This window comes from Lampetra planeri, chromosome 52 (genome assembly GCF_965212315.1).
Source record: "Lampetra planeri chromosome 52, kcLamPlan1.2.h2, whole genome shotgun sequence".
Classification (NCBI taxonomy): domain Eukaryota; kingdom Metazoa; phylum Chordata; class Hyperoartia; order Petromyzontiformes; family Petromyzontidae; genus Lampetra; species Lampetra planeri.
The window spans coordinates 7,259,731-7,373,112 of NC_136158.1; the positions used below are offsets into that span (position 1 = coordinate 7,259,731).

Genomic DNA, 113,382 nt, shown 5'->3' on the forward strand with positions numbered 1-113,382 from the left:
GCGTGTCTCTCTCCCCGTGGTTGCGTGGATTTTTCTTAGTGTCCGATTTTTTCCCCTCCACGTTTATAGACTCAACATCACGCGTATAGAATATTTGGCTGCTATAAATCTTCACGCGATGATAATCCACTTTGATGGGCTATCATTCGTGATGGCCGGGTCACTTGTGAAAAAGAGCTACACAGCTCAATGGGCCTTACCTGGTTTAATAAAAACTAGTCCAGTTTAGTTTATTGCAGTTTAGATTACAGCCGCTGCTGCTGCGTGATCTCTAGAGGGGTCACGCTTGGGATGGGTGGCTGACACCGGTCACACTGGGCGTTGGCGTGAACATGGGACGAACCCACAGGGACGCCGGAGGAAATCCACACGGAACAGGGGGAGCGAATACAAACTCCACTCTCACTCACAAAGACAAAGAACCCCCGTATAGCCTGAACAGACTGTTAGGGCAAGTGCTGTTAGCGAGCGCCGATAACGCTGGCGCGGCACACTGCAGAACAGAACAGAAGGAGAATATACAAATCCACTCACTGCAGAACAGGGGAGAATACAAACTCCACTCACTCACTGCAGAACAGGGAGAGAATACAAACTCCACTCACTCACTCCAGAACAGGAGAGAATACAAACTCCACTCACTCACTCCAGAACAGGAGAGAATACAAACTCCACTCACTCACTGCAGAACAGGAGAGAATACAAACTCCACTCACTCACTGCAGAACAGGAGAGAATACAAACTCCACTCACTCACTGCAGAACAGGAGAAAATACAAACTCCACTCACTCACTGCAGAACAGGGGAGAGAATACAAACTCCACTCACTCACTGCAGAACAGGGGAGAGAATACAAACTCCACTCACTCACTGCAGAACAGGAGAAAATACAAACTCCACTCACTCACTGCAGAACAGGGGAGAGAATACAAACTCCACTCACTCACTGCAGAACAGGGGAGAGAATTCAAACTCCACTCACTCACTGCAGAACAGGAGAGAATACAAACTCCACTCACTCACTGCAGAACAGGGAGAAAATACAAACTCCACTCACTCACTGCAGAACAGGGGAGAGAATACAAACTCCACTCACTCACTGCAGAACAGGAGAGAATACAAACTCCACTCACTCACTGCAGAACAGGAGAGAATACAAACTCCACTCACTCACTGCAGAACAGGAGAGAATACAAACTCCACTCACTCACTGCAGAACAGGAGAGAATACAAACTCCACTCACTCACTGCAGAACAGGAGAGAATACAAACTCCACTCACTGCAGAACAGGGAGAGAATACAAACTCCACTCACTGCAGAACAGGGAGAGAATACAAACTCCACTCACTGCAGAACAGGGGAGAGAATACAAACTCCACTCACTCACTGCAGAACAGGAGAGAATACAAACTCCACTTACTCACTGCAGAACAGGAGAGAATACAAACTCCACTCACTGCAGAACAGGAGAAAATACAAACTCCACTCACTCACTGCAGAACAGGAGAGAATACAAACTCCACTCACTCACTGCAGAACAGGGAGAAAATACAAACTCCACTCACTCACTGCAGAACAGGGGGGAGAATACAAACTCCACTCACTCACTGCAGAACAGGAGAGAATACAAACTCCACTCACTCACTGCAGAACAGGAGAGAATACAAACTCCACTCACTCACTGCAGAACAGGAGAGAATACAAACTCCACTCACTCACTGCAGAACAGGAGAGAATACAAACTCCACTCACTCACTGCAGAACAGGAGAGAATACAAACTCCACTCACTGCAGAACAGGGAGAGAATACAAACTCCACTCACTGCAGAACAGGGAGAGAATACAAACTCCACTCACTGCAGAACAGGGGAGAGAATACAAACTCCACTCACTGCAGAACAGGAGAGAATACAAACTCCACTTACTCACTGCAGAACAGGAGAGAATACAAACTCCACTCACTCACTGCAGAACAGGAGAAAATACAAACTCCACTCACTCACTGCAGAACAGGAGAGAATACAAACTCCACTCACTCACTGCAGAACAGGAGAGAATACAAACTCCACTCACTCACTGCAGAACAGGAGAGAATACAAACTCCACTCACTCACTGCAGAACAGGAGAGAATACAAACTCCACTCACTGCAGAACAGGGGAGAATACAAACTCCACTCACTCACTGCAGAACAGGAGAGAATACAAACTCCACTCACTCACTGCAGAACAGGAGAGAATACAAACTCCACTCACTCACTGCAGAACAGGAGAGAATACAAACTCCACTCACTCACTGCAGAACAGGAGAGAATACAAACTCCACTCACTCACTGCAGAACAGGAGAGAATACAAACTCCACTCACTCACTGCAGAACAGGGAGAAAATACAAACTCCACTCACTCACTGCAGAACAAGGAGAGAATACAAACTCCACTCACTCACTGCAGAACAGGAGAGAATACAAACTCCACTCACTCACTGCAGAACAGGGAGAAAATACAAACTCCACTCACTGCAGAACAGGAGAGAATACAAACTCCACTCACTCACTGCAGAACAGGAGAGAATACAAACTCCACTCACTCACTCCAGAACAGGAGAGAATACAAACTCCACTCACTCACTCCAGAACAGGAGAGAATACAAACTCCACTCACTCACTCCAGAACAGGAGAGAATACAAACTCCACTCACTCACTCCAGAACAGGAGAGAATACAAACTCCACTCACTCACTGCAGAACAGGGAGAGAATACAAACTCCACTCACTCACTGCAGAACAGGGAGAGAATACAAACTCCACTCACTCACTGCAGAACAGGGGAGAGAATACAAACTCCACTCACTCACTGCAGAACAGGAGAAAATACAAACTCCACTCACTCACTGCAGAACAGGGAGAAAATACAAACTCCACTCACTCACTGCAGAACAGGGAGAAAATACAAACTCCACTCACTCACTGCAGAACAGGAGAGAATACAAACTCCACTCACTGCAGAACAGGGGACATACTACAAACTCCACTCACTCACTGCAGAACAGGGGACATACTACAAACTCCACTCACTCACTGCAGAACAGGGGACATACTACAAACTCCACTCACTCACTGCAGAACAGGGGACATACTACAAACTCCACTCACTCACTGCAGAACAGGGGACATACTACAAACTCCACTCACTGCAGAACAGGGAGAGAGAATACAAACTCCACTCAGTACAGAACGGAGAAAGAAGACAAACGCCACACACACAGAGAGGAATTGGGGATTCGAACTCGGCCATTTGCTGTGTGGGCGCAAGGGCCTTCGCGCCGCCACCCTACCGCGTTGACGTCACAGCGTCACGTGCGCAGAAGCTGTCGCGTCACAAGGCCTTGTCGTGACGTGCAGCGCTCGTGACCCCGAGTAGCCGCGACATCATTCAGTGGCAAACTCCCCCCCCCCCCCCGTCATAAAGGGGCCATCCATAAGTGACGTCACGCACTTAGGTGGGGAGGGGGGTCAGACATTTGTGGCGGGGGGTTTTGAGAAATGTGACGTCACATCAAAAATGCATAACTTTAAATAAATATAAACACGTTCTACTTAATTAAATATAATTGTTATAGCAACACTAATTTGGATTAATTTTCATTATTAACTATTTGATTATTTAAATTTACTGCGGTCACCTTTTATTTATTCCATGAAGGAGCATTTTGCTTCTCCATGGGAGAATGTAGAAGCATACATTTTGAAACAAATTTGCATGATTGTTATTAAACATTTAGATTTTAATGATTCTACCAGGACTTTTCATTCTGTGAAATGAATATGTGATTGTTATAACTGTACTCTCCATTTTTGCTTCGTTCTACAAAGTTTCAAGTACTTTTTCATAGTTATAATTACTTTTAATATTTTATAATTATAAGAGAATTTCAATATAATATTCTGAACATCAGCAGTTTAAGTTAGACGTTGAATATTTTCAAGTAGATTTTATGCTAAATTTCAGCTTTCCAACGCCTTTTTAATACGTGTTTTCTCCTACAACATCAGAGTGCAGCGCCACATTAAATACGCACAACAATGACAATAGTTTAAAGTGATTTGAACATGTTTTAATTTCAAAATGGAAATATGGTTTTGGGGAGGGGGCAGAGCTTTGTGACGTCATTTGAGGGGGGTTTGACTTTTTGTGACGCCGTGTGACGAGGGGGGGAGGGGGAGGTAAAAAATCGCGTGACGTAATTTATGGACGGCCCCAAAGGCGCCTCTCCTCCATCACAGCCAAGGGACCACAGTGGTTCCTGCTGCTCAAATCATCATTTAGGCATTTGGTGCTCATCTGCCGTTCCCAGCCACTGAGCCATTGGTGGCAATTCCACATTCCGATGTCGGGGACGGGAGCTGCGAGTCCGAGTACTTGCAGAAGACAAAGCCCCGCTGTTGACGTCCCAACCACGGGGTGTGTTCTCGTTTGATTATTTTATTGACCCCAGGAGGGACGATGGGCCAGGTTGGCACCGCCACGACATTCGTGAAACTGCTGCGGATCTGCGAAAAATAAATTTATAGCTCATCGGATTCTGAACTCGCGATTCCCGCCCCCTTCCGATTGGTTGACGGTCGGCGCGAGCGAAGTTTACCGCCCGCGACAACGAAGAGCCCGGACTGCTCCTCTGCCCAGGAGCCCCGAAAGGCGTCCCTCGTTATCTCTTTTAATATTTCGTCTCCAGCGTTTCAAGTCTCTGTTTTATCTCCTCGTGCAGGTCTATTCTAGGTGACAGCTCTCTCTCTCTCACTCTCTCTCTCACTCTCTCGCTCATCCACAGACTTTGAGCCTCGGTGGTCGGTGGGAAGTAGCCGCCCACCTGGCGAGCGGCTGGCTCGCTGTGTCAGTTCAGTTTTCAGTTTCATTTATTAGGTATCGCCCTGGGAGCCATTCGGCTCTTGAATCGGTTGCAACTGCAACAAACAAAAAACATGAACAAGAAAATATCTTAAAGTGACTATGTGACTAAGTGCAAACAGAAAATCCAAGAAAAGACAGCAAAATATTGCAGAAAAAGCACCGTACACCAACGCTGTGTGATAAAACCCCAGTGGGATGCAAGTCAAACAACAACAACCACAGGACAACTTAGATTAAAGCCATCAGTCTAACCAGTCTAACTCCGTACTACAACAAACAAACATGGCCAAACCAAAATACTTTTAGAAATCACCGTGGTGGTGGTAGTGGACATCAACGTCACTGGGGGAAAGGAATGGTGTCATCAATGTCCACATCAATGTCCACCATCACCGTGGTGGTGGTGGACATTGATGGCACCATTACTCCCCGCCCCGAGTGGCACTGGGGTCTGAGAAGAGCGATCCGGAGCCTGGGACCGGGTAGAGCGCCAGCCAGAGACCCCTCCCCTGCACCAAAGCAAATCAGAATATTGATATATATTGGAGGAATCCGATGAGCTATGAAGCTCTTTTTCACATGCCCAGTAGAGGCACGGGGTAAGAACGTTACAGCGACAAACAATACGCAAGTAAGCTTGGGGAGACTGCACGGTGTGACATGCTTGCAAGTGCCTGCACCACAGGCGGCACGGGGCTCTACAGGCAGCACAGGGGATGCCCTGGTGGTTACATTTGCACTCGAATGTTGACATCTCCCTCCCCGGTGCGAGGCCTAGAAAGGCCCTGGTGGGGAGCGTTCAACATCGCCCCCCCCCCTTGCCAGACAGCGTTGCCGATGGGAGGCTTGCGGAGGTGTAGGGATTGTAAATGGGACCTACAGTTCCATCGGGAAGCCAGGGCTCGCGAGTTATTCTTCGTACTTTCGAGGTCCTTGACCCCCTGTTCATGATCTTCATGATGGTGGGCAGGCCCCGGGTAAAGATGCGTGGCCAGGAGACGCAGCCATTCCCTGTTCACCTTGGGCTGTGACAAAGATGTCCTCTGGCCCCCACACTTTAACATCTTTATTTGACCACAAAGATTAAAAACCTCTCCATAGCTCTCCCGAAGAAATTTTCATCTGGTTCAGTTACAATGGTAGGCTGATCGATGCCCGGGTCCGGTCAAGGTATGGGCTCTCTATTGGTCAGTCATTATTTGAACTGATCTGGCATTTGCTGCTCATGCTAATGACAGGGTACCACCTGTCGGCCAGGAGGGGTAATCACGGGTATGGGCGCGTTATATAAAAACCAACTCGAAGGGGGCGTGTCGGGGTTAAAGGTAGAAGGCGGGGTCAGTCGAGAAGCTCCGGGAACCTGCTCGAAGGTTCTAGAAGGGGGCGTGGCCGGAGGTGGGGCCTGGCCACGCCGGGAAGTATAAAGGGGGGGGGGGGGGACTGAAGGTTCGTGGCTATGGAGGGGTCACGGGTCCTGGCCGCGTCGCTGCTCGCCGTCATCTCTCTTCGTCGTCCGCCCGCGTGGCCGATCCTCTGCACGGCTCCCATCGTCGTCATCGCTACATTAGTCAGCCAGCTGTGTAGTTAGACGCCGACGATGGGGCTGTGTAGAAAGGTCGGCTGTGTGTAGTTATTTAGATACGTTTCTATATATCGCCCAGTGTTTGTGCCCAAGTGTGAGAAGTAAATAAGAAGTCGCTCACGACACTAAGTGAAAGAAGTAAAGGCTCAGCTGATGAACCTTGACCGTGCCACTAACTGGTGGGGCCTTACCGTCAGCCTAACGAACACAAAGCACCCGCCAGGGTTGTTTGTGTCATAAAATTACTCCACCCCCTCAAATCCCCATGGGTGATGGGGCAGTTTTGGAGAGAGTGGAGATGTTTCTGTACCGTCAACACATCACCACATCACACGCCATCACCACCATCATCACATCACATACACCATTACCACCCTCACCACATCACACACACCATTACCACCCTCACCACACCACACACACCATCACCACCCTCACCACATCACACCATCACCACCCTCACCACATCACACACACCATCACCACCATCATCACATCACACACACCATTACCACCCTCACCACATCACACACACCATTACCACCCTCACCACACCAAACACACCATTACCACCCTCACCACACCACACACACCATTACCACCCTCACCACATCACATACACCATCACCACCCTCACCACATCACACACACCATTACCACCCTCACCACACCACACACACCATCACCACCCTCACCACATCACACCATCACCACCCTCACCACATCACACACACCATCACCACCATCATCACATCACACACACCATTACCACCCTCACCACATCACACACACCATTACCACCCTCACCACATCACACAAACTATCACCACCCTCACCACACTCACACACGTCACCTCACCACCCTCACCACACTCGCACACGTCACATCAACACCCTCGCCACACTCACACACGTCACATCAACACCCTCGCCACACTCACACACGTCACATCAACACCCTCACCACACTCACACACGTCACATCAACACCCTCGCCACACTCGCACACGTCACATCAACACCCTCACCACACTCACACACGTCACATCAACACCCTCGCCACACTCGCACACGTCACATCAACACCCTCGCACGCTAAACCCTAAAGTGGTTTATTTACATCCGCCACGTCTTGGCTCCGATAACCCGCAGCGCCGTCCAAGGCGACTGCTGCTGCGGCTCGTGTGGTCGCAAAGTCCCCTGCGATAAGGGAGGCTTTTGGACGAGTGTGCGAAAACGATGGTCAGACTTTTGATGTGATTGTGGTGCGTGTGATGCGATGAGGGTGTTGATGGTGTGTGTGATGTGGTGGTGATGGTGTGTGATGTGGTGAGGGTGGCGATGGTGTGTGATGTGGTGAGGGTGGTGATGGTGTGTGATGTGAGGGTGGTGATGGTGTGTGTGATGTGGTGATGGTGTGTGTGATGATGAGGTTAGCGTATGTCTATGACCTGCTGCGGTTTGACAGCAGAGGTCTCACTCCGAATCAGTAGGGTGGCATTATCTGTTTAACGGCGTAAGTAGCGCAGGAGACGTTGACGGAGGCAACACGTATTTATTACCAATTGCTACTATACAGTACGTAGCGCACCCTAACACTGGAAGGGGTAACGGCCCCTTCACCCGGTCTATCCGAGGCAGTGTCCCTCGGCGAACGTTTCCCCGTTAGCTCCTTAACCCCTCTAACCCAGACCATCCTAGTAGAGACTAACTGACCTGGCCCAGCTTCGGCTCAGGTCCGACCCTCAGCCACACGAGCCTGGCCCTCACGAGGACACAGACCTCGCTGCTTTGAGGTCGCCCCTGGCTTGCCCTGCTCGGCTCTTATAAGAGCAGCGAGTCAGGGTAGTCCCAGGGCTAGCTAGCTGGTCTTCAGTCTTCACTGGCTCTTCTGCTCCAACGACTGCCTCGAGCTCTCTCGCGCACCGCCTTATATACCCAACTGCCCCCCCCCCCCGAGGGGCGGGGCTGTATGCGGACGTTGATGTAGACCCCATGCACGGACGTTGATGTAGGCACCCTAACGTAACGCCTTGCTACACCCCGGTACGTAATACCTCTACATCTGCATACCACTGTGTGGAAGATACCTGGTCTGTCTCTCCTCACGAAGCTTCGGGTCTTCTCAGCCACATGCATGCCCTCCCTTCTCTCCACTTGTGAAACCCCCCGAATGGAACATCTGCGCCGGTTAGAAACATTCAGGCAGGTCTGCCTGCGATCCATCCTGAGTTTACCAGACTGGATTGTGTGAGGAGCTCACAAATCCTTGAAAGATCTGGACACAATCCCATCGGTAAGCTCTTCCGGCGAGCAAGGCTGCGTTGGTTGGATCATGTAGCCCGCATAACCCAGCCACCGCATGCCCAAAGAGCTTCGATTTGGCCGTATAGAGGGGGCTCGCGATCCCTCTATCCGGCCAGAGAAGAGACGTACTAATGAGGTACAGGAGGATGTGGAGCTGATTGGACTTCCCAAAGACCGGTACCAGCGATGTCAAGATCGGCCTATGTGGAGGAGATTTGTGAAAGACGATGCTGGGCAGTTGGAGGCAGTTGCTCTCTAGCAACAACGGAGGCTGTTGTTGAGGTCAGGTTGTTTATGGGTTGTGTGATGTGGAGAAGGTAGTGTGTTCAATGTGGTGATGATGGCGCACGTGATGATGTGTGGAGGTGGTGATGGGGTGTGGTGTGTGATGTGGTGAAATGATGATGGCGCATGTAATGAGGTGAGGGTGATCACTGTATAGCAAAAAAAAAATTGTTCCTGGGTAGTAAGCGTTATTTCCTAATTGCTTATGCCTCAAAAGTACAGATAATGGCTATTATTCCCCACAAATATTGCTTTTGTGACCAGGACAGTAATATTTAGAAATTTACCTATTTTCCAGAACATTCCAGATAGATTCAGTGCCGAGTAAACTTGGAGTAACTTCTAGACTATTCTAGAACTTTTCAGTAATATAAATAGTCGTATAAATCCTGGGGCCTTAAGCCAACCAGTTCAGTTTAGTTCCAGCTGCTTAAGTGGATACATATCTTCATTTTTCTGAGATGACATCAAGAGGCTGCAAGCATCCGGCAGATGCTTTTTGCTATGTCTGCGACCAATTTATCAAGACAAGAGCGAAAAAAGTACTCTGTGGAAGCATCTACTATGTGAGGCCTACAAGGCATATTTCGGCATGCCTGTCGGGGATCAAGACAAATCCTGGGCACCTCATTTCACCGGCGAGCAATGCAAAAAAACTCTGGAAGGTAAAATGGACAATTGTTGCTCGGAATTTTATGTTATAAAATTTGTTTAAAAATTTTTATTGTTAAAGTTTTTAATTTTAACATGTTTTACAATTTTCAATGTTATTGAAAATATATATCATATATGAAAAACGTTGGGAGAATTTCTTACACATTAGTCATGGGTGAATAAATATATTTTGTAGGCTGGTACAGAGGGGAAAAGAGAGCCATGAAGTTTGCTATCCCAAGAATTTGGCAGGAACCCACTGACCACTCAAGCAACTGCTACTTCTGCATGATGGACCCATCCAAACGTCGGACTGGCAAGAAGGCACCTGCTATCACGTATCAGTACCTTCCTTCATCGCCCCAGTGCCACACTGCCATGAGCTCCCCGTACCCACTCCTCTGGAGAGAGAGCAGCCGTCTTTAGAAGAGAGCAGCAAGTCACAGAGCGAGGAAGACGTTGTAGATCCGGATGACAATTTAAGAGGTGGAGCTGAGGAGAAAAACCCATACTACCCCAACTAAAAATACCTCAACGACTTGATCAGAGATCTTGGTCTCACCAAGTCCAATGCCGAGCTTTTGACGTCTAGGCTCAAGCAGTGGAACTTGTTGGATAAAAGTGTGCAAGTCGCAGATCACAGGAAGCGTCACCAACCTTTTTGCAGCTTCTTCACCCGTCAAGATGGGCTCTGCTTCTGCCACAATGTGACCAGTCTGTTTGAGGCAATCGGAAGCACCTGTAACAAGAATGAGTGACGCCTCTTCATTGACAGCTCATCCAGGAGCCTGAAAGCCATGCTGCTCCATAATGGTAACAAGTACCCATCTCGTCCCCTGGCAATCGCGGTGCACCTCAAAGAGGATTACAACAGTATCACGACCTTGCTGGACTCCTTGAAGTATGATGAGTACGACTGGGAGGTCATCGGAGACTTCAATATGGTGGCATTCCTGATGGGTCTCCAAGGCAGTTTTACCAAGTTTCCCTGCTATCTTTGCCTTTGGGACAGCAGGGACACCAAGGCGCACGACCACAGATGGGAGTGGCCAAAGTGGACCGAGTTCTCTGTGGGGAGGAACAACGTCAAGTGGGAGCCACTGGTGGACCCCCGGAAGGTGCTGATGCCACCACTGCACATCAAATTGGGCCTTATGAAACAATTTGTCAGAGCCGTAGATAAGGAGTCGGCAGCCTTCAAGTACCTTCTAGACTTCTTCCCTAAACTGTCTGAGGCAAAGGTCAAAGCCGGTGTCTTCGTCAGACCACAGATAAAGAAGATCCTGGAGTGCAACGAATTCCCCAAGAAGCTCACTCGTAAGGAGAAAGCGGCTTGGGACAGCTTTGTCGCAGTGGTTCGTGGCTTCCTGGGCAATCACGAGGCCGACAACTGGTGAAGAACTACGGCACAATGGGCTGGAGGATGTCCCTCAAAGTCCATATCCTTGATGCTCATCTTGATAAATTCAAGGAGAACATCAGAGCGTACTCGGAGGAGCAAGGCGAGCGCTTCCACCAGGATATACTGGACTTTGAACGCCGCTACCAAGGACAGTATAACGAGAACATGATGGGAGACGACATTTGAGGGCTGATTTGTGAAAGTGATTTACAGTATAATCGTAAATCTTAAAAAAACTACTCACTTCTAAATATTTTGTAGATATTTTTTTTATTATATTAGTATAAATACATGTTAATTTTGATTCATATTTTGTTTTTTACTTTATGTAAACAAATAAACACAAATTCGCCCGTTTTATAATTGAGAATAGGTAAATTTCAAAATATCACTGTCCTGGCCGCAAAAGCAAAGTTTGTGGAGAATAATAGCCATTTTCTATACTTTTAAGGCATGATCAATTAAAAAATAACACTTACTACCCAGGGAAAAAAATTGTATTACATAGTGTAATGAGAGGAGTTGGATTTCTCGCACAATCCACAGCGAGCGGTTTCGCTGACAGGGGAACGCCCCCCCCCTCCTCTACCACCCCTCCTCTACCACCCCTCCTCTACCACCCCTCCTCTACCACCCCCACCTCTACCACCCCTACCTCTACCACCCCCTCCTCTACCACCCCCTCCTCTACCACCCCTCCTCTACCACCCCCACCTCTACCACCCCCACATCTACCACCCCTACCTCTACCACCCCTCCTCTACCACCCCTACCTCTACCACCCCTCCTCTACCACCCCTCCTCTACCACCCCCTCCTCTACCACCCCTCCTCTACCACCCCCACCTCTACCACCCCCTCCTCTACCACCCCTCCTCTACCACCCCTACCTCTACCACCCCCTCCTCTACCACCCCTCCTCTACCACCCCTCCTCTACCACCCCTCCTCTACCACCCCTCCTCTACCACCCCTCCTCTATCACCCCCACCTCTACCACCCCCTCCTCTACCACCCCCCCTCGACCACCCCTCCTCTACCACCCCCACCTCTACCACCCCCTCCTCTACCACCCCCTCCTCTACCACCCCTCCTCTACCGCCCCTACCTCTACCACCCCTCCTCTACCACCCCTCCTCTACCACCCCCTCCTCTACCACCCCTCCTCTACCACCCCCTCCTCTACCACCCCTCCTCTACCACCCCTCCTCTACCACCCCTCCTCTACCACCCCTCCTCTACCACCCCTCCTCTATCACCCCCACCTCTACCACCCCCTCCTCTACCACCCCCCCTCGACCACCCCTCCTCTACCACCCCTCCTCTACCACCCCCACCTCTACCACCCCTACCTCTACCACCCCCTCCTCTACCACCCCCTCCTCTACCACCCCTCCTCTACCACCCCCACCTCTACCACCCCCACATCTACCACCCCTACCTCTACCACCCCTCCTCTACCACCCCTACCTCTACCACCCCTCCTCTACCACCCCTCCTCTACCACCCCCTCCTCTACCACCCCTCCTCTACCACCCCCACCTCTACCACCCCCTCCTCTACCACCCCTCCTCTACCACCCCTACCTCTACCACCCCCTCCTCTACCACCCCTCCTCTACCACCCCTCCTCTACCACCCCTCCTCTACCACCCCCTCCTCTACCACCCCTCCTCTATCACCCCCACCTCTACCACCCCCTCCTCTACCACCCCCCCTCGACCACCCCTCCTCTACCACCCCCACCTCTACCACCCCCTCCTCTACCACCCCCTCCTCTACCACCCCTCCTCTACCGCCCCTACCTCTACCACCCCTCCTCTACCACCCCTCCTCTACCACCCCCTCCTCTACCACCCCTCCTCTACCACCCCCTCCTCTACCACCCCTCCTCTACCACCCCTCCTCTACCACCCCTCCTCTACCACCCCTCCTCTACCACCCCTCCTCTATCACCCCCACCTCTACCACCCCCTCCTCTACCACCCCCCCTCGACCACCCCTCCTCTACCACCCCTCCTCTACCACCCCCTCCTCTACCACCCCCTCCTCTACCACCCCTCCTCTACCGCCCCCTCCTCTACCACCCCCCCTCGACCACCCCTCCTCTACCACCCCTCCTCTACCACCCCCTCCTCTACCACCCCCCCTCTACCACCCCCTCCTTTACCACCCCTCCTCTACCACCTCCTCCGTCCCCCTCCTCTGAACGAGGCGACCTCCGAGAGCAGCAGCTCAGATTTCAGAATCTTTATTGCATTTGGATAAATTGCCCTCATAAAACTACCCTCATGATACTACCCTCTTTAAACTACTCTCATTAAACTACCCTCATTAAACTACCCTCTTTGAACTACCCTCGTCAAACTACCCTCGTCAAATAACGCTCGTCAAACTACCCTCATTAAACTACCCTCGTTAAACTACCCTCGTTAAACTACCCTCGTTAAACTACCCTCGTTAAACTACCCTCGTTAAACTACCCTAATCAAACTACCCTCGTTAAACTACCCTCGTTAAACTACCCTCGTTAAACTACCCTCGTTAAACTACCCTCGTTAAACTACCCTAATCAAACTACCCTCATTAAACTACCCTCGTTAAACTACTCTCGTTAAACTACCCTCATTAAACTACCATCGTTAAACTACCCTCATTAAACTACCCTCTTCAAACTACCCTCGTTAAACTACCCTCATTAAACTACCCTCTTCAAACTACCCTCGTTAAACTACCCTCGTTAAACTACCCTCGTTAAACTACCCTCATTAAACTACCCTCGTTAAACTACCCTCATTAAACTACCCTCGTCAAACTACCCTCATTAAACTACCCTCTTCAAACTACCCTCGTTAAACTACCCTCGTTAAACTACCCTCGTCAAACTACCCTCGTTAAACTACCCTCGTTAAACTACCCTCGTTAAACTACCCTCGTCAAACTACCCTCATTAAACTACCCTCGTTAAACTACCCTCGTTAACTACCCTCGTCAAACTACCCTCGTTAAACTACCCTCGTTAACTACCCTCGTCAAACTACCCTCGTTAAACTACCCTCGTCAAACTACCCTCGTTAAACTACCCTCGTCAAACTACCCTCGTCAAACTACCCTCGTTAAACTACCCTCGTCAAACTACCCTCGTTAAACTACCCTCGTCAAACTACCCTCGTCAAACTACCCTCGTTAAACTACCCTCGTTAAACTACCCTCGTCAAACTACCCTCGTCAAACTACCCTCGTTAAACTACCCTCGTTAAACTACCCTCGTTAAACTACCCTCGTCAAACTACCCTCGTCAAACTACCCTCGTTAAACTACCCTCGTTAAACTACCCTCGTCAAACTACCCTCGTCAAACTACCCTCGTCAAACTACCCTCGTTAAACTACCCTCGTTAAACTACCCTCGTCAAACTACCCTCGTCAAACTACCCTCGTCAAACTACCCTCGTCAAACTACCCTCGTTAAACTACCCTCGTTAAACTACCCTCGTCAAACTACCCTCGTCAAACTACCCTCGTTAAACTACCCTCGTTAAACTACCCTCGTTAAACTACCCTCGTCAAACTACCCTCGTTAAACTACCCTCGTTAAACTACCCTCGTTAAACTACCCTCGTTAAACTACCCTCGTCAAACTACCCTCGTTAAACTACCCTCGTTAAACTACCCTCGTTAAACTACCCTCGTTAAACTACCCTCGTTAAACTACCCTCGTTAAACTACCCTCGTTAAACTACCCTCGTCAAACTACCCTCGTTAACTACTCTCGTTAAACTACCCTCGTCAAACTACCCTCGTTAAACTACCCTCATTAATACTCTCAGTTTTTTCGGTAAAGTCACGTAAGTAAAAAATTGAATTAAAATTAATAAAAAATAAAATAATAAAAATCACGACGTTTCGCAGGCAACACAAGTCTCCGTCATCAGGTGGGACCGTCACAGCTAGATTTGCTGTATCAAGTGAGGCAGGGATTCCAAGATGCAAGTTCTTAAATGCAAGTTAAGGGGGAGGAGGGGGGGGGAGCTCATCAGAATGTGGTAGCCAATGAATGGAACGTATTGAGAGGGGGGGGGGCTAAAAGAGAGCACGAGGTGTATGTGTACGTGGACGTGTTTGTGCGCAAGCTCCTGTTGGTGCACATGATAGAAGAGAACGACAATGCCCATGTTGTTTTTACCAGTGTTGGCTCACAATCAAATACGAAAAAGGAGAGTACTGTTAAACGCTGGGGATGTTAACTCTCGGTAAAGTAAAATAGTGCCTGTCAAATAAGATGGTCCAAAAATGTGTAGTTAAATCTTTTTTGCATGGTTAATAACATCTTTCCGATGATAATTGGTTCTTTACCCTTCTATCTGGCAACAAAACTGACACCTTTTTACAAGGAGTCATGTTTGCATAGACCGCAATACCTGCAGTCATAATACAAACAAAAGAACATAACTCTGATAATGTGCACTGTCCTTAAAGTTGATTGATCCACACCCGAGACAGCTTTCCTTAGAGCCTAGTCTCATATGGGTTGGACCAGATGACGCCAAAAGGCGCACAACTCAAAGACAATGCACCATCAGAGTATGAGAGCTCGGGGCAAGCATCTACACTATGGGAACCTCATTTGCCAGTAAAAATATGATAATTGGTTCTTTACCCTTCTATCTGGCAACAAAACTGACACCTTTTTACAAGGAGTCATGTTTGCATAGACCGCAATACCTGCAGTCATAATACAAACAAAAGAACATAACTCTGATAATGTGCACTGTCCTTAAAGTTGATTGATCCACACCCGAGACAGCTTTCCTTAGAGCCTAGTCTCTTTCCGATGATTATTAAGTTTGTACCCATCATCACGGTTGAAATTATGTCTGTGTTTGTATATCTGAATGGCTTCGTGTACAAACCTTTGATGGTAGCCAGAGGGTTTGCAGAGCAGCTTGGTCTCGGAAAAAACAATATCATCAGAGCCCACCGCGTTGTAGCAATGATCGGCAAAGGCGGAAGACTCAATTTTGCCGTGTTTCAAATCTGACGTGCTCGCGGACACGATCAGAGACATGACGTTTCGTTTCCCCAATGTAACAATCACCACAGCTGCTACTCAGTTTATAGACTCCAGGGTATTGCAAGTCAGGGATGACATCCTTCACAGATGGAATTAGGTCACGGATTTTATCTACTGTACTGAATCGGACTTAGATCTTATGTTTGTTTAGAATTTTGGAGATCTTTTTGGTCACGCCTGCTATGTATGGCAACGTGATAGTTTTGATCGGAGTTTCAAGTGGCTGTTTCTGTATGGTGGGAGAAACAGCTTTTCGGATGGTGCAGTCAGAGTATCCGTTCATCCTGAGGGCCCGATGTACATGTCTTAATTTACTGGCCAGGTGGTGTTGGTCAGAAATGCCATGAGTTCTGCGGTATAGCGTTTTGATGAGAGACTTATTTTGAGATGGGTGGTGGTGGGAATCAGGTTTCAAGTAGGAATCTGTGTGGGTGGCTTTCCTGTAGACAGAATGTCCCAAGGATCCGTCAGGTCTCCTCTCAAACAGAATATCTAAGAATGGTAGTTTGCCATTTTTCTCCACTTCCATGGTGAATCTGATGGATGGGTGTCCAAGATGTGGTTCAATGCTGGGAGGCCATGTGGCCAAATGACGAAAGTGTCATCCACATACCTCTTCCACAAGGAAGGACGCAGGGTGGATGTCTGGACGGCGTCTGATTCAAACTTTCCCATGAACATGTTGGCTATCACTGGTGACAAGGGGGAGCCCATAAGGGTACCCTCATTCTGTTTGTAGAAGGTGCCATTCCAGGTAAAATAAGTGTTGGTGAGGCAATGCCTAACCAGCGCAGGTACATCCGAATTCAATCCATGTTGGACCAAGTCCTCAAAGTCCCAGTGCCTGACACCCTAACAATAATTAAACTCCAAAACACTTTACAGCGGGTCCTTGAGAGCGCAGTTCAGTTCGTCTCAAGCCGAAGTCAGAAGCCGCCTGGAGAAGAAGACCCTGGACCCCAAGCCAGCGATGTCCTTCTAAGGGCCGGGGCTCAGTGCGGTGCCAGTGGTCGAGAGGGTAGGACCCTGAGGTTCCCTCGGCCTGATGTCTTTCTAAGGGCCAGGGCCGGACGGGCCAGTGGTCGGGGATCCACCGGGCCAGCGGTGGGTCAGCCTCCCCTAGGTCTAGCCAGCCGGAGGGCTAGAGTAGTCAGAGTGACTAGGTACGATAGCCCGGAAGCTGTACCTCCCCAGGTTGTGGGTGAAAGGGGCCATTACCCCTTTGTGTTAAGGTTTAAGTGTAAACCTGTAATAGTGAAATAAACCGTGTTGCCTCTACGACGACTCCGTCTCCCTACAAGAACATTATACAGATACACACACTGAGTGGAAGGTCTCTGGATCTTGGGGCCCCTGGGCTGAGCGACAGAGCGTGAGAGAGCAGAGTTGCTAATCGCCCCCCCATCTAATCTGTCACCACGTGGGAGTCTTGCTGGCACGGACGCCGTGTTTATCTCGAACCACGTAACAGCAGCAGCCGCCATGGGGGTGGCGGCCTTGACCGGTTACCTGGGCCGTGACGTGGTGGATGCAAATATATCTCCACTTTAGTGTGGTGATGGTGTGATGTGGTGATGGTGTGTGGTGTGGTGAAGGTAGTGATGGTGTGTGTGGTGTGGTGAGGGTGGTGATTGTGTGTGATGTGGTGATGTGGTGATGGTGTGTGGTGTGGTGAGGGTGGTGATGGTGTGTGATGTGGTGATGTGGTGATGGTGTGTGGTATGGTGATGGTGTGTGTGGGGAGGGTGGTGATGGTGTTTGATGTGGTGAGAGTGTTGATGGTGTGTGGGTGGTGATGGTGTGTGATGGGGTGAGGGTGGTGATGGTGTGTGATGTGGTGTGGGTGGTGATGGTGTGTGATGTGGTGAGGGTGGTGATGGTGTGTGATGTGGTGAGTTCCATTCCCGCTCACGGCTACCATCAGTGGCAATCGACACCTGAATCGCTTCTGGCCTTCCCCCCTTTCTTTTACTCGGCCTCGTACGAGCATCCTGCCGCCGTGTAACCCATTGGCCCTGGGGAGACAAAGGCGGTCGGGCGTGGTGCTGCCACACCACTTCTGCGTGCTCACGAACAGCACTTGTCCCAGCGGGCCCTGCGGACTGCACGGGCAGCTTTGTCTGATCCGCGGTCGGTGACATTTTGATGTCTGCCAAGTTCGTCTGAAGTGCTCTTTAGTTATTTATTATCTTCTTCTGCCCGCGAAAGTCGCCTACAGACCCCGAGCACTCACCTCACTCCTCACCTCACTCCAAAACACTCCCCTCATTCCTCACCTCACTCCTCACCTCACTCCAAAACACTCCCCTCATTCCTCACCTCACTCCAAAACACTCCCCTCACTCCTCACCTCACTCCTCACCTCACTTCTCACCTCACTCCAAAACACTCCCCTCACTCCTCACCTCACTCCTCACCTTACTCCAAAATACTCCCCTCATTCCTCACCTCACTCCTCACTTCACTCTTCACCTCACTCCAAAACACTCCCCTCACTCCTCACCTCACTCCTCACCTCACTCCAAAACACTCCGCTCACTCCTCACCTCACTCCTCACCTCACTCCTCACCTCACTCCAAAACACTCACCTCACTCCTCACCTCACTCCTCACCTCACTCCAAAACACTCCCCCCACTCCTCACCTCACTCCTCACCTCACTCCAAAACACTCACCTCACTCCTCACCTCACTCCTCACCTCACTCCAAAACACTCACCTCACTCCTCACCTCACTCCAAAACATTCCCCTCACTCCTCACCTCACTCCTCACCTCACTCCAAAACACTCACCTCACTCCTCACCTCACTCCAAAACACTCCCCTCACTCCTCACCTCACTCCTCACCTCACTCCAAAACACTCACCTCACTCCAAAACACTCATCTCACTCCTCACCTCACTCCAAAACACTCCCCTCACTCCTCACCTCACTCCTCACCTCACTCCAAAACACTCACCTCACTCCAAAACACTCACCTCACTCCTCACCTCACTCCTCACCTCACTTCTCACTCCTCATCTCACTCTGCAAGTCGTTTCATCGCCAGGGCCGGGAGTCGAACATCACCCCTCATCACCCCTCATCACGCCTCTTCACCCCTCTTCACCCCTCTCATCACCCCTCTAATCACCCCTCTCATCACCCCTCTTCACCCCTCTCATCACCCCTCTAATCACCCCTCTCATCACCCCTCTTCACCCCTCTCATCACCCCTCTTCACCCCTCTCATCACCCCTCATCACCCCTCTAATCACCCCTCTTCACCCCTCTCATCACGCCTCTTCACCCCTCTCATCACCCCTCTAATCACCCCTCTCGTCACCCCTCTTCACCCCTCTTCACCCCTCTCATCACCCCTCATCACCCCTCTAATCACCCCTCTTCACCCCTCTCATCACCCCTCTTCACCCCTCTCATCACCCCTCTTCACCCCTCTCATCACCCCTCTTCACCCCTCTCATCACCCCTCTTCACCCCTCTCATCACCCCTCATCACCCCTCTAATCACCCCTCTTCACCCCTCTCATCACCCCTCTTCACCCCTCTCATCACCCCTCTTCACCCCTCTCATCACCCCTCTTCACCCCTCTCATCACCCCTCTTCACCCCTCTCATCACCCCTCTTCACCCCTCTCATCACCCCTCATCACCCCTCTAATCACCCCTCTTCACCCCTCTCATCACCCCTCTTCACCCCTCTCATCACCCCTCTAATCACCCCTCTCATCACCCCTCTTCACCCCTCTCATCACCCCTCTTCACCCCTCTCATCACCCCTCTAATCACCCCTCTCATCACCCCTCTTCACCCCTCTCATCACCCCTCTTCACCCCTCTCATCACCCCTCATCACCCCTCTAATCACCCCTTTTCACCCCTCTCATCACCCCTCTTCACCCCTCTCATCACCCCTCTAATCACCCCTCTCATCACCCCTCTTCACCCCTCTCATCACCCCTCTTCACCCCTCTCATCACCCCTCTAATCACCCCTCTTCACCCCTCTCATCACCCCTCTTCACCCCTCTCATCACCCCTCTTCACCCCTCTCATCACCCCTCTTCACCCATCTCATCACCCCTCATCACCCCTCTAATCACCCCTCTTCACCCCTCTCATCACCCCTCTTCACCCCTCTCATCACCCCTCTAATCACCCCTCTCATCACCCCTCTTCACCCCTCTCATCACCCCTCTTCACCCCTCTCATCACCCCTCATCACCCCTCTAATCACCCCTCATCACCCCTCTAATCACCCCTTTTCACCCCTCATCACCCGGGGGTCGGCGGCGGTGGCGCTGGGGGCCACTGGGGGGGTCGCTGGGGGCCACTGGGGGGGTCGCGCCGGCGGCGTGAACTTTGCGCCTCGTCGCGTGAATCTCCACGCGAGATCGCAGAGATAACAGCCCGGGGGGGAGGGGGCACCCCGGGGACTGCTACTTAAGACGCGCAAACACACACAGGCTCACCCTCACACCCTCACACTCACCCTCACACTCTCACCCTCACTCACCCTCACCCTCACACACTCACCCTCACTCTCACACTCACCCTCACCCTCTCACACTCACCCTCACACTCTCACCCTCACTCTCACACTCTCCCTCACACTCTCACCCTCACACTCTGAGGAGATGGAGCGGAGTCTCGGCTGGCGCCTCGTGGCGGTCGCCGCCTGCTGCTGCCTCCTGCCACCAGGTGCAGTCCACTCACCACCATCACTCACCACCATCACTCACCACCATCACTCACCACCATCACTCACCATCACTCACCACCATCACTCACCACCATCACTCACCACCATCACTCACCACCACTCACCACCAACACTCACCACCATCACTCACCACCATCACTCACCACCAACACTCACCACCATCACTTACCACCATCACTCACCACCATCACTCACCACCATCACTCACCACCATCACTCACCATCACTCACCACCAACACTCACCACCATCACTCACCACCAACACTCACCACCATCACTCACCACCATCACTCACCACCATCACTCACCACCATCACTCACCACCATCACTCACCACCAACACTCACCACCATCACTCACCACCATCACTCACCACCATCACTCACCACCATCACTCACCATCACTCACCACCAACACTCACCACCATCACTCACCACCATCACTCACCATCACTCACCAGAGGTGTGGACTCGAGTCATGCGACTTGGACTCGAGTCAGACTCGAGTCATGATTTTGATGACTTCAGACTCGACTTGGACTTGCCTCATCTTTGACTCGACTTGACTCGGGACTCGAGAGCAAAGACTTGAGACTTACTTGTGACTTGCATAACAATGACTTTGTCCCACCTCTGTCACTCACCACCAACACTCACCACCATCACTCACCACCATCACTCACCACCAACACTCACCACCATCACTTACCACCATCACTCACCACCATCACTCACCATCACTCACCACCATCACTCACCACCATCACTCACCACCATCACTCACCACCATCACTCACCATCACTCACCACCATCACTCACCACCATCACTCACCACCATCACTCACCATCACTCACCACCATCACTCACCACCAACACTCACCACCAACAATCACCACCATCACTCACCATCACTCACCACCAACACTCACCACCATCACTCACCACCATCACTCACCACCATCACTCACCACCATCACTCACCACCATCACTCACCATCACTCAGCACCAACACTCACCACTATCACTCACCATCACTCACCACCATCACTCACCATCACTCACCACCAACACTCACCACCATCACTCACCACCATCACTCACCACCAACACTCACCATCACTCACCACCAACACTCACCACCATCACTCACCACCATCACTCACCACCATCACTCACCATCACTCACCACCATCACTCACCACCATCACTCACCACCATCACTCACCATCACTCACCACCAACACTCACCACCATCACTCACCACCATCACTCACCACCATCACTCACCACCAACACTCACCACCAACACTCACCACCATCATTCACCACCATCACTCACCACCAACACTCACCACCATCACTTACCACCATCACTCACCACCATCACTCACCACCATCACTCACCACCAACACTCACCACCATCACTCACCACCATCACTCACCACCATCACTCACCATCACTCACCACCAACACTCACCACCATCACTCACCACCATCACTCACCACCAACACTCACCACCAACACTCACCACTATCACTCACCACCATCACTTACCACCAACACTCACCACCATCACTCACCATCACTCACCACCATCACTCACCATCACTCACCACCAACACTCACCACCAACACTCACCACCATCACTCACCACCATCACTTACCACCAACACTCACCACCATCACTCACCATCACTCACCACCATCACTCACCACCATCACTCACCACCAACAATCACCACCATCACTCACCATCACTCACCACCAACACTCACCACCAACACTCACCACCATCACTCACCACCATCACTTACCACCAACACTCACCACCATCACTCACCATCACTCACCACCATCACTCACCACCATCACTTACCACCAACACTCACCACCATCACTCACCATCACTCACCACCATCACTCACCACCAACAATCACCACCATCACTCACCACCATCACTCACCACCAACACTCACCACCATCACTCACCACCAACACTCACCACCAACACTCACCACTATCACTCACCACCATCACTCACCACCATCACTCACCACCATCACTCACCACCAACACTCACCACCAACACTCACCACTATCACTCACCACCAACACTCACCACCAACACTCACCACCATCACTCACCACCATCACTCACCACCATTACTCACCACCAACACTCACCACCAACACTCATCACCAACACTCACCACTATCACTCACCACCATCACTCACCACCATCACTCACCACCATCACTCACCACCAACACTCACCACCAACACTCACCACTATCACTCACCACCAACACTCACCACCAACACTCACCACCATCACTCACCACCATCACTCACCACCATTACTCACCACCAACACTCACCACCATTACTCACCACCATCACTCACCACCAACACTCACCACCAACACTCACCACTATCACTCACCACCATCACTCACCACCATCACTCACCACCATCACTCACCACCATCACTCACCACCATCACTCACCACCAACACTCACCACCAACACTCACCACCATCACTCACCACCAACACTCACCACTATCACTCACCACCATCACTCACCACCAACACTCACCACCATCACTCACCACCATCACTCACCACCAACACTCACCACCATCACTCACCACCATCACTCACCACCAACACTCACCACCAACACTCACCACTATCACTCACCACCATCACTCACCACCATCACTCACCACCATCACTCACCACCATTACTCACCACCATCACTCACCACCATCACTCACCACCATCACTCACCACCATCACTCACCACCAACACTCACCACCACCACTCACCACCAACACTCACCACCATCACTCACCACCAACACTCACCACCATTACTCACCACCAACACTCACCACCATTACTCACCACCATCACTCACCACCAACACTCACCACCATCACTCACCACCAACACTCACCACCATCACTCACCATCAACACTCACCACCACCACTCACCACCAACACTCACCACCATCACTCACCACCATCACTCACCACCATCACTCACCACCATCACTCACCACCATCACTCACCACCAACACTCACCACCATCACTCACCACCAACACTCACCACCATCACTCACCACCAACACTCACCACCACCACTCACCACCAACACTCACCACCATCACTCACCACCATCACTCACCACCATCACTCACCACCATCACTCACCACCATCACTCACCACCATCACTCACCACCATCACTCACCACCAACACTCACCACCATCACTCACCACCAACACTCACCACCATCACTCACCACCAACACTCACCACCACCACTCACCACCAACACTCACCACCATCACTCACCACCATCACTCACCACCATCACTCACCATCACTCACCACCATCACTCACCACCATCACTCACCACCATCACTCACCACCATCACTCACCACCAACACTCACCACCATCACTCACCACCATCACTCACCACCATCACTCACCACCATCACTCACCACTATCACTCACCACCATCACTCACCACCATCACTCACCACCATCACTCACCACCATCACTCACCATCACTCACCACCATCACTCACCACTATCAATCACCACTATCACTCACCACCATCACTCACCACCATCACTCACCACCAACACTCACCACCATCACTCACCATCACTCACCACCATCACTCACCACCATCACTCACCACCATCACTCACCACCATCACTCACCATCACTCACCACCATCACTCACCACCATCACTCACCACCATCACTCACCACCATCACTCACCACCAACACTCACCACTATCACTCACCACCAACACTCACCACCATCACTCACCACCATCACTCACCACCAACACTCACCACTATCACTCACCACCATCACTCACCACCATCACTCACCACCATCACTCACCACCAACACTCACCACTATCACTCACCACCATCACTCACCACCATCACTCACCACCATCACTCACCACCAACACTCACCACCATCACTCACCACCATCACTCACCACCATCACTCACCATCACTCACCACCAACACTCACCACCATTACTCACCACCAACACTCACCACCATTACTCACCACCAACACTCACCACCATTACTCACCACCAACACTCACCACCATCACTCACCACCATCACTCACCACCATCACTCACCACCATCACTCACCACCATTACTCACCACCAACACTCACCACCATTACTCACCACCAACACTCACCACCATTACTCACCACCAACACTCACCACCATCACTCACCACCAACACTCACCACCATCACTCACCACCATCACTCACCACCATCACTCACCACTATCACTCACCGCCATCACTCACTACTATCACTCACCACCAGCACTCACCACAAACAATCACCACGAACACTCACCCCTAACACTCACCCCTAGCACTCACCACCAAGACTCACACTCCTCACCCATAGCACTAATACTCACCCCTACCACTCGCACTCACCTCTAACGAATAGCCCTAACGCTCACCCACAGCCTAGATCTTAGACAGAGTTCACGAGCACGCAGCCCGCAGTCGTAAGACTGAACCCGCAGTCATAGCGCTCACGCAGCCCTGACCCATAGCTGCATCATTAATTCATAGCTCTGACCCCAACCCAAAGCCCTGACCCCAACCCATAGCCCTGACCCCAACCCAAAGCCCTTACGCCAACCCAAAACCCTGACCCCAACCCATAGCTCTGACCCTAACCCATAGCCCTGACCTCAACCCATAGCCCTGACCCCAACCCATAGCCCTAACCCCAACCCAAAGCCTTGACCCCAACCCAAAACCCTGACCCCAACCCAAAGCCCTTACGCCAACCCAAAGCCCTGACCCCAACCATAGCCCTGACCCCAACCCATAGCCCTGACCTCAACCCAAAGCCCTGACCCCAACCCATAGCCCTGACCCCAACCCATAGCCCTGACCCCAACCCATAGCCCTGATCCCAACCCATAGCCCTGACCCCAACCCATAGCCCTGACCCGACCCATAGCCCTGACCCCAACCCAAAGCCCTGACCCCAACCCATAGCCCTTACCCCAACCCATAGCCCTGACCCCAACCCAAAGCCCTGACCCCAACCCAAAGCCCTGACCCCAACCCATAGCCCTTACCCCACCCATAGCCCTGACCTCAACCCAAAGCCCTGACCTCAAGCCATAGCCCTGACCCCAACCCATAGCCCTGACCCCAACCCAAAGCCCTGACCCCAACCCATAGCCCTGACTCCAATCCATAGCCCTGACCCCAATCCATAGCCCTGACTCCAATCCATAGCCCTGACCCCAATCCATAGCCCTGACTCCAATCCATAGCCCTGACCCCAACCCAAAGCTCTGACCCCAACCCATAGCCCTGACCCCTACCCATAGCCCTGACCCCAACCCATAGCCCTGACCCCAACCCATAGCCCTGACCCCAGCACATAGCCCTGACCCCAATCTGTAGTCCTGACCCCAACCCAAAACCCTGACCCCAACCCATAGCCCTGACCCCAACCCATATCCCTGACCCAACCCAAAGCCTTGATTCCAACCCAAAACCCTGACCCTAAACCAAAGCCCTGACCCCAAAACCCTGACCCCAACTCAAAGCCCTGACCCCAACCCAAAGCCCTGACCCCAACCCAAAGCCCTTACCTCGACCCAAAGCCCTGACCCCAACCCAAAACCCTGACCCCAACCCATAGCCCTGACCCCAACCCATAGCCCTGACCCCAATCCATAGTCTTGACCCCAACCCATAGCCCTGACCCAAACCCATAGCCTTGACCCCAACCCAAATCCCTGACCCCAACCCATAGCCCTGACCCCAATCCATAGTCTTGACCCCAACCCATAGCCCTGACCCCAGCCTATAGCCCTGACCCTGAGTGAGTGAGAGCTGTGAGAGTCGCTGCTGGGAAACTTCTCACCTCGGGCTCGACTGCCGGGTGGCGGTGGTGGCACAGTGGAGACACTCGCACCTGAGTTCAATACCCGACTAGAGCGCCTTTCCGCGTGTAGTTTGAATGTTCTCCCCCTGCTCTGCAGTGTGAGTGAGCGTGTGTGCCGTGCCCGCCTTCAAAGGTGCTGCTCACTAACATAATTTGCCCCCAACAGTCTGTTCAGGTTATACGGGGGATCTTTGTCTTTGTGAGTGTGTGCGTGGAGTTTGTATTCTCTCTCCCTGTTTTGCGTGGGTTTCCTCTGGGCTTAAAACACGCGCACATTGGAAACGGTGGAGATAAACAACTGTGGAGTATTCAGCCCCCCAATGAGTCCCCCATGAATGCTGAACGCACCCCTACAGCGAGTGATGGTTATAACAGTCAGAAAGTACTTGTCATGTAGATGTTTAGAGACACCCACAGACACAATCGGGTACCACAAGACAAAGACCACCTGTGTAGCCTTCAACAAACTGTTGGGGCAGGTGCTGTTAGTGAGCACCTATGAAAGCCGGCGCAGTACACGAGTTGATGGGTGGCCAGCACCACGCCCGGCCGCCTTTGTCTTCCCAATGCCGATGTTTACAAACCACACCGATTACTTATTTCAAGTCGAGTCGATCTATGAGAGGCCAAGAACCGGTTCAGATTATCCATAACCGCTGCGCCACCGCTCCCCACACACATACACATGCGGACACACACCCCTGTCACCTCACCGTAACCCCACTGTGACCATTGTCACCCTACCGTGACCCCACTGTGACTCCTGTCACCCTACCGTGACCCCACTGTGACCCCGCAGGTGTCGGTGCGGAGTCGCGCTCCTACCAGGAGGCATTTAATGAAATCCTGAGACTCTCACAGCTGGGGCTGGTGAGATCCTCACCACTCCTCACTATTCCTCTCTACTCCTCTCCTCTTCTCACCACTCCTCACCACTCCTCACCACTACGTAGAGCTCCTCGCCACTTCCTTTACCCCTAACTCACCTTGTCCGCCTCACCACTGCCTCCTGGGTCACCCCTTGGGACTCCTGTGACCCTGCATGACCCCTCGGTGTGACCCAGTGACCCCGTGACCCGTGTGTGTGACCCTGCGTGACCCCTGTGTGACCCGTTGTGGCCCCATATCCCTTTTGTGTGACAACCTGACCCTTGTGTGTCGGACCCTGCGTGACCCCTATGTGTGACCCACTGTGATCCCGTGAACCTTGTGTGTGACCCTGCATGACCGTGTGACCCGTTGTGGCCCCATATCCCTTTTGTGTGACACCCTGACCCTTGTGTGTCGGACCCTGCGTGACCCCTATGTGTGACCCACTGTGATCCCGTGAACCTTGTGTGTGACCCTGCATGACCGTGTGACCCGTTGTGGCCCCATATCCCTTTTGTGTGACACCCTGACCCTTGTGTGTCGGACCCTGCGTGACCCCTATGTGTGACCCACTGTGATCCCGTGAACCTTGTGTGTGACCCTGCATGACCGTGTGACCCGTTGTGGCCCCATAACCCTTTTGTGTGACACCCTGACCCTTGTGTGTCTGACCCTGTGTAACCCCTGTGTGACCCGCTGTGATTCCGTGAACCTTGTGTGTGACAACGGGACCCTTGTGTGTGTGACCCCGTGACCCAGGAGGAGGACCTGGTTCCTGACCCCAGAGCTGAGTCGCCCAAGAACGTGTTCCCGTGTCGAGCGCTGGCGCCCTCCGCTTCCCGTCCCACATCAGGTGCCCCCATGGGACCGAAGAGACATTTAGGGGTTGTAGACGTTGAGCATAGAGACCCGTAGACTCACACTGAGACCCAAAGACCCACACAGAGACCCATAGACTTACACAGAGACCCATAGACTCACACAGAGACCCATAGACTCACACAAAGACCCAAAGACCGACACAGAGACCCATAGACTCACACAGAGACCCATAGACTCACACAGAGACCAATAAACTCACACAGAGACCCGTAGACTCACACAGAGACTCACACAGAGGCCCATAGAGTCACACAACAAGAACAACCGCCATTCGCCACTAAGTGGTGGTGACGTCACCACAGCGCTTGTGCCTGGCTATGTGCACGTTGAGGCCACGTGAAGTGTCGAATGCCCACTGGCAGGAGGTCACGGGGCAGACCCTGATTCCACAGGTCTACTGACTGAGATGACTGGCTGATGCACCACCTGTACCCCCTACTGTGCCAACTTGCCATGCATTAGCCACCCGGCGCTACGCTCATTGTTGTGAGCGTCATTCCCCTGCCCTCCGTTGTTGCTGGAGGGCGACTCGCTCCAACTTGCCAATAGCAGCGTCCTTCACAAGGCTCCTCCACAGAAGCCGATCTTAACACCATTGGTACCAGTTATCGGCAAGTCCACTCAGCTCCACGTCCTCCTGTACTACATCACTCCATCTTTTCTCTAGCCCGTGTCGCACTCATTTAGCCCCCTCTATCTGGCCGAACAAAAGCTGTTTAAGCATCCGATGGCTGGCTATGCGGGCTACATGACCCAGCCAACGCAGCCTTGCCTGCCGGAGGAGCTCACCGATGAGACTTTGTCCAGATCTTTCAAGGATTTGTGAGCTCCTCACACAATCCAGCCTGGTTAAACCCAGGATGGATCGTAGGCAGGCCAGCCTAAATGTTTCTAACTGGCGAAGAGAAGGGAGGCCATGACTGTGGCCGAGAAGACCTGAAACTGCATGTGGAACAACAGACCAGGTAGCTTCCACACAACGTTACGCAACTGATGAAAAGATAATGCTGCTCGACTTATTCGGAGTGAGACCTCTGCTGTCAAACCAGAACCGGTCATGAGCACACTGCCCAGGTATGGGACTCTCCACTCTCTCCACTACTGCCCCATCACCAATAGGGAGTTGCGGAGATGGAGTGTCTGATGGTGCAAAATACCCAGGCAGGTGCTTAGTTTTGGTGGGGCTGATGGTAAGGCCCCACCTCTTAGTGGCACGCTCCAGGTTCAGCAGCTCCGACTCCTCGTCTGAGTGAGCAGCAATTACCAGATCATCGGCATATGTAACATTTTTGACCAATAGGGAGCCATCCCTTGACCACACCCGGGCATTGATCAGCCTCCCATTGCATCTGTACCAGATGGAAATTCCTCTGGTACAGTCATCGAAGGCTTCACGAACTACATGGTCGAAATCGATGTTAAATAATCTGGGAGCCAGAGGACATCCCTGTCGCACTCCAAGGTGACAAGGGAATGGCTCCAACTCCCAGGCCACGTAGTTTTACCTGGGCCCACTCACCATCATGAAGGTACTTAATGATCGTAAGCATAGAGTCAGGGACTTCGAAAGCACGAATAACCACCCAGAACCCAGGCCTACTGATAGCATCTTTTCAGGACCGCCCTTTCCTGAAACCACATTGGGGCTCCGCAAGCCTCTTCTCAGCGTGCCTGGCAAGGCGATTTTGAATAATCCTTGCCAGGACCTTTTCTGGCACACCGAGGAGTGAGATGCCCCTGTAGTTATTACAGTCTGTGCGGTCCCCCTTCTTAAAGAGGGGGACCACCAGGGCATCCTTCCAATCCTGCTGAACCCGTCCAGTGATCCAGACTGTTATTATGATGTCATGTAAGGCTGTCTGTGCACAAACACCACCCTCCCTCAGGATTCCACACGCCCATTTACCCTCGACATCAGGAGGAATGGGGGACAATGCCAATCTCAGCTGCAAGCGATAATGAAATTCGTGCTTGCAACTTTCATCAGCTAGCTGAGACAAGGCCACTATGGGTTTGAAGGTGTTCATCCACCACCGGAGTGGAAGAATGGCAGGCGCATCTTACAGATGACAAGTCGATGGTCAGTGGGCAGATCAGCTCCACGGTAGGTCCTGGTGCCAAGGACACGGCCCCTCATCACTATATAGTCCAGCAGATGTTCTTGCTTGGACCCGGCATGCATCCATGATGTTGTGTGGATGCGCCGATGCCGGAACAACGTATTGGTAATTACAAGCCCATGGGCTGCACAAAAGTCTAGCAGCCTCCTACCGTTGTTATTGAGCTAATTTGGGCCATGCCTTCCAATCACTCCAGACCAGTTGCCAGCATCATGACCAACTCGGGCTTTAAAGTCACCCAACAGGATGACTCTATCCCGAGGGGCCACTTTAGCTAGCACCTGTGACAGGAAGTCATAAAAGGCATATGACTCATCGGCCCTTGCCTGCATCCCTCCACTGATGTTCATCTTCGGTGGGGGCAGAAGTAACCATGACCACCACTCCTCGCCTCTGGTTGATGGGAAGGCGAGCCCAAAGTATCCTGGGGCTTACAGCTTCCCACACCTCACCGCCACACTCCCACGCCCCCTTCATTTTTTTGTTTAGAAGAAGAGCCACTCCCTGTTGTTTGGCAGTCTCCTGCCCCGAGAAGAGGACTGTCCACCCCTCATGGTGGCAGGAGCCAGAGCCGGTCCACCGGACCTCCTGAATACCACAGAGTTCCCGACAGAGAAGTGACAACTTCTCCTCCACAGTGAACCCCGAGGGTAAAGATTCAGTCTCCTGTCTCTGCCAAATTGGGTGTGGTCAGGAGACGGCATCGATGCCTGTCCCCCCGGGGCCTCCGGCACAAGCTTCTGCGATATCTTGGTAATTTATTTGAAGGTGGAGGGGTTACCAGCCCATCGCACCCGTCCCGAGCCCCCATTTGGCTGCTATGGTGGCTACAAACGCCATGAGGAGAATGGCAAATCGATATTGGCCCTCCCCCCATGGCACTGCTCACCACAGTGTTAACGTCCAGCACAAACGAGGCGGTAGGTGCTTGTTTTGCTGGACCCATAGTCTCACACAGAGACCCATAGACTCACACAGAGACCCATAGACTCACACAGAGACCCTTAGTCTCACACAGAGACCCATACACTCACACAGAGACCCATAGACTCACACAGAGACCCATAGACTCACACAGAGACCCATAGACTCACACAGAGACCCTTAGTCTCACACAGAGACCCATAGACTCACACAGAGACCCTTTGTCTCACACAGAGACCCATAGACTCACACAGAGACCCTTAGTCTCACACAGAGACCCATAGACTCACACAGAGACCCTTAGTCTCACACAGAGACTCAGACAGAGGTCCATACTCACACAGAGACTCATAGACTCACACACAATAGGTGCTCGCTAACACCACTTGCTCCAACAGCCTGCGTGGGTTACATGGGGGATCTTTGTCTCGGACCGCGTTCGTGAACACAAGGCAGATCTGAAACACGGTAGGACCAATACCTCTTTCTAGATTTGAAGCTTTCGTGACTGCAATGATTCATATTCTCAGGTTTTTTTCGGTAAAGTCACGTAGGTAAAAAAAAAAACATTAAAATTAATGAAAGTAAAATAAAACAAAACAAAAATAAAATTCACGACGTTTCGGAGGCAACACAAGTCTCCTTCATCAGGTGGGACCGTCACAGCCGAATTAGCTGCATCAAAAAAAAAACCTGAGAATATGAATACCAATACCTCTGCCGTTGCCGATCATTGTTTGAACGCTGTGGGCTCACACGAAATAGATTTTTCCAAGACAGATGTACTCTGCAAACTTACCGACTACCTTCAGAGATTTGTTCATGAAGCCATCCAGATATATAAACACAGACACAACTTCAACCGAGAGGATGGGTACAAACTAAGCAATCATTGGAAGTACGTTATTAACCAGGTAAAGTCTTAACTGCCTATGTCAGCTATTATTGCATGCTAATCTCTCACATTAACATAGCCACTTCCGTGCCCTCGTCGCTCTCCTCCTTTTCTACAGTTACATGCTAATTTCTCACATTAACATCACTCGCCCGGCCACTTCTTTAGGACCCTTGGGCTACACCCATTTCAAACATTTTAAAACAGTCTGCCTCAGCAGCAGACTATGCTTTCCCACCTGATGACGGACGCTTGTGTTGCGCCCGAAACGTCGTGATTTATTTTATTTTATACCGACGTGACTTTACCGAAACAACCAAAGAGTACGATCTTTGTCTTCGTTACAGTTCACAGCCTCAGGCCGTCCGACATTAACGTCGTCGCAGCTCTGGGCGACTCTCTCACGGTAACGAATCACATCCACACACATCATCACATCATCATCAAATCGTCATCATCACATCATTATCACATCCAAATACGTCATCACATCATCACATCATCATTACATCATCAAATCATCATCACATCATTATCACATCAGCACATCATAATCACATCATCCCATCCACACACATCATCACATCCATACACATCATCATCATATCCACACACATCACCATCACGTCATCATCACATCCACACACATCATCACATCCACACACATGATCACATCCACACACATCATCACATCCACACACATCATCACATCCACACACATCATCACATCCACACACATGATCACATCCACACACATCATCAAATCCACATATATCATCATCACATCACATCCACACACATCATCATTATATCCACACACATCATCATCATTTCCACACACATAATCATCACATCCACACACATCACCACATTCACCATGAAGTGGTGGTGACGTCACCACGGTGCTTCTGCCAGGCTAGGTGCACTTTGAGGCCACATGAGTTGTCGAGTGCTCGCTGACAGGCGGTCATAGGACAGACCCAGGTGCCATGGTTTGGCTGACTGAGTTGACTGGCTGATGCACCACCTGTGCCCCCTACCGTGCCAACTTGCTGTGCTTTAGCCACTCGGTGCTCCGCTCGTTGTTGTGAGCGTCGCTCCTCCGCCCTCCGTTGTTGTTGGAGGGCGACTTCCACCAACTGCCCAGCAGCGTCCTTCACGAGCCTCCTCCATATAGGCCGATCTTGACACTGCTGGTACCAGTCATCGGCAAGTCCACTCAGCTCCATTTCTTCTCCAGCCCGTACTGCGCCCATTTAACCCCCTCTATGCGGCCAAAGAGAATCTGCTTGGGCATGCGGTGGCTGGGCTTGAGGGCTAAATGACCCAGCCACGCAGCCTCGCTTGCCGGAGGAGCTCATTGATGGGACTGTGTCCAGATCTTTCAAGGATTTGTGAACTCCTCACACATTCCAGTCTGGATCCAGGATGGATCGTAGGCAGGCCAGCCTGATTGTTTCACACCAGCGCAGATGTTTCACGTTTCGCAAGCAGAGAGAATAGAGGGTATAACTGTGGCCGAGACAACCAGGAGCTTAGTATGGAGCGAAAGATAGCTTCCACACAGCGTTACGCAGCCGATGAAACGATAATGCCGCACGACTGATTTGGAGTGAGACCTCAGCTATCAAACCGGAGCTGGTCATAAGCACACTGCCCAGGTACGGGAAACTCTCCACTCTCTCCACAACTGCCCCATCACTCATGGGCAGTCGAGGGAGGGGAAAATTTGACATCACATTCACACACATCATCACCATACATCACCACAAAACATCACACCCACACACATCATCACCATACATCATCACACATCATTACATCCACACATATCATCACCATACATCACCACGAAACATCACATCCACACACATCATCATAATCATTATCGCAGCCACCGTCCACATCATCACGCCGCACACACGGCACCCACTTCATCGGGACATGCTCGCCAAACTACTATACGAGTGACGAGGTGAGTGATTGAATGGTGATGTGAGCGACGAGGTGGTGATGACGAGGTGTTGGTGTGCGTGTGCAGGCGGGGTTTGGAATGCAGGGCACGGGGGTGCTTACTCTGATGAAGGAGCACAGGGAGCGTGCGTTCAGGTGAGCAGACCACCAACAGCCGCAGTTCGCGGCGCTTGTGCCAAGCTAGGTGCACCTTGAGGCCTGCGTGAAGTGTCGAAGGCTCGCTGATGGCAGACCCTGCAGGTGCCGTGGGTTGACTGACTGAGATGTTACAACGTGTCGGTGTGGTTAATGCAGACACGATTCCTTGTGAAAGGTTTCAGTTTGGTGTTTAACATCTTAACACCTGTTTTGTTGCCAGAAAAAAGGGGGAAAACCTATTGTCAAATACAATCATAGTTTATTCGTTTTAAATTTATATCCGGCCAAACAAAATGTGGTTGGGGCTATGCGGTGGCTGGGCTTGCGCTCAACACGTCTCCACCCACGTGCTCTTTGTCTTGCAGCATCGGCGGATGGGAGACCTTTGAGACGGCCATCACCCTGCCGAGTGAGTTCCTCCTCGCTGCTGACCACTCGCCTCATACGCTCTCGCTTCAGCTATGATCTCTACTCAGTTGTTGTTGTTTGTTGTTCTCCTGCTTCTGTTCCCGATTGCTACTTGCTTGTCTGCTGTGCCAAGTTTCCGTGGACTCAAAACTAAATTAAAGACGAGCCACACAACATTGCAAGTGTGGCCACGCAAGCCAAACTATGGAGCGTGCGGTAAACCAGTAGAGACCCATAACGATACGGAGAGACACATCGAGACTAATGGAGACCCATACAGATGTAATGGGTATGGAGACACTTGTAGAGGTAACTTTTTCATTACGATACAACACCCCAACAGTCATGATACTCTGTTACAGCCTAGGGGCACAGCCTAGGGACACAGCCTAGGGACACAGCCTACAGACACAGCCTACTCCTAGCGTGCCTGACACTGGCTACGCTCTCGGGTCCTCCAGCTACAATTACCCTAGGGGAGGCTACCTGACCCGACCCAGCCAAGGTGCGGGTCTAGACTCCGGCTTCCACGGAACTCGCCCTTACAAGGACGTAGAGCCGGGAGTCCCAGAGTCCCACCACTGGCCCGCACAGCGTCCCGGCACTTACAAGGACAAGTGGGGCGAGGGGGTCCAGAGTCCTAAGCTGGCTGGTCTTGGGTCTTGAGCTTCGACTGGTCTCGATCGGCTGGGGAGGTCCCCTTTTATGCCCCTTTGCCCATCGAGAGTGGCATTGCGTGGGATCGCAGATCCCCCGCAGCCCCCCCCCCCCCCCCATTGGTGGCGCCGAGGGGATTAGCTGTCTGGGGTCCCCATCGAGGGGTGGCGTTGTGTGGGATCGTAGATCCCCTGCAACCCCCCCCCCCCTCCTTGGCGGTACGGGGCACCCTTGCAGATGGACCTCGTCTACCACTGCCGGTAAGCGTGGCCCATCTACGGCACTACACAGATACATGGAGACCCATACAGATGTAGAGGAGTGAAATACGCGGTGCGCACAGTTAACCGAGGGCAACTGAGGGCAAACAGGTGCGCGTGTGCAACGTGAGGTTTGCACGGACAAACCCCCAGTTGTTAATCAGCGAAGCGGGTGCAAACGGGGTCGACCGGTTGTGCACCTTGAGACCGGTGGTGTTGCCAGGGAGACGGGAGAGAGCTTAAAGAGACGGACGAGAGGTCTCGGATAAATTGCAGAGGGATATAAGGGCTGTTGCTGGGGACGAAGAGTGAAGACATCTCACCGCTGCCGCTTCAGCCGTCAATGGGACCTCAACCCTCACGTCGTCGCCGAGACGCTGTGTGCGGAGACGCTGTGTGTGAAGACGCTGTGTGTGAAGACGCTGTGTGCGATGACGCTGTGTGGGAGGTCGCTGTGTGCGGAGTCGCTGTGTGTGAAGACGCTGTGTGTGAGACGCTGTGTGTGGAGACGCTGTGTGCGAAGACGCTGTGTGTGAGGACGCTGTGTGTGGAGATGCTGTGCGCGGAGACGCTGTGTGTGAAGACGCTGTGTGTGGAGACACTGTGTGCGAAGTCGCTGTGTGCGGAGATGCTGTGTGCGGAGACGCTGTGTGTGGAGTCGCTGAGTGCAGAGACGCTGTGTGTGTAGACGCTGTGTGCGAAGTCGCTGTGTGCGGAGACGCTGTGTGCGGAGACGCTGTGTGCGGAGTCGCTGAGTGCGGAGACGCTGAGTGCGGAGACGCTGTGTGTGAAGTCACTGTGTGCGAAGTCGCTGTGTGCGAAGACGCTGTGTGCGGAGTCGCTGTGTGCGAAGTCGCTGTGTGCGATGACGCTGTGTGTGAAGGCACTGTGTGTGAAGACGCTGAGTGCGGAGACACTGTGTGCGAAGTCGCTGTGTGCGAAGTCGCTGTGTGCGAAGTCGCTGTGTGTGATGACGCTGTGTATGAAGGCGCTGTGTGTGAAGACGCTGAGTGTGGAGACGCTGTGTGTGAAGACGCTGTGTGTGGAGATGCTGTGTGTGGAGACGCTGTGTGCGAAGTCGCTGTGTGTGGAGACGCTGTGTGTGAAGACGCTGTGTGTGGAGACGCTGTGTGTGAAGACGCTGTGTGCGGAGTCGCTGTGTGCGGAGTCGCTGAGTGTGGAGACGCTGAGTGCGGAGTCGCTGAGAGACGCTGTGTGCGAAGACGCTGAGTGTGGAGACGCTGAGTGCGGAGTCGCTGAGAGACGCTGTGTGTGAGGACGCTGTATGCGAAGATGCTGTGTGCGAGGACGCTGTGTGTGAAGACACTGTGTGTGGAGTCGCTGAGTGCGGAGATGCTGTGTGCGGAGACGCTGTGTGTGGAGTCGCTGAGTGCAGAGACGCTGTGTGTGTAGACCCTGTGTGCGAAGTCGCTGTGTGTGGAGACGCTGTGTGTGGAGACGCTGTGTGTGGAGTCGCTGTGTGTGGAGACGCTGTGTGCGGAATCGCTGAGTGCGGAGACGCTGTGTGTGAAGACGCTGTGTGCGAAGTCGCTGTGTGCGGAGATGCTGTGTGCGGAGACGCTGTGTGTGGAGTCGCTGAGTGCAGAGACGCTGTGTGTGTAGACCCTGTGTGCGAAGTCGCTGTGTGTGGAGACGCTGTGTGTGGAGACGCTGTGTGTGGAGTCGCTGTGTGTGGAGACGCTGTGTGCGGAGTCGCTGAGTGCGGAGACGCTGAGTGTGGAGACGCTGTGTGCGGAGTCGCTGTGTGCGGAGACGCTGTGTGCGAAGTCGCTGTGTGTGAAGTCGCTTTGTGTGAAGACGCTGTGTGCGAAGTTGCTGTGTGCGAAGTCGCTGTGTGTGAAGTCGCTGTGTGCGGAGTCGCTGTGTGCTAAGTCGCTGTGTGCGAAGTCTGTGTGCGAAGTCGCTGTGTGTGATGACGCTGTGTGTGAAGGCGCTGTGTGTGAAGACGCTGAGTGTAGAGATGCTGTGTGTGAAGACGCTGTGTGTGGAGATGCTGTGTGTGGAGACGCTGTGTGCGAAGTCGCTGTGTGTGGAGACGCTGTGTGTGAAGACGCTGTGTGTGGAGACGCTGTGTGTGAAGACGCTGTGTGCGGAGTCGCTGTGTGCGGAGTCGCTGAGTGTGGAGACGCTGAGTGCGGAGTCGCTGAGAGACGCTGTGTGTGGAGACGCTGTGTGTGAAGACGCTGAGTGCGGAGTCGCTGTGTGCAAAGACGCTGAGTGTGGAGACGCTGTGTGCGGAGTCGCTGTGTGCGAAGACGCTGAGTGTGGAGACGCTGAGTGCGGAGTCGCTGAGAGACGCTGTGTGTGAGGATGCTGTATGCGAAGATGCTGTGTGCGAGGACGCTGTGTGTGAAGACACTGTGTGTGGAGTCGCTGAGTGCGGATATGCTGTGTGCGGAGTCGCTGTGTGCGGAGTCGCTGTGTGCGAGGACGCTGTGTGTGGAGACGCTGTGTGCGAAGTCGGTGAGAGCAGAGCTGCTGAGTGCAGGATAAGTGAGGTGAAAGAGTGCGGAGAAGTTAAACATAAGTGACCGTATAGATAGTTATAAGAGTGCCTACAACTGGTGCAAGAATAGGTGAATAAAGTGTAAGCAGGTGACTTGTTACAACGTGTCGGTGTGAGTAATTTTGGAGACACTACACAGATACATGGAGATACATACAGATGCATATTCGTATATACATACATACTCATAGATATCCACAGAGACTCATAGAGATAAGTAAAGACACATAGAGACCAACAGAGACTCAAAGAGATACATCGAAAAACATGTTTGTGACCGTGAGCTCTAACTCCCCTCCCCACCCTGGATGACCGTGACCCCTGCCTGTCCCCTCCCCCCCCTAGTTGACCGTGACCTCTGCCTGTCCCCTCCCCCCTAGTTGACCGTGACCCCTGCCTGTCCCCTCCCCCCCTAGTTGACCGTGACCTCTGCCTGTCCCCTCCCCCCCTAGTTGACCGTGACCTCTGCCTGTCCCCTCCCCCCCCCAGTTGACCGTGACCTCTGCCTGTTCCCTCCCCACCTGGTTGACCGTGACCCCTGCCTGTCCCCTCCTCCCCTAGTTGACCGTGACCCCTGCCTGTCCCCTCCCCCCCTGGTTAACAGTGAACTCTGCCTGTCCCCTCCCCCCTAGTTGACCGTGACCTCTGCCTGTCCCCTCCCCCCTGGTTGACCGTGACCTCTGCCTGTCCCCTACCCCCCTAGTTAACAGTGACCTCTGCCTACCCCCCCCCCCCCCGTCTAGATATTGTGCGTGCTGTGGGTGCGGCGGCCCTGGTGGGGCCCTCCCAGAACAGCACCAAGTGGCGCGAAAACCCCATAGACAGAGACGCCGCCGGATTCAACGTCGCCGTGACCGGCAGCACGGCGCAGTACGCGGCTCACCCATGCAGTACACACAGTGCAGTACACACAGTGCACCCACTTAGTACACACAGTGCAGTACACACAGTGCAGTACAACAACAACAAGAACAACCGCCATTCGCCACTAAGTGGCGGTGACGTCCCCACGACGCTTGTGCCAGGCCATGTGCACCTTGAGGCCACGTGAAGTGTCGAACGCCCGCTGGCAGGAGGTCACGGGGCAGACCTAGGTACCACGGGTCGACTGACCGAGATGACCGAGATGACTGGCTGATGCACCACCTGTGCCCCCTACTGTGCCAACTTGCTGTGCTTTAGCCACCCGGCGCTCCGCTCGTTGTTGTGAGCGTCGCTCCTCCGTCCTCCGTTGTTGTTGGAGGGTGACTGCCTCCAACTGCCCAGTAGCGTCCTTCACGAGCCTCCTCCACAGAGGCCGATCTTGACACCGCTGGTACCAGTCATCGGCAAGTCCACTCAGCTCCACGTCCTCCTGTACCACATCACTCCATCTCTTCTCTAGCTCGTGCCGCGCCCGTTTAGCCCCCTCAATCCGGCCGAACAAAAGCTGTTTAGGCATGCCGTTGACTGGGCATGCGGGGTACATGACCCAGCCAACGCAGCCTTGCCTGCCGGAGGAGCTCACCGATGGGACTTTGCCCAGATCTTTCAAGGATTTGTGAGCTCCTCACACAATCTAGCCTGGTTAAACCCAGGATGGATCGTAGGCAGGCCAGCCTAAATGTTTCCAACCGGCGAAGATGCTCCATTAGGGGGTGCACGTTTCGCAAGCGTAGAGAAGGGAGGGAATGACTGTGGCCGAGAAGACCCGAAGCTTCGTGCGGAGCGACAGACCAGGTAGCTTCCACACAGCGTTACGCAACCGATGAAAAGATATTGCCGCTCAACTGATTCGGAGTGAGACATCTGCTGTTAAATTGGAGCCGGTCATAAGCACACTGTTCAGTTATGGGAAACTCTCCACTCTCTCCACTACTGCCCCATCACCGATTGGGAGTTGTGGGGGTGGAGTGTCCGATGGTACAAAATACCCAGGCAGGTGCTTAGTTTTGGTGGGGCTGATGGTAAGTACACACAGTGCAGTACACACAGTGCACCCACTTAGTAAACACAGTGCAGTTCACACTCGCAGTACACAAAGTACACACGCAGTACACACAGTACACACGTGTAGTACACATGCGCACAGAGTACATGCGCACATAGTACATGCACACACACAACACGCAGAGTCCACACCCAGTACACATGAACGCGGAATATCCACAGTACACACACAGTCCACACACATAGTGTACGCACACACAGTGTACAGACGCACAGTGTACGCACACACACAGTGTACACACACACAGTGTACGCACACACCGTGTACACACACACAATATACGCACACACACAGTGCACACACACACAGCACACACGCATAGTCGACATGCAGGACACACATCCCTTGAGTTGATTAGAGTTCATAAGTTAGTGAGTTAACCCTTGAGTTGCCTGACTCTCACTGGGTTGACTAGTTAATGAGTTGACGAGACAATGAGTTGATGAGTTAATGAGTTGACGAGTTAATGAGTTGACGAGTAAACTTTTTCTCCTCAATCAGGGACCTCCTTCCCCAGGCGATGCTGCTCACGGATCTCCTGCGGAACGACACGGTGAGCTCCCTGTCTACCAGCGGGTCCATTAACGAGCGTGTTGAATAACAAGCGGACTAATGAGCGGATCGACTAATGAGCGGGTCGACTAGCAAGTGGACTAACAAGCGGACTAACGAGCGGATCGACTAATGATCGGATCGACTAACAAGTGGACTAACGAGTGGATCGACTAATGATCGATCGGATCGACTAACAAGTGGACTAACGAGTGGGTCGACTACCGAGTAGGTCGACGAATTGATCAAAGCAAGCCTGCCAGCGAGACGCGATGTCTAAACTGGTGCAGAGTTTTGCCCGTGTCGAATCACTGCTGCTGAACCTGCGTACTCCCTGGTGGCCATGGGGGCTGATGGGAATACGTCCAAAATAAATGTGTCTTTGGCGCGGAGGAGACGGACTCCACGCGGAGGAGACATCTCTCGTTGACTTCGTGATTTATATTATCAACGACGACACCGGTGATTCGATTTGTTTTAACCCTTTCCCGTTGCCGAGACGTCTGCAAAGTGCAGGGCGCCGGCCGTCCACCGCCCAATCTCGGACCGCTGCAAGCACGCTGCAGTGTTTGTACCAGAACCGGCCCTAGACCTTTGGGGGCCCTAAGCAAAATTTGGTTGTAGGCCCCTTTGATGTATGATTTTTTTCACCCACTAGCTAGCAGTGACTCTAGGGGGCCCTCTGCTGGCCACGGGGCCCTTTGCAATTGCAAGGGTCGCTTAGTGGCTGGGCCGGCTCTGGTTTGTACTGTACTTGCCGCAGAGAACCGCAGCGACACGACCGCAACTCTACGATAGCCGGCGCCAACCTGTGCCACACGCACCCTCCCACGTGGCCGCGCGCCACCTGCCCTCCCGCGTGACCTTTGACTTCCCATTCGGTGCTGAGTCGGGCCCCTTCCGATGACGTATATGTACGTCTTCTTGGTTCTTTCGGTAAAGTCACAGAAGGGAAGTAATACAATAATAAAAATAAACAATTCTCACGACGTTTCGGCCACAACGCAAGCAGCCGTCCTCAGGTGAAAGCAGCCGTCCTCAGGTGAAAACCTGAGGACGGCTGCTTGCGTTGTGGCCGAAACGTCGTGAGAATTGTTTTATTATGTTTTATTATTTTATTACTTCGCTTCTACGTGACTTTACCGAAAGAACCAAGAAGATGAATCCCTGCAGTCACGAAAGCTTTAAATCGAAATGTATATGTACGTCATCGGAAAGGGTTGAGTGACGTCACCACGCGTGACGACGTCCCCACCCGAGATGACGTCACCACACGTGATGTCATCACCTGTGATGCCGTCACCAAGAGGGGGGGGAGGGCCGAATCCTTTTAGCGCTCGTTTTGTCTTCTTGTTGTCGTTGCAAGCTGAGTGAAACCCTTGGATTTGCCCAGCTGAGTTCACACGTGTCTACTGTGCCTCTGACCTTCAGCGACCCCTGCACCCTCTGACCTGTGACCTCCCGTGACTCCCGCACCCTTTGACCTGTGATCTTTCGTGACCTCCTGTGACCCCCGCCCAGCGAGTTGATTTTCAGAATGACTGGAAGCTGCTCACGCTCTTCATCGGTGGCAACGATCTGTGTGACTCCTGCAAGGGGGTGAGTTCCGACTTCCACCCAATGGGGAACGCTGGTGGGAATGTTAGACAAAGACAAAGATCCCTCGCGTAGCCTTAAGAGACCTTTGCAGGGAAAGTGCTGTGAGCGAGCAGCACCTATGAAGGCCGGCACAGCACACAAGGGGGTGGGTGGCCCAGTGGCGATGTTCACACATAGCACCGGGTTCTCATTTGAGGCTGTCGACCGAGGGGAGGCCCAGGAATAATTCAGATAATCGCCACTGTTGATGTCGTCAGTTTGGTAGCGCAGCACTTTAGCCGCTGCATCACCACTCCCCACTATGGGAGTGTTAGAGGAGGTGTGGGTGGTGTGGTGGTGTTTGTGGTGACGATATGACTGACGGTGGTGGTGGTGTTAGGGAGTGGTTAGTGCGATTAGCGCAGTTGGCTGTATACGGTGTGAAAGAAGTTCAGCATACAGACAAGAGTCTGTTAAGGGATCTTTGTCTTTTGTGTTAGCGGGACGGTGGTGGTGGTGGTGCTGGCTTCACGAGGATGGTGTTGGCGTGACGGTGAATGTGGTGGTGTTGGCGTGACGGTGGTGGTGGTGCTGGCTTCACGAGGATGGTGTTGGCGTGACGGTGGTGGTGGTGGTGTTGGAGTGACGTTGACATGTTGCTGGCGTGTCCGGGTAAGCCCGTGTCTTTTTGTCCCCGTGTGCCCAGGGTCACTCACAGGAGGACTACGTGGGCAACATTGCCGCCACCATCGACTACATCGAGCAGCACGTGGGTCACGCTCCCAGCCTTGCCCACACCACCAGCTCCAGAGCTGAGCGTGTGGCCCTGGTGTGGTTTAGACCGACCGCCATTGGCTAAATCTCTGTACATTCGGCAAGCTGCTGCTGCGATGCTGATGATGGTGATGTAGCGGCGTAGTCAGTGATGAAAGGTAGGACAAGGAGAGTGGTGAGAGTTTCGATTCCCAACGTTGTCACGAGGCCATTCCAGAGGTCAGAGACCTCCACGTGGACGGGATTTAAACCAAGTTGGGTTCTCCCGTGTTGGGGGCGATGATGACGATTGATGAATCTTTATTTTACTTGCCAATTTCGCCCTCAATAAAGTGGGCATCGGTTCACGTTACAGCGGAATGGGAACCGGTACAGGGGGCACGCAGCAATAGGAATGACGAAAGAAGCTGGCCACGCACCCTCACTACCTTGCCTGGTATGCAGGAGGTCGCTATATATTTGTAGTTTGCGTGTCTCTCTCTCTCCCCGTGGTCGTGTGGATTTTCTCTGGGTCCTCCGGTTTTTCCTTCCACGTTTAGAATCAACGTCACGCATTTTTTTGGCCACTGCTGTAAATTTCCACGCGATGATGAGCCACTTCGTTAAGCTATCATCTGTGATGGCCAGGTGGTCGCTTCTGCAAAAGCGCTACGCAGCTCAGTGGGGCCTTACACTTGGTAAGATAAAAAATAGTTTTGTTTGTAGCTCTACTCCCCCTCACGGGTAGATGGGAGTGTGGAACAGATGGAGGTTAGTCTACACTTTGCTGTACCGCCTTCTCCTGGCAGAGCCTGACCTGGTAGAATATAAACAGTGACCATTTCAGCGGCTCTACACCCACTGAGCAGAGGAAATTGCAACTGACCGCAACGAAAATATGGAGTCAGGTAAGTGGGAAATGAAATAAATAATCACTAAAGAACCTGAGTTTTTTTTTCACCTTAATTTTTTTTATTGATGATGGTGTTGTATCTTCCCCCACTCCCTCCCCCAGGTCCCCCGAGTGTTCATGAACCTGGTGCAGGTGATGCGAGTGTTGCCCCTACGCAACGTCAGCAAGCCCGGCCTGCTGTGCAATCTCAACAAGTGAGTGACTCCGCGCGGCCGCCCCTCCCCTGCGGTCGCCCGCTCGCAGGGTTGGCCACCACATTCCCCGTTGTAGGACTACGGAGTACCTGTTCTGGCCGGATTCACACCCGCCTGCAGTTTTACTGCGCGCAATAATAGGTGTCGTGTCGCTTCACCGACGTTCATCCTCGGCGGCGACAGTTACGCACCACGGGGAACCTCTCCCAGGCTCTCCCTAAGGTCAGCTCAGCTATGAATGACGACTCGATGCATCGGCGGAAGAGGAGGTGCCCACCAGGGAGACGGCCACGGCGGCTGCCTGTGCTGTGTGGAGCCGGTTGGCGCCTCCATTGGCACCAGCTGACCGGGCTGTTCCTTGTGGAACCAGCTGGGGCTTCGCTAGGCACCAGCTGACCGGGCTGTTCCTTGTGGAACTAGCTGGGGCTTCGCTAGGCACCAGCTGACCGGGCTGTTCCCTGTGGAACCAGCTGGGGCTTCGTTAGGCGCCAGCTCACCGGGCTGTTCTGTGTGACCCTGCAGGATCTTCTGTTCCTGCGTGCTGACGCCGTCAAGCCCCGCGGCGCTGGAGGTGCTAGAACAGCTGAACAAGGATTACCAGGTCGTCAACAAAAACACTAAAAACAAAACAATAACACAAACAACAACACATACAATGACACCACAAACAACAACAAACAACAACACAAAAAACAACACTAACAACTTCTTGGTTCTTTCGGTAAAGTCACGTAGAAGGGAAGTAATAAAATAATAAAAATAAAACATAAAATAATTCTCACGACGTTTCGGCCACAACGCAAGCAGCCGTCCTCAGGTGAAGACCAGGTCTGTCGGGGAGACAGCATCTGAATGAAACACCACCACGCTTGGAGCGTATATTTAAGCTGGGTTGGAAGGGGGGAAGGGCGCCTTGACAAAATAATTTGCATATCAAGAGGAATTTTGCATATTTATGGGAAATGCAGGTATGTGATTAGTACTACTTGTGAAATGCGTAGGAGGTGGCCGGGGGGTTTTCAAAGTCATATTATGCCCGTGCATTATGCAGGATTAGCAGCATCAAAGGGAGGGGATAGGGGTAGCATTAATAAAGGGAAGGAATGTTAATAGTATGTAGCTGCAGTAACTAAACAACCACGTAAAAAACTAAAGTGTAAACTACATAGTATCATCAGTATACTAAATATACTCTTCAATAAGCTGAGCTACTAACAGTAAGTAATACATTACAATTCTATGTCGCAAAAAATATAATGTGCTTCCAGCTAAACTTTTTTCCCTTACATCACACGGGTCTACCCCGTACTATATGCTGCCATAGACAAACCCAACATTAAATTATATACTGTATTACTATACACCACCCTATACCTTAGAATAATACATAGTGTAATATTACACTATGTATTATTCTATCCACACTACTGTATATCACACTGCTGTATATTCACTATAACATTACGATACTATATTATGCCTTATACATTGTATTAAACATTACAATTTTATACTATTTATTATTATACAATCTGCTATACACTATACCATTGACCGTCGAGTGAAAGATACTAAGAGGAAGCAACGAAATATATCAATGGAAGAGTGGTAGTAGGAGACTTGCAGCGGAGCAAAGAATCCATTCCCTGCGGAGAATACAAGATATATAGTCATGCCAGTGAGTGGACTGCGGTCTGAAAGTCACCGTAAACGTGAACACAATCAGTTAAGATCCGAAATGGTTTATTACGTCCTTCCAATGATTGCTGAGCCAGAATCCATCTTCTCGGTTGAAATTGTCTCTGTGTTTGTATATGTGGATCGCCTCATGAACGAATCTCTCATGGTAGCCAGATGGCTTGCAGAGAACCTCTGTCTTGGAGAAGTCAATGTCATGTGAGCCCACTGAATTGTAACAGTGATCTGCCACGGCTGAGGTGTTTGTCCTACCGTGTTTCAGGTCAGCTTTATATTCACGGATGCGGTCCGAGACATGTCGTTTGGTTTCTCCAATGTAACTGCTACCACAGAGGCAACTTAGTTTGTAGACGCCAGGGTACTGTATGTCTGGAACCACATCTTTTACAGACGGGACCAGATCACGGATTTGATGTACTGTGTTGAATCGGACCTAGATCTTGTGTTTAATCAGGATTTTGGAGATATTTTTTGTGACCCCAGCAATGTAGGGTAACGTGATGGTTTTGAAAGGCTCCTCAACATGATCCTTCCTGATGGTTGGAGCGATGGCTTTGCGGATTGTGTAGTCGGAGTAACCATTAGCCTTAAGAGCATGGTGTACGTGTTTGAGTTCACTGGCAATGTGTTCCTGGTCGGAGATGCATTGGGCTTTATGGTATAGAGTCTTGATGAGGGAATTTTTCTGGGATGGATGGTGGTGGGAATCCGGTTTTAGGTAAGCATCCGTATGGGTGGCTTTCCTGTAGACAGAGTGACTCATTGAACCATCAGGTCTCCTTTTAATTAGGACATCCAAAAAGGGTAGCTTGCCATCTGTTTCGACTTCCTTGGTGAATCTGATGGCTGGGTGTATGGAATTGATGTGGTCGAGGAATTGGTCTAGAGCAGGCCGGCCATGTGGCCAGATGACAAAAGTGTCATCTACGTACCTCTTCCATAAGGTCGGGCGTAGAGTGGCAGTCTGGATGGCGTCAGTCTCAAATTTCTCCATGAACACGTTGGCTACAACCGGGGATAGGGGGGAGCCCATTGGGGTGCCCTCAGTTTTTTTGTAGAAAATTCCATTCCAGGTGAAGTATGTATTGGTTAAGCAGTGTCTCACCAGGGGGGGTGGTACCCCAGTGTTCAGTCCTTGATGAACCAAGTTTTTAATGATTGTGATGGTGTCAGGTACAGGAACTTTGGTGAATAAGGAAACCACATCAAAACTGACAAGCAGGTCGTCTGGGGAAAGGGAAATTCCCTTGATTGTCGATACCAAGTCCGTAGAGTTTAGTACCGCAGAGGTGGTTTTTCCAGTGAAGGGCCGCAGGATTTCAGACAAAAAACGAGCCAGTTTATAGGTGGGGGAGTTGATAGTAAAGACAATGGGACGAAGAGGCGTATCTTCTTTATGTATCTTTGGAAGGCCATATAATCTTGGTGGCCTGGCTGCAGAAGGTTTCAACGAGAACTGTTTGGTTTGATCAATTAATGCAGTTGAATCAGAAATTATTTTGTTGGTTTTAATGACGAGGCTGTTGGTGGGGTCTCTTTTTATTTTTGTATAGCTGCCATCGTTGGGTAGTTCTTGAATTTTGTTGTTCTATTCTATTTTGTCCATGATGACAGTGGAATTGCCTTTGTCGGCTGAGAGTATGACAATGTCATCCCTCTTTTTTAATTGAGCTAAATCAAAACGCTCATCTTTGCTGATGTTACTAGCTGGCATCTTAGCGTTTTTGAGGGTTGCAGCGATTTCAGATCTTGCTACGTCTGCAGAGATGTGACCCAGGCTCTTGAGAGCCACATCTACTCTGGCAATGATATCATTAACTGGTATGTGTCTAGGTGTGACTGCAAAGTTTAGTCCTTTAGCTAAAACGGATTTCAGACCATCAGAAATAGAACTGTTACTGCGATTGATTACGACTTTGTTAACGTCTAGATTTTCAGTGTGTGGGTCCGGTTTTCTTATTTGAGAGGCGGTTGAATTTGGAAATCAAGTTGTCCTTACATTTGGTCGACATAGCGGCAGCTGAAGAGGCAGTCATGTTGTCTACATGTTCCCAATCCGATGTGGACATTGTTGCACTCAAAGATAAGTGTGATTTGTAGAGTGTCTTGTCTAACTGATATAGTTCGGTGCGCGTAAGTATGATTTTCTCTGAGATAAGAGCTAAGCTAGTTCTAGACAGAATTCGTTTAGCATTAGAAGAAGTTACAGCAGCAGAGGTTAGTGTAAATGCGATTGGTATTACCTTAGAGTCGCGGCATCTCTTCAGAAAGGTGAGAGACTCGATTAGCTGAGCCTTCTTATCACGGAGCTTGTTGAAGGCTCTTAAAGTTTTATGGAATCCCACCCCGTAGTGGCGGTTAAATTTCGATTTAAAGCTTTCGTGACTGCAGGGATTCATCTTCTTGGTTCTTTCGGTAAAGTCACGTAGAAGGGAAGTAATAAAATAATAAAAATAAAACATAATAAAATAATTCTCACGACGTTTCGACCACAACGCAAGCAGCCGTCCTCAGGTGAAGACCAGGTCTGTCGGGGAGACAGCGTCTGAATGAAACACCACCACGCAGTGAGTGGGGGATGGAGACAGCTCGGGAATTCATGATTGTCGTGTCGGTGACTCTGAGCCAGAGACCTCCAGGTCCTGAGTTCGAGTCCTGGCTCTTGGCTTCTCTCTCTCCCCCAGGGGGTTCTTAACGGCCGTGTCAGAGCCCCTGCGCCACTCGAGGCCATTGCAGTGCCGGGTTCCAGTCGCTAACTCGCTCACTGAATCTTCTGGAAGCGTCGTGTTATGAATGCAAAACTAAGCTTTAAACGATATGTTTAATTTTACCAGGTAAGGCCCACTGAGCTGTGGAGCTCTCTTTCAGAAGTCACCTGGCCATCACATGACGGCTCAACGAAGTGGCGGCTTATCATCATCATCGCGTGAAAGTTTATAGCAGCAGCCAAACACTCTGAACGACGTGACGTTCTTTCTAATTGTGGAGGGAAAGCCAGAGGACCCGCAGAAAAATCCGCGCGACCAACGGGAGAGAGAGAGAAAGACACACACACAAACTCCAAATATACAACAGCAGGCCTCAGCGTTGGGATCAAACCCACGACCTCCTGCACACCGGGCGAGGTAGTTAACATCTCGTAGCCACCGTGGTGCCCCCATGCAGACGCGCGGAGCGGCGGTGCAGCGGTAAGCGCATCGCGAGCCTGGCGACCTCGCTCTGATTCGTGGCTGAGGATGCCGAGCGGCGTCTGACGCGATCCCCGGTCCTCCAAACCGACACCGACGGGGGCGGTGAAGTATGGTCAAACTCCCCACAGAAGTGGAGTGACAAAGGGGGGTGCACGTGTAACACAACGACAGCGCGGCCCCTGTCACCCAACCCCCGCAGAGGGGGCTCGAGACGCTGCTGGCCTCGGGGCGGTACGACCACAACGACTCCTTCACCGTCGCCCTGCAGCCCTGCATCCGGGACACCCTGCCACCCACCCTGCCGGTAACACAGCCCTGCACCAGGGACACCCTGCCACCCACCCTGCCGGTAACACAGCCCTGCACCAGGGACACCCTGCCACTCACCCTGCCACCCACCCTGCCAGTTACACAGCCCTGCACCAGAGACACCCTGCCACCCACCCTGCCAGTTACACAGCCCTGCACCAGAGACACCCTGCCACCCACCCTGCCAGTTACACAGCCCTGCACCAGAGACACCCTGCCACCCACCCTGCCAGTTACACAGCCCTGCACCAGAGACACCCTGCCACCCACCCTGCCGGTAACACAGCCCTGCACCAGGGACACCCTGCCACTCACCCTGCCACCCACACTGCCACTCATCCTGCACCAGGGGCACCCTGCCACTCACCCTGCCGGTAACACAAAGGTCCCCCGTGTAGCCTGCATAACATGTTGGGCCAAGTGCTGTTAGTGAGTAGCACCTGTGACAGCCAACACGGCTCACTTGAAGGGCGGTGTTACCAGCACCATCCCTGGCCGCCTTTGTCTCCCCAGTGTCCCTGCACCGCACTGCGTACTTCCAAGTTGACCTCAGGGAGCCTCATAAGCGGTTCACGTAAACGCTCCTTGATGCTCGCTCCCCCAGTCCCACGCACTCACCATTGTGCTGATGGTGATGATGTGATGATGATTGAATAGATGATGACGAAAATGTTGATGAGGACAATAATGATGACGATGGTGATGACGGTGATCCTGATGATGATCACAATGATGATGATGGTGACGATGGTGGTCATCATGATGATGACGACGGTGTTGACGATGACGACGGTGGTGATCATGATGACGATCGTTGTGATGACGATGGTGGTGACGATGGTGATGACGATGGTGATGACGATGGTGGTGACGATGACGATGGTGATAACGATGGTGGTGACGATGTCCCCGTGCCCGCAGGACGGCGAGGTCGACAGCAGCTTCTTTGCGCTCGACTGCTTCCACTTCGCTACGAAGGGCCACGAGTCGTTCACCAGCGCGCTGTGGAACAACATGGTGCAGCATCATCATCAGCAGCAGTAGCAGTATCATCAGCAGCAGCATCATCATCAGCAGCAGCAGTATCATCGGCAGCAGCATCATCAGCAGCAGCAGCAGCATCATCAGCAGCAGCAGCAGCAGCATCATCATCATCAGCAGCAGCATCATCATCAGTAGCAGCAGCAGCATTATCAGCAGCATCATCATCATCAGTAGCAGCAGCATCATTATCAGCAGCAGCATCATTATCATCAGCAGCATCATCATCAGCATCATCAGCAGCAGCATCATCCTCATCAGCAGCAGCAGCATCGTCAGCAGCATCATTAGCATCTTTAGCAGCATCCTCAGCACCATCAGCATTACCAGCATCATGATCGGAATCATCATGATCATCATTACCGGCATTATGAGCATCATCATCAGCATGATCATCAGCATCATCATGAGCATCATCACCGGCATTATGAGCATCATCATCAGCATGATCATCAGCATCATCATGAGCATCATCACCGGCATTATGAGCATCAGTATCATCATCAGCATCATCATCAGCATCATCATCAGCATCACCGGAATTATGCGCAGCATCAACAATATTATCACGATAGTAATCAGCATTATCCACCATCAGCATCGACATCATCAATAGGACATCACGTGATCCTCAATTGATGCATTCATCTTTCTTCCCCTCTTACTGCCCCCTTCCCCCCTCTCCTCCCCCCTTCCCCCTTTCCCCCTCTCCTCCCCCTCCCCCCTTTCCCCCTCTCTTCCCCCCTCCCATTCTTCTTCCCCTCTCCTCCCCCTCTCATCCACCCTTATCCCCCTCTCACTGCCCCCCTCTCCTCCCCCTCCCCCCTCTCCTCCACCTCCTCCCCCGTCTCCATCTCCTCTCCCCCCGTGCCAAGATGGAGCCAGAAGGAGCCAAAACGGTGCTGGCACAACTCACGCACCCCCCTCCTCAACTCGTGTGCCCCAGCGAGGTGAGGCACTGACACACCGCACACTGCTTGTGCCAGGATAGGTGCACTTTGAGGGTGAGTGAGTGGGTAGACGAGTAGGTGGGTGAATGGGCGAGTGAGTGAGTGGGTAGATGTGTGGTGCCAGACGTTAACGCTGTGGTGAGCAGTGCCATGGGGGGAGGGCCAATTTTGATTGGTCATTCCCCTCATGGCGTTTGTTGTCACTAGAGTGGCCAAAGGGGGCTCTGGACGGGTGTGAGAGGCTGATAACCCCTCCACCTTCAAATAAATGACCACTAAACCACGAAAAAAAATCCAACAAAGCTTGTGCAGGAGGCCCCGGGGTGACAGGCGTCTACAACGTCTCCTGGCCAAACCCCACTTGTCGGAGCCAGGAGATTTAACCATTACCCTCGGGGTTCCTCCATAAACAGCAAAAAGCCACTGCGAGTGGCCATGTGGAATGTTCGAACGCTCACTGCGGAGGAGAGGCTGCCACTTCTCTGTCGGGAGCTGGACAGGTAATGCCTGGATCTCTGTGGCATTCATGAGGTCCGGAGAACCAACTCTGGTTCCTGCTACCATGAGGGGTGGATAGTCCTCTACTCGGAGCAGGAGACTTCCAAACAATAGGGAGTGGCTCTTCTTCTGAACAAAAGAATGAAGAGGGTGTGGGAGCGTGGCAGTAAGGTGTGGGAAGCTGTAAGCCCCAGACTACTTTGGGCTCACCTTCCCATCAACCAGAGATGAGAAGTGGTGGTCGTGGTTACTTATGCCTCCACCAAACATGAACATCAGTGGAGGGATGCAGGGAAGGTCGATGAGTCAGATGCCTTCTATGACCTGTCACAGGTGCTAGCTAAAGTGGCCCTTCGGGATAGAGTCATCCTGGGTGACTTTAATGCCCAACTTGGTCATGATGCTGGCACCTGGTCTGGAGTGATTGGAAGGCATGAGCCAGATCAGCTCATTAACATTTTATTTAACTTTTATTAATTTTAATGTTTTACCTACGTGACTTTACCGAAAAAACCTAAGAATATGAATCCTTGCAGTCACGAAAGCTTCAAATCTAGAATTGGTAGGAGGCTGCTAGACTTCTGTGCAACCCATGGGCTTGTAATTACCAACACGCTGTTCCGGCATTGGCGCATCCACACATCATGGATGCATGCCGGGTCCAAGCAAGAACATCTGCTGGACTATTTGCCTACTGACCATTGACTTGTCATCTGTAAGATGTGCTGCCATTATTCCACTCTGGTGGTGGGTGTACACCCAGGACCCCATTCAAACCCATAGTGGCCTCGTCTCAGCTAGCTGATGAAAGTTGCAAGCGAGAATTTCATCATCACTTGCAGCTGGGGTTGGCATCTTCCCCTATTCCCCCTGATGTCGAGGGGAAATGGGCGAGGTTTCGGACTGTGGCTCATGCAGCTGCATTGGGTACACAGGTGAGTGAGTTGGTAGGTGAATGAGTGGTTGGGGGAGTGAGTAGGTGAGTGAGTGGCTGAGTGAATGGCTGAGCGAGTGAGTGGGTGAGTGGGTGAGTGAGTGGCTGAGGGAGTGAGTAGGTGAGTGAGTGAGTGGGGGAGTCAGTGTGTGGGTCAGTCGGTGAGTGTACTCTCAAAGGATGTGCATTGCTCTCAAATAAATCTCTGTTGTCGTCGTCATAGTTGTCATCGTTATTGTTGTCGTTTTTGTCGTTATTGTTGTTGTCACCGCTGAGTAAATACTTTCCAAATCGTCACGGAGGCCGTACATGTGCATGCTCTGTCTTCCCCGTTTGGGGCCTTCTTCTTGTTGCAGGAGTCCCCCTACATCTACACTCGCCAAAACAGCGGCACGGCAGCAGCCGCGTCAACCACGACCAAGGGTTCCACCGCCTCCCTTGACACAGCGAAAACAACCGCATCAACCACCGCCCGGGCCACCACCTCCCTTGGCACGGCGAAAACAACCGCGTCAACCACCGCCCGGGCCACCACCAAGGGTTCCGCCGCCTCCCTACACTCCACGGGTCTCTCTGCCGCCTCTCTGATGCTTCTCCCGCTCGTCGGCTTGCTGCGTTGGTAAAGTCGCGGCGTTCAGAGAGAGAAAGGTCGCATCCGCCGCTTCAGTCCACTCACCAGGCTGAGACAACACAGAAAAAACAAATAACCCTGCTCACATTAGAAGAGTATTTTGTGTGTATTTTGGTTAAAACATAAATTTGTTTCATTCCTATTGTAAAGATTAAAATGTTTGCTCGATTGATGCGTAGCATTGTCGGCTTGGCGCACGGAGAGAGAGATTGGGAGCGCTTTCCTCCTCGTCGCATTCGCATCGGCGCTGTTCCCTGTTAATGCGCAGCCCGGTCACGGAATAAAATGGAATGGGGACGCCACGTGGCAAGTGTGGCCTCGCCTTGATTGTCAGAATGCTGTTTTACTCGGGTGAGTGTGGCGACCTCTAGTGGCTGCAGGTGTCGCGCGCTCACCCCACGACACGTAGATCAACAACAACAACAACCGACATTCGCCACTAAGTGGCGGTGACGTCACCACGACGCTTGTGCCAGGCCAAGTGCACCTTAAGAGGCCACGTGAAGTGTCGAACGCCCGCTGGCAGGAGGTCACGGGGCAGACCCAGCAGGTGCCACGGGTCGACTGACTGAGATGACCGAGATGACTGGCTGATGCACCACCTGTGCCTTCTACTGTACCAACTTGCTATGCTTTAGCCACCCGGCGCTCCGCTCGTTGTTGGGCGGCAGCACAGTGGCGGCGCTCGCGGCCCACACCGAGAAGCGGTCCTAGGTTCAGGCTCCCTTGTACCGGTGCTCCTCGGTGACCTCGACAAGATCACGGGTCGCCGGTGCCCTCGATTTCTCAGCCGCCTTCGACACCATCGACCATGAGATGGTCATCGGGCGGCTAAGGTCAAGGGTCGGTGTATCGGGTACGGCACTGGGGTGGATTGAGTGGTAGCTACGTGGTCGATCGCGGCTCTTCAAGTTGGGTGACAAGCGGTCGTCGTCGATGCCGTGCCTAGTTGGCGTACCACAAGGGTCCCTCCTCGGGACGTTCTTGTTTTCAACATCTCCCCGATCGCCGATGTCATCTCATCGCATGACATAAAGTTCCATCAATATGCTGCAGTGAAGTCAAAGTTAGGTATGGAGAGCCTTGGTAACCTCGAAGATTGCACACGAGCGGTGGTTTGCAAGACATGAAATGCTGCTTAATCTAGAATAATGGGAGGTTCAGCTGGTTGGAACTCAGGCTCAGGTGAAAACATTCGTGGGAGGATTAGGTATGGTGGTCGCAGACTCCAGGATCCAGTTTTCTTCTCATCAAAAGAGCATCAGCACCAAACTCGACCAGAATGTCGTTTGATGAGCACCTGCAAAATACAGTCATGTCATTCCATTTTCAAATCTGGACCCTACGACACATTCGGCCACTATTTAGTCGTGGCGTAGCCGACACAGTGGCATGTAGCGTAGTACCGACAATGCTCAATTATCGCAACTCACTGCTCTACGGGACGTCTGGAAAAAACATGACCAAGCTGCAGTGTAAACATTCTCTGGCACATGTCGTGACGGCTACTGCATGATCCGACCGTGTCTGCCCAGAGCTCGCCGAGCTACATTGACTTCAGACTGCTGTACGAATAAATGATGAGGTTCCACTCGTAACACACAAAAGTGCTCGCCACAGATGAAGCACGCAATACCTCGCTGATCTCGTCAAGGAGCATGAACCATCATCATGTGAACTCCGCTCATCCTCGCAGCGGCAGCAGCAGCAGCGGCTTCTGGCTGCCCATCAGACCAAGACGGTCACCGCATCACCCAGCGCTTCCAGATGCGCTGCTTCTGCGGCCGTCTGGAACGCTCTGGAGCTGAGGCTGAACACTCATTCATCTGAATTGCATGTTGTGTGTTTAGTTTGTTGTCCTTACCCCCCACCCCACCTCCGATTAGCACAGTTAGCTATGTACGATGCGAAAGAAGTTCAACATACATACATAGCTGAAACACAGTATAACTGGTATCGACCAACCATCCCAATGATAAGAATCATGCGCGAATTACTCAATTGGGGTCACACTCAGATAGGCCTTCCAGAGGCGGGGGGGGGGGTGCGATGATCGGGGCAAATCCCACACCGTGTGTGTGTGTTCCTGGGGTGGCTGTGTGTGTGTGTGTGTTCCTGTTGGGGATGTGTGTGTGTGTTCCTGGGGTGGCTGTGTGTGTGTGTGTTCCTGTTCGGGCTGTGTGTGTGTGTGTTCCTGTTGGGGCTGTGTGTGTGTGTTCCTGGGATGGCTGTGTGTGTGTGTATTCCTGTTGGGGCTGTGTGTGTGTGTGTGTGTTCCTGATGGGGGCTGTGTGTGTGTGTGTTCCTGTTGGGGGCTGTGTGTGTGTGTGTGTTCCTGTTGGGGCTGTGTGTGTGTTCCTGATGGGGGCTGTGTGTGTGTGTGTTCCTGTTGGGGCTGTGTGTGTGTTCCTGATGGGGGCTGTGTGTGTGTGTGTTCCTGTTGGGGCTGTGTGTGTGTGTGTTCCTGACGGCTGTGTGTGTGTTCCTGATGAAGGCTGTGTGTGTGTTCTTGTTGGGGCTGTGTGTTCCTGGGGGGGGCTGTGTATGTGCGTGTGTGTGTTCCTGATGGGGTTGTGTGTGTGTGTTCCTGATGAAGGCTGTGTGTGTGTTTCTGATGGTGTTGTGTGTGTGTTCCTGTTGGGGGCTGTGTGTGTGTGTTCCTTACGGCTGTGTGTGTGTGTTCCTGATGGTGTTGTGTGCGTGTTCCTGTTGGGGGCTGTGTGTATGTGTGTGTTTCTGATGAAGGCTGTGTGTGTGTGTTCCTGATGGGGGATGTGTGTGTGTGTTCCTGTTGGGGTTGTCTATGTGTGTTCCTGTTGGGGGCTGTGTGTGTGTGTTCCTGTTGGGGGCTGTGTGTGTGTGTTCCTGTTGGGAGCTGTGTGTGTGTGCTTGATGGGGGCTGTGTGTGTGTTCCTGTTGGGGGCTGTGTGTGTGTGTGTTCCTGTTGGGGCTGTGTGTGTGTGTGTTCCTGATGGGGCTGTGTGTGTGTGTTCTTGATGGGGGCTGTGTTTGTGTGTGTTCCTGATGGGGCTGTATGTGTGTGTTCCTGTTGGGGGCTGTGTGTGTGTGTGTGTCCCTGATGGGGGCTGTGTGTGTGTGTTCCTGATGGCGCTGTGTGTGTGTGTTCTTGATGGGGGCTGTGTGTGTGTGTTCCTGTTGGGAGCTGTGTGTGTGTGCTTGATGGGGGCTGTGTGTGTGTTCCTGTTGGGGGCTGTGTGTGTGTGTGTTCCTGTTGGGGCTGTGTGTGTGTGTGTTCCTGATGGGGCTGTGTGTGTGTGTTCTTGATGGGGGCTGTGTTTGTGTGTGTTCCTGATGGGGCTGTATGTGTGTGTCCCTGATGGGGGCTGTGTGTGTGTGTGTTCCTGATGGGGGCTGAGTGTGTGTGTGTCCCTGATGGGGGCTGTGTGTGTGTGTGTTACTGACGGCTGTGTGTGTGTGTGTGTTCCTTATGGGGGCTGTGTGTGTGTGTGTGTTCCTGTTGGGGCTGTGTGTGTGTGTTCCTGATGGGGCTGTGTGTGTGTGTATCCCTGATGGGGGCTGTGTGTGTGTTCCTGATGACGGCTGTGTGTGTGTGGCACATCTTCGCAGATAAAAAAAAAATTCAGGCTGGCCTGCCTACGATCCGTGTGAAGAGCTCACAAATCCTTGGAAGATCTGGACAGAGTCCCATCAGTGAGCTCCTCCGACAGGCCAGGCTGCGTTGGCTGGGTCATGTAGCCCGCATGCCAAGTCACCGCATGCCCAAGCAGCTTCTGTTTAGCTGCATAGGGGGGGCTAATTGGGCACGGCACGGGCTAGAGAAGAGATGGAGTGATGTGGTACAGGAGGATGTGGAGCTGAGTGGACTTGCCGATGACTGGTGTCAAGATCGGCCTCAGTGAAGGAGGCTCGTGAAGGACGCTACTGGGCAGTTGGAGGCAGTCGCCCTCCAACAACAACGGAAGGCGGAGGAGCAACGCTCACAACAATGAGCGGCACGCCTGGTGGATAAAGCACAGCAAGTTGGTACAGTAGGAGGCACAAGTGGTGCATCAGCCAGTCATCTCAGTCAGGCAAAATATGGCACCTGAATCTGTCCCGGGACCTCCTGCCAGCGGGCGTTCGACACTTCACGTGGCCTCAACGTGCACCTAGCCTGGCACAAGCTCCATGGTCACGTCACTGCAACTTAGTGGCAAATAGGCGGTTGTTGTTGTGTTCCTGATGGGGGCATGTGTGTGTAACCCATCATCATCATGACCCAGGAAATCCTCACTGTGTCCAAAAGACTTTGTGAAGAGGATTCCTGCTAGGTTTTCGCATTCGGGGGTGAGTAAGGTGGGCGACGATTTCTTGCGGCGTGGCCTCCCAACCCACTACCCTGCGGTGTAGATTCTTCAAAGTTTGAAAACTTCGTGACCGTGATGCCGGTGTCGTCTCGCCCCCGACTACTCGTGGAGACGCCGCGAGACCTCCTCTTTCCTTTTCGAACGTTCGCGGGCAATGTCACCGCAGTGGTGAGCACGAGGCGCTGCCTTCACGGAACGCGAAGCGTCTGCTGCTGCACGCGCACCGCCCCATCATAAACTACCACTTTGATTACACTGTGTAACAATTTGTTTTTGGTCCTGGGTAGTAAGTGTTTTTTCCTAATTGCTTATGCCTCAAAAGTACAGAAAATTGATATTATTCCCCACAAACTTTGCTTTTGTGACCAGGACAATGGTATTTAGAAATTTACCTATTTTCCAGAACATTCCAGATAGATTCAGTGCCGAGTAAACTTGGAGAATCTTCTAGAACATTCTAGAACTTTCCAGTAACATAAATAGTCGTATAAATACAGGGGCCTTAAGCCCACCAGTTCAGTTTAGTTCCAGCTGCCTAAGTCAGGGGTGTCCAAACATTTTGCAAAGAGGGCCAAATTTGATAAAGTGAAGATGCCCGGGGGCCAATAGTTCCTTCTGACATTTTTTAAACCACAAAAGTTACATGAAAATACACACTTTTATAAAACAATTTTCATTGTCACAATTACCTTCATTTTTCAAATGACAATGTAACCAAATATAAGCCGCTCAGGCAGACGTGAACAACTCTAAAAACACAATTCTGCCTTTCATTCAGTCAGATAACATTGAACAAACTGTATAGAATACCTTAAATTTCTATGAGTGAAATATCTTTGCCTCATGAACATTTTAAACAGGAGTTATAAGTAATGCAAAGTGGTCTGTTATCATTAAACTTTAAAACAAGTGAATTTTGCCCTTGTCTTTTACAAGATCTTTCAGAAAGCAATAGTTTGTGTCACATCTACAGGTACATAACATCAACAGTTATAACCAAATCTTATTCAAGAGTTTAATAAAACAAGTGCCATAAGTCAAAGTGCATTAGTGTGCTTTAGGCTTTTCACTGTTAATAGTGACAGATGTTACCGTTCAAAACACTCGATTTCAGATTGATCAAGGAACAGATAACTTGCTGACACTAATGAGAAGGGTGATACTGAGATCTATATTTCAGTAAAGAGACCAGGTCTGGCTTGAGGGCAGTGGTTGAGATGCATAAAATGTCACGCAAGTGGGAGTCACTCATCCTTGACCTCAATCGGTTCTTGTTTAAGTTCATGACTGAGAATGTTTGCTCACACAAATATGTGGAGCCGAATAACATCAGCATTTTCTTAGCGAATGACTGCATTTCTGGAAACCTGCTTTTGTCCAGCTGCCGGTAAAAGTCAACAAGAGAACACTGCTGGTGTTTCCCGCGGCACTCATCGTCACACTGCAGCTCAATGAGCTCCAGCTGCAGCTGTGGAGGAGCATCATCAGGGTCCACGGAGATGGGAGAAGAGAAAAGCAACATGTCCTTTTCAATAACTGCAAAGTCCCGAAAGCTTTTGTTAAATTCCACAGAAAGAGATGCGATAGCTGTTGCATAACTCTTCATTTGCGCACCGATGTTGTCCTGTGGGAAACTGTCAAAGCTGGGAAGTGCGCGGTGCAGGGCTCTGTTTGGGACAAGTGTCTTTGGAAAAGTTGCAGTTTGGTTCCAAAGGCCTTGATGTGAGCGTATAGCTGGCTCACCATTGCATCTTTTCCTTGAAGATTAACATTCAGCGCATTCAGATGCTTCGTTATATCAACCAAAAAAGCCAGATTTGTCAGCCATACAGGATCGGACAGTTCTTCCATTGGTTGTCCCTTCTCACCCAAAAATGTCCATATTCCTCTTTGAGAGAAAAAAATTGCTGCAGTGCGGACCCCCGACTTAGCCACCTCACATCGTTGTGATATATTACGTCACCATATTCAGCCTGGATGTCACGCAAGAACTGCTGAAACTGTCGGTGGTATAGAGCTTTAGAGCGAATATAATTGATTGCCTTTGCCACTGGTTTCATAACATCGTCAAATTTGAGATGTTTGGCGCAGAGAGCCTGCTGGTGAATGATACAGTGAAGTTTAATAGCGTTACCTGCTTCTTCGCTGACTTTATTGCAGATCAGTGTGGACAATCCACTTCGCTCACCAGCCATGGCAGGCGCACCATCGGTAATGATCCCAGAAACTTTACTCCATGGTAGTTTCATATCATCAAGAGCTTCACAAACAGAAACGAATAAATCTGTTCCTCTGGTTTGCTCTTTAAGGCTTTTGAGGTCAAGCAGCTCCTCTGTCAGTTCATGTTGTCATCAACTCCTTTAAAAAAAATAAGTAGTTGTGCAGTGTCAGATGCATTGGTGCTTTCATCGCAGGCTAATGAGAAATAATCAAAAGCCACTCACCTGTCCCCCAGTTGTCTCTGAATATCTGACGATATGTCCTCAACTCTTCGTGCCACAGTGTTGTGTGCCAGGCAAACATTCATAAATTCTTGCTTCTTCTCGGGGCAAATGTTCTCCACCATTTTCATGACACAGTCTTTGATAAACGCACCTTCAGTAAAAGGTTTGCCATGTTTAGCTATTAACATGGCCACTTCATAGCTGGCTTTGGTGATGTTTTCCTTTGACTCACAGGCCCGCGTGAAGAATCGCTGTTGCAATGCCAGAGCAGCTTGGAGTTGCTTCACTTTTTCAGCGCGGTCACTCCCTGTTAGCTTGTCGTATGTTGTAGCATGTTTAGTCTCGTAGTGTCTCTTTATGTTGAAATCCTTAAACAAGGCAACCGTCTCTTTACAAATTAGACAAACACAATTGCCTCGATTTTCAGTGAAGAAGTATTGTAATTCCCACCGCTCCTGAAAGCGGCGGCCCTCACTGTCAACTTTTCTCTTTTTTTGTTTGCAGTCGCCATGGCAGAAATGACTCGAGAAGGGTTCGCGGCACGGATGCAGAGCCAGATAGCATTAGAATGGTGCTGCCACCGTGTGGTAAAAGGAGGAATTACATGTTTTAAATGTTATCATTTATTTATTCTGACAGAGCTAGCGAGCCATAAATAACACATTATAAGACCGAAGCTGCGGACCGTGTGAAATCTGACCGCGGGCCGTGTTTGGCCCGCAGGCCGGACTTTGGACATGCCTGGCCTAAGTGGATTCATATCTGCATTTTTCTGAGATGTCATCAAGAGGCTGCAAGCAACCGGCAGACGCATTGTGCTATGTCTATGGCCAATTTATCAAGACAAGGGCAAAAAAGTACTCTGTGGAGTGTGGAAGATTCTGCTAAGATGTGTGAGGCCTACAAGGCATATTTCGGCATGCCTGTCGGGGATCAAGACTAAACGTGGGCACCTCATTTCACCTGCGAGCAATGCAAAACAACTCTGGAAAGTAAGATGGACAATTGTTGCTCGGAATTTTATGTTATAAAATTTGTTTCAAAAAAATTGTAAAACATTTTTCTTTTAAAATGTTTGACAGTTTTCAATGTTATTGAAAAAAATCTATCTTATATGAAAAATGTTAGGAGAATCTCTTACACATTAGTCATGGGTGACATAAATGTATTTTTGTAGGATGGTACAGAGGGGAAAAGAGAACCATGAAGTTTGTTATCCCAATAATTTGGTGGGAACTTACTGACCACTCAAGCAACTGCTACTTCTGCATGATGGACCCTTCCAAACGTCGGACTGGCAAGAAGGCACCTGCTATCACGTATCCGGACCTTCATCCATCGCCCCGGTGCCACACTGCCATGAGCTCCCCGTACCCACTCCTCTGGAGAGAGAGCAGCCGTCTTTAGAAGAGAGCAGCAAGTCACAGAGCGAGGAAGACGTTGTAGATCCAGATAACAATTTCAGAGGTGGAGCTGAGGAGAGAAATCCATACTACCCCAACCAAAAATACCTCAACGACTTGATCAGAGATCTTGGTCTCACCAAGTTCAATGCCGAGCTATTGACGTCTAGGCTCAAGCAGTGGAACTTGTTGGATGAAAATGTGCAAGTCGCAGATCAGAAGAAGCATCACCAACCCTTTTGCAGCTTCTTTACCCGTCAAGATGGGCTCTGCTTCTGCCACAATGTGACCAGTCTGTTCGAGGCAATCAGAATCGCCTGTAACCAGAATGAGTGGCAACTCTTCATTGACAGCTCATCCAAGAGACCCAAGGCCATGCTGCTCCATAATGGTAACAAGTACCCGTCTCTTCCCCTGGCTCACTTGGTGCATCTCAAAGAGGATTACAACAGCATAAAGACCTTGCTGGACGCCTTGAAGTATGATGAGTACGGCTGGGAGGTCATCGGAGACTTCAAAATGGTGGCATACCTGATGGGTCTCCATGGTGGTTTTACCAAGTTTCCCTGCTATCTTTGCCTTTGGGACAGCAGGGACACCAAGGTGCACTACCACAGGCGGGACTGGCCACAGCGAACTGAGTTCTCTGTGGGGAGGAACAACGTCAAGTGGGAGCGACTGGTGGACCCCGAAAGGTGCTGATGCCACCACTGCACATCAAATTGGGCCTTATGAAACAATTTGTCAGAGCTGTAGATAAGGAGTCGGCAGCCTTCAAGCACCTTCAAGACTTCTTCGCTAAGCTGGCTCAGGCAAAGGTCAAAGGCGGTGTCTTCGTCGGACCAAAGATAAAGAAGATCCTGGAGTGCAATGAATTCCCCAAGAAGCTCACTCGTAAGGAGAAAGCGGCTTGGGACAGCTTTGTCGCAGTGGTTCGTGGCTTCCTGGGCAATCACAAGGCCGAAAGCTATGTGGAGCTGGTTGAGACTCTGGTGAAGAACTACGGCACAATGGGCTGTAGGATGTCCCTCAAAGTCCATATCCTTGATAATCATCTTGATAAATTCAAGGAGAACATGGGAGCGTACTCGGAGGAGCAAGGCGAGCGCTTCCACCAGGATATACTGGACTACCAAGGACAGTATAACGAGAACATGATGGGAGACTACATTTGGGAGTTGATTCGTGAAAGTGATTTACAGTATAATTAATCGTAAATCTCGAAAAACTGCTCACTTTTAAATCTTTTGTAGTAATTTTGTATTACTTTAGTATAAATATACGTAAATTTTGATGCATATGTTGTTTTTTCTGACTTTGTGTGAGTGAATAGACACAAATTCGTCAGTTTTCTCATTGAAAATAGGTAAATATAAAAATATCACTGTCCTGGTCACAAAAGCAAAGTTTGTGGGGAATAATAGACATTTTCTGTACTTTTTAGGCATAAGCAATGACGAAATAACACTTACTACCCTGGAACAAAAATTGTGTTATCAATTATCAGCGTCACTCTCATTATCGGCATCGACATTAACAACAATAATAATGAACTCGGTTTGATAAAGCACCTTTCAAATTGGTAATCTCTAAGGCGCTGTAAATTTAGGGGATAAGAATAAATAAATTATGTACAAATAAAACGCTGACATTGTAGAAAAATCCCGATCACAAGTCAATAAACCCGAAGACAAACCCAGACTAGAAACATGGGCGACTGACTTTTTATCGGTGGAAGCCAGGGAAGCTGTCATCATTATCATGGCTACGTACGGTGGAAAAGAAATCAACATCACGAACACCACCAACAACAGCAGCAATCGCCGTTCGCTCCCCCCATCACCACGACGCTTGTGCCATACTGAGTTGGTGAACATCACCACCACCACTCCTTACTCCCCCCTCTCGTTCCTCTCTCCACCGCTCCCTCTCTCCTCCCACTCCTCCCCCTCTCCCCACTCTCCTCCACCGCTTTTCCACTTTCCCCTCTCCTCCCCCACTCGCCCCCCCTACTCCCTCTCTCTTCTATTCCCCCTCTCCTCCCCCTCTCTTCCGCCTCTCCCCACCCTCTCCTCCCCCACTCCACCCTCTCCTCCCTGTCTCCCCTACTCCCCCCTCTCCTCCCCCTCCCTTCCACTCCCCCCTCTCCCCTACTCCCCCCTCTCCTTCCCCTCCCTTACACTCCCCCTCTCCTCCCCCTCTCCTCCACTCCCCCATTTCCTCCCCCTCTCTTCCACTCCCCCCTCTTCTCCCCCCCCCTCCGCCACTTCCCCCCTCTCCTCCTCCCCCACTCCCCCCTCACCCTCCTCCCTCACCCTCCTCCTCCTCTCTTCCTCTCCCCCCTCTCCTCCCCTTTCATCCCCCTCTCTTCCCCGCCCCTCTCTTCCTCCCCCTCTCCTCCCCCCTCTCCTCCCCCCTCTCCTCCCCCCTCTCCTCCCCCCTCTCCTCCCCCTCTCCTCCCCCCTCTCCTCCCCCCTCTCCTCCCCCCTCTCCTCCCCCATGCCCTCACTCCCCGACTACCCCGACCACGTGGCTCGATTGTTCAGCTCCCCCACATCAAAGCGCGGAGGCCGCTCGCAGACAAAGTCAACAACGGGCAGAGAGGGCGGTGGATGCGCAAAGCGCTGCGTAAACATCGCCGCTGGGGAGACAAAGGCGGCCGGGCGTGGTGCTGGCCACCCACCCCCTCGTGTGCCGTGCCGGCCCTAATAGGTGCTCGCTAACAGCACTTGCCCCTACAGTCCGTTAAGGCCACACGGGTGATCTTTGTCTTTGGTGTGAGTAATGATGTCGGGGCAGTGTTGGTGCTAATGGTGGTGGTGGTGGAGACAGCGAGCGGTTGGGGGTTGTGCCCATGTGGATCTCATTGGGGTGCCATGGATTGTGCGTAAAGCGGGGAGCGGTGGCGCAGTGGTTAGCGCTCTCGGCGAGGAAACTTGTGACTGTTCCCACTCACGGCTACCATCAGTGGCCTTTTCCTGAACCGGGTCTGGGTCTCCCCAAGGTAGACTCGGCTTCGAATGAGTCCCCGGGCCGTGGCGGTTCTGGCCGCCCCACCCCCTCGTGCGATGTGTCGCAGGCGCTCGCCAACAGCACTTGCCGCGACAGCCCGTGGCGACTTCGCGGGGGATCTTTGTCTTTGTGTGTTGGGTCAGTCGGGCTGCGTGCCCGTGTGGCGCCTGACGGGAGTGGTGGCGCAGCGGTTAGCGCTACGCTACGAACCGGGTCTCCCGGGTTCGATTCCCGCTGCCGACACCGATGACGATGATTTGAACCGGACCTGGGCCTCCCCTAGGCCGACTCAGCCTCAAATGAATATCGAGTGTGGTGTGTAACATCGCCACTGGGGAGACAAAGGCGGCCGGGCGTGGCGCTGACCACCCACCCCCCCGTCCTTCATAGGTGCTCGCTAACAGCACTTTCCCCAGCAGTCTGTTTAGGCTATACGGGGGATCTTTGTCTGTGGTGAGTGGTGGCGCAGCGGTTAGCACGCTGCGCTACGAACCAGGTCACCCGATTTCGATTCCCACTCACTGCCAACGAAGCCAGTGACGATGATCTGAACCATTCCTGGGCCTCCTCGAAGTCAACTCCAATGTGCTTCTGGGCCATTGGGTAGAAGTCGTCACTGGGGAGACAAATGCGGCCGTGCGCGGTGGTTCTGGTCACCCACTCCCTCGTGTGCTGTGCTGGTATTTATAGGCGCTCGCGAACAGCACTTGCCCCAATAGTATGTTGAAGGCTACACGGGGGATATTTGTCTTTGTGTGTGTTTGTATATATACAACTGCATAAACCACAGGTTTTACAATAATAATTTATTGTACAGTGTTTACCAAACCATAACCCCCCATCTCCCCCCTTTTGCAACAAATTATCATCATCGTCGTTGTTGCTGTTCCACCCGCTAACCCTGCACAGCCTCGGCGAGTCTCAATGCTCTCGTAGTGTATAGTGTAGTGTATAGTGTAGTGTATATTGTAGTGTATAGTGTAGTGTATAGTGTAGTGTATAGTGTAGTGTATAGTGTAGTGTATAGTGTAGTGTAGTGTATAGTGTAGTGTATAGTGTAGTGTATATTGTAGTGTATAGTGTAGTGTATAGTGTAGTGTATAGTGTAGTGTGTAGTGTAGTGTATAGTGTGTAGTGTAGTGTATAGTGTAGTGTATAGTGTAGTGTATAGTGTAGTGTATAGTGTAGTGTTTAGTATAGTGTAGTGTATAGTGTAGTGTATAGTGTAGTGTATAGTGTAGTGTTTAGTATAGTGTAGTGTATAGTGTTGTGTATAGTGTAGTGTATAGTATAGTGTAGTGTATAGTGTAGTGTATTGTGTAGTGTAGTGAGTGTGTAGTGTGTAGTGTAGTGTATATTGTAGTGTATAGTGTAGTGTATAGTGTAGTGTATAGTGTAGTGTTTAGTATAGTGTAGTGTATAGTGTAGTGTATAGTGTAGTGTATAGTGTAGTGTATATTGTAGTGTATAGTGTAGTGTATAGTGTTGTGTATAGTGTAGTGTATAGTGTAGTGTATAGTGTAGTGCATTGTGTAGTGTAGTGAGTGTGTAGTGTGTAGTGTATAGTGTAGTGTAGTGTATAGTGTAGTGTATAGTGTAGTGTAGTGTATAGTGTAGTGTTTAGTGTAGTGTATATTGTAGTGTATATTGCAGAGGTGTGGACTCGAGTCATGTGGCTTGGACTCGAGTCAGACTCGAGTCATGAATTTGATGACTTGCGACTCGACTTGGACTTGCATAACAATGACTTTGTCCCACCTATGAGATGTGGACTCGAGTCATGTGACTTGGACTCGAGTCAGACTCGAGTCATGAATTTGATGACTTGCGACTCGACTTGGACTTGCATAACAATGACTTTGTCCCACCTCTGGTATATTGTAGTGTATAGTGTAGTGTATATTGTAGTGTATAGTGTAGTGTATGGTGTAGTGTGTAGTGTAGTGTATAGTGTAGTGTGTATTGTAGTGTATAGTGTAGTGTATAGTGTAGTGTATATTGTAGTGTGTATTGCAGTGTATAGTGTAGTGTATATTGTAGTGTATATTGTAGTGTATAGTGTAGTGTATAGTGTAGTGTATAGTGTAGTGTATATTGTAGTGTGTATTGTAGTGTGTATTGCAGTGTATAGTGTAGTGTATATTGTAGTGTATATTGTAGTGTATAGTGTAGTGTATAGTGTAGTGTGTATTGTAGTGTGTATTGCAGTGTATAGTGTAGTGTATATTGTAGTGTATATTGTAGTGTATAGTGTAGTGTATAGTGTAGTGTATATTGTAGTGTGTATTGTAGTGTATAGTGTAGTGTATAGTGTATTGTCGTGTGTATTGTAGTGTATCGTGTCGTGTATTTTGAACTTCTTTCGCACCATGAATAGCCACCCGCGCTCACGGGAAGTGCGGGGCAAGGACGACCGCTCGCTGCTTTTCAGGAGGCTCCTGCCAGGGTGTTGCCGTAGGGGGGGAGCGATGTGGCCGCTGCCGCTGCTGCTGCTGCCTGTTTATCCCAAATGGAATCAACTCTCCGGATCGTTCGTGAAAAGAATCGTTGACCGTGACGCGGGCGGCACACAATGGCCAACGTCTTGCGAGCGACGTCGCGGAGACCGTGACCCCCCCCCCCCCCAGCGTCGTCAGAGAGGTTGCCGTGGTCACCGCGACCCATCGCCTGGGGGAGCAGCCCCACGGAGTCGAACCGAGAAGCTCGTGCTGGGGAGATAGCACGTGACACGGTACCCCCCCACACACCCAGCCCCCTCCTCCACTTAGAGAATCGCACACAGACGTAGGAAGCACAGGGAGAGGGAGACCCTGAAACACACACAGACAGGCACAGACAGAGGAGACAGGGTCACAGACACTGAGACACGGACATCAAACATTCATTCACATGTCAGCATTTACGCAAAGACAAAGATCCCCCGTTTAGACTTAACAGACTGTTGGGGCAAGCGCTGTGAGCAAGCACCTATGAAGGCTGGCACGGCACAGGAGGGGATGAATGGCCAGCACCACGCCCGGCCGCCTTTGTCTCCCCAGTGGCGATGTTAACACATCGCACCAGGTACTCATTTGATGCTGAGTCGACCTAGGGGATGCCCAAAATCGGTTTAGATAATTGTCACTGGTGTTGGTGGCCGTGAACTCGGGTCGCTGGGTTTTTAGCGCAGCGCACTAACCACTACGCCACCACTCCCCCCTTCCGACGCTCTCACACACTCTCACTTTCTCACCAATACCCGCAATTCGCCATGAAGTGACAGTGGCGTCACCACGGCGACTGTGCCAGGCCATGTGCACTTTGAGGCCACGTGAAGTATAGAAGGCTCGCTGACAGGTTACAGGACAGACCCAGGTGCCATAGGTTGACTGAGATGACTGGCAGATGCACCAGCTGTGCCCCCTACTGTGCCAACTTGCTGTATTTTAACCACCCAATGCTCCACTTGTTGTTGTGAGCGTCCCTACTCTGCCCTCCATTGTTGCGACTGTCTCCAAGTGCCCAGCAGCGTCCTTCACGAGGCTTCTATTGTTGTGAGCGTCCCTACTCTGCCCTCCATTGTTGCGACTGTCTCCAACTGCCCAGCAGCGTCCTTCACGAGGCTTCTATATAGAGGCCGATCTTGAAACCGATGGTACCGTCCATCGGCAAGTCCACTCAGCTCCACATCCTCCTCTACCGCATCAGCTCCATCTCTTCTCCAGCCCTTGTCGTGCCCGTTTATCCCCCTCTCTGCGGCCAAACAGAAGCTGCTTGGGCATGCGGTGGCCGGGCATGCTGGCTACATGACCCAGCCAACGCTGCCTTGCCTTCCGGAAGAGCTCACCAATGGTACTTTGTCCAGATCTGCTCTCCGTTGTTGTTGGAGGGCGACTGTCTCCAACTACCCAGTAGCAGCCTCTTTCACGAGCCTCCTCCACATAGGTCGATCTTGACACCGCTGGCACCAGTCATCGGCAAGTCCACTCAGCTCCACGTCCTCCTGTACCACATCACTCCATCTCTTCTCTAGCCCATGCTGCGACCATTTAGCCTCCTCTGTCCGGCCGAACAAAAGCTGTTTAGGCATGCGGGCTACATGGCCCAGCCAACGCAGCCTTGCCTGCCGAAGGAGCTCACCGATGGGACTCACACTCTTTCTCACACACTCACACTCTCACACACTCTCTCTCACACACACACTCACGCTCTCTCACATACACTCTCCGAAACACTCTGACTCCCGCGATCCAACCCACCCCCCACCCCTTACCCGACATCCGTGAAAAAGAGCGTCACAGTTCATCGGATTCCTCCTCTTCCTCCAGTATAAATTCCATCTCCCCCCACCCACGCACGAGTGGAGTCAGAAGTCCCCGGCCTGCCCGAGGAGGCGGTCGAAGTCGGCGTCCCGAGGGCTCTCGGCGCAGCCGCGGCGGTTGTTGGGCGGCCGCGCGGCGTTGTAGCGGCTCCAGTCCCCGCGGCACGCCAGCCACGGCCCCACGTCGAGGCGGCGGTGCAGCTCGGGGGAGAGGTCGGCGCTCACCAGGCTGGGCGTGCCCGCGCCGGGCCCCCGGGTCACGAGGCGCATCGCCGCGTCGTAGCAGCACTGCTGAGCCGCCAGCAGTGGCGACGACGGAAGAGGAGGAGCGTGGGTGGGAGCCGGGCGGCGGCGGTGCCTCGGTGACGACGACGTGGAGGAGGGAGCGGGCTGCGTGTGCGGGACAGAGCGGATGCAGTAGCGTGCCGAGGGCTTGTAGACGTCCAGGCGCTCGTGGGGGCCGCTCGCGTCGCGCCAGCGCACGGAGCGAGCGCGGCGCGGCGGGGACGAGGACGAGGAGGAGGAGGAGGGCGGCGGCGATTGCGGCGATTGCGGTGATTGCGGCCGTGATAATGGGTCTAAAGATTCTGCTGCCCCCAATGCTCCCCCCGCCGCTGCTGCCCCCGACTCGGGGGGCTCTGGGATGAGGGCGCTGCCGTAGGCGACCTGCCGGGGGTAGACGCAGGGGCAGGAGGGCAGCTCGGCGAGCACGCGGCGCACGTACGGGCGCAGAGCCGCGCCGCGCTCGCAGCGCGCCCACCGCTCACAGCTGTCGGCCCCTGCGGAGACAACGGCACCACCGCCACCCGTAGTATTAGCGGTAGCGGTAGTGATCGCGGAAGTGATGGGGGTGGTGTTGGGGGTGGTGTTAGTTGGTGGTGATCAGGGTGGTGAAAGCAGTCGTGTTCGGGGTGGTGATCGGGGTGGTGTTGGCGGCGGTGATGGGGGTTAGTGATATGGGGTAGTGATGGGGGTAGTGATGGGGGTAGTGATGGGGGTAGTGATGGGGGTAGTGATGGGGGTTGTGATGGGGGTAGTGATGGGGGTAGTGATGGGGGTAGTGATGGGGGTAGTGATGGGGGTAGTGATGGGGGTTGTGATGGGGGTGGTGATGGGCGTGGTGATGGGGGTAGTGATGGGGGTAGTGATGGGGGTAGTGATGGGGGTAGTGATGGGGGTAGTGATGGGGGTAGTGATGGGGGTTGTGATGGGGGTAGTGATGGGGGTGGTGATGGGCGTGGTGATGGGGGTAGTGATGGGGGTAGTGATGGGGGTAGTGATGGGGGTAGTGATGGGGGTAGTGATGGGGGTGGTGATGGGCGTGGTGATGGGGGTGGTGATGGGGGTGGTGATGGGGGTGGTGATGGGGGTAGTGATGGGGGTGGTGTTGGCACTGCGTGCGTGGCCCCACCGGTGTTGTTGAGCCGTGTCTCTGCGCTGGGTGGAGGTGACGTTGCGTCTCCTGCAACACAGCACGGGGTCAGCACCACACCACAGCACCACCACCACCCACCGTTCCAACCAATGTCGTTGTTGTTGTGCGTGTGGTGGTGGTGGTGTTGTGGTGCAACAGCTTTCGCGCTGCGCTATGAACCCGGCGACTCGAGTTCGATTTCCACTCACGGCCAACACCGGTGACGATTATCTGAACCGGTTCTGGGCCTCCCCTATGTCGACTCAAATGAGGACCTGGTGTGATGTGTAAACATCGCCACTGGGGAGACAAAGGTGGTTGATGGCCACCCACCTCCTCGCGTTCAGTGCCGACCTTCATAGGTGCTCAATAACAGCACTTGCCCCAACAATATGTTGAGGCTATACGTGGGATCTTTATCTTTGGTGTTGTGGTGCTACCGGGGCAGGCCTGCGTCTTGCTGGCCGAGCAGGCCGGGCCGCCCCCCCTACAAAGACAAAGATCCCCCGTGTAGCCCACGCAGACCGTTGGGACAAGTACTGTTAGCAAGTGGTGCCTATCAAAGCCAGCACGGCACATGCAGGGGGTGGGTGGCCAGCACCACGCCCGACTGCCTTTGCCTCCCGAATGGCGATGTTTATACACTGTACCGGGTATTCATTTGAGGCTGAGTCGACCTAGGGGAGGCCCAGGACCATTTCTGACCATCATCACTGGTGTTGGTAGTCGCGAGCGGGGAATAAAACTTGGGTCGCCGGATTCGTAGCGTGGCACGCTAACCGCTGCGCCATCGCTCCCACCGCACACACACGCACGCACAGATGCACGCACTCACCATAATCATCACCGTCGTCGTCTTCGTGAGTAGTCCCCTCCTCCTCCCCGACGCTCACCATCTGCTGCCCTCGTTTGCGTGACCCAAAAAAGGCCCCATCGTCCTTACCGTCCCCGTACCCCACATCATCATCATCCTCGCCATCCTCCTCTTCGTAGTAGCTGTAATCCGATTGCCCGCCGGCCTTGGCACCCTTTGACCCCTCGAGCGACCTCTGCCACAGCTGGAGGAGCCAGCGGGGCGCCAGCTGGGCCGCGGCAGCGGCTGCATCACCACGCGGCTCCGGCCAATCGAGGCGGCCGGCCCCCGTCACCAGGTCCAGCTCCATCTCGGGGCTGCTCACAACCTCAATGGTCACCTGGGGGTGGACGGGGAGGGGGTGGGGGGGAGTCAAAGGTCGATGGTCACGTGGGAGGGGGGCATCCGAAGCAGCGGCGGCGGCAGTAACAGAAGCAGCGGTAACAGCCGCAGTGGCAGGAGTAGCATCTCTCCACTGCTGGATGAAGGTCTGCCCCCCAAACCGTAATGCAGTAAACCAAACTCCGCCGAGACCCCCGGCGCTGATGGCAATCGCCCGAGCTCTGTAGTTTTTTCCATATTACGGTGGTTATCTGCCAATTAATAGTATTTGCATCGTAATTCGCTGCTTTACATTTCGACGCGATAAGCCGCCGCTTCGTTGAGCTATCGGATGTGATGGGAAGGTCGCTACTAGCTCAAGGGGCCTTACCTGGTTAATAGTTTATCATAAGCGTTTATACACGTGGGAGGACACCCGAGCACCTGGAGAAAACCAACGCATGCGAGGGGGCAACGCTCTATCCCCGTACAGACGTCGCTGTGAAGTCTGGTAAAAAGAGCTTCAGAGCTCATTAAATCCCTCCACTATAAAAACAGGTTCCTAGTCTGGGACGGGTGGCGTGAACACTTTGCTGCGGCGCCTTGTGGAGAGGAGCCAGGGGTACGGGGATCTTCCGTCCCCACCCACGGGGTAGAAGGGAGCTTCACGACAACGTCTGTCTGTGTGTGTGGTCATCCACCAACCCCTCGCTGATGGTGGGGCTGTGCTCACCTGGAGGTTGGGGCTGGGCTCACCTGGAGGTTGGGGTGGGGCTCACCTGGAGGTTGGGGCTGGGCTCACCTGGATGGTGGGGTGGGGCTCACCTGGAGGTTGGGGTTGGGCTCACCTGGATGGTGGGGTGGGGCTCACCTGGAGGTTGGGGTTGGGCTCACCTGGAGGTTGGGGTGGGGCTGACCTGGATGTTGGGGCTGGGCTCACCTGGACGGTGGGGTGGGGCTCACCTGGAGGTTGGGGTTGGGCTCACCTGGATGGTGGGGTGGGGCTCACCTGGAGGTTGGGGTTGGGCTCACCTGGAGGTTGGGGTGGGGCTCACCTGGAGGTTGGGGTTGGGCTCACCTGGATGTTGGGGCTGGGCTCACCTGGAGGTTGGGGTGGGGCTCACCTGGATGGGGGGGTGGGGTTCACCTGGAGGTTGGGGTTGGGCTCACCTGGATGGTGGGGTGGGGCTCACCTGGATGGTGGGGTGGGGCTCACCTGGATGTTGGGGTTGGGTTGGTTGAAGTCGGCTTGGGAAAAGTCCGGGAGGCTGAAGAGGAGCGGGAACCCTGCGGGCTCGTCGCCCTGAGGCTGAGCGTGCTTCTGCTTCTGCTGCTGATGATGCTGATGATAGTGAGGTTTTCCCGGCCGCGTTCCCTTCGCTCCATGCCTCCTCAGAGAGTTCTCCAGCAACCCTGGCTGATGCCATCATCATCAGCGACATCACCATCAGTGCCATCATCATCATCAGCGCCATCATCATCAGCGACATTATCATCATCATACTCTTTGGTTCTTTCGGTAAAGTCACGTTGGTAGAAAAAATTCTACCAACGTGACTTTACCGAAAGAACCAAAGAGTATGGATTCCTGCAGTCACGAAAGCTTGAAATCATTATCATCATCGCCAATCGTGACATCACCATCCAGCGCCATCATCAACATCGCCATCATCATCATTAGCAACATCATCATCAGCAACACTATCATTAGCAACATCGCCATCATCAGCAACATCAGCAACAAAATCAATGCCATGACCATCAGTGCCATCGCTATCAGTCCCATCACCATCATTGCCATCATCGCCATCAGCACTCGTCGTGTACATACAGAATGTGTCTATGTACGTGTCTTTGTGCACGGCGTGTGAGTGTGGGTGGGTGTGTGAGTGTGTGAGTGTGTGTGGGTGTGAATGTGTGAGTGTGTGAGTGTGGGTGGGTGTGTGAGTGTGTGTGAGTGTGTGCGGGTGTGTACGTTGTGTAGTGGTTAGCACGCTGTGCACCAAACGCAGCGTCCCAAGCTCGAGTCCCCCTCATGGCTACTGAATGTCTCTTCTGTGTGTGCCTCTGTGAGTGTCTAGAGACGCTGCTGCTGAGACTGGAGCGTGCCACTAAGAGGTGGGGCCTTACCATCAGCCCCACCAAAACTAAGCATCTGCCTGGGTATTTTGTACCATCGGACACTCCACCCCCACAACTCCCAATCGGTGATGGGGCAGTTGTGGAGAGAGTGGAGAGTTTCCCATACCTGGGCAGTGTGCTGATGACCGGCTCCAGTTTAACAGCAGAGGTCTCACTCCGAATCAGTCGAGCGGCAATATCTTTTCATCGGTTGCGTAACGCTGTGTGGAAGCTACCTGGTCTGTCGCTCCGCACGAAGCTTCAGGTCTTCTCGGCCACGGTCATTCCCTCCCTTCTCTACGCTTGCAAAACGTGGACCCCCCTAATGGAGCATCTTCGCCGGTTGGAAACATTTAGGCTGGCCTGCCTACGATGGATTGTGTGAGGAGCTCACAAATCCTCGAAAGATCTGGGCAAAGTCCCATCGGTGAGCTCCTCCGGCAGGCAAGGCTGCGGTGGCTGGGTGATGTAGCCCGCATGCCCAGCCACCGCATGCCTAAACAGCTTTTGTTCGGCCGGATCGAGGGGGCTAAACGGGCGCGGCACGGGCTAGAGAAGAGATGGAGTGATGTGGTACAGGAGGACGTGGAGCTGAGTGGACTTGCCGATGACTGGTACCAGCGGTGTCAAGATCGGCCTCTGTGGAGGAGGCTCGTGAAGGACGCTACTGGGCAGTTGGAGGCAGTCGCCCTCCAACAACAACGGAGGGCGGAGGAGCGACGCTCACAACAACGAGCGGAGTGCCGGGTGACTAAAGCACAGCAAGTTGGTACAGTAGGGGGCACAGGTGGTGCATCAGCCAGTCATCTCGGTCATCTCGGTCAGTCGACCCGTGGCAACTGGGTCTGCCCCGTGACCTCCTGCCAGCGGGCGTTCGACACTTCAAGTGGCCTCAAGGTGCACATGGCCTGGCACAAGCGTCGTGGTGACGTCACCGCCACTTAGTGGCGAATGGCGGTTGTTGTTGTTGTCTGTCTCTGTGAGTGTCTGTCTCTGTGTGTCTCCTCTGTGAGTGTCCGTCTGCTTCCAACGTCTTCCCATCTGCCCAAGCCCCGCCAAGTGGCACCACCCCTCCCCCTCCTTCCTCCCCCCTCCTTCCTCCCCCCGTCTCCTCCCCCTCCCCTCTCCGCTTTGAAGCTCCCCGCCGTTTGAAGTTTTTTGGGGAAAAGAGAGAATTCGGAGTCTCTGGGGAATCGCGCACTTAGGCACGCGTGTACACACACACACACATAAACACACATACACACACGCGTGTACACACACACACACATAAACACACATACACACACGCGTGTACACTCACACACATAAACACACGCGTGTACACACACACACATAAACACACGCGTGTACACACACATAAACACACATACACACACGCGTGTACACTCACACACATAAACACACATACACACACGCGTGTACACACACACACATAAACACACATACACACACGCGTGTACACTCACACACATAAACACACATACACACACGCGTGTACACACACACATAAACACACATACACACACGCGTGTACACACACACGAATGTGTACACACACAGACACGTAAACAAGCACGCACACACGCGTGTACACACACACACGTAAACACACATACACACACGCGTGTACACACACACACGAATGTGTACACACACAGACACGTAAACAAGCACGCACACACGCGTGTACACACACACGTAAACACACGCACTCACACGCGTGTACACACACACGAATGTGTACACACACACACGAATGTGTACACACACACACAAATGACCCCCGTGTAGGCTCAACACACTGAGGGCAAGTGCTGTTGGTGGGCCCGGAAAACGGCATTCGCAAGAGTTGTGTGGCCGGAACAACTCCCGTCACCCTTTGTCTCCCCTGTGGCGATGTTTCCTACACACTGCACCAGGTACTCATTTGAACCCGAGTCTACCTTGGGGAGGCCCAGAATTGGTTCAGATAATCGTCACTGGTGTTGGTGGCCGTCTGCGGGAATCGAACTCGGATTGCCGTGTTTGTAGCGTAGCATGCTAACCGCTGCGCCACCGCTCCCCATATACATCTCGACAAAGAGAACACAGGCGGAGATTTGTCGGACGGGAGTTGAGTGAGAGAGAGAGGGGAGGGGGGTAGAGAGAGGGGGGTAGAGAGGGGGGGTAGAGACTTTTAAACAACTTTTATTGCCACCAGCAGCAACAGCACTGGAGGCGATTCCGATACGAAATACATAAAGTCACCAGCAAACAAATAACAATCACTATAAATCCATGCGCTGTGCCGCTAAATGCACCGCGCACAACCCGAAAGAAAGGAGCAGTGGGCGATGGAGGAGGCCGTGTGTTCGGTGGCAGATGACGGGGAGCTCTGCATGCAGATATGAGCTACCCGTCGGAGGCCGTTTGGACTGCGAGAAGGGGCTGCGTGCAGAACGAGAGAGAGAGCGAGAAAGTGAGCGAGAGAGTGACCGAGAGAGTGAACGAGAGGTGGGGGTTTACATAAAGCAAAGTTATTTTTAAAAAAAATTACGAAATGATGAAAGTGCCGACTACACCGAGCATCTTCTTGTTTCCACTGATCGTAAAAAAAGAAAGAAAAGTCACGTGGTGGTGGTGTTCATCGCGCATGCCACGGTGACGAGCGAGCGCTTCAGAAGGTGAACACGAGGGTGCCGTCCACGCTGGTACTTGTCCGGCCCCCCAACGCTCGAAGAAGACGCGAGTTAGAGAGAGAGGGAGAGGAAGGAGTTAGAGAGGGAGTGTAAGAGAGAGGAGTTAGAGAGGGAGGAATGAGAGAGGGGTGAGAGAGAGAGTGGGGGGAGCCCCCATCTGTAGTGAATTATCTCTCAGACCCCATTTCCGAGTCCCTCGCGCGGAAAATTTGGTTCCAATTTTCTTTTCCTTTCAACTCCGGAAAAAAAATCGACGGTAAATAATCCCAACTCCACGCGGCCCTACAGCTCACGCCGCGCTCTCTCCACTGCTGGACGAAGACCTCCCTAGGCCACCGCCATCCTCTCGTGGTCTTGCGGTGTGCGACCAATCCACCAAAGCTGCCTGCACACGCGAGCTGATGCACGCCAGCGGCGCCACCTCCGCGGCGGACCGTCCGACGGGACGCGTTTCACTCTTTTGGCTGTCGATCCGTCATTAGCCTCGACCACCGGGGAGAGGTGCGGGGGGTCAGTGGGGGGGCGGTGGTGGGGGGCACCATTCCCTTTCAGGCGTGACGCCTCCTGCCCAAGGGCCTCCTCTCTTCACCGTGACGAGGATGTCCCCTCTACCCCGCGTGTCCCCTCTACTCCGCGTGTCCCCTCTACTCTGCGTGCCCCTCTTCCCCGCGTGCCCCTCTACCCCGCGTACCCCCTCTACCCCCACGTGTCCCCTCTACCCCGCGTGTCCCCTCTACTCCGCGTGTCCCTCTACCCCGCGTACCCCCTCTACCCCCACGTGTCCCCTCTACCCCGCGTGTCCCCTCTACTCCGCGTGTCCCCTCTACCCCGCGTGTCCCTCTACCCCGCGTGCCCCCTCTACCCCGCGTACCCCCTCTACCCCGCTTGTCCCTCTACCCCCACGTGTCCCCTCTACCCCACGTGTCCCTCTACCCCCGCGTGCCTCCTCTACCCCCGCGTACCCCCTCTACCCCGCGTGTCCCTCTACCCCCACGTGTCCCTCTACCCCACGTGTCCCTCTACCCCCACGTGTCCCCTCTACCCCACGTGTCCCTCTACCCCACGTGTCCCTCTACCCCCACGTGTCCCTCTACCCCCACGTGTCCCCTCTACCCCACGTGTCCCCTCTACCCCACGTGTCCCTCTACCCCCACGTGTCCCTCTACCCCACGTGTCCCTCTACCCCCACGTGTCCCTCTACCCCCACGTGTCCCCTCTACCCCACGTGTCCCCTCTACCCCACGTGTCCCTCTACCCCCACGTGTCCCTCTACCCCACGTGTCCCTCTACCCCCACGTGTCCCTCTACCCCACGTGTCCCTCTACCCCGCGTGTCCCCTCTACCCCACGTGTCCCTCTGTCAGTCTCGCGGTGCGATCCCAACGTTTCAGAGTGTTTGGCTGCTGCTATAAATTTCCACGTGATAAGCCACTTCGCTGGGCTATCATCTGTCGCTTCTGAAAGAGAGCTACATAGCTCAGTGGGGCCTTACACCTGGTAAAATACAAAGTTTAGTTTATGTTGTCATTGGTTGTTAAACGAAAGCTAAACGAGTATTTTGATTTTACCAGCTAAGGCCCCACTGAGCCGCACAGCTCTTTTTCAGAAGCGACCCGGCCACAAATAATAGCTCAGCGAAGTGGCTTTTCGTGTCGGAATTTATAGCAGCCAAAGACTCTAAACGCGTGATGTTGATTATAAATGTGGAGGGGAAAACCGGAGGACCCGGAGCAAAATCCACGCGACCACGGGGAGCGAGAGAAAGACGCAAACTCGAAATATACAGCAGCAGCAGGCGTCAGGGTCGGGATCGAACCCGCGACCTCCTGTACACCAGGCGAGGTAGTTAACATCTCCTAGCCACCGTAGCGCCCCTTGTTGATGTGGTTGTTGTGATGGTTGTTGTTGTTGGTAGTGGTGGTTGCCTCAACCTCATCTCTCACGGCAAATCACGCGCCTCCTCCTCCTCCTCCACACTGCAAGTCCCTTCTGCCCATGGAAACCAACTCCAACCCAGGTGGCCGGGTTCATAGCACAGCGCGCTCACCACTGCGCCACCGCTCCCCACATTATCAACATCATGCACACCATCATCAATACCATGAACATTATCAACATTATGTACATAACGTACATAAACATCACTATCATCAACATCGTGTACTTTACGTATGTATGTTGAACTTTTTTTGCACCGTAATTAGCCAACCGTGCTAATCGGAGGTGCGGGGGAAGAACAACAAACTAAACACATAATCAACGATTTTTGGGTTTAGATCGCGTTATTTATAAATGTGTCGTAACCCTCCACCACCCGACACGGCCAATCAGTAAAAAAAGTGTCACGTTGACAAAAGACAAATAGTTCACTGCTTTAGCCCACCGGTGTGTTGAAGCGTGAAACCACAACATTTACAATTTGAGTACGACGTTTCGCTGGTAATTGCATCCAGCATCATCGGGCAATTCGCCAGAATGGTGAGGCTCTGCTGTGTCTCCCGTTCTTATATAGAGCAGCAGCAGGGTGACGTCATCATTAACTCATTAACTCATCAGGTGCAAAGATTTGAGGGGGGGGGTTATTGTAATTATATACTTGATTAGTAATAAGGCTATTGTTACGATGCGAGTTGTAGATTAGTAATCATTTGGAATGTGTTCTATTGTGATTATGCTACATTAATAATCAGTTAGTGCTTGTTTCCCTTATAAGGAATTGTAATGCATCTTATTTAATAATACGCTTCCAGGCCGCACTAAGCCTGTAGCTGTCTGAGCGATTAAAGTTATTTCTGTTTCTCTCAATCTCAATGGATTCTCTAATTAGTCTTTGCCAGTAGTAACTAGTTTTACACAACACTTCAACGTTGTCAAAATCAATTGAGTGTCCCTGTTGACAAGCATGTTCTGCCACTGCCGACAGTTGTGTTTGCGATAGTTTAATATTTCTCTGGTGTTCTTCTGGCAAAGACTAATTAGAGAATCCATTGAGATTGAGAGAAACAGAAATAACGTTAATCGCTCAGACAGCTACAGGCTTAGTGCGGCCTGGAAGCGTATTATTAAATAAGATGCATTACAATTCCTTATAAGGGAAACAAGCACTAACTGATTATTAATGTAGCATAATCACAATAGAACACATTCCAAATGATTACTAATCTACAACTCGCATCGTAACAATAGCCTTATTACTAATCAAGTATATAATTACAATAACCCCCCCCCCCCCTCAAATCTTTGCACCTGATGAGTTAATGAGTTAATGATGACGTCACCCTGCTGCTGCTCTATATAAGAACGGGAGACACAGCAGAGCCTCACCATTCTGGCGAATTGCCCGATGATGCTGGATGCAATTACCAGCGAAACGTCGTACTCAAATTGTAAATGTTGTGGTTTCACGCTTCAACACACCGGTGGGCTAAAGCAGTGAACTATTTGTCTTTTGTCAACGTGACACTTTTTTTACTGATTGGCCGTGTCGGGTGGTGGAGGGTTACGACACATTTATAAATAACGCGATCTAAACCCAAAAATCGTTGATTATGAACAATATTGGTCGCGAAAGCCTACGTGTTAAACAAACTAAACACAACAAACTAAACACAACAAACTAAACACAACAAACTAAACTCAACAAAGTGACTACACCATTGGAACCTCAGTTGCCAGTAGAAAAATATGATAATAGTTTTTTTACCCCTTTATCTGGCAACAAAACTGTGTGTGATCCACCATTGGCCACAATACCTGCAGCCGGAATGCAAACAAAAAACACAACTCTGATAATGTATGCACTGTCCTTGCAATTGATTGGTCCACACCAGAGACAGCTTTCCTTAGAGCCGAGTCTCACATGGTGTTAGACCAGATGACGCCAAAAGGCGCACAACTCAAAGACAATGCAAACATGACTCCTTGTAAAAAAAGGTGTCAGTTTTGTTGCCAGATAAAAGGGTAAAAAACCAATTATCAAAGTGACTACAGTCACACATTCTTTGGCGATAGAGGCAAAGAACGGTTCGGGTCTCTCATCATCCTCATCAATATCATCATCCTCAAGAGCAACATCATCATCCTCGTCAACATCATCATCCTCATCAATATCATCATCCTCGATTTAAAGCTTTCGTGACCGCAGGGATTCATCTTCTTGGTTCTTTCGGTAAAGTCACGTAGAAGGGAAATAATAAAATAATAAAAATAAACAGGTCTGTCGGAAAGACGCTGTCTTTCCGACAGACCTGTTCTTCACCTGAGGACAGCTGCTTGCGTTGTGGCCGAAACGTCGTGAGAATTGTATTTTATTATGTTTTATTTTTATCTTATTATTTCCCTTCTATGTGACTTCACCGAAAGAACCAAGAAGATCATCATCCTCATCAACATTATCATTCTCATGAGCAAAATCATCATCCTCATCAACATCCTCATCATCCTCATCAACATCATCATTAACCATATTCTGAGGTTTTTTCGGTAAAGTCACGTAGGTAAAACATCAAAATTAATGAAAATAACATAAAATAAAAACAAAAATCACGACGTTTCGGAGGCAACACAAGTCTCCGTCATCAGGTGGGACCGTCACAGCCGAATTAGCTGCATCAATTTTTTATTTTATGTTATTTTCATTAATATTGATGTTTTACCTACGTGACTTTACCGAAAAAAAACTAAGAATATGATTCCTTGCAGTCACGAAAGCTTCAAATCTAGAATCATCATTAACATCATCATCCTCATCAACATCATCATTAACATCATCATCCTCATCATCTCCATCGATGCCCACTCAGGACTGGCAGCGCCTCGCATTATGCCCGTCGCAAAGGGGACTCGCACAGAGACCCAGAGACTCACAAAGAGACCCAGAGACTCACAAAGAGACCCAGAGACTCAAACAGAGACCCACAGACTTATACACACAGACCCACAGACTCGCACGGAGACCCACAGACTCACACGGAGACCCACAGACTCACACGGAGACCCACAGACTCACACGGAGACCCACAGTCTCACACAGAGACCCACAGTCTCACACAGAGACCCACAGACTCACAGGGAGACCCACAGACTCACACATGGGCTAGAGACTCGTAAGGAGACACAGAGACTCACAAAGAGACACAGACTTATTCTTAGGTTTTGTGAATCCTTGCAGTCACGAAAGCTTCAAATCTAGACATAGACTTACCCACACAGACCCACAGACTCACACGGAGACCCACAGACTCACACGGAGACCCACAGACTCACACGGAGACCCACAAACTCACACAGAGACACAGAGACTCGTAAATAGACACAGAGACTCACAAAGAGACACAGACTTACCCACACAGACCCACAGACTCACACAGAGACCCACAGACTCACACGGAGACTCACAGGCTCACAAGGAGACCCGCAGACTCACACAGAGACCCACAGACTCACACAAAGACCCACAGACTCGCACAGAGACTCACAGACTCGCAGGGAGACCCACAGTCTCACATGGAGACCCACAGACTCACAGGGAGACCCACAGACTCACACATGGGCTCAGAGACTCGTAAGGAGACACAGAGACTCACAAAGAGACACAGACTTATTCTTAGGTTTTGTGAATCCTTGCAGTCACGAAAGCTTCAAATCTAGACATAGACTTACCCACACAGACCCACAGACTCACACGGAGACCCACATACTCACACGGAGACCCACAGACTCACACGGAGACCCACAAACTCACACAGAGACACAGAGACTCGTAAAGAGACACAGAGACTCACAAAGAGACACAGACTTACCCACACAGACCCACAGACTCACACCGAGACTCACAGGCTCACAAGGAGACCCGCAGACTCACACAGAGACCCACAGACTCACACAAAGACCCACAGACTCGCACAGAGACTCACAGACTCGCAGGGAGACCCACAATCTCACATGGAGACCCACAGCCTCACACAGAGACCCACAGACTCACAAGGAGACCGCAGACTCACACAGAGACCCACAGACTCGCACACAGACTCACACAGAGACCCGCAGACTCACACGGAGACCGACAGACTCGCACAGAGACCCACAGACTCACACGGAGACCCACAGACTCACACAGAGACCCACAGACTCACGGAGACCCACAGACTCACACAAAGACCCACAGACTTACACAGAGACCCACAAACTCACAGGTACTCATATATATTCATATTGCTACAACTCGGTGAGCTCTCATGAAATTGTATTTTCCGAGACCAAGGTTATCTGCAAACCTCCTGGCTACCATCAAATGTTTGTACACGAAGCCATACAAATATACAAACACAGACATAATTTCAACCGTGATGACGGTTACAAACTGAGTAATCATTGGAAAGATGTGATTAACCATGCAAAAAAGATTTAACTACACTTCTTTGCCAATCTTATTTGGCAGACAACCATCACAGTTTTACCATGTCTAGTGGTGGTCTCCCTGTTACAGGTTGAGTCACAAACCGCACCTCTCCATAACAAATGCAGTCTATTCTTAGTCTTAAGCCTCACCTTACCATATTAATAAAAGTATGCGGCCCTTGCCCCACCACCTTCTCCAACCATTATATAAACGGAGTGGTGGCTTCTGCAATCTCTCATTTACTTGATACAGCTGTCGTGGCTGTGACGGTACCACCTGAAGACGGAAGCTTGTGTTGCCTCCGAAACGTCGTGATTTTTATTTTATTTTACTTTTTAATGTTTTTTACCTACGTGACTTTACCGAAAAAACCTAAGAATATGAATCATTGCAGTCACGAAAGCTTCAAATCTAGAATTAAGGTACTCATATACTCGTGTCGAGACCTATAAACGCCTGGTTCTCAAACGTAGCCAGTTGATGGTCTCAGCCCATCAACCCATCACAAACCATCACTCGCACATTGCATCACAAATACCACAACATCGCACGTATACCGTAACACACACCACCACTCACGCACAGAACCACTGCAGAAGATCAAAGACCCCATCACACAGCGGCACGACAACGCGCACCACCATCACTCACAACAATAGCAGCAACAAACGCCGTTCGCCTGTGAATGGCGGTGACGTCACCACAGCGCTCGTGCCAGGCTAGGTGCACAGACACACACCATCACCCCCCCCCCCGCCCCTCGTACCGGCTGTGCCCCGCGCCCCGTGTCTCCCCGCCAAGCCGCGGCTCCCACCCGCACACGCGGGGATGAGGAGGATGAGGAGGAGGATGAGGATGATGAGGATGAGGAGGATGCCGCGTTTTCCTTGCGGGGGCCGAGGGGGGCTGAGGCGGCGAGCAGGGCCCAGAGCAGAGCCCCGGCGCAAAGGGGTCCCAGCCGGTGCAGCCCCATCACTGGGGACTGAGCAGCCAGCGGGACGGGACCCACTCCTCCTCCTTCCCGTGCCTCCCTCCCGCCCCCCACCCCGGTGTCTCCATCCTCCTCCGAATGCCTTCCTCCTCCTCCTCGAGTTTCGCCCTCCTCCTCCGCCCCATCCCCGTGTATCCCTCCTTATCCCCGTGTCTCCCTCCCCCTCCCCGTATCTCCCTCTCCGTGTCTCCCTCCCCCTCCCCGTGTCTCCCTCCTCCTTCCCCTGTCCTCTTCCTCCCCTCGTCTCCCTCCTCCCCGTGTCCTCATATTTGTCCCCGTGTCTCCCTCCTCATCCCCGCGTCTCCCTCCTCCCCGTGTCTCCCTCCTCCTCCCCGTGTCTCCCTCCTCATCCCCGCGTCTCCCTCCTCCCCGTGTCTCCCTCCTCCTACCCGTGTCTCCCTCCTCTTGTCTCCCTCCTCCTACCCGTGTCTCCCTCCTCTTGTCTCCCTCCTCCTACCCGTGCCTCCCTCCTCTTGTCTCCCTCCTCGTCCCAGTGGTGGCCACTCTGCACGTGGCTGCCTGTAACCCATAACTGTGAAGCAGCCAGGGTTGGTGGATCACACACAGATGAGTTGTGAAACTCCCTTCTACTCGTGAGTGGGCGCCGAGGAGGAGCCGTGCCCTGGCTCGCCAGGGCACGGCAGTATAGCAAGTGGAGTCAGCGCCATCTGTTTATTCCATCTGTACTCCGATTTCCTCCCACGTGTATAAACACTTGTTGATTGACTGAAAACATCTACAAATAAAAACCCAAATTAGTAGGACCATCTTGAAAAAGACTCGTATGACTGTGACTCTGCTGGGTCAACAAGGAGAGTGTGTCTCCTCCTCCTCCCCGTGTCGCAATCCTCCCCGCGTCTCACTCTTCCCGGTGTCTCCCCCCGCCCCTCGTGCCCCCCCCCCCCCCGTGTCTCCCTCCCACCCCCCCCCCCGTGTCTCCCTCCCACCCCCCCCGTGTCTCCCTCCCACCCCCCCCGTGTCTCCCCCCCCGTGTCTCCCTCCCACCCCCGTGTCTCCCTCCCACCCCCCCCGTGTCTCCCTCCCACCCCCCCCCCGTGTCTCCCCCCCCCCGTGTCTCCCTCCCACCCCCCGTGTCTCCCTCCCACCCCCCCCCCCCGTGTCTCCCCCCCCCCCGTGTCTCCCTCCCACCCCCCCCCGTGTCTCCCTCCCACCCCCCCCCGTGTCTCCCTCCCACCGCCCCCCGTGTCTCCCTCCCACCCCCCCCGTGTCTCCCTCCCACCCCCCCCGTGTCTCCCCCCCCCCCGTGTCTCCCTCCCACCCCCCGTGTCTCCCTCCCACCCCCCGTGTCTCCCTCCCACCCCCCCCGTGTCTCCCTCCCACCCCTCCCCCGTGTCTCCCTCCCACCCCCCGTGTCTCCCTCCCCCCCCGTGACTCCCTCCCACCCCCGTGTCTCCCACCCCCCCCGTGTCTCCCTCCCACCCCCCGTGTCTCCCTCCCACCCCCCCCCCGTGTCTCCCTCCCACCTCCCCCGTGTCTCCCTCCCACCCCCCCCCCGTGTCTCCCTCCCACCGCCCCCCGTGTCTCCCTCCCACCCCCCCCCCCCGTGTCTCCCTCCCACCCCCCCCCCCGTGTCTCCCTCCCACCCCCCCCGTGTCCCCCCCCCCCCGTGTCTCCCTCCCACCCCCCGTGTCTCCCTCCCACCCCCCCCGTGTCTCCCTCCCACCCCTCCCCCGTGTCTCCCTCCCACCCCCCGTGTCTCCCTCCCCCCCCGTGACTCCCTCCCACCCCCGTGTCTCCCACCCCCCCCGTGTCTCCCTCCCACCCCCCGTGTCTCCCTCCCACCCCCCCCCCGTGTCTCCCTCCCACCCCTCCCCCGTGTCTCCCTCCCACCCCCCCCCGTGTCTCCCTCCCCCCCCGTGACTCCCTCCCACCCCCGTGTCTCCCACCCCCCCCCCCCCCCCGTGTCTCCCTCTCCCCCCCCCCGTGTCTCCCTCCCCCCCGCGTCTCCCCTCCCCCCCCCCCCCGCGTCTTCCTCCCTCCCACCCCCCCCGTGTCTCCCTCCCACCCCCCCGTGTCTCCCTCCCACCCCCCCGTGTCTCCCTCCCACCCCCGTGTCTCCCACCCCCCCCCCCTTTGTCTCCCTCCCTCCCCCCCGTGTTTCCCTCCCCCCCGCGTCTCCCTTTTCCACTCACTGCGCGTGAAGTCACTCCGGGCTTTTTCCGCGCTTTGAAAGTGGAGGAGGATGGGGGGTGGAGGAGGATGGGGGGTGGAGGAGGATGGGGGGGTGGAGGAGGATGGGGGGGTGGAGGAGGATGGGGGGGTGGAGGAGGATGGGGGGGTGGAGGAGGATGGGGGGGTGGAGGAGGATGGGGGGGTGGAGGAGGATGGGGGGGTGGAGGAGGATGGGGGGGTGGAGGAGGATGGGGGGGTGGAGGAGGATGGGGGGGTGGAGGAGGATGGGGGGGTGGAGGAGGATGGGGGGGTGGAGGAGGATGGGGGGGTGGAGGAGGATGGGGGGGTGGAGGAGGATGGGGGGTGGAGGAGGATGGTGGCCCGGGAGAGAGGGCGGGGCTACTCCTGTTGGGTGGAACTCGCGCACGTGACCGATTTGGGCCAATCGCGTGGCACTCAGGAGCTGTGAACGACTGCGAGGCTCGTTGCTTGGTGGCGCCAGTGTGAGGAAGCAGAAAAAGTCTCTACAATCCATCTCTAAAAGGTGACTAAAGTTCGCCATCCGTTACTTTCACCACCACCCTGTTGTGCGCTGACGTCGCCCGAGTCGATTAAGGTCGCATTATTGGGCTGCGGCGTTTTATTTTGTCCGGAGTCGTTCGCGTAAGCAGTGGCCCATTCACGGCGCGCCATGCGAGGCAGAATCGAGTTTCGCGGCTTTTTTTTAACAATCAATGGAGAGCGCGACGATTGTGGTTTATCTGCCATGTTTGTCTCGTCTTGTTGGAGTTACGAAGCGTCAGGGCATACTACTGCACGCGTTGCCGTAATTCGTGTTGAGGTTTCGCTTGCAAGTGGCTCGGTTGCGCTAGGCCGCAGGCTTTTTAGGCTTTTCCTAACTGCGTTCTCCGCCTCCCCCCTTCGCCCAGGCCCGGCAGCGCAGACATGGACATCAGGCCCAACCACACGATCTACATCAACAACCTCAACGAGAAGATCAAGAAGGATGGTGCGTGTCCACTCACACACACAAAGATCCCCGTGTAGCCTGAACAGACTGGTGGGGCAAGTGCTGTTAGCGAGTAGCAGCACCTATGAAGGTCGGCACTGTGGCACACGAGGTGGTGGGTCGCCAGCACCACCCTCGGCCGCCTTTGTCTCCCCAGTGGCGATGTTTACACACCGCACCAGCTACTAAATTGAGGCTGAGTCGACCAAGGAGAGGCCCAGGACCGGTCCAGATAATCGTCACTTGTGTTGGCCGTCAGCAGGAATCCAACTCGGGTTGCCAGGTTCGCGTCGCAGTGCGCTAATCGTGAGGGTTCTTTGGCCATACGTCGTCACCACGCCGGTCAGTGCGGGTTGGTGAAGGTGACGGAGGGAAGTTACAGAGCAACTCTCGATGTTGCTGTACTGCCTAAAACAAAAACTACAGTTTTAGTTCAACAGGTAAGGCCCACTGAGCTATGGAGCTCTGTTTAAGAAGCGACCTCGCCATCACACGTGACGGCTCAACGAAGTGGCGGCTTGTCACCATCCTCGTGTGGAAATGTAGTGCGGGGAGAGAGACACACAGACTCCAAATACACAGCAGGCGTGTGAGGATCGGGATCGAACTCAAAACCTCCTGTATACCAGGCGAGGCCGTTAACATCTCACCACCGTGGCGCTCTGCAAGCACAGCTGTAACACCTGGGCATGCATGGTGGTGGTGGTGGGATGGTCGCCCATCCAAGCACAAGGCTGCTCAAGCCGCGTTCTGGGTGATGTGGCCAGAGCCCCCAGCACAGAGATGTTTCAATAGAGAAGCCCGGTGGGATATCTCCAGCAGCAGCTGCCATGCCCCACTGCTGGATGAAGGCTCTCCCCATGCTATTGCCATCCCCTCATGGTCCAGCGCTGCCATCTTCCCACCTCGCTCTTGCGAGATGTTCACTACCTCGCCTGATATACAGGAGGTTGTAGGTTCGATCCCGAATCTGACCCCTGTATATTTGGAGTTTGCATTTCTCTCTCCCCGTGGTCACGTGGATTTTACTCCGGGTCCTCAACGTGTTTAGAGTATTTGGCTGCTATACATTTAAAATTATAAGCCACTTGGTTGAGCTATAATTTTTGATAGCCAGATCGCTTCTAAAAATAGTTATATAGCTCAGTGGGTCTTACCTGGTAAAATAATTAAAAGTGTAGTTCATAGTTTAGATCGTGTCCTTGCAGTGGTCTCCCACCAGCTGCCATTCCATCACCAGTCTGGGCCATCGGCCATCTTCCCACCTAGCAATGTCCTGCCCACGCCATTTTACATTATAAGATGCTCCGTGAAGTAAGATGGACTCAAACCAGAACATATGACTGGTGTCAATACAGTTAGAGATCCCCTGCATAACCATGACACAATGTTTGTGGAAGTGCTGTTATTGAGCACCTATCAAGGTCGGCACGGGACACCAGGGGATGGGTGGCCAGTACCATTCAGGCGGCCGCAATGGCACGCCCACTAATACCACACTTGGTACACTAACACGCACAACCAGGTTATAAGACACACTGCCAACTTTTGCCTTAAAAACAGCAGGCACGACGATTGTCGCTGCGATGGCTGTGGGTGGTTGTGTCGGTCATTTTACCGTCTTGGCGCCTGACAACTTGGGCCCCTCTCCGTGGGGACCCCAGGTCCACTTTATCAGCGCCAACAGAAAAGGTCCCCTCGCTTCCTGCCAGCCAGAAACACGTGGCCCGGCGGCTTGAATAGTGGTCCACAACCTTCGTTACATTGTCGTTACGATCGTAGTCGTCATCTCCAATAGGCTCCACTAGCACCTTTATCGCCTACATCACTCGGATATCATCACATCACAATTTTAATCGTCATCACCGCTATCATCGTCTCTACTATCAACTGCTCATCGCCGACATTGACTATTATCTCAACTGGTCCTGGGTCTTCCCTAGGGAAACTCTGCCTCAAATTAATACCTACTGCGGGGTGTGTAAACATTAAAGGTGGCCACCCACCCCTTCGTGTACCTTAGAAGCATTCATAGGTATTCACTTACAATACTTGCTCTGTTGTATGTTTGCTGAACTTCTTTCAAACTGTACATAAACAGCCGTGCTAATCGGAGGTGGTGTGGGGGAAGGGCAGCAAACTAAACAAAGTTCTAAATAAATTAGTTTTCAATTTGGATTTAAAAGTGCATAGCTCCAGTGGTTTCCAAATATCGGAAGAAAGAGCGTTCCAGACGGCCGCAAAAGCGCATCTAAAAGCGTGCAACGCAGTGACCGTCTTTGTTCGATGGCTAGTCAAAAGCCACTCCAAGGATGGCCAGAGTTTGCGAGATCTGCATGGTGTTGTAGTTCATTTGTGCAAGCACTCTGTGTGTGTGTATATGCACGGGGGATTTTTGTTAATTTAAGTAAGCAACTTGATCTTACCTTGCGGCATACGCCACGTGTTACATTACCCCATGGGCCACGTCCAAGCAGTACGTCCGGGAATGGGAAGGGATGTTCCCTCCACTTCCATGGTGAACTGAATGGGCCATATGGTGGCTCTGCCTTGAGGCCAGACGGACCAATCTTCTTGCTTATGTAGATGCAGAGCAACAACTACAATGTCACATTCAGGTGGTCATCACAGATACCCACGTCAGGAGTAGCAGAGTGTATCGCTGTGATGTCTCTTTCGTATTTGTGGATTGGTGCATTTCCTCGTTACACGTTGTACGGTCTGTTCTTGATGACCACAGTTACAGACTATGGGAGAGTTTTATATTTTGCATTGTGCACCAGGTTTCATCCGCATCCACTGCCATGGTTTGGGCAGTGGATGCGATTTAGGGTGGACCAGTGTGTCTACAATGGCTTGGTCCCTGTGTACACATCGGCGTTTCCTGGGGACAAAGAGGAGCCCATTGGTTCTCCTTTTTGTAAACTTTTCCACGTAGTAAATAGTCATTGGTTAAACAATGCAAGTGAATTGTGGGGAGTCTTTTAACCTTTGTAAATTTAATTGACTATTTTAATGGTTTTATTATTTGGGACTTTAGTAATCAGGAAAACTACGTGAAAGCATTGCATGCTTTCAGATACTCTTCTGCGGCCATCAGGAACACTTCTCTCCGATATTAGGAAGCCACTGGAGCTAGACAATTTTAAATCACCTAGATTTAAATTAATTTCTTCAGAATTGCTTTTTGTGTTTAGCTTGGTCTCCTTACCCCGCACCTCCGATTAGCACAGGTTGGCTACGTACGGTGGGAAAGAAGTTCAACATACATAAATACAGGATATTGTCATTTTTATGTATTTAATTGTGTAACTTGGATATACATACATTATATTGAGGTATTGAGTCTTGACTTGAATAGAGCCAAGGCGTCGACAGCATGGATGGCTGTGGTAAGAGACCCAGGCTGGAGGAAGCCGAGGAGGAGTGACACCTCGGAGCGAAGGTCGGCTGGGCGGCTCCCGCAGAGCTTCGCCTGCTGCCAGCAGAGGGGGCATTGTGAGGAGTCCCATGCGCCCACTCTCATCCAAAGACGTCTACGGTTTCCTCAACTCACTGTCTCGCTCTCCCTCCTGTATTCCTCTCTCTCCCCTTCTCTCTCTCGCCACGCCCCGTAGAGCTCAAGAAGTCTCTGTACGCCATCTTCTCGCAGTTTGGGCAGATCCTGGACATTGTGGCACTCAAGACGCTAAAGATGCGGGGCCAGGCCTTTGTGATCTTCAAGGAGATCAGCAGCGCAACCAACGCCCTACGCTCAATGCAGGGCTTCCCCTTCTATGACAAGCCCATGGTGAGAATCCTACAGCTCCAGCACCATCGCTAACTATTGAAACAATTTTTTTATTTTACCAGAAGCAACCTGGCCACAAATGAAAGCTCAACCAATTGGATTATCATGTGGAAATTCATAGCAGCCAAATACTCTAAATGTACGTTGATCTTAAATATGGAGGGAAAAACCAGAGGACCCGGAGAAAAATCCATGTGACCACTGATAGGGACACGCAAACTCAGAATATACAGCAGGCGTCAGGGTCGGGATCGAACCCACGACCTGCATACTAAGCGAGATAGTTCACGTCTCGCCACCGTGGCACCCACTCTCGCCGTTCCCACCACCGCCCTCGCCTCCTTGCGCAGCTTCCCGTGCTGCGACGAGCTCGTGGCTCGTAGAGGCAGGTGAAGGTTTGTGTGTGCGCACGCGCGCGAGATTCTTACGGTCAGTTGCAAGTGGCAGAGGCTCATAGAGGGGACAGACGGACGCTGGCTTGCAAGTGACACCGGGGCGGCGTGCATTCGCAGCGGATCCAGTACTCGAAGGTGGACTCGGACATCATCGCCAAGATGAAGGGCACCTTCGTGGAGCGTGAGAAGAAGAAGGATCGCAAGAAGAGCAAGGCCAAGGAGGATGCGGCGGCGGCTGCCAAGAAACCGGCCATCGCTCCCGCCGCTCCCATGGTGAGCGCGCGGGTGAGGGTGTGTGTATGGGGGTGGTGGTGTATAGGGGTGGTAGCATGTGTGTCGGGGTCGTGTGTGAGTAGGGGTCTTGTTTGTAGGGATGGTGGCATGTGTGTAGGGGTCTTGTTTGTAGGGATGGTGGCGTGTCTAGTGGTGGTATGTTGCGGGGTGTCGTGTGGATTGTTATTTGCGAGTTCACTCTCGCGAGTGTGTGCGTTGCGTGTGATCACGCCGCGTGTGCTGTGTCTGTGTTTCTACGCGCATTGACGCCGACGTGCGTGACCGTGCATGCAGGCCATGGCCCCCATGGTGGTGCAGCAGCCGCCCCCAATGCTGGGCATGCCCCCTGGGATGCCCGGAGCCCCCCCCGCCCTACATGCCCCCCCCGGGGATGATGGCGCCGGGCATGGTCCCCCCCCCCAGCAGGGGCTATGCCCCCCATGCAGGTATTGCCCCCCCCCCCCCATTCCTCGCATCCACCAACACAACTCGAACACAGTTGGGATTTGTGGAGTGCCTGCAGACGACTGCGTGTCAAGACGCATGGACAAGAGCATGAGTAGAGAAAGAGGTGGGGGGGATACGCTCAGGGCTCATACTATTGTGGTGGCGCTCGTGCTGGTGATTCGGGGTGGGACTGGTGGTACTCGTGGGTTAGGGGCTCGTAGGGTGGTAAGGCCGGTGCGAGGGGGTTAGGGCGAGTAAACTAAACTCCAAACTTTTTATTTTACCAGGCCCACTGAGCTATGTGGCTCTCTTTCAGAAGCAACCTGGCTATCACAAATTATAGCTCGACGAAGTGGCTTATCACATGGAAACATATCGCAGCTCAATGTGGAGCGAAAAACCGGAGGACCCGGAGGAAAATCCATGTGACCACGGGGAGAACATGCAAACTCCAAATATACAGCAGGCATCAGGGTCGGGATCGAACCCACTACCTGCTGCATACCAGGCGAGGTCGTTAACGTCGCGCCAACCATGACAAGATGTAGGTAGCAATGGGGCTAATGTGGTAGGGCTCTTCCTGGTGGGGTAAGGGATAAGGCTAGTGGGGTAGGGCTAGTACGTGGAGAGTTGGTTCAGGCAGGGATGGCGTAGCTTGTGGGGATGTATTGTTGCGTTGAATTGCGGTCAGGTCTGGTGTTGAGCGGGGAGGACGACGCTCCGATCCATCATCATTTGAAATCGGCGCTTGCTGCGTCTCGCCCAGAAATCACGCGCAGGAATCGATTACTTAGGACTTGTACAAATAGTCTGCTTGTTCGAGTTATTGTGTGATTGACTACAGCAGTCGTATGACTGGCCGCGCGTGCGACTGACTGCGACTGTGTAACTGCGCACAGCTGGCTGAGAACCCACCGAACCACATCCTGTTCCTGACAAGTCTACCCGAGGAGACAAGCGAGATGATGCTCTCCATGCTCTTCAACCAGTGCGTTGCTCCTCACCCGCCCGCTCACCTGCATGCTCATCGGCACGCTCAGCTGCTCGCTCGTTCAATTGCTCGCTCTGTTGCTCACTTTATTGCATACTCAGTCGCCCACTCAGTCACCGACTCAGTCGCTCACTCAGTTGCTCAATTGCACACTCAATCGCTCATTCAAATGTACTTTCAATCGCTCACTAAATTGCTCAATCACTCACTCAATCGCTCACTCAATTGCACATTCCCTCAATCACCATCGCTCACTCAATCACCCTTCAGCACACACACTCCACCCACCCATCTGCATCCCCCGCGTGCTAATTCCCGGCACGATCTTCTCCCGTGTGACGTGTGCTATAAACCCCCGAACCCGGACTGTAACCCAGGTTCCCAGGCTTCAAGGAGGTGCGTCTGGTTCCGGGGCGGCACGACATCGCCTTCGTGGAGTTTGAGAACGACGCGCAGGCCGGGGCGGCGCGCGACGCGCTGCAGGGATTCAAGATCACGCCGACCAACGCAATGAAGATCTCGTTCGCCAAGAAGTAGAACTTGCTGGGGGTGGGTGTGAGGGGGGGGGGGGGGCACGCCGGGGGGCCGCACTGTCCCACGCCAGTCGGGAGGTTTCTTGAGTAAAAGTGTAAAGGTTAGTTGGGGTTAGCGTCGAGTCCACGGCACCCCAGTGACCTCATCGCTAGTCCTGTTCACAATGGAACTGGCCAAACCTCTCCCGGTGGGTGTAGCCGGACCCTGCCGATGAGCCCCGGTGGCGATGGCGATAAACTGGCTGCCCAAGTTCATCACCCACATTTTGGTGAAGTTGATTTTGCCCGTCGCCTCTCCAGTTGACAATTGGGACACGCGGGGTTCATGAAACGGAATTAAGATCCGAGTTAACATTTCCCAATCTATACAGTGTTTTGAGAAGTGGATTGATGGCGCGGCGATTAGCACTCTGCGCCACGAACCCCCCCAGGCCCATGCGAGTTTTGATTTCCTGCCACGACTAACGTGTAAGTATAACATGGGGAACCGGTACCTGGCACCATGCCCGCCCACCACCTAGCAAATTGGCACGAGCCACGGTGGTGAAGTATGGGGGAAGGCAGCGATGTCACTGGAATTGCCCGCGAAAAGAGCACCGGACCGGTTTTTTATTTAAATTCCTCACGAATCTTCCGGCTTGTGTGGGACGTGGCCGCGCCCCGTGCGTGCCGCCCGCTACGAAAAGAGCCGTGTGTTGTGGTCCCCCATGTCCCCCCTTGGTTGCAGGTTCCCCGTTGTGTAATTATTTTTGCGCCGTGTGTGAAGCGGCACCAGCCTCTTGGGCGAGGGGACTCGTGGCTACCCACCCCCTGCAGCCCTCCACCCCCCCACCCCCCTTGCTGAGTCGCCAACGAAGGGGGGCAGCGGTGGTCATGTGACACGCGAAGAGACCAATCGGGGGGGGGGGGGGGGGTGGCCTCTCGCTGCCATCCAGCAGTGGAGCGGCGTCCTCGCCATGGAGCATGGAGACTTGCGACAGTTTTGATGAACGTGACGGCGAGGAGGTGACGGTGAGGATAATGGTGAGGATGATGAATATGACGGAGAAGATGAGAACAATTCTCAAAGTGATGACAGAGGTGATGTTGACGACATTGGCGATGACGGTAGCGACCGACGATGAGGACGACGGCGGGAGGAAGCGCCCTCCCCCGGACCGCAAATTGAGTCAAGGATGCCTCCGACGTCAAACTCGCTACCTCAACCTGGCTCCGGTTAAATTTGGACTTTGACCAACTGAGTGGCAACGCCACAGCCATTGTGAACCGCTTGAGCGAGAGGGAGCGGGGGGGGGGAGAAGTACCCATTGGTGCCCCCCCTCCCTCCGCGGCTCCCCCAACGCCGCGTTGACGTTGCAAAGCAGAGCGACTCGCAAAGTACCCATAGCTAGCGGGTAACGGCATTGACGCGCTCACCTCCCTCCCCGTGGTGTCGAGTCGACGCAGGTACGTGTGGTAAGTACCGCAGCCGCCTCCATTGCACCGCGGAGGGCGTCGCGTCGGCATCGTTGTCGCTGTCCGTGTCGTCATTTATGTCCATGTCGTGCCCAGTGTCGTCGTCGTCGCTGTCCGTGTCGTGCCCTCGGGGAGTCTCCACTCGGCTGCCGGGTCTGCGGGGAGCGGCGGCGCAGCGTTTGATGCGCCAATAACCCCAGCGAACCAAGTTCGATTCCCCGCTCACGGCCACCAACGCCAGTGCCGATTATCTGAACCTGTCCTGGGCCCTCCCCTACGTTGACTCGGCCACAAATGAGTACCTGGTTTGGTGCAATGTGTAAACATTTCCACAAGGAAACAGGCTTCCGGATGTGGCACTAGCCACGTCCCACCACCCTGGGCAGGATCGGCAACTGAGTGCAAACACGGCTTTTATTGTAGAAACATTGAAGCATTATCAGTGGACGTGTTAACACTAATGGAGTTGGCCAAGCATCCCAATATGGGGCCACGGAGCTTGGGCGATTGTTGGTGGTGCCGCTTGCGGACGCCTTCCCGCTCGTCTGTGTGGTCCCCCCCCCACGCCTCTGAATTTCGACGGAAACTTGCACAGTGCGGCATCGAGACTTTTGTGCTGTATGCCCATTCACTCAGACCGCAGACCCCTCGGCGCCACGGAGACTCCCTCGATGCGCCGACTCGACGGTTCGCGTGCGTGCGTGTGCGGCAACGGGCACTGAAAGAACAGATACTACAGAGTCGAGCAAGGGTTGGACACAGCACCCAGGGTCTGCCCCGTGCAGACATCGCACCTGGAGTCCAACGAGATCTCTGCGGTGGCAGCAGCAGCGGCGGCGGTGGGAGTGGTGGCAGCCACGCCAACCGCGGTGGGGGAGGGTAGCGCTCGCCAGCATCCCGAGGCGGGGGGGGAGGGTGGCGTGCGGTGGTGACGCTCGAGCCACGGCAAGAAGGGACCTGGGCTCGATTTCCAACTTGGGCATCTGTGTGGAGTCTTTCTGGTGGTGTGTCCCCCCTGTTCTGCGTGGGGTTTCTCCCAGAGCCATTGACGCAGCGTGACTGGTATTGGCCAAAAACAATAACTCTCGACCTGGAAATTGCACGTGTGAACACTTGTCAAGACCCTCCTAAAAACGGACAAACTTTTCCTAGGTGGACGAATAGTCAATCTATGTCATCGTTACGTCGCACAAGACAATTTCAGGAGGGGTCCTGCCAAGTTTCCACAATCGTGGCTGATGCTGCTGCTGTGTAATCTCAGCCAAGACGTGATTTGCCTGATAAGCTGCGTGGCATTTTTAGCTATGGGGAGTTGGAAACCAAGGAACTCTGACGCAGAATGAGGAGGGTGGGATCGGACAAACTCCACGAATCGAGTCCCAGAGCTTGTTGCTGCGAGACACGAGTGGCGCCACCGCGCCACCACCCACGCTGGGGGGGGGGGGGGTGCTTGGCTGCCTGTTTTGGTCGGGGGGGAACTGTTCACCGTGTGGATGATGGTCCCGAGTCTCCGCTGAGGAAGACGACGATTGCTGCTGCTGCTACCGCAGTTCTCTCCCGAGAGGCGATGGGTGGAGAATGTGGGGAGAGATTTGTTTTTATAAATAAAAGTTTTGCTACTTGTCCGGGTGTCCTTGGCTGCTACGTTGACGGTCACGTGGCCTCCGTCCCATGAGTCGGTGGCTTAACAAGAGCGGTGATTGCATGTTTGGCTCTTTCGAGCTGGTGGTCTGGATAATGCCCAGAGCGCCGTCTGTACGTGCAGTGCTGCACACCTGCGCCTTGTGAGCTGTTATGATTCTGGCTGCACGAATGGTTTTGTATGCTGTGTGTGGAATTTCTTTCGCACCGTGCGGGGCCAACCGTGTTAATCGGAGGTTCTGTGGTGTTGAGCTCTTGGCATGACGATGTGGGGGGGGGCTGCACTCGCCCGGCGGTGGTGGTCATGGACATGGCCTGCGGTTGGCGCTGGACGGCGAGGTTTGGTGGAACGAACGTGGCAAATTGTGGTGGGCGTCGAGGAGCCATACCCCGGCTTCCAAGAAGGCTCCAGCAGGTGGATTAAACTCCCATCTGTTTGGGATCGTTACCCCGTGCACGCGTGGGTTGCCCCCACCTAATTGGCTAAAAGACTTCACATGGATAGAGGACTGCAGAACTTGGCCAATTGGTAGCGCCGGCTCCACTGCCTGGCTGTGGTTCCTCGCCCCTCTTTGAGTCGCCCTCCAAGAGCGAGTGAATCCCGTGCGGTGGCGTCGCGTTCCGAGTTGACTACGAGGCGGGGGTTGGTGTTGCCGGAGCCGTGTAACACTCGCTCGAGGTTTCACTCCACCCTGGGCTGGAAGTGGAAGAGAGGCCCCGTGACGAGATGTCAACTACCTCGCCTGGTATACAAACGGTCGTGGGTTCGACGCTGACGCCTGCTGCTGTCTATTTGGGTTTACACATCTCCCCATGGTCGCGTGGATTTGTCTCCAGGCTGTCCCCGCTTTTGTTTTCCCCTCCACATTTAGGAATCCAACATCACGCGTTCCAGAGTAGTTTGGCTGCTGCTAGAAATGTCGAACACGACGATGAAAAGGCCGCTCGGTTGAGCTGTCATTTGCGATAGCCAGGTCGCTTCTGAAAAATGAATTGCGTAGCTCAGTGGGGCCTCACCTGGTGAAATGAGAAAGAACCCCACAATACGAGTTGCGATGGAAGGAGTTCACGGGCTCGACACGGTGGGCTGGTGGGGGGGGTGCCACATGCCGGCCCCGGGGCCCTTCGGCGAGACCTCCCTGCCCCGCCTGCTGCCGGGCCTCGTGCGCGTGATGCGGCCCAACACGGCGAGGCGGTCGGTGTGACGGTTCGATGTAATGCGGCACTCGCCGCTTCGCTCCGGGCACTCGGCGCTGGTCGTGCGCCTCCTCGTGGCTCTTCTATCGCGACTGCTCCCCTGGCTCTCTTCCTGTGTTTTCCCGTGAACTTCGCTCGTTGATTTCCTGTTTGGAGAACTCGTATTTGTGCTTCTGTATAGACACTTGTCGACTGTCGTCCACACCACTGCGTTCGTCCACCACGCGTGTGGTCACAACTGGCTTACCCACGTAGCAGACTGTCGGTGTTTAACTCTAGCAGGCCGACACCGCGTCAGAGCGCCATTGCCCAACACGTGGCGAGAGAGAGGAACCCCCCCCCCCCAGCGCTTACCTGGGGGTTGGCGAGTTTGTGTCGCCCGCATGCCCCAAGCAGCTTGTTTGACCGGATCGAGAGGGTTGAACGGGTGCGGTACGGGCTATTGAGATGACGCTGAGTGGACTTGTCGATGGCAAGTACCAGCGGTGTCAAGATCGGCCTCTGTGGAGCAGTTCGTGAAGGACGCTACTGGCGGGTTGGAGGCAGTCGCCCTCCAGGATCAGCGGAGGGACGCTCACAACAACGAGCGGAGCGCCGTGTGGTGCGCGGTAGGGAGCACGGTGCATCTGCCGGTCATCTCAGTCACCACTTGGCACCTGCTGGGTCTGATCCTGTCAGCGAGACCTTCGACACTTCACGTGGTCTCGGTGCACCTGGCCTGGCACAAGCGCCATGGTGACGTCACCGCATACTTAGTGGCGAGTGGCGGCGGCGTGGAGCGCTGCAGTCCGCTCGGCACGAAACCAAACGCAAGGCGCTGCCACCATCAGCGCCTCCTGCCAGCAGCAGTCGTGGTCAGTCTGCCACTGGGTGGTGGTGGTGGTAGTGCTCCTGCTGCCCTCTCGCGGGCGCTCACGGGGATGGCGGCGAGAGCAACGAGGGCGAGATCGTGGCCCGGCGACCACGCGTAGCAGGGGTAGGGGGTCGTGCCCAGGGGTCGTCTTCTGGGCTCTAAATGGGAGGTCAGTCACCCTGCTGCTGCTGCCGCCGCCGCCGACTCTGTGGCTGATGGGGCGCTCTCCCACACGCCGGGGGCCGTCTCAGGGCGCATCGTTGTCATCTCGACACTTTTGAGAAGCCCCCCCTCCCACTTCCAGTGGCAGCTGTCCCTGTGCGGTGGAACAAGGGTGGGGGGGCTGGCCAGCGGGCGGGCGTCAGTCCTCCAGTCGGGGATGTCGATCGCTGCTGCTGCTGGGGATGCTCTTGAGCCCCATGGGGTCACTTGGGACCGGGTGTCGACACCTCGTCTGCAGAGCCACGTGGATCCCCTCCGCTCGTCTTTCCCCTCATCTCTCACTGTCACCTCCCTCTCACTGTCACTCACCTCCCTCTCACTGTCACTCACCTCCCTCTCAGTGTCACTCACCTCCCTCGCACTGTCACTCAGCTCCCACTCACTGTCACTCACCTCCCTCTCAGTGTCACTCACCTCCCTCTCACTGTCACTCACCTCCCTCTCACTGTCACTCACCTCCCACTCACTGTCACTCGCCTCCCTCTCACTGTCACTCACCTCCCACTCACTGTCACTCACCTCCCTCTCACTGTCACTCACCTCCCTCTCAGTGTCACTCACCTCCCTCGCACTGTCACTCACCTCCCACTCACTGTCACTCACCTCCCTCTCAGTGTCACTCACCTCCCTCTCACTGTCACCTCCCTCTCACTGTCACTCACCTCCCTCTCAGTGTCACTCACCTCCCTCTCACTGTCACTCACCTCCATCTCACTGCCACTCACCTCCCTCTCACTGTCACTCACCTCCCTCTCAGTGTCACTCACCTCCCTCTCAGTGTCACTCACCTTCCTCTCACCTGTCACTCACCTCCCTCTCACTGTCACTCACCTCCCTCTCAGTGTCACTCACCTCCCTCTCAGTGTCACTCACCTCCCTCTCACTGTCACTCACCTCCCTCTCACTGTCACTCACCTCCCTCTCAGTGTCACTCACCTCCCTCTCAGTGTCACTCACCTCCCTGTCACTGTCACTCACCTCCCTCTCAGTGTCACTCACCTCCCTCTCACTGTCACTCACCTCCCTCTCACAGTCACTCACCTCCCTCTCACTGTCACTCACCTCCATCTCACTGCCACTCACCTCCCTCTCACTGTCACTCACCTCCCTCTCAGTGTCACTCACCTCCCTCTCACCTGTCACTCACCTCCCTCTCACTGTCACTCACCTCCCTCTCACTGTCACTCACCTCCCTCTCAGTGTCACTCACCTCCCTCTCACTGTCACTCACCTCCCTCTCAGTGTCACTCACCTCCCTCTCACTGTCACTCACCTCCCTCTCACTGTCACTCACCTCCCTCTCACTGTCACTCACCTCCATCTCACTGCCACTCACCTCCCTCTCACTGTCACTCACCTCCCTCTCAGTGTCACTCACCTCCATCTCACTGCCACTCACCTCCCTCTCACTGTCACTCACCTCCCTCTCAGTGTCACTCACCTCCCTCTCACCTGTCACTCACCTCCCTCTCACTGTCACTCACCTCCCTCTCACTGTCACTCACCTCCCTCTCACTGTCACTCACCTCCCTCTCAGTGTCACTCACCTCCCTCTCACTGTCACTCACCTCCCTCTCAGTGTCACTCACCTGCCTCTCACTGTCACTCACCTCCCTCTCAGTGTCACTCACCTCCCTCTCACTGTCACTCACCTCCCTCTCAGTGTCACTCACCTCCCTCTCACCTGTCACTCACCTCCCTCTCACTGTCACTCACCTCCCTCTCACTGTCACTCACCTCCCTCTCAGTGTCACTCACCTCCCTCTCACCTCCCTCTCAGTGTCACTCACCTCCCTCTCACTGTCACTCACCTCCCTCTCACTGTCACTCACCTCCCTCTCACTGTCACTCACCTCCCTCTCAGTGTCACTCACCTCCCTCTCACCTCCCTCTCAGTGTCACTCACCTCCCTCTCACTGTCACTCACCTCCATCTCACTGCCACTCACCTCCCTCTCACTGTCACTCACCTCCCTCTCAGTGTCACTCACCTCCCTCTCAGTGTCACTCACCTCCCTCTCACCTGTCACTCACCTCCCTCTCACTGTCACTCACCTCCCTCTCAGTGTCACTCACCTCCCTCTCAGTGTCACTCACCTCCCTCTCAGTGTCACTCACCTCCCTCTCACCTCCCTCTCAGTGTCACTCACCTCCCTCTCACTGTCACTCACCTCCCTCTCACTGTCACTCACCTCCCTCTCACTGTCACTCACCTCCCTCTCAGTGTCACTCACCTCCCTCTCACTGTCACTCACCTCCCTCTCAGTGTCACTCACCTCCCTCTCACTGTCACTCACCTCCCTCTCAGTGTCACTCACCTCCCTCTCACCTCCCTCTCAGTGTCACTCACCTCCCTCTCACTGTCACTCACCTCCCTCTCACCGTCACTCACCTCCCTCTCACCTCCCTCTCAGTGTCACTCACCTCCCTCTCACCTCCCTCTCAGTGTCACTCACCTCTCTCTCACTGTCACTCACCTCCCTCTCACCTGTCACTCACCTCCCTCTCACTGTCACTCACCTCCCTCTCACCTCCCTCTCAGTGTCACTCACCTCCCTCTCGCTGTCACTCACCTCCCTGTCACTGTCACTCACCTCCCTCTCACCGTCACTCACCTCCCTCTCACCGTCACTCACCTCCTCAGTGTCACTCACCTCCCTCTCACTGTCACTCACCTCCCTCTCAGTGTCACTCACCTCCCTCTCACCGTCACTCACCTCCCTCTCAGTATCACTCACCTCCCTCTCAGTGTCACTCACCTCCCTCTCAGTGTCACTCACCTCCCTCTCACTGTCACTCACCTCCCTCTCAGTGTCACTCACCTCCCTCTCACCGTCACTCACCTCCCTCTCACCGTCACTCACCTCCCTCTCAGTGTCACTCACCTCCCTCTCACTGTCACTCACCTCCATCTCACTGCCACTCACCTCCCTCTCACTGTCACTCACCTCCCTCTCAGTGTCACTCACCTCCCTCTCACCTGTCACTCACCTCCCTCTCACTGTCACTCACCTCCCTCTCACTGTCACTCACCTCCCTCTCAGTGTCACTCACCTCCCTCTCACTGTCACTCACCTCCCTCTCAGCGTCACTCACCTCCCTCTCACTGTCACTCACCTCCCTCTCACTGTCACTCACCTCCCTCTCACTGTCACTCACCTCCATCTCACTGCCACTCACCTCCCTCTCACTGTCACTCACCTCCCTCTCAGTGTCACTCACCTCCCTCTCACCTGTCACTCACCTCCCTCTCACTGTCACTCACCTCCCTCTCACTGTCACTCACCTCCCTCTCAGTGTCACTCACCTCCCTCTCACTGTCACTCACCTCCCTCTCAGTGTCACTCACCTCCCTCTCACTGTCACTCACCTCCCTCTCAGTGTCACTCACCTCCCTCTCACTGTCACTCACCTCCCTCTCAGTGTCACTCACCTCCCTCTCACCTGTCACTCACCTCCCTCTCACTGTCACTCACCTCCCTCTCACTGTCACTCACCTCCCTCTCAGTGTCACTCACCTCCCTCTCACCTCCCTCTCAGTGTCACTAACCTCCCTCTCACTGTCACTCACCTCCCTCTCACTGTCACTCACCTCCCTCTCAGTGTCACTCACCTCCCTCTCACCTCCCTCTCAGTGTCACTCACCTCCCTCTCACTGTCACTCACCTCCATCTCACTGCCACTCACCTCCCTCTCACTGTCACTCACCTCCCTCTCAGTGTCACTCACCTCCCTCTCAGTGTCACTCACCTCCCTCTCACCTGTCACTCACCTCCCTCTCACTGTCACTCACCTCCCTCTCAGTGTCACTCACCTCCCTCTCAGTGTCACTCACCTCCCTCTCAGTGTCACTCACCTCCCTCTCACCTCCCTCTCAGTGTCACTCACCTCCCTCTCACTGTCACTCACCTCCCTCTCACTGTCACTCACCTCCCTCTCACTGTCACTCACCTCCCTCTCAGTGTCACTCACCTCCCTCTCACTGTCACTCACCTCCCTCTCAGTGTCACTCACCTCCCTCTCACTGTCACTCACCTCCCTCTCAGTGTCACTCACCTCCCTCTCACCTCCCTCTCAGTGTCACTCACCTCCCTCTCACTGTCACTCACCTCCCTCTCACCGTCACTCACCTCCCTCTCACCTCCCTCTCAGTGTCACTCACCTCCCTCTCACCTCCCTCTCAGTGTCACTCACCTCTCTCTCACTGTCACTCACCTCCCTCTCACCTGTCACTCACCTCCCTCTCACTGTCACTCACCTCCCTCTCACCTCCCTCTCAGTGTCACTCACCTCCCTCTCGCTGTCACTCACCTCCCTGTCACTGTCACTCACCTCCCTCTCACCGTCACTCACCTCCCTCTCACCGTCACTCACCTCCCTCTCAGTGTCACTCACCTCCCTCTCACTGTCACTCACCTCCCTCTCAGTGTCACTCACCTCCCTCTCACCGTCACTCACCTCCCTCTCAGTATCACTCACCTCCCTCTCAGTGTCACTCACCTCCCTCTCAGTGTCACTCACCTCCCTCTCACTGTCACTCACCTCCCTCTCAGTGTCACTCACCTCCCTCTCACCGTCACTCACCTCCCTCTCACCGTCACTCACCTCCCTCTCAGTGTCACTCACCTCCCTCTCACTGTCACTCACCTCCCTCTCAGTGTCACTCACCTCCCTCTCACCGTCACTCACCTCCCTCTCAGTGTCACTCACCTCCCTCTCAGTGTCACTCACCTCCCTCTCACTGTCACTCACCTCCCTCTCAGTGTCACTCACCTCCCTCTCACTGTCACTCACCTCCCTGTCACTGTCACTCACCTCCCTCTCACCGTCACTCACCTCCCTCTCACCGTCACTCACCTCCCTCTAAGTGTCACTCACCTCCCTCTCAGTGTCACTCACGTCCCTCTCAGTGTCACTCACCTCCCTCTCACTGTCACTCACCTCCCTCTCAGTGTCACTCACCTCCCTCTCACCGTCACTCACCTCCCTCTCACCTGTCACTCACCTCCCTCTCACTGTCACTCACCTCCCTCTCACCTCCCTCTCACTGTCACTCACCTCCCTCTCACCTCCCTCTCAGTGTCACTCACCTCCCTCTCACTGTCACTCACCTCCCTCTCAGTGTCACTCACCTCCCTCTCACCTGTCACTCACCTCCCTCTCACTGTCACTCACCTCCCTCTCACCTCCCTCTCACTGTCACTCACCTCCCTGTCACTGTCACTCACCTCCCTCTCAGTGTCACTCACCTCCCTCTCACTGTCACTCACCTCCCTCTCAGTGTCACTCACCTCCCTCTCACTGTCACTCACCTCCCTCTCAGTGTCACTCACCTCCCTCTCAGAGTCACTCACCTCCCTCTCACTGTCACTCACCTCCTTCTCAGTGTCACTCACCTCCCTCTCACCGTCACTCACCTCCCTCTCAGTGTCACTCACCTCCCTCTCAGTGTCACTCACCTCCCTCTCACTGTCACTCACCTCCCTCTCAGTGTCACTCACCTCCCTCTCACTGTCACTCACCTCCCTGTCACTGTCACTCACCTCCCTCTCACCGTCACTCACCTCCCTCTCACCGTCACTCACCTCCCTCTCAGTGTCACTCACCTCCCTCTCAGTGTCACTCACCTCCCTCTCACTGTCACCTCCCTCTCAGTGTCACTCACCTCCCTCTCACCGTCACTCACCTCCCTCTCACCTGTCACTCACCTCCCTCTCACTGTCACTCACCTCCCTCTCACCTCCCTCTCAGTGTCACTCACCTCCCTCTCACCTCCCTCTCAGTGTCACTCACCTCCCTCTCACTGTCACTCACCTCCCTCTCAGTGTCACTCACCTCCCTCTCACCTGTCACTCACCTCCCTCTCACTGTCACTCACCTCCCTCTCACCTCCCTCTCACTGTCACTCACCTCCCTGTCACTGTCACTCACCTCCCTCTCAGTGTCACTCACCTCCCTCTCAGTGTCACTCACCTCCCTCTCACTGTCACTCACCTCCCTCTCAGAGTCACTCACCTCCCTCTCACTGTCACTCACCTCCCTCTCAGTGTCACTCACCTCCCTCTCACCGTCACTCACCTCCCTCTTAGTGTCACTCACCTCCCTCTCACTGTCACTCACCTCCCTCTCAGTGTCACTCACCTCCCTCTCACCGTCACTCACCTCCCTCTCACCGTCACTCACCTCCCTCTCAGTGTCACTCACCTCCCTCTCACCGTCACTCACCTCCCTCTCAGTGTCACTCACCTCCCTCTCACTGTCACTCACCTCCCTCTCAGTGTCACTCACCTTCCTCTCACTGTCACTCACCTGCCTCTCAGTGTCACTCACCTCCCTCTCACTGTCACTCACCTCCCTCTCACTGTCACTCACCTCCCTCTCAGTGTCACTCACCTCCCTCTCACTGTCACTCACCTCCCTCTCATCGTCACTCACCTCCCTCTCAGTGTCACTCACCTCCCTCTCACTGTCACTCACCTCCCTCTCACCGTCACTCACCTCCCTCTCACTGTCACTCACCTCCCTCTCAGTGTCACTCACCTCCCTCTCACCGTCACTCACCTCCCTCTCAGTGTCACTCACCTCCCTCTCACTGTCACTCACCTCCCTTTCAGTGTCACTCACCTCCCTCTCACTGTCACTCACCTCCCTCTCAGTGTCACTCACCTCCCTCTCACTGTCACTCACCTCCCTCTCACCGTCACTCACCTCCCTCTCAGTGTCACTCACCTCCCTCTCACCGTCACTCACCTCCCTCTCAGTGTCACTCACCTCCCTCTCACTGTCACTCACCTCCCTCTCAGTGTCACTCACCTCCCTCTCACTGTCACTCACCTCCCTCTCAGTGTCACTCACCTCCCTCTCAGTGTCACTCACCTCCCTCTCACTGTCACTCACCTCCCTCTCACTGTCACTCACCTCCCTCTCAGTGTCACTCACCTCCCTCTCACTGTCACTCACCTCCCTCTCAGTGTCACTCACCTCCCTCTCACTGTCACTCACCTCCCTCTCACCTCCCTCTCAGTGTCACTCACCTCCCTCTCACTGTCACTAACCTCCCTGTCACTGTCACTCACCTCCCTCTCACCGTCACTCACCTCCCTCTCACCGTCACTCACCTCCTTCTCAGTGTCACTCACCTCCCTCTCACTGTCACTCACCTCCCTCTCAGTGTCACTCACCTCCCTCTCACTGTCACTCACCTCCCTCTCACTGTCACTCACCTCCCTCTCAGTGTCACTCACCTCCCTCTCACCGTCACTCACCTCCCTCTCACTGTCACTCACCTCCCTCTCACTGTCACTCACCTCCCTCTCAGTGTCACTCACCTCCCTCTCACTGTCACTCACCTCCCTCTCACCGTCACTCACCTCCCTTTCAGTGTCACTCACCTCCCTCTCAGTGTCACTCACCTCCCTCTCAGTGTCACTCACCTCCCTCTCAGTGTCACTCACCTCCCTCTGACTGTCACTCACCTCCCTCTCACTGTCAATCACCTCCCTCTCAGTGTCACTCACCTACCTCTCACTGTCACTCACCTCCCTCTCACTGTCACTCACCTCCCTCTCAGTGTCACTCACCTCCCTCTCAGTGTCACTCACCTCCCTCTCAGTGTCACTCACCTCCCTCTCACCGTCACTCACCTCCCTCTCACCGTCACTCACCTCCCTCTCACTGTCACTCACCTCCTTCTCAGTGTCACTCACCTCCCTCTCACTGTCACTCACCTCCCTCTCACTGTCACTCACCTCCCTCTCAGTGTCACTCACCTCCCTCTCACTGTCACTCACCTCCCTCTCACCGTCACTCACCTCCCTCTCACTGTCACTCACCTCCCTCTCAGTGTCACTCACCTGCCTCTCACTTTCACTCACCTCCCTATCAGTGTCACTCACCTCCCTCTCACTGTCACTCACCTCCCTCTCAGTGTCACTCACCTCCCTCTCAGTGTCACTCACCTCCCTCTCACCGTCACTCACCTCCCTCTCACCGTCACTCACCTCCCTCTCAGTGTCACTCACCTCCCTCTCACCGTCACTCACCTCCCTCTCAGTGTCACTCACCTCCCTCTCACTGTCACTCACCTCCCTCTCAGTGTCACTCACCTTCCTCTCACTGTCACTCACCTCCCTCTCAGTGTCACTCACCTCCCTCTCACTGTCACTCACCTCCCTCTCACTGTCACTCACCTCCCTCTCAGTGTCACTCACCTCCCTCTCACTGTCACTCACCTCCCTCTCATCGTCACTCACCTCCCTCTCAGTGTCACTCACCTCCCTCTCACTGTCACTCACCTCCCTCTCACCGTCACTCACCTCCCTCTCACTGTCACTCACCTCCCTCTCAGTGTCACTCACCTCCCTCTCAGTGTCACTCACCTCCCTCTCACCGTCACTCACCTCCCTCTCAGTGTCACTCACCTCCCTCTCACTGTCACTCACCTCCCTCTCACTGTCACTCACCTCCCTCTCACTGTCACTCACCTCCCTCTCAGTGTCACTCACCTCCCTCTCACTGTCACTCACCTCCCTCTCACCGTCACTCACCTCCCTCTCAGTGTCACTCACCTCCCTCTCACCGTCACTCACCTCCCTCTCAGTGTCACTCACCTCCCTCTCACTGTCACTCACCTCCCTCTCAGTGTCACTCACCTCCCTCTCACTGTCACTCACCTCCCTTTCAGTGTCACTCACCTCCCTCTCAGTGTCACTCACCTCCCTCTCACTGTCACTCACCTCCCTCTCACTGTCACTCACCTCCCTCTCAGTGTCACTCACCTCCCTCTCACTGTCACTCACCTCTCTCTCAGTGTCACTCACCTCCCTCTCACTGTCACTCACCTCCCTCTCACCTCCCTCTCAGTGTAACTCACCTCCCTCTCACTGTCACTAACCTCCCTGTCACTGTCACTCACCTCCCTCTCACCGTCACTCACCTCCCTCTCACCGTCACTCACCTCCCTCTCAGTGTCACTCACCTCCCTCTCACTGTCACTCACCTCCCTCTCAGTGTCACCCACCTCCCTCTCACTGTCACTCACCTCCCTCTCACTGTCACTCACCTCCCTCTCAGTGTCACTCACCTCCCTCTCACCGTCACTCACCTCCCTCTCACTGTCACTCACCTCCCTCTCACTGTCACTCACCTCCCTCTCAGTGTCACTCACCTCCCTCTCACTGTCACTCACCTCCCTCTCACCGTCACTCACCTCCCTCTCAGTGTCACTCACCTCCCTCTCAGTGTCACTCACCTCCCTCTCAGTGTCACTCACCTCCCTCTCAGTGTCACTCACCTCCCTCTGACTGTCACTCACCTCCCTCTCACTGTCAATCACCTCCCTCTCAGTGTCACTCACCTACCTCTCACTGTCACTAACCTCCCTCTCACTGTCACTCACCTCCCTCTCAGTGTCACTCACCTCCCTCTCAGTGTCACTCACCTCCCTCTCACCGTCACTCACCTCCCTCTCACCGTCACTCACCTCCCTCTCACTGTCACTCACCTCCCTCTCAGTGTCACTCACCTCCCTCTCACTGTCACTCACCTCCCTCTCACTGTCACTCACCTCCCTCTCAGTGTCACTCACCTCCCTCTCACTGTCACTCACCTCCCTCTCACCGTCACTCACCTCCCTCTCACTGTCACTCACCTCCCTCTCAGTGTCACTCACCTCCCTCTCACTGTCACTCACCTCCCTATCAGTGTCACTCACCTCCCTCTCACTGTCACTCACCTCCCTCTCAGTGTCACTCACCTCCCTCTCACCGTCACTCACCTCCCTCTCACTGTCACTCACCTCCCTCTCAGTGTCACTCACCTCCCTCTCACTGTCACTCACCTCCCTCTCACCGTCACTTACCTCCCTCTCACTGTCACTCACCTCCCTCTCAGTGTCACTCACCTTCCTCTCACTGTCACTCACCTCCCTCTCAGTGTCACTCACCTCCCTCTCAGTGTCACTCACCTCCCTCTCACTGTCACTCACCTCCCTCTCAGTGTCACTCACATCCCTCTCACTGTCACTCACCTCCCTCTCACTGTCACTCACCTCCCTCTCAGTGTCACTCACCTCCCTCTCAGTGTCACTCACCTCCCTCTCACCGTCACTCACCTCCCTCTCAATGTCACTCACCTCCCTCTAACTGTCACTCACCTCCCTCTCACTGTCACTCACCTCCCTCTCACTGTCACTCACCTCCCTCTCACTGTCACTCACCTCCCTCTCAGTGTCACTCACCTCCCTCTCACTGTCACTCACCTCCCTCTCACTGTCACTCACCTCCCTCTCAGTGTCACTCACCTCCCTCTCACCGTCACTCACCTCCCTCTCACTGTCACTCACCTCCCTCTCACTGTCACTCACCTCCCTCACACTGTCACTCACCTCCCTCTCACTGTCACTCACCTCCCTCTCAGTGTCACTCACCTCCCTCTCAGTGTCACTCACCTCCCTCTCACTGTCACTCACCTCCCTCTCACTGTCACTCACATCCCTCTCACTGTCACTCACCTCCCTCTCACCGTCACTCACCTCCCTCTCAGTGTCACTCACCTCCCTCTCACCGTCACTCACCTCCCTCTCACCGTCACTCACCTCCCTCTCACCGTCACTCACCTCCCTCTCACTGTCACTCACCTCCCTGTCACTGTCACTCACCTCCCTCTCACCGTCACTCACCTCCCTCTCACCGTCACTCACCTCCCTCTCAGTGTCACTCACCTCCCTCTCAGTGTCACTCACCTCCCTCTCACTGTCACTCACCTCCCTCTCAGTGTCACTCACCTCCCTCTCACCGTCACTCACCTCCCTCTCACTGTCACTCACCTCCCTCTCAGTGTCACTCACCTCCCTCTCACTGTCACTCACCTCCCTCTCACCGTCACTCACCTCCCTCTCACTGTCACTCACCTCCCTCTCAGTGTCACTCACCTCCCTCTCACTGTCACTCACCTCCCTATCAGTGTCACTCACCTCCCTGTCACTGTCACTCACCTCCCTCTCAGTGTCACTCACCTCCCTCTCACCGTCACTCACCTCCCTCTCACTGTCACTCACCTCCCTCTCAGTGTCACTCACCTCCCTCTCACTGTCACTCACCTCCCTCTCAGTGTCACTCACCTCCCTCTCAGTGTCACTCACCTCCCTCTCACCGTCACTTACCTCCCTCTCACTGTCACTCACCTCCCTCTCAGTGTCACTCACCTTCCTCTCACTGTCACTCACCTCCCTCTCAGTGTCACTCACCTCCCTCTCAGTGTCACTCACCTCCCTCTCACTGTCACTCACCTCCCTCTCAGTGTCACTCACATCCCTCTCACTGTCACTCACCTCCCTCTCACTGTCACTCACCTCCCTCTCAGTGTCACTCACCTCCCTCTCAGTGTCACTCACCTCCCTCTCACCGTCACTCACCTCCCTCTCAATGTCACTCACCTCCCTCTAACTGTCACTCACCTCCCTCTCACTGTCACTCACCTCCCTCTCACTGTCACTCACCTCCCTCTCACTGTCACTCACCTCCCTCTCAGTGTCACTCACCTCCCTCTCACTGTCACTCACCTCCCTCTCACTGTCACTCACCTCCCTCTCAGTGTCACTCACCTCCCTCTCACCGTCACTCACCTCCCTCTCACTGTCACTCACCTCCCTCTCACTGTCACTCACCTCCCTCACACTGTCACTCACCTCCCTCTCACTGTCACTCACCTCCCTCTCAGTGTCACTCACCTCCCTCTCAGTGTCACTCACCTCCCTCTCACTGTCACTCACCTCCCTCTCACTGTCACTCACATCCCTCTCACTGTCACTCACCTCCCTCTCACCGTCACTCACCTCCCTCTCAGTGTCACTCACCTCCCTCTCACCGTCACTCACCTCCCTCTCACCGTCACTCACCTCCCTCTCACCGTCACTCACCTCCCTCTCACTGTCACTCACCTCCCTGTCACTGTCACTCACCTCCCTCTCACCGTCACTCACCTCCCTCTCACCGTCACTCACCTCCCTCTCAGTGTCACTCACCTCCCTCTCAGTGTCACTCACCTCCCTCTCACTGTCACTCACCTCCCTCTCAGTGTCACTCACCTCCCTCTCACCGTCACTCACCTCCCTCTCACTGTCACTCACCTCCCTCTCAGTGTCACTCACCTCCCTCTCACTGTCACTCACCTCCCTCTCACCGTCACTCACCTCCCTCTCACTGTCACTCACCTCCCTCTCAGTGTCACTCACCTCCCTCTCACTGTCACTCACCTCCCTATCAGTGTCACTCACCTCCCTGTCACTGTCACTCACCTCCCTCTCAGTGTCACTCACCTCCCTCTCACCGTCACTCACCTCCCTCTCACTGTCACTCACCTCCCTCTCAGTGTCACTCACCTCCCTCTCACTGTCACTCACCTCCCTCTCAGTGTTACTCACCTCCCTCTCAGTGTCACTCACCTCCCTCTCACTGTCACTCACCTCCCTCTCAGTGTCACTCACCTCCCTCTCACTGTCACTCACCTCCCTCTCACTGTCACTCACCTCCCTCTCAGTGTCACTCACCTCCCTCTCAGTGTCACTCACCTCCCTCTCACCGTCACTCACCTCCCTCTCACTGTCACTCACCTCCCTCTCACTGTCACTCACCTCCCTCTCACTGTCACTCACCTCCCTCTCACTGTCACTCACCTCCCTCTCAGTGTCACTCACCTCCCTCTCACTGTCACTCACCTCCCTCTCACTGTCACTCACCTCCCTCTCAGTGTCACTCACCTCCCTCTCACCGTCACTCACCTCCCTCTCACTGTCACTCACCTCCCTCTCACTGTCACTCACCTCCCTCTCACTGTCACTCACCTCCCTCTCAGTGTCACTCACCTCCCTCTCAGTGTCACTCACCTCCCTCTCACTGTCACTCACCTCCCTCTCACTGTCACTCACATCCCTCTCACTGTCACTCACCTCCCTCTCACCGTCACTCACCTCCCTCTCACTGTCACTCACCTCCCTCTCAGTGTCACTCACCTCCCTCTCACCGTCACTCACCTCCCTCTCACCGTCACTCACCTCCCTCTCACTGTCACTCACCTCCCTCTCACTGTCACTCACCTCCCTGTCACTGTCACTCACCTCCCTCTCACCGTCACTCACCTCCCTCTCACCGTCACTCACCTCCCTTTCAGTGTCACTCACCTCCCTCTCAGTGTCACTCACCTCCCTCTCAGTGTCACTCACCTCCCTCTCACCGTCACTCACCTCCCTGTCACTGTCACTCACCTCCCTCTCACCGTCACTCACCTCCCTCTCACCGTCACTCACCTCCCTCTCACTGTCACTCACCTCCCTCTCACTGTCACTCACCTCCCTCTCAGTGTCACTCACCTCCCTCTCAGTGTCACTCACCTCCCTCTCACCGTCACTCACCTCCCTCTCACTGTCACTCACCTCCCTCTCACTGTCACTCACCTCCCTCTCACTGTCACTCACCTCCCTCTCACTGTCACTCACCTCCCTCTCACTGTCACTCACCTCCCTCTCACCGTCACTCACCTCCCTCTCACTGTCACTCACCTCCCTCTCACTGTCACTCACCTCCCTCTCACTGTCACTCACCTCCCTCTCACTGTCACTCACCTCCCTCTCAGTGTCACTCACCTCCCTCTCAGTGTCACTCACCTCCCTCTCACTGTCACTCACCTCCCTCTCACTGCAACTCACATCCCTCTCACTGTCACTCACCTCCCTCTCACCGTCACTCACCTCCCTCTCAGTGTCACTCACCTCCCTCTCACCGTCACTCACCTCCCTCTCACTGTCACTCACCTCCCTCTCAGTGTCACTCACCTCCCTCTCACCGTCACTCACCTCCCTCTCACCGTCACTCACCTCCCTCTCACCATCACTCACCTCCCTCTCACTGTCACTCACCTCCCTGTCACTGTCACTCACCTCCCTCTCACCATCACTCACCTCCCTCTCACCGTCACTCACCTCCCTCTCAGTGTCACTCACCTCCCTCTCAGTGTCACTCACCTCCCTCTCAGTGTCACTCACCTCCCTCTCACTGTCACTCACCTCCCTTTCAGTGTCACTCACCTCCCTCTCACTGTCACTCACCTCCCTCTCACCTCCCTCTCAGTGTCACTCACCTCCCTCTCAGTGCCACTCACCTCCCTCTCAGTGTCACTCACCTCCCTCTCACTGTCACTCACCTCCCTCTCAGAGTCACTCACCTCCCTCTCACCTGTCACTCACCTCCCTCTCACTGTCACTCACCTCCCTCTCAGAGTCACTCACCTCCCTCTCACCTGTCACTCACCTCCCTCTCACCGTCACTCACCTCCCTTTCAGAGTCACTCACCTCCCACTCA

The 113,382-nt window shown here is 53.5% G+C and overlaps 3 protein-coding genes across 3 annotated transcripts; 2 read left to right on the forward strand and 1 right to left on the reverse strand.

The window, feature by feature from the left end:
* Nucleotides 1-20,658: 20,658 nt before the first annotated feature.
* LOC144734716 (phospholipase B1, membrane-associated-like) lies at nucleotides 20,659-54,124 on the forward strand. The gene is made up of 16 exons (XM_078617045.1): nucleotides 20,659-20,907; nucleotides 27,735-27,805; nucleotides 28,565-28,658; nucleotides 32,974-33,032; nucleotides 34,668-34,735; nucleotides 35,104-35,147; nucleotides 39,334-39,460; nucleotides 41,082-41,133; nucleotides 42,654-42,731; nucleotides 43,417-43,479; nucleotides 44,479-44,570; nucleotides 45,093-45,171; nucleotides 49,659-49,763; nucleotides 50,690-50,785; nucleotides 51,685-51,759; nucleotides 53,548-54,124. Exons 1-16 carry the CDS (start codon nucleotides 20,844-20,846, stop codon nucleotides 53,812-53,814), a joined length of 1,434 nt encoding a protein of 477 aa, XP_078473171.1. The 5' UTR covers nucleotides 20,659-20,843; the 3' UTR covers nucleotides 53,815-54,124.
* Nucleotides 54,125-65,800: 11,676 nt separating this feature from the next.
* On the reverse strand, nucleotides 65,801-84,115 carry LOC144734659 (isthmin-1-like). The gene is made up of 5 exons (XM_078616944.1): nucleotides 83,865-84,115; nucleotides 73,114-73,314; nucleotides 71,559-71,916; nucleotides 70,721-70,771; nucleotides 65,801-70,088 (listed from the first exon to the last, which is right to left on the reverse strand). Exons 1-5 carry the CDS (start codon nucleotides 84,069-84,071, stop codon nucleotides 69,355-69,357), a joined length of 1,551 nt encoding a protein of 516 aa, XP_078473070.1. The 5' UTR covers nucleotides 84,072-84,115; the 3' UTR covers nucleotides 65,801-69,354.
* Nucleotides 84,116-86,667: 2,552 nt separating this feature from the next.
* Nucleotides 86,668-93,691, forward strand: LOC144734574 (U1 small nuclear ribonucleoprotein A-like). Its single transcript, XM_078616819.1, is given in 9 exon segments — nucleotides 86,668-86,766; nucleotides 87,152-87,231; nucleotides 90,849-91,021; nucleotides 91,534-91,689; nucleotides 91,984-92,052; nucleotides 92,054-92,101; nucleotides 92,103-92,135; nucleotides 93,036-93,124; nucleotides 93,505-93,691. Coding segments are annotated over 8 exon segments (792 nt in total). The 5' UTR covers nucleotides 86,668-86,766; nucleotides 87,152-87,167; the 3' UTR covers nucleotides 93,665-93,691.
* Nucleotides 93,692-113,382: the final 19,691 nt, after the last annotated feature.

Excerpts from the sequence above, each read along its gene's own strand:
- LOC144734716 (XM_078617045.1), top strand. The coding sequence starts at position 20,844 with ATGGAGCGGAGTCTCGGCTGGCGCCTCGTGGCGGTCGCCGCCTGCTGC. Across the intron at positions 35,148-39,333 it reads GACGGCCATCACCCTGCCGA|ATATTGTGCGTGCTGTGGGT; the intron begins GTGAGTTCCTCC and ends CCCCCCGTCTAG. Across the intron at positions 51,760-53,547 it reads AACTCGTGTGCCCCAGCGAG|GAGTCCCCCTACATCTACAC; the intron begins GTGAGGCACTGA and ends TTCTTGTTGCAG.
- LOC144734659 (XM_078616944.1), bottom strand. The coding sequence starts at position 84,071 with ATGGGGCTGCACCGGCTGGGACCCCTTTGCGCCGGGGCTCTGCTCTGG. Across the intron at positions 71,917-73,113 it reads AACCCAACCCCAACATCCAG|GTGACCATTGAGGTTGTGAG; the intron begins GTGAGCCCCACC and ends GTCCACCCCCAG. Across the intron at positions 70,089-70,720 it reads GACACGGCTCAACAACACCG|GGGCCGACAGCTGTGAGCGG; the intron begins GTGGGGCCACGC and ends TTGTCTCCGCAG.